A 121896-nucleotide genomic window follows, 5' to 3' on the forward strand; every position below is an offset into this window, starting at 1 on the left:
AAGGAAATAGGCAACGTTTCGGGCCGAAGCCTTTCTTCAGACTAGCCAGGTCCTAGCCAGGGTCTCAGTCCCATTGGAGTCTCCTCCCTCTAGTTTCCCTCTCCCCTGACTCTCGGCCTGAAGAAGGGCCTCGACCCAAAACGTCACCCATACCTTCTCTCCAGAGATGCAGCCTGTCCCGCTGAGTTACTCCAGCTTCTGTGTGTCTATCTTTGGTCTTTAGTTGAGGTTCATCCTAAGCAGCCTGCTTCATGGAGTTAAAATAGTAACTGGGAATTCCAGCAGATCATAGAGTGTTTGGTGATATGGTCACCTAGTCTAAGCTTGGTCTCGCCGATATCTTGGAGACTACAATACAAAGTTGCTCATTGTGCAACACTACATCAGATTTTGTGAATGGAATATACTCACCTTCTCTGGTGGACCAGGGACTGCCACTAGGGGGCAGCTCAGTGGCACAGCTCGTAGAGGCGCTCTCTCACAGTTCCCTGTTGACCCAGGTTCGATCCTGACCTCGGGCGCTGACCATGTGGAGTTTGCACATTCTCCCTGTGACCATGAAGGTGGTGTGCTCCGGTTCCTCACCCCCCCCCCTCCCTCGCTGCTCACCAAAAAACCTGCAGGATGGTAAATTAATTAGGGAATTAATGGCATGCACGTGAGTGGTAGAATCTGAGGAAAGTTGATGGGAATGTGGGGAGAATAAAATTGGGTTAGTATAAATGGATGGGCTGAAAGGCCTGTTTCCTTGCTGCAGCCTCTATGACTGGGATCACTGTAGTTTTAAAACTGGGTTGTGTTTGTCTTTTGGGCTGAAAGTCCGCGAGCTGCCACTTTCATTTCACTGCACCTCTATGTGTATTTGTGATAAACTGACTTAGTTTTAGAATCCTCCGTGTAGGAGATTAAACCTGCGTTCGTTTGTTTGTTTGTTTGTTTGTTTGTCCGTTTTGGTTAAAGCACTGTGCACACGGCAGCCAGCCAACAGTCACTTGACATTTCTTTTTTTTTCACTTTTAATTTAAGTTTAATGTCAATTTTCCGTGTACCTTGTGTGTTGTGACTGTCGGCAGCCCAATTTCCCGCCAGGGATGAACAAAGTTCCGTCGTATCGTTTCGTACATAAATACAACATCATGAGCCACTGTTTTGAGAATAAACTATCTTCATGGGCCTGTCCCACTTAGGCGACTTTTTAGGTGACTGCAGGAGACTATGTAGTTGCCACATGTTCGCGAAGGCGACTCCAGTTGGTTGCCGGGGAGTCGCCTTCGTGAGGAGTTCCCGCATTCTGGGAGCTAGTCGCGGCCTCATTATGGTCGCCGCAAATTTTTTCAACATGTTGAAAAATTAGCGGCGACTGGAATGAAGCCGCCATGGAGAGTAGCGAGAATTCTCGTGCCGTAGGCGGGTCGCCAGGAGGTCCTAGTGGGTCGCCAGGTGGTCGAAGGTTCTTGTAGGTTGTAGCCGGTGCCGACCGGTGACTCAGTGGGAAAACAAAATGTAAGCTGTAGTTTTCAGAACCAGGGATAACCGGCCGGTAATGTTAAATGTCCACCGAGCTTCACGGACGTGTATCTCTGGCTTCTTAAAATGTTGTCTCTCCACTCCTTGACCCCAGATACCACCCTAAGAGTTCGGCCCCACCCCCTTCTTCCCCCCTTCTCCAAATCCCGCTTCTCCCCCCCTTCTCCCCCTGTGTCCTTCTCCCCCCCTTCCCCCCCTTGCCTGTCTCCCTAATTACGGCAGCCCCCGCCCCACACCCCCCCCCCTGTGTCCCCCCACCCCCCCCCCCCATCTTAAAAAAAGGATTTACAGTTTTCTCTGTACTGTACATGACAATGCGCCAAATTGTTCATCGCGGTGTGTTTTTGTCTCACCTTGGCTTTCCCCACCGTGTGAATTTCACTGAGACCAGCTTCTCCCCCTCCCTTTGCCCTGTCCCCGCCTTTGCGATGTGTGTGGGTGTGTGGGTGTGTGCGTGTGTGCGTGTGTGTGTGCCCCTTGTCCCCCTGTGTGTGTGTGTGTGTGTGTGTGTGTGTGTGTGTGTGTGTGTGTGTGTGTGTGTGTCTCCCACCCACCCACCCCCCCCCCATGTGTGTAAAGGACTGTACAGTGTTTGTGCCGTGTTAATTACAGCGTGTGTGTGTGTTTGTCGTGTGTGTGTGTGGTCACCTTGGTGTGTGTGTGTGTGTGAATTTGTGTGTGTGTGTGTGTGTGTGTGTGTGTGTGCCCTGTGTGCCTTTGTGTGTGTGTGTGTGTGTGTGTGTGTGTGTGTGTGTGTGTGTGTGTGTGTGTGTGTGTGTGTGTGTGTGTGTGTGCGTGTGTGTGTGTGTGTGTGTGTGTGCTGTGTGTGTGTGTGTGTGTGTGTGTGTGTGTGTGTGTGTGTGTGTGTGTGTTCCACTCTGACAGTCGCCAGCAGACACCTAAGTGGGACAGGCCCATTAAGATGGAAGGACAGACTGGCGTTAGGACTAGATACTTATCATATGGAGGAGAAATTATTGAGCTATAATATTGAGCTTATTTTTATAATGGAGGGGGGGGTGGGAAACATTGCAATAAAGATCTCTGTCTACCTCAACATCTGATATATATTCAAGCCTGCTCTCGTCTGCCTTCATAGTCACCTGAGAGTGGGATGTCAACATCTTGTGACTATTGATGTCCATGTAATTCTGGCAGACCCTTTCACAGATCGACATTGCTATGGCCTTGGACGTATAGTACTGTATATCTATGTTGCTAAGAAACATAGTGCTATTTATAACGGCAGAGTCCACACTAATTAGGAGATCTATCGTAGGTACATCTGTGCAAAAACAAATGGAAATAAATTGCGATTCAAATATGGAAGATTGGATACTTGGGCGGTCACGGTGGCGCAGCGGTAGAGTTGCTGCCTTACAGCGCATGCAGCGCCGGAGACCCGGGTTCGATCCCGACTACGGGTGCTGTCTGTACGGAGTTTGTACGTTCTCCCCGTGACCTGCGTGGGTTTTCTCCGAGATCTTCGGTTTCCTTCCACACTCCAAAGACGTACAGGTTTGTAGGTTTTGTTTGGCTTGGGTTTGTATACTCGATGTAAGTGTAAATTATCCCTAGTGTGTGTTGGCTTGTGTTAATGTGCGGGGATCGCTGGTTGGTGCGGACTCCGTGGGCTGAAGGGCCTGTTTTTCGGCACTTCATCTCTAAACTAAACTAAACTAAACTTGGGTTAAAGACTTGGAGAGGCCACCTTTATGTAGCACAGGCAATGTGACCTGCTACATCTATAGTAGCCCAGAACTGGTACTGTAGACCATCACAATCTACAACCCACGAGCCACCACATTGTTCACCGAACTATTGCAATCACGGACAGAGATCACTCTTGTTTAAAGTGGAGGTTGACGTGATGGAAGTCGCCCAAGTCGACGGATATTTTTTTGGCTGAGATAGATTGATTCTTGGTTAGTTTGGGTGTCAGGGGTTATGGGGAGAAGGCAGGAGAATGGGGTAAGGAGGGAGAGATAGATCAGCCATCATTTAATGGTGGAGTAGACTTGTTGGGCCGAATGGCCTAATTCTGCTCCTATCCCTTATAAGTTGAGGGCAAGCTGCACACTGTACATGTGGAACAGGAGGAATTGAGACAGGAAGAACTGCAGATGCTGGTTTACAAAATAAAAGGCACAAAGTGCTGGAGTTACTCAGCTGGCCAGGCAACATCCCTGGGGAACATGGATAGGTGACGTTTTGAGTCGAGACCCTTCTTCAGATTAATTTTCTGAAGAAGGGTCCTGACCCGAAACGTCACCTATCCAAGTTCCCTAGGGATGTTGACTGACCTGCTGAGTTACTCCAGCACACTGTGCATTTCCTGAGTGTTCAAATGCCTAATGTCCATGTCAATAAAATGGCGATATTGAACAGCAGAAACTGAACGCTCTCATTGTTATGCATTTCTGGCTGGGGGCCTCACTCATCAAAGGGAATAGGACTCCATTCAGCCCATTGAGTCTATGCTAGCCCCAGGGAAATCTCATCAACCCCATTCTGTCACATACTTTGCATGGAACCTGTTCTCTCTCACCTTCCCCTGCACGCCACCTACCAGAATTATCTACCAGAAACCTAAACCCACGGTAATTTACAGTGGCCAATTAATTTATCAAACAGCACATTTTAAGACGTGGGAGGAAATCAGAGTACCAGGGGAATCCCCATGCAGTCCCATGCAGAGTATGCAAATTCCTTGCACAACAGTGCAACACTGGCCCTCCGAGCCTTCAGGCATAAGGATATCTTCCTTATTGGAATACCTGACTGATTTTCCTCGTATCAACATGTTTAATCACCCGTGATGGTTTATTTTAGTTTAGTTTATTAGTGTCGTGTGTACCGAGGTACAGAGAAAAGCTTTTCTGCTGCTTGCTATCCAGTTAGCGGAAAGGTAACACATGATTACAATCATGACAGTGGACAGATACAGGATAAAGGGACTAACGTTTAGTGCAAGGTAAAGTCCAGTGCAGTCCGATTAATGATAGTGCTGGGTTCTCCAATGAGGTAGATGGGAGGTCAGGACCACACTCTGGTTGGTGGTGGGTTTGGGATGGTTCAATTGCCTGATAACAGCGGGGAAGAAACTGTCTCTGAATCTGGAGGTGTGTGCGTTTTCACACTTCTGTCCCTCTTGCCTGATGGGAGAGGGGAGAAGTGGGAGTGACCGGGGTGAGACTGGTCCTTGCTTATGCTACTGGCCTTGCCGAGGCAGCGTGAGGTGTAGATGGAGTCAATGGAAGGGAGGTTGGTTTGTGTGATGGGGTGCCTCGAAGTAATGTTTCACTTTATTGTTTTTTAATACATTTATATTAGACGCATCTGCATATCATAATCCAAACCAGTACAGACTTTGTTTAGCAGTTACATATTAAATATCCAGGTTTACAGGGACCCAGTTACCAAAGTGTATCTGTTACCTATTAACATTGCCTCTAATTATTTATTTATATTTATAGATAGAAAAAATAAAGAAAGAAAAAAAAAAGAAATTAGAAAAATAGGATAAACTATCAATAATACGAGTGGGTTTTTTTTGGTTTTTTTAATATTTTATTTTATTAGAAGTAAGTACAGTCATATGGCACCAAAGTGCCTAATATATATTTTCATAATACATTTTATGTACAACTTCTTGTTTTTTTTGTTACATTGAAAAAAGATGAGAATGAGAAAAAGAAGTTAGATAGTAAAGGATAGAAAGATGTGAAATATATAGTGTGTGAAGAAAGAAAACGAGTAAATGAAGAAAGTTGAGAGAGAAAATAGTGAAAAGAAAAGAAAATAAAAAAGAAAAGGAGATCATTATTTATAATCTTGACCAACCCTCGTCCAGTCATGAAACAGTTATTTTTTTACAATTGTGCTGCACTATATGATTCCCAAAAAAAGACGAATGGAGACCAACTCGTTATGAATTGGTCTGATTTATCCATTAGGAGGAATCGCTTTTCCTCAAGATGAGCGGTGTCCAACATACTTGCAATCCACATTTTAAGCGTTGGTATTAATGTACCCTTCCAAAATTTAAGTATTAAATAATACGAGTGTTTAAGAAGGAACTGCAGATGCTGGAAAATCGAAAGTACACTAAAATGCTGGAGAAACTCAGTGGGTGCAGCAGCATCTATGGAGCGAAGGAAAAAGGCAACGTTTTGAGCTGAAGAAGGGTTTCGGCCCGAAACTTTGCCTATCTCCTTCGCTCCATAGATGCTTCTGCACCCGCTGAGTTTCTCCAGCTTTTTTGTGCACTTTCAATAATACAACTTGGGAGATAGGTCCGTAGGTCAGAGGACATAACTATTCATCTAGTGTTTAAGAGGGAACTGCAGATGCTGGAGAATCGAAGGTTACACAAAAAAGCTGGAGAAACTCAGCGGGTGCAGCAGCATCTATGGAGCGAAGGAAATAGGAAACGTTTCGTCCCGAAACCCTTCGGGTTTCGACCCGAAACGTTGCCTATTTCCTTTGGGTTTCGGTTTCGTCCCGAAACGTTGCCTATTTCCTTCGCTCCATAGATGCTGTTGCACTATTCATCTAGTCCTGGGTTCAGGCTTCAGTCCGTCCTCCGCGCCGGTCCAATCTACCCCTTCAAATAATCTATAAATGGAGACTGTAAAGTTTCACTTTAAGTACTTTTGTTGTGCAGATCTCCCCGGCCAACAATTGTTTCACACAGACTTCACTCGTGTAAATAGGTGTGGCGGTTTTTGTCGAGGTTTGCTCATTCGGCCTCCTCCCAGGCCCAGTTGAATGGCTTCTGACGGGCTGTGGTTTGACGGGAGCGCGCTTGCATCTGTGTCAGCAGGATGTGGTTCTCATTCCTACCCAGATATTTGAGCAGAGTTTAACCCATCTGTCCAGTGTCAGAGCTGCTCTGTGGCATCAGGTGATAGCTGAAAGACTCGTCCCACTTCGACAGTTTTACAAAGGTACACAAAAATGCTGGAGAAACTCAGCTGGTGCAGCAGCATCTATGGAGCAAGTTGCTGCCTTACAGCACCAGAGACCCGGGTTCGATCCTGACTCTGCACGCTGTCTGTATGGAGTTTGCACGTTCTCACCGTGACCGTGTGGGTTTCCTCCAGGTGTTTCCAGTTTCCTCTCACACTCCAAATTCGTACAGGTTTGTAGGCTAATTGGCTTTGGTAAAATTGTAAATGGTCCCATAGTGTTTGTGTACCACAGTGTTTGTGTATGATCGCTGGTCAGCGCGGACTCACTAGGCCAAAGGCCCTGTTTCCGCGCCGTATCTCGAAACTAAACTAAACTAAACATGTATGTTTGTAGATCAATTGGCTTTGGTAAAAATATAAATTGTCCCTAGTGTGTAGGATAGTGCTAGTGTGTAGGGTGATCGCTGGTCACCAGGGACACGCCGGGCCGAAGGGCCTGTTTCCGCGCTGAAGTCTAAAGTAAAGATATTGTTGGTGTGAAAGCCATCAGGAGACCTTCCCTCCACAGCCTCTAACCTGGATACGTACCAACTCTGCACTGCAAGGCAGGAAGGCAAACCAGCACCTTGGCTTCCCCGAGATGCCTGAGGAAATTGGCCATGTCTTCACTGACTCTTAAATGTTTCGACAATAATAATAATACAATAATATTTTATTACCAAGTAATGTTTTTTCAACATACGAGGACTTTTATTTGCCAAGTCAGTCATACAAATAAAAAGCCACAAGACATAAGCTAGGGTCCTTCCATAAACTAGGGTCCTGTTTGATTCACCTCTACCCCCATTGACATTGGACTTTGTCTATGGGACTGAAGGGCTCAATGCTGAGAACTATATTCTGTACTCTGTATCTTCCCCTTTATTCTCACTTGTGCAACACTGACTCTCTGTCTGAAGTAGGTTTTTGACCTGAAACATCACCTATTCCTTTTCTTAGTTTAGTTTAGTTTAGTTTAAAGTTACAGCGCGGAAACAGGCACTTCGGGGCCACCGAGTCCACGCCGACCAGCGATCCCCTCACGATGACACGATCCCACACAAACTAGGGGCAATTTACAATGTTCACAATCCAATTAGGATACAAAGCTGTGCGTCTTTGGAGTGTGGGAGGAAACCGGAGCTCCTGGAGAAAACCCACGCAGGTCACGTGGAGAAACTCCACGTACAAACTCCCTACAGATAGCATCCGTGATCGGGATCGAACCCGCATCCTGGGCCCGGTAAGGCAGCAACTCTACCGCTGCGCCACCGAGCTACTCCGGAGATGCTGCCTGGCCTGTTGAGTTACTCCAGCGTTTAGTGTCTATCTTCAGGGGAAAAATCTTTGTGTGGCTGACAGAAGCAAGAGGCTAAAACTGGGAACCCATGGCACCAAGAAACAACAGGAAGATAGTCACATAAACGTAACCTCTTGTTTGTATATTAGTGCCTGTTCCCTTTCTTTCAAACAATCTGTTTGCCGATCATTCCTCCTCAATCTGCCTTCTATCTACTTCACTGTACATGGGAAAGATTTGTTTTAATTTCCCCATCATGAATTAACTTAACTCAATGTGTAGGAGGAAACCGCAGATGCTGGTTTATACTGAAAATCGGCACTAGGTGCTGGAGCAACTCAGCGGGACAGGCAGCATCTCTGAAAAAAAGGACCAGGGGATGTTTTGGGTCAGAACCCCTCTTTCTATCTGAAGAAGGGTTCCAATCCAAAACCTATTCCTTTTCTGCAGAGATGCTGCCTGTCCCGCTGAGTTACTCCAGCACTTTGTGTCCTTCTTCCAAAAAGTCACCTCCACACAGATGCTGCCTGTCCCACTGAGTTACTCCAGCACTTTGTGTTTTGCTCAAGGTTCCAGCATCTGCAGTTCCTCCATGCCACTTCAATGCGTATTTTAAACAGTTACCATTACAGGCCTGTCCCACTTAGGTGATTTTTTAGACGACTCGGCTGTCATCATATGGTCCCCGGGATGTCGCCTGTACGGTCGTGAGTCGTCTCCTCAGTCGCCCAAAGAGTCGTAAAGTCTTTCAGGTCGCTGCTGGATTTTCAACATGGTGAAAACATTTTGGCAACAGCGGGTTTGAGGCCAATGAGCGTAGCTTGACGTAGGTGCTATCGTTGGTCAGTGCTGAACGGTGAATTCCATTGTCGTATTCGCCGGCAGTCGCCTAAAACATCGCCAAAGTGGAACAGGCCCATTACTAACCAGACTACCAAAAATATTTCCAATTAGAAAATTAATTGCCAATAAGATTGTGTCAGAGTACAAATGTCTGCTGACGTATAATAATGGCTGATAAGAAATGTTACCTGCGTAAAACTAGCTCCAAATAATCTATGGAAAGAATGTTGACCTACAAATTGGCTGGCGTCCAAGGAGAGTGCATACCTAGCAAAATAAATGTCAGGTTTTCACTCCTTGCCGCTCAAAGACCCATTGTTCAGTGATTAAACAGTAGCTTCGTACTTGTTTCCAATCTGATGCACGAACTTGGCTGGGATCTTTCGGAAGTATGTTTTGTCCCCACTGAGCAAATGCAACACCTCGCACAGGTACATCCATGACCAGTCCTGCATATTGACACAGAACCACAAAATATCTCCGGTGGAGGGTGAACCACCTCTGGATCTGAAACAAGATGCTGGAGTAACTCAAAATGTCTTGGAGTCTTGGAAGGAACTGCAGATGCTGGTTAAAACTGAACACAGACGCAAAATGCTGGAGTAACTCAGCGGGACAGGCAGCATCTCTGGAGAGCAGGAATGGGTGACGTTTCGGGTCGAGACCCTTCTTCAGCTTTCTGGTAGGGACTCAGTCTGAAGAAGGGTCTCGACCCAAAACGTCACCCATTCCTTCTCTCCAGATTTTTTGTGTCTATCTGCTGGAGTAACTCAGCGGGTCAGGCAGCATCTCTGGAGAACAAGGATAGGTGACGTTTCACAGAGTGCTGGAGTAATTCAGCGGGTCAGGCAGCATCTCTGGAGAACAAGGATAGGTGACGTTTCACAGAGTGCTGGAGTAACTCAGCGGGTCAGGCAGCATCTCTGGAGAACAAGGGATCTATGTGACGTTCCAGCTCGGGACGTTTCTTCAATTTGATCTTTCGACTTTCACTTGAGAGATATAGCATGGAAACAGGCCCTTCAGCCCATCGAGACTGCACCGACCAGCGATCACCTGGTATATACTACGTAGCTCTATCACACTCACCAGGGACAATTTACAATTATTTTACAGAAGACATTTAACCTACCAACCTGCACATCTTTGGGATGTGGTAGGAAACCGGAGCACCTGGAGGAAACCCACAAGGTTACAGGGAGAACGTGCAAACTCCGTACAGACAGCACCCATAGTCAGGATCGAACCCGGGTCTCTGGCGCTATGGGGCAGCAACTCTACCGCTGTGCCACCGTGCCACCCTGTCTGACTCTGTCTGTTTTCTGTAAAGCGGGTGAGGTTAAGACTTCCTTTGGATGATGTCCCAACAGGATCCGTTCAAAGTCCCTGGGAAATTAAAACTTCCATGGAAGAACTCCAAGAACACATTGTCTCCAGAAAGCTGCTGCAGCCGGCCTTGAGAAATGCAACTACGGCATGACATACAAGTGCCTGTGGTAGAGTTGCTGCCTCACAGCGCCAGAGACCCACATACAATCCTGACCACGGGCGCTGTCTGTACGGAGTTTCTCCCCGTGACCATCTGGGTTTTCTCCGGGTGCTCTGATTTCCTCCCACACTCTAAAAGGCATGCTGACCGGTTGCATCGTGGCTTGGTTCGGCAACTTGAGCGCCCAGGAGTGGAAAAGGCTGCAAAAAGTTGTAAACACTGCCCAGCCCATCATCGGCTCTGACCTCCCTACCATCGAGAGGATCTATCGCAGTCGCTGCCTCAAAAAGGCTGGCAGCATCATCAAGGATCCACACCATCCTGGCCACTCACTCATCTCTCTGCTGCCTTCAGGTAGAAGGTACAGGAGCCTGAAATCTGCAACATCCAGGTTCAGGAACAGCTACTTCCCCACAGCCATCGGGCTATTAAACTCAACTCAAACAAAACTCTGATCATTAATAGCCCATTGCATTTTATCTGTTTATTTATGTGTGTATATATATATATATATATATTCATTGGTATATGGACACACTGATCTGTTCTGTATTTATTTATGCCTACTGTATTCTGTTGTGCTGAAGCAAAGCAAGAATGTCATTGTCCTATCTGGGACACGACAATAAACTCTCTTGAATCTTGAATCTTGAAAAGGCGTACAGGTTTGTAGGTTAAATGCCTTTGTTTAAAAACAATTGTAAATTGTCCCTAGTGTATAAGATAGTGCTTGTTTCCAGGGTGATCGATGGGCAGGGTGGACATTGTGGACCGATAGTCCTGTTTCTGCGCTGTATCTCTAAAGTCTAAAGTGGTCTGCTGGGAGAATGCCGATAACCTTCACAAGTCCATTATTATTTTATATTTCCTTTGCATTTGACAATAGTTGTTAAAATAACATTGGGGATGAAGGGTAAAAAGAGTTATTTGACTGGAGAAGCATTGACTTGGGTGTGGAAGAGTGTGTTCGCAACTGATGATGGCAAATCATAGCACTGTAGAGATGGCCACAGCAATTGAAGATCAGTGGGAAAGTAGGGGCATAGGTGAGAAGAGGTGGGTGAAGTGGTGGCAACAGGCACAACTGGTAACCCTGCTGTCTCACAGCGCCCGAGACCCAGGTTCGATTCCCACCTCGGTCGCTGTCTGTGTGGAGTTTATCCATTCTCCCAGTGACTGTGTGGGTTTCCTCTGGGTGCTCTGGTTTCCTCCCACATCCCAAAGAGGTTAATTGGCGCTCAGTAAATTGTCCCTCTTGTGTGTAGGGAGTGGGTGCGTTACTGGTTCAACATAGAACTCGATGGTCAGTGTGGATTCGGTAGGCCGAAAGGCCTGTTTCCATGCTGCATCTCTAAACTAAATTAAAGATAGACAAAAAAAAGCCGGAGTAACTCAGCAGGACAGGCAGCATCTATAGAGAGAAAGGGAATGCTGCCTGTCCCGCTGAGTTACTCCAGCTTTTTGTGTCTATCTTTGGTTTAAACCAGCATCAGCAGTTCCTTCCGAAACTAAACTGAAAGTAAATATCTCAAAAGGTTGTAGTGGAACAAGGGGTTGAATGCAAGGGATTAAAATGTTGGCGTTAACATTCAGGCGGGGGCAATATTCGAGAGGGAACGCAGTTTGAAGAGTTATGCCCCTGTCCTACTTAGGAAACTTGAACGGAAATCTATGGAGACTTTGCGCCCCGCCCAAGGTTTCCGTGCGGTTCCCGGAGGTTTTCGTCAGTCTGCTTCCACTACCTGCAACCTCCGGCAACCACCTGCAACCTCCGGGAACCGCACGGAAACCTTTGGTGGGGCGCAAAGTCTCCAGAGGTTTCCGTTCAGGCTTCCTAAGTGGGGCAGGGGCATTAGAAAAAAAAAAAAACAGAAGATGCTGGAAAGGGTCGGCACGTCAGGCAGCATCTGTGGAAAGTGAAACGGAGTTAAGGTTTCACTTTGAAGATGTTGTCAATATTCCCAGCCTGGACTACGCACTCAAAGCTCCAGCTCGGGAACCGCACCCCCCACAACCTTGTGAGTAACCAATGATTGTTCTTATTGTTCTCACAGCTGACACGAACGGTGGGAATTCAACATGACGTTCGTTGGTCGGAGACGCAGAAATCAAACTGGTATTACATAAGATCAGTAATGAAACATGAGAAGGGGAATTTCCCAACGTGGCACTGTTATTACACACACATCGGCCAAAAGTCAATTACAAACATTTAAATAATCAGTGCCCACAATAACGGGGCAGAAATGAATCCGACTCTAGTGTGCCAACATTCCTAAAGGCTGTTTTACACTGCCTCAATCTTCACCTGTCCAAACAAATCTTCCCTCTCATAAGGTCGTAAGTGATAGGAGCAGAATTAGGCCATTCGGCCCATCTAGTCCACACTGCCATTCAATCATGGCTGATCTATCGCTCCCTCCTAACCCCGTTCTCCTGTCTTCTCCCCATAACCCCTGATACCCGCACTAATCAAAATTCTATCTATCTCTGCCTTAAAAATATCTGTTGACTTGGCCTCCACAGCCTTCTGTGGCAAAGAATTGCGCAGATACGACATCCTCTGACTAAAGATACTCGTGCCCGTCTCCTTCCTCTCATCACCGATACTTTCCTCCAAACTGTACACCTCGAACAAACGGGGCTAAAAATGGCACCAGACCTGGCGAAATCCCGTACGCTGTCTCAGTATACTAGTGCTATATACTTGTCCTGCATCTAAGCTGCTTATCTAAGATGGATCGAAGTTCTTAGATTTAGTGATAACTGTACTGAACTGTGTGCTGAAGTGAATTTCACTGTACCTTGGTGGCCCAGCGGTAGAGTTGCTGCTTTACAGCAGCAGAGACATGGGTTCAATCCTGACTAGAGGCGCTTTCTGTACGGAGTTTATACGTTCTCCCTGTGACATACGTGGGTTTTCCCCGGGATCTCCAGCTCGTTGGTGTGAATGTAAATTGTCCCTCGTGTGTGTAGGATAGTGTTAATGTGCGGGGATCGCTGGTCGGCACGGATTCCGTGGGCCGAAGGGCCTGTTTTCATTCAAGTAATCACAGCTGCAAGGTATTAGGAAGATCAAAACTGGCCAGCAGTTGACATACATCAATGAATCATCAGATAACAACATTCTCATTTGTATCCACGAATCACTCGACCCCCCCCCCCAGCGGCGACCAGCATTCACAGAAGGTCTCCAGTCACCATAGACACGTGGGCATGGACCCTTGAATGACCGTCTTGGCCAGGCCCAGCTACCCGGCTGGGGTACATACATTACCCCTTGGGTGTTGGTGATAGGATACGGAGGGAGTTGATGGGGATGTAGAGCAGAATGACATCAGCGTAGGGTTAGTGCAAATGGGTGCCTTGGGCAGTGCGGACTCGATGGGCCGAAGGGCCTGCCTCCATGCCGTGTGACTGCAGAACTAAAATGGAGACGGAACTGAAAGATACAAAGAGACCGCCTGTAAATGCTGACACAGTTGGACTGCTGTTGAATGATTCTGGAGAGCAACAGGAAGGGCGAGGAGGGGGGGGGGGGGGGGAAGGGGGGAAGTGTGTGTGAGGGAGGTGGGGGAAGGAGAGGGGGAGGGGAGGGTGATAACTGTCTTGTAAAGGACATTGGCAAGGATCAAAGATAGACACAAAATGCTGGAGTTAAGGGTCTATCCCACTGTACGAGCTAATTCAACAGTTCTCCCGAGTTTCCCCTGATTCGAACTTGGAGATTTACGGTAACGGCCGCTCGTCGGTACTCGGGGCTCTCGTGGACATTTTTCAACATGTTGAAAAATCTTCACGAGCCTTCACGAGCTTACCGCGTTTCCCGAGTACCTGCCGTTAGCGTTACGAGCCGCTAAGAGACGTCCCCGAGCTCCGACGTACCCGCTACGTACATTCTACGTGCTTACCACGAGTTTGATTTTGTTCTAAACTCGGGAGAGCTCTTGAATGATCTCGTACAGTGGGACAGCCCCTGAACTCAGCGGGGCAGGCAGCATCTGTGGAGGGGAGGACCGGGTGACGTTTCGGGTCGAGACCCTCCTTGCAAGGATCAGTCAGAATAAAGGTTACACAAAAAAGCTGGAGAAACTCAGCGGGTGCAGCAGCATCTATGGAGCGAAGGAAATAGGCAACGTTTCGGGCCGAAACCCTTCTTCAGACAGAATAAAGGTTGGTGCTAAAACATTCACAAAAGATGAAGATGATTGCACAGAGATAAGTGAGTTGAAACCATTATCGATTCATAATTAATGTACGCAGGCAGACACTGGCAGAATAATAATTCATACACAAGGCAGAGCAGGGGAGGTTGATGGAGACCAGAACAAAGATTCATGGGAGCTTGAGCATGAACTTTTCACCTTGGGGAACTAAGATTGACTGCGACCTAATTCTGCAGTCAACTGCTCTACTTTGTGTGAAGTCGCTCAGAATCTGCATTGCAAAATGATGGCATGCAGGTTTGTAGGCTATTTGGCCCTGATGTATGTAAGATGCAGAAAGGAATGTCAGATGCTGGATTAAACCAGTGGTTCCCAACCTTTTGTAGCTCATGGCCCCCTTGGGATCTTTTAATTTTTCCGTGGCCCCCCCTGACATTATTAGCGGAAAAAAGTACTTCAATATTATAATACCTTCCATAAAAATATCAGTGTCTGTTAATTGCACATATATTCCCTTTTATTCTATTCCACAAACATCAAAAATATTTAAACTACATAGATTTAAATTTATTAGAACCAAAATTTAGGAGGCAACAGGGTGGAAGCTCTGTGGCCCCCTTCATTGAACCTGTGGCCCCCTAAATCCCAATTTTTTTCTGTGCCCCCCCCCCCGAAATTTGCCCATATGGCCCCAGGTTGGGAATCACTGGTTTAAACCGAAGATAGACACAAAAAGCTGGAGTAACTCAGCGGGACAGGCAGCATCTCTGGAGAGAAGGAATGTGTCAGAAGGGTCTCGACCCGAAACGTCACCTATTCCTTCTCTCCAGAAATGCTGCCTTTTCCCGCTGAGTTCTTCCAGCTTTTTGTATCTGGCCTCATGTGTATGGAGTGGATGTGAAAGTGGGATGACATCCAGGGTCAGTGTGGTCACAGTGGGCCGAATGGCCTGTTTCCATGCTGTACAATCTCTCCATCAATCAATACCTGTTAGTATTAGAAACTCAATGGTACAATCTTGGAAAAGCAGCCAACATAATCAAAGACTTGTCCCACATGGGCCATTCCTTCTTCTACCTGTTCCTGATGGGCAGAAGGTACAGAAGCTTGAAAGCGCACACTACCAGACTCAGGAACAGCATCTTCCCCGCTGTTATCAGGCTTCGGAACCGTCCTTCCATAAGCTAGAGGGTACTGTCCAATACACCTTTGGCCCATTGTGGACATTGGACTTTGTCTCTGGGAAGGGTGGCGCAGCAGTTACGTTGCTGCCTTACAGCGCCAGAGACACGGGTTCGATCCAGACCAGGGGCGATGTCTGTACGGAGTTTGTACGCTCTCACCGTGACAGCGTGGGTTTTCTCCGAGATTTTCAGTTCCCTCCCACACAGTCCAAAGACGTACAGGTTTGTAGGTTAATTGGCCTGGAATAAAATGAAATTTGGCCCTAGGGTAGTGTTAATGTGCGAGGATTGTTGGTCTGTGGCCGAACGGCCTGTTTCCATGCTGTACCTCCAAACTAAACTTAACTGTTACGCTATAATGCTGAGAACTGTATCCTGCTCTCTGTATCTTTCCCCTTGCCCGACTTCTTATACTTGAATTTGGCCTCATTGGATTATCTGATCTGATTGGAAAGGATGCAAAACAAAGCTTTTCCCTGTACCTCAGTGCACATGACAATAATAAACCTAAACGTGGTATTATAAGGCTAATTATTTTGAACAATAAGGGCATGGGTACTTGGGCAAAATAAGTTAGACCTCTTTGAAATTCTACATTACAATGATTTCACAATGCTTAACAAAGTGACCCTGGGAACACTTACTGTAATGTGTAAAGGGTTTATATTTACCACAAAGCAAAGGCATGGGTCTGCACAATGGCGCAGCGGTAGAGTTATTGTCCTACAGCACTTACAGCACCAGAGACCCGGGTTCGATCCTGACTACGGGTGCTGTCTGTATGGAGTTTGTACGTTCTCCCCGGGACCCCGTGGGTTTTCTCCGAGATCGTCAGTTTCCTCCCACATTCCAAAGACGTACGGGTTCGTAGGTCGATTAGTTTTGGTACCAATTGTAAAATTGTCCCTGGTGTGTGTGGGGTAGCGTTAGTGTGCGGGGATCGCCGGTCGGCACGGACTCGGTGGGCTGAAGGGCCTTTTTCCGCGCTGTATCTCTAAACTAAACTAAACTAAAACTAAAACAGGTAGTGGCAGGAAACTCTGCGTACAATGATTCATGAGCTGCAGTCTCCAGGGTATAGTCTTGCCTTGTTTAACCTCTGTTGTACAAGACAAACAACAGGCACTATCTGTTAACAATCACTGACATGGCCCTGCCAATGGCAAGAGCGCTTTGAGTCTGCCGCTGAAAACAAACTTGGTTTTGTGGCCTGGACCTGAGATATTTCTACTAGAAACTAGAGAGCAGTCCTGAACTACTATCTACCTCATATGGTGACTATCTTTGATCTTGACTTTATCTTGCACTAAATGTTATTCCCTTATTGTGTATCTGTACACTGTAAATGGCTTGACTGTAATCGTGTATTGTCTGGGTGGGAGATTGCAACCTTCATGTGGTCCGCCCTGTTTCAAAACGAATGCAATCAACCCGGCGTGCACAATCAAATAAGATTAAATAGAACTAGTTGTCCTGCATCTTTAGGCTGTGCACGCCACACGCAAGAAGAAGAGTGTATTGTCTTTCCGCTGACTGGGCAGCACACAACAAAAGCTTTCACTGTACCTCGGTACACGTGACAGTAAGCTATTCAGAACTGATATTTACTGATTCTCCCTGCACAGATGCTGCCTGCCCCCCTGAGTGTTTCCAGCATCTTCTCTTTTTGTCAAAAGGGGAAAGATGGAAAAAGGCTTAAGGTGGGGGAACAGTTGTGGGGTGAAAAACAGAACCTGGGTCTCCTGCTATAAGCAAAATGCTGGAGTAACTCAGCGGGACAGGCAGCATCTCTGGAGAGAAGGAATGGGTGATGTTTCAGGTCGAGACCCTTCTTTAGACTTCAGTCCTGAAACGTCACCCATTCCTTCTCTCCAGAGATACTGCCTGTCCCGATGAGTTACTCCAGCATTTTGTGTCTATCGTCGATTTAAACAGAGCATCTGCAGTTCCTTGCTCCACATGAGGTCTCACGCTGATGAACCGGCAGAAGTTAGAGGTGGAACGAGATTTACAACGATCACGGAAAGGGCAGGGAAGTTGAGATGACACAAGTGGGGAGGGAACAGTGTGCGAGTGGGTGTCAGAAAGTTTCAGGTGAATAACAAAAGGCAAATCTTGTGGGAGAAGATGAATAATTGTGTGAAATAGAGACCAGAGTGTTTAACTGTCATATATACTGACGATAGAATGATATTCTAATTTGCAGCGGCATTGCAGTGGCCTGTAAACACAATATTCACAAACAATAGATAATTAGGGAATCAATGACCATATGAGAATAGAGCGGCTGGGCTTGTATACTCTGGAATTTAGGATGAGAGGGGATCTTTTTTAAACATATAAGATTATTAAGGGATTGGACACGCTTGAGGCAGGAAACATGTTCCCAATGTTGGGGGAGTCCAGAAGCAGGGGCCTCAGTTTAAGAATAAGCCGTGAGCCATTTAGAACGGAGAGAAAAGTTTTTCCTCTAAACGTTTTCACCCAGAGAGTTGTGAATCTGTGGAATTCTCTGCCTCAGAAGGCAGTGGAGGCCAATTCTCTGGATGTTTTCAAGAGAGAGTTAGATAGAGCTCTTAAAGATAGCAGAGTCAGGGGATATGGTGAGAAGGCAGGAACGGGGTAATGAATGTGGATGATCACATTGAATGGCGGTGCTGGTTCGAAGGGCCGAATGGCCTACTCCTGCACCTGTTGTCTATTGTCTATAGGTTCAGGGTGAAGGGGAAAAGATTTAAGAGGAATCTGAGAGGTAACTTTTTCACACAAATAGTGATGGGTGTATGGAACAAGCTGCCAGAGGAGGTTGTTAAGGCTGGGACTATCCCAACATTGAAGAAAGTTAGACAGGTACATGGATTGGACAGGTTTGGAGGGATATGGACCAAGCTTGGACAGGTGGGACTAGTGTAGCTGGGACATGTTGGCCGGTGTGGGCCCGGGGGCCTGTTTCCACACTGTATCACTCTATGACTCCATGTACAATGAACAAACGTGGGACCTTGTCAAAGGCCTTTTGAAAGTCCAGATACATCACATCCACTGTCTCTCCCTTATCCATTCTACTTGTTACATCCTCAAAAAAATAAATTCCAACAGATTAGTGAATTCTGTGACCACACATAAAGTCTGCAGACGGGTCCCGATCTCAAAACAGATCCACTGTGAGATCCTCCAGCACTTTGTGTTTTACTCCAGAACCCAGCACCTGCAGTTCCTTGTGCCTCCGTGGCCGTCGCTTAAATGGAAGGTGCAGGAAGGGACTGCAGATGCTGGTTTAAACAGTGGACGCTAAAGGCTGGTAAATGAAACTCCAGCTAAATGAAATATTATTGCCCTGTTGGGGTTGGGTTTTTTTTTGACTGGGTTTCACTGAAGAAATGTCCACAAAATGCTGGAGTATCTCTGCGGGACAGCAAGCATATCTGTGTAGCCAGGGTTGGTTATTGAGTGCCGATTTCAATTGTGATTCCTATTGCGTGAATCACAGGCAGCACAAGAGCTGGGTCTGGGAGATAGTTTGTAGCCACGGGGGCGTTGTTGAGCTGGGCGAGGCGGCTCTGGAAAATGCTGCGCTGCGAAACTTTCCATGCAAGTTTATTTCCCCCCTACCGTTCAGTTGCAGTGAACTTCCGGGGATTTTCCTCCGGCACTGGTTGTTGCTTTGAAAGCTTGGTGGTGTTGCCGAGAGGGCGGCGGCTGCTGCTGCTGCTGCCACCGCTACCCTGTCCCCGGGCAACAGCGCACACCGAGCGGCCCCTCTCCTCTCCTCTCCTCTCCTCTCTCCCCATGCCGTCTGGACACGGGCTCACACACAGCCCCCACTCCACAGGTAAGAACCAGCCCGGCCCTGCACCACAGCGGTATCAACATAGTCTTCGCTAACTTCAAGGAACCCTTGCTTTCACTCTCTCTCCCTTCCCAGTTCTCCGACCTGTCTGACCCCTTGATCACGTTGTATCTTTGTTTACTTCGTTGTCAACTTCTCCTCTCCTCCATGTCCCCTCATGTCTGTTTTTCACCCCTTGCCCTTCCTTATCTCTGTGTCTCTCTCATCCCCTCTGATGTCTGTTTTTCACCCCTCCCACTTCCTTATCACTGTGTCTCCCCCTCCCTCATCCCCTCTGATGTCTGTTTTTCACCCCTTGTGCTTCCTTATCTCTGTCGCCCTCTCCCTCATCCCCGCTGATGCCTGGTTTTTACCCCTTGCGCTTCCTTATCTCTGTGACTCCTTCTCCCTCTCCCTCATCCCCACTGATGTCTAGTTTTCACCCCTTGCGCTTCCTTATCTCTGTGTCTCCCTCATCCCCTCTGATGTCTAGTTTTCACCTTGCCCTTCCTTATCTCTGTGTCTCCCTCTCCCTCATCCCCTCTGATGTCTGGTTTTCACCCCTTGCCCTTCCTTATCTCTGTGTCTCCCTCTCCCTCATCCCCTCTGATGCCTGGTTTTCACCCCTCGCGCTTCCTTATCTCTGTGCCTTCCTCTCCCCTGACTCGCAGTCTGAGGAAGGGTCTCGACCCGAAACGTCACCCATTCCTTCTCTCCAGAGATGCTGCCTGGTCCGCTGAGTTACTCCAGCATTTTGTGTCTACGGTGTAAACCAGCATCTGCAGTTCCTTCCTATACACCTGGACTTTATTCCTTGGAGCTCAGGAGGATGAGGGGTGATCTTATAGAAGGCATGAGGGCAAATAGAAAGAATATTTTATAGACACAAAAAAGCTGGAGTAACTCAGCGGGACAGGTAGCTTCTCTGGAGAGAAGGAATGGGTGACGTTTTGGGTCAAGACCCTACTTCAGATTTTAAATCATCCTGACAATCAACTTGTATGGTTATTTCCACATCAAAAGAGATTGTTTATGTGCTGAAGTTCACACATGCATGAACTGTGCCCCCTCTGTGCTACCAGGGGAAATTCAGTAAAGGTTATACTTGAGGAAGTTCCCCGAATAGTTAGTGTAGGAAGTTGGAGGCCGGTGTGGGCATATTGAGCAAAAGGCCATGTTGCCATGTTGTATGACTCTCACATTAAAGCAATGCCCTCCACTCCTTGGCATTTGCACCCTGGGAGAAAAAGGTTCTGACTGTCTGCCCTGTCTCTCACATTGCTTACAGGTCTCCCCTCAGCCTCCAGCATTGCCTAGGGAGTTATATATTTCACACACAGAGTTGTGAGTCTGTGGAATTCTCTGCCTCAGAGGGTGGTGGAGGCTGGTTCTCTGGATGCTTTCAATAGACAATAGACAATAGGTGCAGGAGTAGAGGCCATTTGGCCCTTCGAGCCAGCACCGCCATTCAATGTGATCATGGCTGATCATCCCCAATCAGTACCCCGTTCCTGCCTTCTCCCCATATCCCCTGACTCTGCTATTTTTAAGAGCCCTATCTAGCTCTCTCTTGAAAGAGCTTGGGGTACCGCAAGGCTCAGTACTGGGACCCCAGCTATTTACAATATATATTAATGATCTGGATGAGGGAATTGAAGGCAATATCTCCAAGTTTGCGGATGACACTAAGCTGGGGGGCAGTGTTAGGTGTGAGGAGGATGCTAGGAGACTGCAAGGTGACTTGGATAGGCTGGGTGAGTGGGCAAATGTTTGGCAGATGCAATATAATGTGGATAAATGTGAGGTTATCCATTTTGGTGGCAAAAACGGGAAAGCAGATTATTATCTAAATGGTGGCCGATTGGGAAAGGGGGAGATACAGCGAGACCTGGGTGTCATGGTACACCAGTCATTGAAGGTAGGCATGCAGGTGCAGCAGGCAGTAAAGAAAGCAAATGGTATGTTGGCTTTCATAGCAAGAGGATTTGAGTATATGAGCAGGGAGGTTCTACTGCAGTTGTACAGGGTCTTGGTGAGACCACACCTGGAGTATTGCGTGCAGTTTTGGTCTCCAAATATGAGGAAGGACATTATTGCCATAGAGGGAGTGCAGAGAAGGTTCACCAGACTGATTCCTGGGATGTCAGGACTGTCTTATGAAGAAAGACTGGATAGACTTGGTTTATACTCTCTAGAATTTAGGAGATTGAGAGGGGATCTTATAGAAACTTACAAAATTCTTAAGGGGTTGGACAGGCTAGATGCAGGAAGATTGTTCCCGATGTTGGGGAAGTCCAGGACAAGGGGTCACAGCTTAAGGATAAGGGGGAAATCCTTTAGAACCGAGATGAGGAGAACTTTTTTCACACAGAGAGTGGTGAATCTCTGGAACTCTCTGCCACAGAGGGTAGTTGAGGCCAGTTCATTGGCTATATTTAAGAGGGAGTTAGATGTGGCCCTTGTGGCCAAGGGGATCAGAGGGTATGGAGAGAAGGCAGGTACGGGATACTGAGTTGGATGATCAGCCATGATCATATGAATGGCGGTGCAGGCTCGAAGGGCCGAATGGCCTACTCCTGCACCTAATTTCTATGTTTCTATGAAAGCATCCAGAGAACCTTTCTCCGTCGCCCTCTGAGGCAGAGAATTCCAAGAGAGAGTTGGATAGGGTTCTTAGGGATAGCGGAGTTACGGGATATGGAGAGAAGGCAGGAACGGGGCCCACAATGTTTGTGCTGAACTGATTGCGTCTGCCTGTACGTGATCTACATTCCTCTATTCCCTGCACTAGTGTGCCTATCTTAAACGCCACTATCATATCTGCCTCCACCACCACCCCTGGCAATGCATTCCACTCCCCCACCACCCTCTGTGTGTTTAATAAAGAAATTGCCCCGCACATCTCCATTAAGCTTTTCCCCTCTCACCTGGGAAAAGGTTCTGACTGTCTACCATCTCTTTGCCTCTCATAATTTTACCGACTTCTATCAAGTTTCCCATCAACCTTCAAAGCTCCAGGGAAAACAATCCAAGTCTATTGGATCTTTGGGAGGTGGGAGGAAACCGGAGCCCCACACGGTCACACAGAGAACGTGCAAACTCCACTCGGGCAGCATCCGAGGCTGGGATCTAACCTGGGTCCCTAGCACTGTGAGGCAGAAGCTCTACCAGTTGTGCCACTGTGCCACCCTCCTGGGCCTCCGATTCTCACCAGCAACCTGACCAATATTCGCACCTTAAGTCTGAAGAAGGCTCTTCAGCCTGAAGAAGGGTCTCGACCCAAAACGTCGCCTATTCCTTCTGTCCATCGATGCTGCCTCACCTGCTGAGTTTCTCCAGCATTTTTTGTCTACCTTCGATTTTTCCAGCACTTGCAGTTCTTTCTTAAACATTCTCTTTTTAAATCTTTGCTTTGCTTAAATTATCGGCTGTTTCTTAAATCTCAACAGTGCCTGCACCTCAACATTACACGGGCTGTAAAATGTTTTCAGACTTCGAACGTAGTGAAAGTGTTAAATCATTATTTTTGTTTTGATCTGTTTTTCTGGAACTCCTTTTCCTTGTTCACGATGATAAAGACTTGTCTCGATAAAGGGCTGATAGAGGCAACATGCTGGAGTAACTCAGCGGGTCAGGCAGCATCTCTGGATAGGAGGAATGGCTGACGTTTCGGGTTGAGACCCTCCTTCAGACTGAGAGTCGGGGGGGAGGGAGACACAGAGATATGGAAGGGTGAGGTGTGAAAATGAGACATCAAAGGGGGAAGAGGGACAAGGAAAATGTAGAATAGTTCATCGTGAGCTGGGGGAAGGTGACAACGGAGCGAAAATCGAATGAAGAAAAAAAATTAATTAGGGGAATTAAATTGAACGAGTCTGAAGAAGGGTGCCGACCTGAAACATCACCTATCCATGTTCTCCTGAGATGCTGCCTGACCTGCCGAGTTACCCAGGCAGTCTTTTTTTAAATCTTGCTGCATCATTTGTATATAGTGTATGGTGGGACATGCACATCTTTGATCAGACGCTGTGTTTTGCTGGTGGGTGTTTTTTCCTTCATGCTGGGTTGGCTGGGGATGGGTCCATGGATGGATAGTGTTGCAGAGAAGCAGCAACATGCTGTATGTTGAACGGGCATTTTGGGCGCTGTACACCTGGTGTGTGTGACTTTGTACTCTAGCCTTCTGCAGTTGTACAGAGCCCTAGTGAGACCACACCTGAAGTATTGTGTGCCGTTTTGGTCCTCTAATTTGAGGAAGGACATTCTTGCTATCGAGGGAGTGCAGCGTAGGTTTACAAGGTTAATTCCCGGGATGGCGGGACTGTCATATGCTGAGAGAATGGAGCGGCTGGGCTTGTACTCTCTGGAGCTTAGAAGGATGAGAGGGCATCTTATTGAAACATATAAGATTGTTAAGGGTTTGGACACGCTGGAGGCAGGAAACATGTTCCCGGTGTTGGGGGAGTCCAGCTCCAGGTGCCACAGTTTAAGAATGAGGGGTAAGCCATTTAGAACGGAGACGAGGAAACACTTTTTCTCACAGAGAGTGGTGAGTCTGTGGAATTCTCTGCCTCCGAGGGCGGTGGAGGCCGGTTCTCTGGATACTTTCAAGAGAGAGCTAGATAGAGCTGTTAAAGATAGCGGAGTCAGGGGTTATGGGGAGAAGGCAGGAACGGGGTACTGATTGGGGATGATCAGCCATGATCACATTGAATGGGCGGTGCTGGCTCGAAGGGCCGAATGGCCTACGCCTATGATCTATTGTCTATTGTCTTTGCAGAGAACTTAATATGTACCTGTGTAGACACAATATTCTGTAATATGATTAATACTGTCATAGATGATGGGAGCAGAATTAGGTCACTATAGTCAACAACGAAAGTCCAACATTCCTAATGTAACCCGAGCTGTCTGTAGTTTAGTGTAATTAGTTCATCTTCAAGTGAAGAGCCATAAGGCAGATGCTTCAAATACCTCCAGATACATTAAAATTACTGGCAGACAAAAGTGCTGGAGAAACTCAGCGGGTGCAGCATCATCTATGGAGCGAAGGAAATAGGCAACGTTTCGTCCCGAAACGTTGCCTATTTCCTTCGCTCCATAGATGCTGCTGCACCCGCTGAGTTTCTCCAGCACTTTTGTCTACCTTCAATTTTCCAGCATCTGCAGTTCCTTCTTAAACACATTAAATTACTCTCCCCCCTGCCAGTAGAAATTGTTAACCCTCTCTGCAAAAACGCTTTATCATGTGGATTGTTTATGTTGCATCTCCATTAACCTTCTTGATCTGAGGCTACAGTGGCGCAACGGTGGAGTTGCTGCCTCACAGCGCCAGAGACCCGGGTTCAATCCTGACTGCGGGTGCTGTCTGTACGGAGTTCGTATGTTTACCCCCCCTGAACTGCGTGGGTTTTCTCCGGGTGCTCTGGTTTCCTCCCACACTCCAAAGACGTGCAGGTTTGTAGGTTAATTGGCCTCAGTAAATTGTCCCTAGGCGACTCCGGACTGTCAAAGCTGCCACAGCCAGACATAAAAACAGTTTTTATCCACGAGTAGTTGCTCTACTCAACAGCCAAAAATCTGTAGCCTCCCTTTGATCTGGTAGTTTGTTGGTTCACATGCTTGGTCAATGGTGTTTTATCATTAATGTCTTATTATTATTAATGTTTAGTGTTTTCGGAGTCATTCGTAACTGTCACTGTATGTCATGTTGTTACTTGTGGGCGGAGCACCAAGGCAAATTCCTTGTATGTGAATACTTGGCCAATAAACTTACTTACTTACTTACTTAGAGTGTGGGATAGAACTGGTATATGGGGTGATCGCTGGTCAGCGCAGACTCAGTGGGCCGAAGGGCCTGTTTCCCACCGTATCTGTGAAGTAAAGTCGAAAGTAAACGAAATAATCTCCGATCCTCCAGTTTATCCATCATTGCTGTCTGAATTCTCGACCAGGTTCTCTTCAGTATTTGTTCAATCTCAACTGGAGTATTGTGATTGTGGTTTATCAAGATTCCTTATTTTTGAACTCTTAAGGTGGGACCACAGGATTCAATTTTCTTTCATTGAATGGTTTTATTGACAACTAAATATATTTGTTTAAGGTTTATTATTGTCATGTGTACAATGAAAGGCTTGGTGTTGTGCGCTGTCCAAACAGATGAGATAATGCTATTGATCAATATAGTGGCGGCACAGTGGTAATAGGCAATAGACAATAGGTGCAGGAGTAGGCCATTTGCCCCTTCGAGCCAGCACTGCCATCCCCAATCAGTACCCCGTTTCTGCCTTCCCCCCCCATATCCCCTAACTCCGCTATTTTTAAGAGCTCTATCTAGCTCCAACTTGAAAGCATCCAGAGAACCTGCCTCCGCCGCCCTCTGAGGCAGAGAATTCCACAGCGGTAGACTTGCTGCCTTACAGCGCCAGAGACACAGGTTCGATCCTGACTACGGGTGCTCTCTGTACGGAGTTTGTATGTTCTCTCTGTAACCTGCATGGGTTGTATCTGAAATCTCAGGTTTCCTCCCACACTCCAAAGACGTACAGGTTTGTAGGCTAATTGGCTTGGTATAAATGTACAATGTCCCTGGTGCAAGGGTTCCCAACCTGGGGTAAATTTCGCCTACCCAGGGGGGTAAATTTGTTGATTCTGGATTTGTACATATTTTTTCTCATTGACCGACTGTGTTTGGTTCTGGTATACCGGTGTCTGAAGAAGGGTTTCGACCCGAAACTTTGCCTATTTCCTTCGCTCCATAGATGCTGCCTCACCCGCTGAGTTTCTCCAGCATTTTTGTCTACCTTCTGTTCATCATTAGTTGTTCATAAATAAGTGAAATAACGTTGTTATGTGCTATTTAAAGTTGCCTGGGGCAAACGGGACGAACAAGGTAGGGAACCCCGTGCCCTAGTGTGTGTAGGCTAGTGTTAACGGGCAGTGATCGCTGGTCGGTGTGGACTAGGTGGGCCCAAGGGCTTCTTTCCGCGCTGTATCTCTAAAACGAAACATCTAAAAAATCCAATCGTGTAAAACTCGAGTATGATTAGTAGAGCAAAGGGGAAAATACAAAATGCAGAATATTGTTCTCAGCATTATATTTAAAAAAAATATATTTTAATTTATTAGAAGCAAATGTACAAGAGTAGAACAAACGGCATGTAAAATTATACAGTTATTGTCCAGCTTCAACTTTGACGTTTTAACTTTAAGTTAGAAGAAAAGAAAAGAGAAGGAACAAGACAGAGAAAAAGTGAGATGTGCAAAGATAGGACCCCTGGACTACCAACGTAGTGTAGCCAAACGGTAGGTAAAAGAAAGAAGGAAGAGTGGAATAGAAAAATAAAGAACAAAAAGAAAAAGAGAGAAAAGTGGTGATATACCTGCCTCTCGTCCCTCCCCACCCACCTCACCCAACCCATAGTTAGATTTAATTCCAAAGTTGTGTTGCACCAGACTACCCTTGTTCTCAGCATTGTCATGTTGCAGTTCCATATAAAGAAGTCCAATGTCTGCAATGGGGTAGTGGTGAATGGCAGCCCTTGGACTTTGTCCATGGAATTGGTGCACTTCAGCGTGGACTCCTTCCCCGAGCGTTTACCAATATTTATATTCTTACAACTTTGGTTTTCATGGACTGGATGTGTGAATTTTCAATGCATGAGATGTGCGAATTGGGGGATCGGGTGCTTATGATTTACAGGAATGACATTTTATTATCACGTGTGACAAGTATGCAAAGAGTAGCCACATAAAGGGCGCTGAGAGAGTTACAAAAATATGTCACGTATAGTATGTATGTTTGTAGAAAGTGCTGAAGGGCCTTTCCCACTTTCACGACCTAATTCACGACCAGTTTTACTCGTGGACATTTTTCATCATGCTAGACAAAACGCCCTGACCTACTTGATCCCTACGACTGGCATCACGGCCTGCTCTGACCTACCTACGACCTCGTGATGACCATGCTGCGAGTATGAGTCGAGGGCAAACTTGGCAGAGGTCGTGAATTAGGTGGTGAAAGAGGGACAGGCCCTTTATAGACCGGGTTCGTGAGGTTAGTTTAGTGATACAGCATGGAAACGGGCTCTTCGGCACTCCGAGTCCATGCAGACTATTGATCACCCGTTCACGCTGCTAGTTTCACTGTTCGTATCCCTTCGTTATCACCTCGTCCTCAGCCAGCAATGGATCATTGTGGGCTCCACCTTCCCTTGGCCAATGGTGCTGACTCTGTTTTGTCCTTTTCACACTTTTGACTCATTAGTTCTTTGCACCTCCTCATACCTATAGTTTCCCTCTCCCTCTGACTCTCAGCCTGAAGAAGGGTCTCGACCCGAAACGTCACCCGTTCCTTTTCTCCAGATACGCTGCCTGACCTGCTGAGTTACTCCCAGCACTTTGTGTCCTCCTGTGTCGTTTAGTGTTTAAGAAGCAGAATTTAAAAACAAATAAACATGGGTTTGTGCATCAGTTCTTCTTTTTAATGGGCTGATTCATCAAAAATAAATGCATTGTCACAGTGTTTTGTTTAGTTTAGATATTCAGCGCGGAAACAGGCCCTTCAGCCCACCAAGTCCGTACCGACCAACAATCCCCGCACACGAACACAATTCTACACATGGGGGACAATTTGCAATTTTACCAAAGTCAATTAACGTACAAACCTGCACGTCTTTAGAATGTGGGAGGAAACCGGAGCTCCTGTAGAAGACCCACGCAGGTCACGGGGAGAACACGCAGACTCCATACAGGCAGCACTTGGAGTTAGAATAAAACCCGGGTGCCTGGCGCTGTGAAGCAGCAATTCTACCGCTGCGCCACCGTGCCTCGCATTTGTTGCTGAAAAATTCTCTCGCTGTAATTTTCCACCTTGAGGTAGACGCCTCCCGGCTTACAGAGAGATTTTGTTTGAAATGACTAATGTTTGGGTTGAAGTGAGTTAGACTTACTGTAAAGAAGCCAGGGATCTTTGGTCAACATAAACCACTAGGCCAAACAGAAGATGCATTGTTTCTCTTGAAAAAAAACCACCTTCCCACCATTTATTTTCTTTGTGTCATACAATGCGGTCTATTTTCAGATGGTGGTGGGCATGTGTTTTTTTGGATTGAATATAATTTCTGTGCAAAAGGGAAGCAAATTATTTACCCTGTAGAGTATTTCCAGTAATTTATTTTTTGGGGTGGATTTTAGCATTCTGAATATTTAGAACATAGAACAGTGTAGCACATGAACAGGCCCTTCGGCCCACCATGACTGTGCAAAGCATGATGCCAAGACCTAACCTTGCATATAGGTGGTGGCCAGTGCCATCTTCGTCGCTGCCGTGTGCTGGGGCAGCAGGCGAAGGCCGCGGATGCCAATAGGATCAACAAACTCATCGGGAAGGCCGGCTCCGTCCTGGGGGTGGAGTTGGAGTTGGATTCACGGGAGGTTGGTCTTGGAGGGGGAAGATGCTCCTCAAACTGCGGAGCATCCTGGACAATACAGCTCACACACTGGTCAACCCGAGGAGCACCTTCAGCAACAGACTGGTTCCACCAAGATGCAGCACAGAACGCCACAGGAGATCCTTCTTCCCTGTGGCCATCAAACTGTACATCTCCTTCCCCTTCTGTTGTGGGGTAGACTGAGTGACTCTGTATTTTGGTGTTTTATGACTGTTGGCAGATCAACTTCCCTCCTGGGATAAATCAAGTTCTATTGCATCATATATCACTGTGCCCATCTTAAAGTCTCTTAAATGCCACTATCATATCTGCCCCAACCACCATCTCCAGCAGCACGTTCCAGGCACCCACCACCCTCTGCGTAAATAAAAACTTGCGCCTTTAAACTTTGTGCCTCTCACTCAAAGCTATGTGGGAGGAGACCGGAGCACCCGGGGAAAACTCACGCAGTCACAGGGCGAACATGCAAACTCCGTACAGACAGCACCCGTAGACGGGATGGAACCCGGGTCTCTGGCGCTGTGAGGCAGCAACTCTACCGCAGTGCCACCCGTGCCAATCGATGAGAAAGCTTGTAGAAATGAAACCTGGGGTGAAAAAATGAACGGGCATCTCTCTGGGTGCTTTTGAGTTAACAAATGAGAGGCAGTGTAAACTTAATTAAATGGAACTAATATGAATGGATTTGTTTTTTTCTTTTGAGATAATGAACGCTTGCCAGTGAGAATACCATAGATGTTTCTGCAAATGTTCAGAAGGAAGTTGCTTGATAACAACCCACAGAAACGGTTCTAAACTCTGGATTAAAGGGGTCAGTGACAGTTTGGACAAAGACATTGGCTTTTGGACATGGTAAACTTATTTCTTCAGACTAACGTATGGCAAGGGTCGTATTTTTTATTTGTTAATTAACTCGGGGATGAGTGAAAGTTAAAATGTCTCTGAATTTTGTGGAAGGCAGTGGTAGAGTTGCTGCCTTACAGCGCCAGAGACCTGGGTTTGATCCCGACTTCAGATGCCATCTGTACAGAGTTTGTACGTTCTCCCCGTGACCTGTGTGGGTTTTCTCTGGTTTTCTCCCACACTCCAAAGACGTGCAGGTTTATAGGTTAATTGGGTTGGCAAAATTGTAATTTGTTCCTAGTGAGTGTCGGATGGTGTTGATGTGCGGGGGTCGCTGGTCGGCACGGGAGCTGGAACAAAGGAAGGGCCTGTTTCTGGGCTGCATCTCGAAACTAAACGAAACCAAACCAAATTTACCAACATAACCCGAACCCTTCTTCACACTCAGAGATGCTGCCTGTCCCGCTGAGTTACTCCAGTGTTTTGTGTCTATCTTTGGCGTAAGCCAGCATCCTTCCCACACACTGGATTTAACTAGTGTCGTTGATGGACTCGGAGGGGCAAAGGGCCTGTTTCCACACTGTATCTCAAGATTAAAAAGTTAAACAAACTTCTACTCAAAGTGTCCTGTGTGACAATTAATTTCCAATCCTTATCTGTGTATCACTCCTAACTGCGACTGTTCATATTTGCACACTTTGTTTGTATGATTTAATCGAAGGCAGTCCTGGTGGCGCAGCGGTAGAGTTGCTGCCTTACAGCGAACGCAGCATCTGAGACCCGGGTTCGATCCCGACTACGGGTGCTGTCTGTACGGAGTTTGTACGTTCTCCCCGTGACCTGCATGGGTTTCTCCGAGATCATCGGTTTCCTCCCACACTCCAAAGACGTACAGGTTTTGTCGGCTAATTGGCTTCAATAAATGTAAAAATTGTCCTTAGTGGGTGTAGGATTGTGTTAATGTGCGGGGATCGCTGGTCGACGTGGACCACAGTGGGATGGGCCGGTTTCTTCTCTGTAACTCAGAGGTAAACTCTGCTGGTTAAACATCACACCTTTCATGTGTCAGACAACAGAAACTATTCGAGCCCTGCTGCAGTACTCCCCTGTTTTTTTTTTGCTTTGACCAAAGCTTTTGGGGTTTCCATGGCGAGTTTGTTCCATTTTATTTTGGATACAGTTCTCGTGTCGTGGGGTTTATCGGATTCTAGTGCTCATTAATAAAAATTCAGACCTTTTTCTTTTATATCCTTTACTCTCCGTCTCCGTCTGCGCTGACGTGCTAATCCGGATGGCAAATCTGCCTCCAACTGGGGAAGCCTCGAGGCTCCGGATTCATTTGCTGGCCGACTTCGGGTCACTGGTCTTTGTAGTGGTAAACGACCCGACTTCGGAGCCTAAGGAGTTAACATTCGGCCGCGGGCCCAGCTTGGAGGACAACGTTTTACCTGCCCGCTCGCAGGGCCCCAATTGGTGACCGGTTCTCCGGAGCTCCCGCAACAACAGCTTCGTCCGCTGGACTGGAGGGCGGCAGCTTCGTCCGCCCCGGGCCGCGGAGTTTGAACCGGCCCGTTCGCGGAGCTCGGATTCGGCCGCGGGACTTACCATCACCCGGCGGGGGGGGGGCCCAACATCGAAAGCATGGATCACCTTCGCATGGGAGAACATGGCCGATCCCAATCAGGACTTTAAGACTTTTTGCCTCCCCATCACAGTGAGGACCGTGCCCTTTAGAGAGCCACTATCTAGCTCTAAACTGTGTTAAGCATCCAGAGAACCTGCCTCAATTCGCCCTCTGACAGAGAATTCAAGGTTTCGCCATTTCGCTGGGACTGAAAGGTCTGAATGACAATAAAGGAAACTTTGACTATGACTTTGAAATCCCTTGGATAAATCCATGATAACTTTGTGTAATTCCATTAATGATTTCATAATGCACTGCCTGCGTTCCTAGCATGTTCCCGTATTTCCCCTCCCACTAATGAGTAACCCATCACTGGTTTGCTGGTTTTACCTCCTTGTTTTGAAGCTTGTGTGATTCATTTACCATCCCCCAAAGTGTTTGAGTTATTCTGATGAAAGGTCTCGACCCGGAAACCATTCCTTCTCTTCAGAGGTGCTGCCTCCACCCGCTGAGTTCCTCCAGCATTTTGTGTCTATCTTCAAACTATTCGATACTGCGTACAGAATTTTATTAAATGCTGACCAAAGCATCCGGGGGTTTCCATGGCGACCTTGTTCGGTGCTTGGAATGCAACATCTCGGGTCGTGGAAGTTTATCCGATTCTGTGCCATTAATAAAATTCAGACTTTTTCTTTTATTCCTTTACTTCCTCCTTTTCATTCCACGTGCTTCCTCATCTATTCTGGGAAGCTCTTTTCATTCATTTGCTTCATTGTTCCGTCACTTCTTTGTAAGGGTAAACTTCCCTGTTCCTGAAGTAACTAAGGAGTTAACATTTGTTGTCACTAATCTGTATGCTTTTAGGTATGAAGTTTTTACCTGCCCAATTTTATACATTGTTGATAAGCTTTGATCTGTACTCTAAAAGTCGTTTCCAATCATCAGTTTAGTTTAGGAAGGAACCGCAGATGCTGGTTCATGTCGAAAATGGGAATGGACAATAGACAATAGGTGCAGGAGTAGGCCATTCGGCCCGTCAAGCCAGCACCACCATTCAATGTTATCATGGCTGATCCCAATCAGTACCCCGTTCCTGCCGTCTCCCCATATCCCCTGACTCTGCTATCTTTAAGAGCCCTATCTAGCTCTCTCTTGAAAGCATCCAGAAAACTGGCCTCCACCGCCCTCTGAGGCAGAGAATTCCACAGACTCGCCACTCTCTGTGAGAAAAAGTGTTTCCTCGTCTCTGTTCTAAATGGCTTACTCCTTATTCTTCAACTGTGGCCCCTGGTTCAGGACTCCAGAAACTGCGTAACTCAGCAATGAGCTTTTCTGCAGGACATGGTCAGAAGCAAGGCTGGTCACTGCTAATCTGTGTCACTGTTGGTCAACTCTTATTTGCAATTCCAAAGATAACAAAGGAATGCTTGTGAGTCTGTGATTATGCGGCAAGATCGATACGACACTCCCGTCTGGGATCTTGGGTACAAAGTAATACTTGTGCCACTTGAAAACCAATCTCCAACTAAAAAGGGTGGCATGGTGGCGCAGCGGTAGATCTGCTGCCTCACAGTGCCAGAGACACGGGTTCGATCCTGACTACGGGTGCTGTCTGTACAGTGTCAGAAGGAACTGCAGGGGTGCTGATTTAGACTGAAGATAGATACAAAAAGCTGGAGTAACTGTCTCAGCGGGACAGGCAGCATCTCTGGAGAGAAGGAATGGGTGGCGTTTCGGGTCGTCTCGTCTCGACCCGAAACATCACCCACTCCTTCTCGCCAGAGAAACTGCCTGTCCCGCTGAGACAGTTACTCCAGTTTGTACGTTCTCCCCGTGCCCTGTGTGGGTTTTCTCCGGGATCTCCGGTTTCCTCCCACACTCCAAAGGCGTGCAGGACTGTCGGTTAATTGACAGCAGACAATAGGTGCAGGAGTAGGCCATTCGGCCCTTCGAGCCAGCGCCGCCATTCAATGTGATCATGGCCGATCATCCACAATCAGTAGTACCGCTGTTCCTGCCTTCTCCTCATATCCCCTGACTCTGCTGTTCCTGCCTTTTCCCCATATCCCCTGACTCCGCTGTTCCTGCCTTTTCCCCATATCCCCTGACTCCGCTGTTCCTGCCTTCTCCTCATATCCCCTGAGCCCTATCAAGCTCTCTCTTGAAAGAACCGGCCTCCACTGCCCTCTGAGGCAGAGAATTCCACACTCACAACTCTCTGTGTGAAAAAGTTTTTCCTCATCTCCGTTCTAAATGGCTTAACCCTTATTCTCAAATTGGCTTGGTATAAGTGTAAATTGTCCCGAGTGTGTGTAGGATAATGTTGGTGTGCGGGGACTGCTGGTCGGTGCGCCCAAGGGCCTTTTACTGTGCTGTATCACTAAGCAGGAATCTAATTGCCCTCCCTTGATGTTAAGTAGCATTACCATCACTACAGTGGCTCACTATGTGAATGATTGCAATTGTGTGTCTCTGTGATGGTCGACGGACAAGGAACGACTGTGGTTGGAGGAGGAATGCAGACATTGTAACATGCAAAAAGTATCAGGTAGCACATAGTGAATCTGGAGACCAGCACCTCAATGTATGTAGAAACAAAGAACCAAAGATCAACACAAAAAGCTGGAGTAACTCAGTGGGTCAGTCAGCATCTCTGGAGAAAAGGTGATGTTTCGGATCGAAACCCTTCTTCAGTGAGACAGGGGAAAGGGAAACGAGAGATATAGACGATGATATAGAGATATATAGAAAATAGGTGCAGGAGTAGGCCATTTGGCCCTTTGAGCCTGCACCACCATTCAATATGATCATGGCTGATCATCCAACTCAGTATCCTGTACCTGCCTTCTCTCCATACCCCCTGATCCCTTTAGCCACAAGAGCCACATCTCACTCCCTCTTAAATATAGCCAATGAACTGTGGCCTCAACTACCTTCTGTGGCAGAGAATTCCGAGATTCACCACTCTCTGTGTGAAAAATGTTTTCCTCATCTCGGTCCTAATATAGAACAAATGAATGAAAGATATGCAAAAAAAACAATAACAATGATGAAGGGGATAGGCCAGTTTTAGCTGTGGGCCGGGTGAAAATGAGTAAGAGACAATGAGACTCAACAAGACGATGTTGAAACTAGTACTTGGTGAAACTTGGGTGGGGAACTGCAGATGCTGTTTGCAAAAAAAAAAAGACACAAATGCTGGAGTGACTCAGTGTGTCGGGACTATTCTTCAGTCTTCTTCTCTGGTCTGTAATGCCCTGAAATGTCGCCTTTCCGTGTTCTCCAGAGATTTTCCTACCTCCAGTCCCCCCTTCACCCCACCCTCCCACCCTCCGCAACTTTAGTTCTGAAGAAGGGTTCTGACCCAAAATGTCACCTATTCCTTTTCTCCAGCTTTGCTGCCTGACCCGCTGAGTTACTCAAGTACTTTGTGACCTCAATGTATGCATGACGAATAATAATGTGATGACAGATTTATTTGACATATCTGTCAAATAAATCCTCATTTGAATGAGAGTGCCTTAAGGAAGTACGTTAGTAATGATAATTTAAAGTCCAACCTTAAACAAAGAAAATGGGTTTTGCAGACTAAAAAATGTGCAACGTCAGACAAACTCTATGACAAAGCAAGTCAAATTTTACAACAGCTTTACAAAACGATGGTTAGGCCACACCTTAAATTCAGTGCATGCTCCTGGTCACCACATTATATGAAGGACAAGCATTTTGATCACCCAGGCATCGAAAGCTATGGACCTAATCTGGTTATGGAGGATTGATAAATAGCTTCCTGATGGCCTGCATGGTGGGGGTGGCACAGTGGCACAGAGGTAGAGTTGCTGCCTTACAGTGCTTGTAGTGCCAGAGACCTGGGTTCAATCCCGACTACGGGTGCTGGAGTTTGTATGTTCTCCCCATGACCACTTTGGGTTTTTCCCCCCCAAGATATTTGGTTTCCTCCCACACTCCAAAGACATGCAGGTTTGTAGGTTAATTGGCTTGGTATAAGTGTAAAAAAATTGCCCCTGGTGTGTGTAGAATGGTGTTAATCTGCGGGGATTGCTGGTCGGTACGGACTCGGTGGGCTGAAGGGCCTGTTTCCGCGCTGTATCTCTAAAAAAAAACGAAAACGAAAACACCATGGTTGTACTGATTGTCTATGGATCTATATGCAGTCGTGACCCATTTTACTGCTGGTTTTATGTGTTTAGTTTGGAGATACAGCATGGAAACAGGCCCTTCGGCCCACCAAGTCAACACCAACTATCGATCACCTGTCCATTCTAGTTATCCCGTATTCTCACCTATTCCTTACACATTTGGAATTGGGTTCCAGAGGACATAGGTTTAAGGTGAAGCGGAAAGATTTAATAGGAATCTGAGGGGTAACTGTTTTACACTAAGGGTGGTGGGTGTCTGGAACAAGCTGTCAGAGGAGGTATTTGAGTCAGGTACCATCTTAACGTTTAGGAGGTACATGGATGGAATACGTTTAGAAGGATATGGACCAAACATAGGCAGGCGGGACTAGTGTAGATGGGACATCTACATCCGCTGCTCTAGATGTCAGCTGATCTCCATCGGTGAGACCATGTGTAGGCTTGCATTAACCAACCTGATCTCCCGGTGGCTCAGCACTTCAACTCCCCCTCCCATTCCAAATCCTCCATGGCCAGAGTGAGGACCGCTGGAAATTGGAGGAGCAACACCTCATATTCCGCTTGGGCAGTCTGCACCCTAGTGGCATAAACATTGAATTCACCAATTTCCGGTAGCCCTTGCTGTCTCCTCACCTTTGCAGCTCTCCCTCAGCCCTCGGGCTCCTCCTCTTTGTTTTTCCTTTCTTCTCCCCCATCCCCCCCCCTCCCCCCCCCATTATACATGTCTGAAGAAGGGCTTTGGCCCGAAACGTTGCCTATTTCCTTTGCTCCGTAGACAAAAGTGCTCCTGCACCCGCTGGGTTTCTCCAGCACTTTTGTCTACCTTAGATGGGACATGTTGGTCGGCGTGGGTAACTTGGGCCGATTCACCTATTTCCACTCTGTTTAGAGTCTAGAGTCAATTTTACAGAAGCTCATTAGCCTACAAACCTGCACGTCTTTAGGATGTGGGAGGAAACTGGAGCACGTGGAGGATACCTATGTGGTCACAGGGAGAACGTGCAAATTTCACACAGACAGCACTCTGAGGTTGGGATCGAACCCAGGTCTCTGGCGTTGTGAGGCCAGCGGTTCTGTGCCGCACTGGACACGGTGCTACACGGACAGCGGCCGTGGGGCAGCAACTCTACCGCTGTGCCATCATGCTGCCCCTAAAACAGTGCCGTTCTTCACAATGCATCCTGAATGCTGAGCAAAAAGCACACGCCCGGGCACATTTGACTACGTCGAAAGTCCCTCGTATCACTTTTGGTCAAATTTGCATAGGATGAACCAATTAAAATATACACATTTGTGAAGCCAGCTGTAAATCACACAATTGTCGCTTTCAATTGTCGAAAACCGCAGCACCTGCTATTAATTTGGTATTTTTGATATATTTCAAGCCAGCTGCTAATCGCTGCTGTGTAGGAAGGAACTGCAGATGCTGGATTACACTGGAGATAGTCTGGAGTATGCTGGAGTAACTCAGCGGGACAGGCAGCATCTGTGGGGAGAAGGAATGGGTGACGCTTGACTGATCAGTCTGAAGATGGGTCTCGACCCGAAACGTTGCCCAGTCCTTCCCTCCAGAGATGCTGCCTGTCCCGCTGAGTTACTCCAGCACTTTGTGTCTATCATGTGTAGTGACTGTTGGGGATGGTGGTGGAACTCTAGGGACTTTTCCACGTAGGGGCCTGACCCTATGTGCGTGTCTCTACAAACTAATACGTGTGGTTAAGTCGTTTGCTTTTACTTCTCCTATCCTGCTGGATCATTCTGGAGGCTGAGCTGCCGAGCGACTGGTGTGTGTGAGAGGCGATGTCAGGAGGACACAGCGGTGACTCCCTGTTCACGGACAAGATGTGTCGGCACCCGCTGCCTTCAGAAGATGCAGCAGAGGGAAGCTGAGGAGTTTGTAGCCACAAGGAGGATGAATTGGGAGGAACGGTTTGAAAGAACCTTAACCCTGCAACGTAGGGATAAGTCGGGTAAGGCAGCGTTCATTTGGCAAAGCATCATCCAGTCTTAAATAAAGAGAAATGCGTTTATTTCCACAGCACCTTTCGAGATCGCAGTATGTCATGATCAGTTGGGGGACGATCAGCCATGATCACAATGAATGGCGGTGCTGGCTCGAAGGGCCGAATGGCCTCCTCCTGCACCTATTTTTTTTTTCTCTATGAAGGGACTTTGAAATACAGTCACTAATTTCATGCCTCAGCCAAAGTAAATCTAAAAGTTGCATCAAAGTTACTCACAAAAAGCTGGGGTAACTCAGTGGGACAGGCAGCATCTCTGGAGAGAAGGAATGGGAGACTTTTCAGGTCGAGAAACGACCCTCCTGAGGGTGTCACCCATTCCTTCTCTCAGCATCTGCCGTTCCTTCCTGCACATCAAAGTTACAGCTATATAGAAGGTACTAACTAGCCTTGTATCTGTGTAGGAACGAACTGCAGATGCTTCTTCACGCCAAATATAGACGCAAAAAGCTGGAGTAACTCAGCGGGTCAGGCAGCATCTCTGGAGAGGAGGAATGGGTGACGATTCGGGTCAAGACCCTTCCACCGTTTAAAGCAGCATCTGCAGTTCCTTCGTACAAGTTATTGTTTTGTAGTCAGCCTTGGTTTCAGGCTCGGCATCGAAATTGTGGGCCGAAGGGCCTGTTCCTGTGCTGTACTGTCCTAAATGTAATTTAAATGAGTTGTGGGTGTAAATTGAGACACAACCCGAAACCTTACGGAATCATGATCCCAAACAGCGGCTAAAACAGGACAGATGTTTAGCCTGACACTTGCCATAAATCCTTCGTCAGAATGGGCAGCAGTCATCCTGTTTATTCATTTGTGGCGTGTACGTGTGTGTGTGTGCGTGTGCGCGCACGCCCGCTCTGGTTAATAAAACTACCAGCTGGGAAAGTTCAACAGTCTCATTACAAAAACATTCAACTGATTTAACTATTTAAGAGGGAGTTAGATGTGGCCCTTGTGGCTAAGGGGATCAGGGGGTATGGAGAGAAGGCAGGTACGGGATACTGAGTTGGATGATCAGCCATGATCATATTGAATGGCGGTGCAGGCTCGAAGGGCCGAATGGCCTACTCCTGCACCTAATTTCTATGTTTCTATGTTTCTATTGCCAGCCTCCAGGTTTAGAACATGGAGCAGTACAGCACAAGAACGGGCCCTTCGGCCCATCATGTCTCTGCCAATCACGGTGCCAGGACCATCAAGTATCTACCTGTACGTAACCCATAACCCTCCATTCGCTACATATCTATACGCTAATCTAATAGTCTTTCAAATGCCACTGATGTGGCCTCATCAACGCCACTCCTGGCAGTGTGTTCCAGGCACTCACCCACCCTCGCTGCCCCTTTCAACTTTGCCCCTGTTCCACATTCCCACCGTTTTGAATGAAGTCTTCTTCTTGCATATGGCGTGCACAGCCTAAAGTTGCAGGTCAACTTGTTCTATTTGATCTATTTGTTTGGGCACGTGGGGCTGATTGGATTAGTGGACCACGAGAAGGTTGCAATCTCCCACCCCTTTGGTTGAAGTGCTCGTCCTCAGCCTCCCAACTTGTGTTATCCTAACATGATGTGACATAAATGAACTGCTGATGCTGGTTTCTACCAAAGCTGGACACCGAATGCTGAAGTATCTCTACTGGGTCAGGCAGGATCTCTGAAGAGAGTGGGATAGTAGATGCCTCGGGGAGGGACCCTTCATCAGACCTGACCTGAAAGGTCACCCGGCCCCTGGACACTCACCCCCGGACCATGACCCCACAGACGACCACCGGGCCATAATTTTGCAGAAAGACCACCAGCTTCTCCAGAGATGCTACCTGACCCGCTGAGTTACTCCAGCACTTTGGGCCTACTAATGTTACCGACTCTTTCATCTGCATGTTTTCCAGCAGAGGAAGTAATTCCTCCACTGCTACTTTATTAATAGTATTTTGTTGTCATCTAAAATGGTTGAGGGAATCTAATGCATTTCGTTGTCTCTGTACTGTACACTGACAATGACAATTAAAATTGAATCTGAATCTGAAACTAAACCACCTTTCTCAGCCCACATAATACTACCAGGCAAGGGGTTGCTGTAATAGTTATGCAGTGTTGACAAAACTAGCATAGCGTGTTGTACTAGCGGCATCACACGCCGCAGCATTCGTGAGTAAGGCAAGGCAGCGCCTTTACCACCTCAGGTAATTGAGGAAATTCAGAGTGTCTCCGAGGATCCTCCAGTGCTTCTACTCAGCGGCTGTGGAAAGCATCTTGTCCGGAAATATTACAATCTGGTTTGGGAATTGCTCTGTCCGGAACAAGAAGGCTCTGCAGAGAGTAGTGCGTTCGGCCGAACGCACTATGGGAACTTCACTCGCCCCCCTGCAGGAACTATACAACAGGAGGTGCAACTCCAGAGCCAATAAAATCATGGGAGACCCCTTCAACCCCTGCAACGGACTGTTCCAGCTGCCACGGTCAGGCAAACGCCTCCGTTGCCATGCTGTGAGAACGGAGAGGTTGAGAAGGAGTTTCTTCCCAGAGGCCATTAGGGCTATAAACTCCCATCTCACCAGGGACTAATTTTACCGTACCACTCTACTGCTTTTTTTTTAAATTGCTGTTTTTCTCCCTTTTTCCTTCCACCCACAATATTTCATATGTAAAAGAATATGTGATACTGTTCCATTCTGTTTGTAGTTTGTTTGGTTGTTTGTTTGTTTGTCTTTTTGCACAAAGTCCGCGAGCATTGCCACTTTTCATTTCACTGCCCGTCTCGTATGTGTATGTGACGAATAAACCTGGATGATGTGAGGCCTCCATGATGTTCTTCAACCTGCCCGACTTCAATATTACCTCCTTGATCCAGGAGTTGACCAGCAAAGCCAGTAAAGAATCGGTAGCAATTGGCCGCGGAACTGTGTCTCGAACATGGTGGTGACCAACACAGGGGCCCCACGGGAGATGATCCTCTCTCCCTTCCTCTTCACCATTCACGCTGCGGACTTCAGTTATAACTGGTACTCCTGCCACCTGCAGTAGTTTTCAGATGACTCTGCAATTGTGGGCTGCATCAGTGAAGCTGATACAGAGGTGTGTGTCGTCAACGACTTTGTTGAGTGGTGTGGGCTAAATCACCTACAGCTCAACGCCGACAAGACTAAGGAGTTAATGGTGGAGTTTAGGAGGAGAGGAACACCCCTGTCTCCATCAATGGTGTGCATGTGCAGTTTACCAGGTGTACAAATACTTTGGAGTGTACCTGGACAGTAAACTGGACTGGTCCAGGAACGCTGAGGCCCTGTACAAGAAGGGACAGAGCCGGCTGTACTTTTTGAGAAGGCTCCGCTACTTCAACATCTGCAGTAAGATGCTGCAGATGTTCTATTAATTGGTGGTAGCCAGTGCCATCTTCTTCGCTGCCGTGTGCCGGGGCAGCAGGCGAAGGCCCCCAACACCAATAGGATCAATAAACTCATCGGGAAGGCCGGATCCGTCCTGGGGGTGGAGTTGGAGTTGGAGTCACGGGAGGTTGGTCTTGGAGGGGAGGATGCTCCTCAAACTGCGGAGCATCCTGGACAATACAGCTCACCCCCTCCGTGACACACTGGTCAACCTGAGGAGCACCTTCAGCAACAGACTGGTTCCACCAAGATGCAGCACAGAACGCCACAGGGGATCCTTCTTCCCTGTGGCTATCAAACTGTACAACTCCTCCCCCTTCTATCGTGGGGTAGACTGACTGCCCAACCCCCCCTCCCCCCTCCCCAAATCTTTGCACACCCCCAATCCTTTCCACTCGTCACTTTAATTTCATGTTTCATGCATTTTGTGTTTTATAACAGTAGGCAGATCAATTTCCCTCCTGGGATAAATAGTTCTATCATATCGTAAGGAAAGCAAACTCAATGCTAGCATTTATTTCAAGAGGGGTTGTGTACAAAAACAGAGTTGTAATGTTGAGGCTCTATAAGGTGCTGGTAAGGCCGCATTTGGAATATTGTGAGCAATTTTGGGCACCATATCTGAGGAAGGATTTTATGGCTCTGGAGAGGGTCCAGAGGAGGTTTACAACAACGAGGAGGTTAACCTATGTTGAGCGTTCGTCCGCACTGGGCCTGTACTCGCTGGAGTTCAGAAGGGGGGGAGGTGGGGGGGGGGGACAATATTGAAACATACAGAATAGTGAAAGGCTTGGATAGAATGGTTGTGGAGAGGATGTTTCCACTAGTAGGAGAGTCTAGGACCAGTGGTCATAGCCTCAGAATTAAAGGACGTTCTTGTAGGAAGCAGATGAGGAGAAATGTCTTGTGGAATTCATTGCCACACAAGGCTGTGGAGGCCAAGTCAGTAGATATTTTGAAGGCAGGAATAGATAGATTTTAGACTAGTACGTGTGTCAGCGGTTATGGGGATTAGGCAGAGGATGTGGTTTTGAGGGAGAGATAGATCAGCCAAGGTTGAATGGCGGAGCAGGCTTGATGGGCCGAATGGCCTAATTCTACTCCTATCACTTATGACCTTATGATGACCTTAGCTTGGAGATGCAGCGTGGAAACAGGCCCTTCGGCCCACCAAGTCCATGCCGACCATCGATCACCCATTCACAGCAGTTCTATATCCTACACACGGGGGTGAAATTTGCAGAAGGCAATTAACCTACAAATATAGTTGTAGGAAGGAAGTGCGGATGCTGGTTTACACCGAACATGGACACAAAAAGCAGAACAGGCAGCATCTCTCGATTAACCATCAACCAAAATTAAGGGGACCCTTCTACAGATGTCACGTGCGCTCGGACAAAGAATCTCCGACCTGTCTAACAAGGATCCTGCCCCAAATTTCATCTATCCATATTCTCCAGCGATGCTGCCTGACCCGCAGAGTTACTCCAGCACTTTGTCTATTTTTTTTTTCTCTCTGACCTAAAACATTGACTTTGTTTCTCTTCCCACTGATGCGGCCTGGCCTGGCCTGGCCTGCTGAGCATTTCCGGCTTTTTTTAAAATATTTGTTTTGGATTTCCAGTATTTGAAGTTTGGATATTTTTCTTTCAAATCGGGAAGTTTTTCTTGTATTTAGGAAGGAACTACAGATGCTGGTTTAAACCGGGGATAGACAGAAAAAGCTGGAGTGACTCAGCGGGACAGGGAGCATCTCTGGAGAGAAGGAACGGGAGGACTGTATGCCAACGGGTCTATCTGAAAGCCATAGGAAAGGGAAACATAGAAACATAGAAATTAGGTGCAGGAGTAGGCCCATTCGGCCCTTCGAGCCTGCACCGCCATTCAATATGATCATGGCTGATCATCCAACTCAGTATCCCACTACCTGCCTTCTCTCCATACCCTCTGATCCCCTTGGCCACAAAGGCCACATCTAACTCCCTCTTAAATATAGCCAATGAACTGGCCTCAACTACCCTCTGTGGCAGAGAGTTCCAGAGATTCACCACTCTCTGTGTGAAAAAAGTTTGTTTAAGATGTGTCAAACAAATCTTCTTAAAAAGAAACGAGAGATATAATCGATGATGTCAAGAGAAACGAACAAATGAATGAAAGATATGCAAAAAAGTAACAATGATAAAGGAAACAGGCCATTGTTAGCAGTTTTCTAGGTAAGAACTAAAAGCTGGTGTGACTTGGGTGGGGAAGGGATGGAGAGAGAGAGGGAATGCAGGGGTTACTTGAAGTTTGAGAAATCAAGAGTCAAACCACTGGGCTGTAAGCTGCCCAAGCAAAATATGAGATGCTGGTCCTCCAGTTTGCGTTTGGCCTCACTCTGACAATGGAGGAGGCCTAGGACAGAAAGGTCAGTGTGGGAATGGGAAGGAGAATTAAAGTCTGAAGGAGGGTTTTGTCCCGAAACGTTGCCTATTTCATTCGCTCCATAGATGCTGCTGCACCCGCTGAGTTTCTCCAGCATTTTTGTGTACCTTCGATCTTCCAGCATCTGCAGTTCCTTCTTGAACACAGGAGAATTAAAGTGTTTAGCAACCGGGAGATCAGGTAGATCCAGTCGGACTGAGCGAAGGTTTTCAGTGACACGATCGCCCAGTCTACGTTTGGTCTCGCCGATGTATAAGAGTCCACATCTTGAACAAAGGATAGAGTAGATGAGGTTGGACGTGGTGCAAGTGAACCTCTGCCTAACTTAAAAGGACTGTCGGGGTCCCTGGACGGAGTCGAGTGGGGAGGTATAGGGACAGTTGTTGCGGTTGCATGGGGTATCTCCTGCGGTTGCAGGGGAAGGATTTTTGTTTGCCCGGTCATGGTCTGTGGGCAGAGGCAGAACCAATCAGTAACGCGTGGGTTTTAAACACAGCTGTTATTGGTAGGAAGGAACTGCAGATGCTGGTTTACAACGAAGATAGACACTGGAGTAACTCAGCGGGACAGGCAGCATCTCTGGAGAGAAGGAATGGGTGACGTTTCAGGTCGAGACCCTTCCTCAGTCTGTCTGCAGCTGTTATTGGCATTGCTTCTACGGAGAATATTTAATGCTCCCACACGCCAGGTAACGCTGCACCTCACGGACGATCGCAACGCAGTGAGAGAGAGAGAAAAGAATCCCAATGATGAGAGTTAAGAGTCACACTTTCCACAACAGGAAGTTGCCATTGGCTAGCGTCAGCTGTGTCTTTGAGTCAGAAGGTCATGGGAGCTGGACATAAAACTGCACAAACATGTTTACATGGCTGGCTTGACTGCTGACCTCCAGAGGACCTCCATGCTTGCAATTGTATTCATCCACATCATCTCAAAAGGAAAATAGTATGTATATGTATATATATATATATGTATATATATATGTATGTATATATATGTGTGTGTGTGTGTATGTGTATATATATATATATATATATATGTGTGTGTGTGTGTGTATATATATATATGTGTGTGTGTGTATATATATATATATCCCTGTGTGTATATATACATGTGTGAATGTGTATCTATATATATGTGTATGTGTGTGTGTATGTGTAATGTGCACATTATATACATGTGTATATGTATATATATATATATGTGTACATATATATGTGCATATATATGCATATATATATGTGTATGATATATATGTGTGTAATGTGCACATTATATTATGTGTGTGTATATATATGTATGTATATATGTACGTATATATATGTGGGTGTGTGTGTGTGTGTGTATATGTCAAATATATATATATATATATATATATATATATATTTACGTATGATATATATATATATGTGTGTGACTGAAGAAGGGCCTCGACCCGAAAAGTCACCCATTCCTTCTCTCCAGAGATGCTGCCTGTCCCACTGAGTTACTCCAGCTTTTTGTGCGTGTGAGTATATACATACGCACATACATACACACACACATATATGTGTGTAACACTAATGTGCAATCAAATAAAAATCATGCCTAACCTAATAAACAACCAATAAAGAGAGTAAACATCAAACTTGCCTAACCTAAACCAAAGATCCCCCCCACCCACACCTTTCCACTCGTCACTTTAATTTCATGCTTCATGTATCTGGTGTTTTATGACAGTCGGCAGATCAATATCCCTCCTGGGATAAATAGCGTCTTATTGCATTGTGTCGACTAATATTAACCTAGTGATCAAAGCTGCCGAATACAGTTTCTTGCATTCCCCTGTGAAACTTGCTTTTCCTGTTTTAATTAAAAGGGGCTGGTTTTGGAAATGTGGTTTCAAACGAATCATTTTAAATAAGGCAGGTGAAGAACTGGGATTTCTCTTTCCAACAGAAAGATTGGCCTTTTGTTTCAGTTCCTAATTCTAACGGCTCCTGTTCGATCTTACGGCAGATGTCTCAGAGCCACAGGTGGAAGGAAGCCTGTGTGTTTTTGACTGGTTTCGTTTTTTTTTAGTTTGGCTTAGAGATACCGCGGGGAAACAGGCCCTTCGGCCCACCGGGTCCATGCTGACCAGCGACCCCCGCGGACTAACACTGTCCTACACACACACACACACACACACACACACACACACACACACACACACACACACACACACACACACACACACACACACACACACACACTAGGGACAATTTTACATTTACACCAAGCCAATTAACCTACAAACCTACACCAGATTCAGATTCAGATTCAATTTTAATTGTCATTGTCAGTGTACAGTACAGAGACAACGAAATATACGTCTTTGGAGTGTGGGAGGAAACGGAAGATCTCGGAGATAAACCAATGCAGGTCATGGGGAGAACGTACAAACTCCGTACAGACAGCACCTGTAGTCAGGATTGAACCCGGGTCTCCTGCGCTGTGAGGCAGCAACTCTACCACTGCGCCACCGTGCCGCCCTTCTTTTCTTTGTATTTATTTATTTATCTATATATTCATCTATTTATTGAGTAAAGGGCCGGTCCCACCAGCAAGCTACCTGCATGCGGCAAGCGCGGCCAAACCGGAAGTGGGGGCCGCGCGGAGGTCGAGTGAGTGACGTAAAGTCCGCGCGCGTGACGTACGGCGTCGAGATGCTGCGTACGCCCGTCGAGGCGGAGGGTACGGCGGCGAGGCTGCTGCAGGCCAACAGGTCGTTGCCGCGTGGAATTTTTGAACACGGTCAGTTTTTCGGAGCCCCGCGCGATGTCGGGACCAGCTCCGCACAACTCCATACGGCTCCGGCGATCGAAGTGGGACCGGCCCCGCGAGGCCGTACGGCTCAAGCGACCACGTTAGGTCGCGCTTGCCACATGGAGTCGCATGCTCGTGGGACAGGCCCTTAACTCAGCGGGTCAGGCAGTATCTCTGGAGAACATGGATTGGTGATGTTTCGGGTCGCGAACCTTCGTCAGACTGGGAGAGGCAGGATGAAAAGTGAGGGGTAATAGGTAGACGCAGGCAAGGAGGGCAGATTGGAGTTGGTGGTTCTACCCCCACTCCCCCCACTCCCCCCCCCCCCCCCCCCACCAGCCCCACAATCAGTCTGAAGGCTCTCGACCCAAAACATCACTGATCCATGTTCTCCATATATGCTGCCTGACCTGCTGAGTTACTCCAGCATTTTGTGTACTTTTGTGCATTAACCAGCATCTGCAGTTCCTTGTTTCTACAAGGAGAAGAACATTGTATTTCTATGAGTAGCCTGGGGATATTCCACTGGTGACCTTTTCAAATGTCTTCGTATTTGCAATAGAAATGTAAGGCCTGGGGTTTACGACTTGTATTATGAAACAAGGAGGCGTAGAGAAATGAAACTTTCTCATGTATATGCAAGGCACAATGCGTTGGAGTAACTCTGCGGGTCAGGCGGCATCTGTGGAGGGAATGGACAGAAAACGTTAGAGGTTGGGCCCCTTCTTCAGGCTGACAGGCGATGTTTCGGGTCAGGAGACTTTCTTCAGAATCCAATCTCAACCCGAAACGTCGCCTGTCCATTGCCTCCACAGATGTTGCCTCACCCGCTGAGTTTCTCCAGACCTTTGTATTTTGCTTTAGAGTCCAGCATCCGCAGTTCCTTGTCTCTTGTGCATATAAACAGGTTCCCTTCATATTTATCAGCTGTTACAAAGAGTTGTGAGTCTGTGGAATTCTCTGCCTCAGAGGTGGTGGAGGCCAGTTCTCTGGATGCTTTCAAGAGAGAGCTAGATAGGGCTCTTAAAAATAGCGGAGTCAGGGGATATGGGGAGAAGGCAGGAACGGGGCACTGATTGTTACAAGTCTTTGGAGTGTCCGAGGAAACCGGAGCATCCGGAGAAAACCCAAGGCAGGTCACGGGGAGAACGTGCAAACTCTATACAGACAGCACCAGAGGTCAGGATCGAACCCAGGTCTCTGGTTAAGGGGCAGACGTTTGGCCAACTGATAGATCCTTGATGGAACTACACGATGGAAATGTTGGAATTGGCTGACTCAAGTTGACCATTGGGAACCAAGAGTGGAAGTCCTAGTGGTTGGAAGCTCGTTCGTTCGGCGTTGTTGCAATCCGACTTTGATTCATGGGAGAAAAATGTCTCTCCGCAGGTATTGTCATCACAAAAGAACCCGAGTGTGCCTCTGTCCCGGCTGGCTGTCCTGTCACTCTTCAATGCTCTGCCATAGGGCCCACCGCACTACAGTACCAATGGTTTGAAGGCAAGGAGGAGGTAAGCAATGTTATTTTTGGTCTCCTAATTTGAGGAAGGACATCCTTGTGATTGAGGCAGTGCAGCGTAGGCTCACGAGATTGATCCCTGGGATGGCGGGACTGTCATATGAGGAAAGATTGAAAAGACTAGGCTTGTATTCACTGGAGTTTAGAAGGATGAGGGAGATCTTATTTAAATATATAAAATTATATTTTATACTGGACAAGCTAGATGTAGGAAAAATGTTCCCAATGTTGGGCGAGTCCAGAACCAGGGGCCACACAGTCTTAGATTAAAGGGGAGGTCATTTAAGACTGAGGTGGGAAAAAACATTTTCACCCAGAGAGTTGTGAAATTGTGGAATTCCCTGCCACAGAGGGCAGTGGAGGCCAAGTCACTGGATGGATTTAAGAGAGAGTTAGATAGAGCTCTAGGGGCTAGTGGAGTCAAGGGATATGGGGAGAAGGCAGGCGTGGGTTATTGATAGGGGACGATCAGCCATGATCACAATGAATGGCGGTGCTGGCTCGAAGGGCCGAGTGGCCTCCTCCTGCACCTATTTTCTATGTTTCTATGTTTCTATTTGTTGTTTGACACAGAATGTCTCCAGAGCCATTAAACCGTGATCTATTTTGCTTCATCGTCAACCATTCACTGCGCACGTTGGAGATCAAGTGCGGATACAGGGTCTTCGGTCCGACAGATCCGTTCCAACCAGCAATCGGCCCGTTCACTGGCACTACCCCATGCAGTAGGGACAATTTACAATTTTACCGAAGCCAATTTACCTTCAAACCTGCACGCCTTATGGGGGTAGGGGGGGGGGGGAATCGGAGCACCCGGAGAAAACCCACGCAGTCACGGGGAGAACGTACAAACTCACTACAGACAGAGGCTGTAGTCAGGATCGAACCTGGGCCTCTGGCGCTGTGAGGCAGCAACTCTACCGCTGCGCCACCGTGCCGCCTCCTTTTCGACTATGTTTCTGAGTAAATGAAAGCACCTCATCTCCCACTGGTTCTGCCCAACAATGAACATACGGTCAGGCAAACGCCTCCGTTGCCATGCAGTGAGAACGGAGAGGTTGAGAAGGAGTTTCTTCCCAGAGGCAATTCGGACTGTAAACGCCTTTCTCACCAGGGACTAACTCTCCAGAACGTTTTTCCTTCTATTATTTATTATGTAAAATAATATGTGTGTTATGATTGTGTTTATAATTTGTTTGGTTGTTTTGTTGTTTGTCTTTTGCACAAAAGTCCGCGAGCATTGCCACTTTCATTTCGCTGCACATCTCGTATGTGTATGTGACAAATAAACTTGACTTGACTTGACTTGACATTGCGATGCCTCACCAGTCTTAGCCCTGTGAAGGTTTTGATGAAGCTTATTTAAAATACACTTTTGCTTTTCCATAGTGGCCACCACTTATAATCATAAACTTACATTTCACCCAACCCACATAATGCCTTTAACATTCTCCAAATTGTCCAAAGAGTAATGAAATTAATTTGGCGCTATTTAGTTTAGTTTAGTTTATTGTCACGTGTACTGAGGTACAGTGAAAGGCTTTTTGTTGTCTGCTAACCAGTCAGTGAAAAGACTGTATATGACTGCAATCTAGTTGTCCACCGTGTACAGATACAGGATAAATGGTATAACGTTTAGTGCAAGATTAAATCCAATTAAAGATAGTTTAAAGGTCTCCAGTGATGTAGATGAGGTACAATGAGAACTGCACTCTGAGACAACGGTTCAGTTGCCTGATAATAACTCGGAAGAAACTGTCCCTGAATCTGGAGGTGTGCGTTTTCACTTTTCTGTGCCTTTAACATCAGTAAATTAAACAACATTCGATGGTGTTCACAATTTGACCCGGGTTCAATCCTGACCTCAGCTGCTGACTGTGTGGAGTCTGCATGTTCTCCTTGTGACTGTGTGTGGGTTTCCTCTCGGTTCTCTGGTCTCCTCCCTCTGTCATCTCAAAGACAAGCGGGATTGTAGGTTAATTGCCTCTCTGTACATTGCTCCCAGTGTGAAGGGAGTGGATGGGGAAAGTGAGGTGACGTAGAACTCGGGTGAACGGGTCATCCACGCTCGGCATGGACTCTCTGGGACAGTTTCCGTGCTGTATCTCTAAGCTAAGATTACAACTTTCTTTCAAAGAGACGGTCCTGAATTTCAATGACTGTTGACCGTGGAACTGTTCCAGTCCGACTTAATTCACTAAGTCTGATTCTCTACTCAGCCGAGTTTGTGGTAGACGGCTGTTCATGCCTCCGAGGCTCATTCCGCCCCTTGTCCTCTCCGAAGTTGCATAAATTAAGGACAATCTTGGCAAGGTGCAGCTTTGCCCAGGTCTGCCCGGAACTCTAGTTGCACAAATGACAGAAAGCTACAATTAACTCGTTATCACCTGGCCCACAGCCAACAATGGAGCATTGTGAGCTCCACATTTCCTTGATTTTCATTGCTTTCTGCAAATCGTCCATTCATTGTCCTGTGTACTGATCATATCTCTCATTTCCCTTTCACCCGACTCTCAACCTGAAGAAGGGTCTCCACCCGAAACGTCACCTATTCCTTATCTCCAGAGATGCTGCCTGTCCCGCTGAGTTACTCCAGCATTTTGTGCCTGTCTTTGGTTTAAACCAGCATCTGCAGTTCCTCCCCTACACACAGTATCATTTGAAGTGTTGGCTTGGGATTTCTGTTCTGAAGGGCCAGCCCAGCATGTAGTGACAGGACCTTTTCTTTGCTGTAGACATTGACTTTTGAGATACAGAGTAGAAACAGGCCCTTCGGCCCACCGATTCCACGCCAACCACCATATACTAGCGCTATCCTACACACTAGGGGCTTTTTATTATAGTTTACCGAAACCATATAACCTGCAAACCGACATGTCTTTGGAATGTGGGATGAAACCGGAGCACCAGAAGGAAACCCACGTGGTCACTGGGAGAATGTACAAACTCCGTACAGACAGCACCCGTGGTCAGGATCGAACACTGGTCTCTTGAGCTGTGAGGCAGCAACTCTACCGCTGTGCCACTGTGACAATGTCTTGACCAAATGTATAAATAGAGCCTGTTGCACAGCTTATTCCAATCGGTTAGTTTTACAGGAAAACGTCATCTCTCCACAAAAGCACCCACCTCTAGAGATGATGCAACTCTCTGTATCCACACAAACAACACACAGCCTGCATTTGTGCAAGGCACAAAACTGTTAACAAAGGCACAAAACTGTTAACAGAGCAGTGGAAAGGCCTGAGATGCCCCAGGCAAGCACATTGACCACGTGGGTTTTCTCCGGGAGCCCCGGTTTCCTTCAACACACTTTAATAAGACTTGCTGCACGGTTGCTGCCTTACAGCGCCGGAGACCCGGGTTCGATCCTGACCACGAGTGCTGTCTGTACGGAGTTTGTACATTCTCCCCGTAACCTGCGTAGGTTTTCTCCAAGATCTTCGCTTTCCTCCCACACTCCAAAGACGTACAGGTTTGTAGGTAAATTGCCTTGGTGTAAATGTAAATTGTCCCGTAGTGTGTGTAGGGTAGTGTTAATGTGCAGGGATTGCTGGTTGGCGCGGACCTGGTGGGCCGAAGGGCCTGTTTCCGCACAGTCTCTAAATGAACTAGAAGCAAACCTCACTTAGAATAAACTGAAAATCTCCATGTAAACATCTGTATTATTGACGAGTCTGAGGCTGTTGTGATATGAAGTTCCTCATAGCGAAGGCTATCACTTCTTTCCTCTCCTGCTGTACATAGAACTGGCTGAGTTAAAACATCAAGCCTAGGATTACTCAAGGGTGGTAACTTTTCTGAATCAAGTGGGTAAAGTAGGCGGCACAGAGGCGCAGCGGTAGAGCTACTGCCTTTCAGCGCCAGAGACCCGGGTTCGATCCTGACTACGGGTGCTTGTCTGTACGTTCTCCCCGTGACCGCGTGGGTTTTCTCCGAGATCTTCAGTTTCCTCCCACACTCCAAAGACGTGCAGGTTTGTAGGTTAATTGGCTTGGTGTAAAATTAAAATTGCGTCAGGTACTGTTAATGTGCAGGGATCGCGGGTCGGTGTGGACTCAGTGGGCTAAAGGGCGCTGTTTCTCTGAACTAAAGAGAGAGTTAGATCGAGCTCTGGAGTTTAGAAGGATGAGAGGGAATCTCATTGAAACATTTAAGATTGTTAAGGGCTTGGACACACTAGAGGCAGGAAACATGTTCCCGATGTTGGGGGAGTCCAGAACCAGGGGCCACACACAGTTTACGAATAAGGAGTAAGCTATTTGGAACGGAGATGAGAAAACACTTTTTCTCACAGAGAGTGGTGAGTCTGTGGAATTCGCTGCCTTAGAGGGCAGTGGAGGCGGGTTCTCTGGATGCTTTCAAGAGAGAGCTAGATAGGGCTCTTAAAAATAGCGGAGTCAGGGGATATGGGGAGAAGGCAGGAGCAGGGTACTGATTGTGGATGATCAGCCATGATCACATTGAATGGCGGTGCTGGCTCGTAGGGCCGAATGGCCTACTCCTGCACCAATTGTCTATTGTCTATTGCCATAACCTAAACTAAACTAAATGGAGAAAAGGCACAGGATATAATGGGTTATGAATGGTTTAATGGACTCTAGGTCCCTGTGTCCCAGTGATACAGATGAGTGGTTTGTTGGCACAATTGCCAAGTAGGACCATAAGACATTGGAGCAGAATTAGGTCATTCTGCCCATGGAGTCATCTCAACCATTCCATCGTGGCTTATCTATTTTTCTCTCTCAACCCCATTTTCCTGCTGTGTAACTGTAAACTTCGGAGCTCTTGCTAGTGAGAAAATGGACTGAGATGAGCTAATGTTTAGAGGTGGGTGAGCACCCCCATGGCAAAGCATCACTTTCACTTCTACACTGCCATCGCAACATTTCCATTCCATTTCCGACTCTAGAACCTGTTCTATTTTAGCTGCTTCAAGATCACCAGCCTTTAGGCAATAGAAACATAGAAACATAGAAAATAGGTGCAGGAGGAGGCCATTCGGCCCTTCAAACCAGCACCGCCATTCATTGTGATCATGGCTGATCGTCCCCTGTCAATAACCCATACCTGCCTTCTCCCCATATCCCTTAACTCCACTAGCCCCTAGCGCTCTATCTAACTCTCTCTTAAATCCATTCAGTGATTTGGCCTCCACTGCCCTCCGTGGCAAGGAATTCCATAAATTCACAACTCTCTGTGTGAAAATGTTTTTTCTCACCTCAGTCTTAAATGACCTCCCCTTTATTCTAAGCCTGTGGCCCCTGGTACTGGACTCGCCCAACATTGGGAACATTTTTCCTGCATTTGGCTTGTCCAGTCCTTTTATAATTTTATATGTTTCTATAAGATCCCCCTCATCCTTCTAAACTTCAGTGAATACAAGCCTAGTCTTTTCAATCTTTCCTCGTATGACAGTCCCGCCACCCCAGGGATCAATTGCGTGAACCTACGCTGCACTGCCTCAATCACAAGGATGTCCTTCCTCAAATAGTGCTGTGTTTAATTTGCTTGCTTGGTTGGTTGCATTTTGGACTGAGTTTAACCCAAGCTACTGTGAAATGCCATTAACTTCTTCACACAGAGGGTGGTGGGTATATGGACCAAGCTGCCAGTTGATGTTTTTGTTCAAGAAGGAACTGCAGATGCTGGAAAATCGAAGGTAGACAAAAGTGCAGGAGAAACTCAGCGGGCGCGGCAGCATCTATGGAGCGAAGGAAATAGGCAACGTTTCGGGACGAAACGTTGCCTATTTCCTTCGCTCCATCGATGCTGCTGCACCAGATGATGTTTTTGTTTTGTTTTGAGATTCGTTTTGAGATACAGCGCAGAAACAGGCCCTTCGGCCCACTGAGTCCACGCCGACCAGCGATCCCCGCACATTAGCACACACTCGGGACAATTTAACATTCATACAAAGCCAATTAACCTAGAAACCTGCACGTCTTTGGAGTGTGGGAGGAAACCGAAGATCTTGGAGAAAACCCACGCGGTCAGGGGGAGAACGTGCAAACTCCGTACAGACAGAACCCGTAGATAGGATCGAACCCGGGTCTCTGGGGCTGTAAGCGCAGCAAGGCAGCAACTCTACCACTGCGCCTCTGTGTAATGAGATGGGTACAATAACAGGATTTAAAAGACATTTGGACAGGTGCATGGATAGAAAAGGTTTTGAAGATTATGGACCAAATGCAGGCAAATGTGACGAGCATCAACATCTTGGTCAGCTTGGACAAGTTGGGCCGTGGGGCTTCTTTCAACATGAATAATCCATCCCTCCAGAGATGTTGCCTGTCCCACTGAGTTTTAGTTTAGTTTAGAGATACAGTGCGGAAACAGGCCCTTCGACCCACCGAGTCCGTGCCGACCAGCAATCCCCATACACTAGCACTATCCAACACACTACAATTTTACCGAAACCAACAAACCTGTACATCTTTGGGATGTGGGAGGAAACTGGAGCACCCGGAGAAAACCCACGTGGTCACGGGGAGAACGTACAAGCTCCGTACAGACAGCGCCTGTGGTCAGGACCGAACCAGGGTCTATGGTTCTGTAAAGCAGCAAATCTATCATGTACAGTCTAGACTGGAGAGGAAGTTCAGACTGAAGTCATGCCGGCTGCTCCATATCTCGTAGCAATCGAGACGCTCAAAGTGCAGTTAGACACAAAATGCTGGAGTCAGGCAGCCCAAGGAATAGGTGACGTTTCGGGTCGAAAGCTGAAGAAGGGTCTCAACCCGAAACGTCACAGTTTACGCCACAGTTGCTGCCTAATGCAGGCAGGTGGGACTAGTGTGGCTTGGACATGTTGGCTGGTGTGGGCAAGTTGGGCTGAAGGGCCTGGTTCCATGCTGTATCACTCTATGACTGTCGTGTGGATATTGGAAACTATAAAGAAACGACAAAAAAAGCTCACCCCCCTCCCACTCAACTTCCCTTCCTCTTTATGATAATCACGAGATAAATCTTGCATGTTTTGTTTTGCGTAAAGTAATGTCAAAACTAGAGTAAAGTTGACGTTTAATGAGGAAGGAATTCTCTGCCTCAGATGCCAGTGGAGGCCAATTCTCTGGATGATTTCACGAGAGAGTTAGATAGAGCTCTTAAAGATAGCGTAGTCAGGGGATATGGTGAGAAGGCAGGAACGGGGTACTGATTGTGGATGATCACAGTGAATGGCTGATCACAGCTGGCTTGAAGGGCCGAATGGCCTACTCCTGCACCTATTGTTTATTGTCTATTTTAACCAGACAGAGTTGTGTTAGAGCACTGAATGCCCGAATAAACCAAGTATAAAAACTCAAAAGAGCGCATAAGGCTCTGATGGTAAGAGCATCGGATAGGGACCCAAGATTTAATTGCAATTAAACAATTTTGAATTTTCTAACAATTAGCTTTAAGGAGAGGTCGTCTGAACTTGGATTGTTTTCTGTGGCTGAGAGGAAACATGGTAGAAGTATATACGGTTTAGTTTAGAGGTACAGCACGGAAACAGGCCCTTCGGCCCACCGAGCTCTCTTTGACCAGCGATCCCCGCACACTAACACTATCCTACACACACTAGGGACAATTATTACAATTACACCAAGCCAATTAGCCTGCAAACCTGTACGTCTTTGGAGTGTGGGAGGAAATCGGAGTTCCCGGAGAAAACCCACGCAGGTCACGGGGAGAACGTATAAACTCCGCACAGACAGCACCTGTGTTCAGGACCAAACCTGGGTCTGTGGCGCTGTAAGGCAGCAACTCTACCGCTGCGCCGTCATGCCGCCCTACGGAAGGCATAGATAGGGTAGACAGTCAGAACCTTTTTCCGAGGATGTGAAATGTCAAAGACTAGAGGGCAAAGCTTTAAATTGAGAGGACCAAAGTTTGAAGAAGAAGCACAGAGAATGTTATTTTGTTCCACAAAAAGTGGTGGAATGTGATAGTTGGCATTGTGGTAGATGAGGCAGATATGAGAGTGGTACGTGGTGGAAAGATATTGGCAAGACTGAAGATGGACACAAAATGTTTCGAGTTGAGACCCTTCTTCAGACCCGAAACGTCATCTATTCATTTTCTCCAGAGATGCTGTCTGACCCGCTAAGTTACTCCAGCTTTTTGTGTCCAACTTCCGTTTAAACCAGCACCTGCAGCCCCTTCCTACACATAAAGGCCTGGTCACACGGGGAACATGCAAACTCCACACAGATGGGACCAGAGCTCAGGATTGAACACAGTTTTCTGGGGCTGCTCAGGCAGAGATGAAAGTTAACCTGTCACGGCTGTTTCAGCACCATCGATTTAAAAAATCTGACGCAATGTTGGCAGTGAACTGTATCTCTCGTATCTACACCTTACCCTTCCATGTCCCTCGTTCCCCTCTCCCCTGACTTTCAGTCTGAAGAAGGTGTCTCGACCCGAAACGTCACCCATTCCTTCTATACAGAGAATCTGCTTGCCCACATGCCTGAGTTACTCCAGCATTTTGTGTGTTATCTTGTGGTAAGATACATAGAAACATAGAAACATAGAAAATAGGTGCAGGAGTAGGCCATTCGGCCCTTCGAGCCTGCACCGCCATTCAATATGATCATGGCTGATCATCGCCATTCAATATGATCATGGCTGATCATCCAACTCAGTATCCCGTACCTGCCTTCTCTCCATACCCCCTGATCCCCTTAGCCACAAGGGCCACATCTAACTCCCTCTTAAATATAGCCAATGAACTGGCCTCGACTACCCTCTGTGGCAGAGAGTTCCAGAGATTCACCACTCTCTGTGTGGAAAAAGTTCTTCTCATCTCGGTTTTAAAGGATTCCCCCCTTATCCTTAAGCTGTGACCCCTTGTCCTGGACTTCCCTAACATCGGGAACAATCTTTCTGCATCTAGCCTGTCCAACCCCTTAAGAATTTTGTAAGTTTCTATAAGATCCCCTCTCAATCTCCTAAATTCTAGAGAGTATAAACCAAGTCTATCCAGTCTTTCTTCATAAGATACATACAGGACCACGTTAGAAGGGAGTTTGATATACCTGCCTTGGTGGAGGTGTCAATTTACCAAAGAACGGCAGGCTTATAGCCTGATATTACTAATGGTGAGCAAGTTTCTCTGATCCTGGGCATAAAGCTATGGTAAGTCTGCCTTTCCCCACATGCCACCTCAGCATAGTGGCACGCGGAAAGTCCCAATGATGCCAGGATTATATGAGTAATATGACTCAGCAACTGGGTCGAAACTTGCTGCTTTAATGAAGTGAATTCCCCCCCCCCCCCACCGCAAGTGTATATGGATTTAAAAATAATCAATGAGCCAACTTTTAAAGGAATGAAAATATTTTCCTTAAAGGGCCCATTTGACAATCGCAAGGCATCAATCAAATGTACACATCCAACGAATTGTGTAGGAAGGAACTGCAGATGCTGGTTAGGCACAAAGTACTGGAGTAACTCAGCAGGACCTCTGGAGAGAAGGAATGGGTGGCCTTTCGGGTCGAGACCCTTCTTCATCCAAGTTTCGCAGCAGAATCCTTCATGTAAATAATTCACCCCCTCAAATAAATAGTAACAACAAGGAACTGCAGATGCTGGTTCACAAAACAAAAACACACAAAGTGCTGGAGTAACTCAGCAGGTTCAGGCAGCATCTCTGGAGAACATGAACAGGTGATGCTTTGTGTTGGAGACCCTTGTTCAGATTGATTCTCCCACTTGACCTAAAAAGTAATTTGAGTTTCACTGTACCTTAATTGGTGTACGTGACATTAAACTGACCATTGAACCTTTGAAACCTCCGGAGATTCGGAGGCTGCAACTGCGGGTCTGGCGGACGGCGGCACCGGGAGCCCGCGGGTCCCTGGAGGGAGACCGCTTTTCAGGGCTCCCGCAACGGCGACTTCTCCCGCCCGAGTTGCGGGGTTGAAGAGCTCCTGGAGCGGGGCCTTACAGCACCGCCCCGCGCGGCTTGGAATGGCTGCGGGACTCTGCGAGCGCACGCCGGGGGCTCCAACATCAAGACCCGGTGTGCGACCTTGCATCACCCGGCGTGGCTTTAATGGCCGCGGGACAATCGCCATCGCCAGCCGGGGGCTTTGACTTTGACTCTGACATGGGGGGGGGGGGGGGGGGGGGGGGGGGAGTGCAGTGGAGAGATAAGTTTTTTTGGCCTTCCATCACAGCAATGTGATGGATGTTTATGTAAATTATGTTGTGTCTTGGGTCTATTTGTTTGTAATGTATGGCTGCAGAAACGTCATTTCGTTTGGACCTCAAGGGGTCCAAATGACAAATAAATTGAATTGAATTGAATTGAATTGAAAGGTGACCCATCCATGTTCCCCAGAGAAGCTGCCTGACCCACTGAGTTACTCCCGCACTGACTTTTTTTCCCCCCTCTGTAATATTTTCGTGAAGCCAACTTTTTATTGAAGGGTGGAAGGCTTATTGCTCCTGGTTTCGAGGCACATTGATGTTGTCTGTCAAGCCATATGTACAACACCTCGAGCGTTCCATCAAAACCTATCAAGAACACGAGAATAGGAGCAGGAGTAGGCCACTCGGCCCCTCAAGCCTATCCTACCATTCAGTATAATCAGGGCTGATCTACCCTTGGCCTCAACCTCTCCACTGAGCTGGTCCCTCGTGGCCTCAATTCCAATATCTTTCAAAAATGAGTCTACTTCCGCTTTCAATGAGGCCAATGATCGTAGTCGTTTTGGGTCAAGAATTTACCACAGATTTACCACAGAGGTGAGAAGTTCAGGTTCGTGTTTATTGTCACAGGCACCAATTAAGGTACAGTGATATTTGAGTTACCATGCAGCCATACTGAGTGAAAAGCGACAATACACACAGCCACATAAAATTAAATTTAACATAAACATCCACCACAGCGGGATCCACATTCCTCACTGTGATGGAAGGTGGTGAAGTTCAATCACCTTCCTCTTTGTTCATCCGTGGTCGGGGCCGTTGAACGCTCCGCATCTTACCACCAATCGGCCACACTACACCACGCCCCACCGCGCCCCAATCTTGCAGCAATGATCCTTGTTCAAGACTTTCCCGTAACTTTTTGGAATTCACACACAATAAAGGGCCTGTCCCACGAGCATGCAACCTGCGTGCGGCAAGCGCGACCAAACCGGAAGCGGGGGCCACGCGTAGGTTGAGTGAGTGACGCGAAGTTCGAGGGAAGTCCGCGGGAAGTTCGTGCGTGACGTACACCGTCAAGATGTGCGTACGGCGTCGAGACGCTGCGCACGTCCATCGAGGCGACTGTGGGCTGGCACGGTCAGTTTTTCGGAGCCCTGCGCGATGTCGGGACCAGCTCCGCACAACTCCATACGGCTCCGGCGATCGAAGTGGGACCGGCCCCGCGAGGCTGTAAGGCTCAAGCGACCACGTTAGGCCGCGCTTGCCGCATGGAGTCACATGCTCGGGGGACAGGCCCTTAACACCTAGATCCTTATTTTAATTCAATTCAATTCATCTGAACTTTACCCATTTTTAGTGTCTTTCCATTTAGATGATGATCTTTTTTTTTCTGGGACTGAAGAAGGGTTCACCCGAAATGACACCTATTTCTTTTCTCCAGAGATGCTGCCTGACCCACTGAGTTGCTCCTGCACTTAGTGTCTATCTTCGGCATAAACCAGCATCTGCAGTTCCCTGTGGAAGAAAGAACTGCAGATGCTGGTTTAAAACTAATGGTGACAGACACAAAAAGCTGGAGTAACTCCACGGGACAGCCAGCATCTTTGGAGAGAAGGAATGGGTGACGTTTAGGGTCAAGACTCTTCTTCGGACTGAGAGTTTGGGGCGAGGGAGACACGGAGATAAGGAAGGGTACGGTGTGAAAACGAGACATCAATGGGGATGGGGATCAAGGCAAATGTAGAATAGATCGTTGTGAGCTGGGGGAAGGTGACAATGAAGCACACAGAGATAAAATTTGACAACGAAGGAAATGGGTCTCGACCCGAAACATCACCCATTCCTTCTCTCCAGAGATGCTACCTGTCCCGCTGAGTTACTCCAGCATTTTGTGGTCTATCTTCAGTGTAAACCAGCACCTGCAGTTCCTTCCGTCAACAAAGTAGTTATGCCTTCTCTATCTCATTTTGTCTCTATCTGCTGCTCCTTCCTACACAATCAGTTTTATTTTATTCATCTTGACAAAGTGCATGACCTCACACTTTCCAACGTTAAACTTCATTTGCTGAATTCTCACCCGCTCACTCACTCTAACTATATCTGTCACTATCTCTATCTTTCACTATCAATAGCCCACTGCACAGTTACAATATCCTCCTCATTGCAACATGTTTTTCCATCTATTTTGTTGTTGTCACCAAACCTGGGTACCATACATTCCTCCCTGGCCTCTAAGTCACTGCATTAATAACTGAGGGCCATGAACTGATCCCTGGGATAATCTATTAGTTGCATCCTCCAACCTGAAAACGACCCATCTATTCCACACCTCTCTATTTTCTAAGCGTCAACCAGTTTTCAATGTTATCCCATTCAGCCCATAAGGGACAAAAGTTTAGGGGTAACATGAGGGGGAACTTCTTTACCCAGAGAGTGGTGGCTGTGTGGAATGAGCTTCCAGTGGAAGTGGTGGAGGCAGGTTCGATTTTATCATTTAAAAATAAATTGGATAGGTATTTGGACGGGAAAGGAATGGAGGGTTATGGTCTGAGTGCAGGTAGATGGGACTAGGTGAGAGTAAATGTTCGGCACGGACTAGAAGGGCCGAGATGGCCTGTTTCCGTGCTGTAATTGGTATATGTTATGCCTTAAAATCTTTCCTATCCATGTACCTGTCCAAATGCCTCTTAAACACACACATTGGTAACTGAGAACTATTCCAATGTCCATCTGTGGTTGGTTGGTCTAAATCCTGAGTCACCCTCCCCAGCTACATTGTTTGCTGTAGTTTACTTTATTGTGGAGATGACTTCACCACAAGGACCGCATCAGTTTCAGTGGATAGACACACAAAATGCTGGAGTAACTCAGCGGGACAGGCAGCATCTCTGGAGAGAGGGAATGGGTGACGTTTCGGGTCGAGACCCTTCTTCGGACTGAGAGTTTGGGGAGAGGGAGACACAGAGATAAGGAAGGGTACGGCGTGAAAACGAGACATCAGTGGGGATGGGGATCAAGGAAAATGTAGAGTAGATCGTTGTTAGCTGGGGGAAGGTGACAATGAAGTATACAAAGATAAAACTTGACAATGAGTCAAAAGGGTCGCGACCCAAAACATTACCCATTCCTTCTATCCAGAGATGCTGCCTGACCTGCTGGGTTACTCCAGCATTGTGTGCCTTTCTACGGTGTAAACCAGCATCTGCAATTCCTTCCCACACACCGGTTTAAAAGGGTTGTCACCACAATATTTCCAAGAGAACAATGCATCTAAAAAATTGAAGGAACAAATTGATGACTTAGCTGGTCAGGCAAAGTTTCTTGAGAATGTGGATGTCACGTTTCGACTTGAGACTGTTCTTCGGGGGGGGGGCGGAGAGAGGGGGTGGGGGGAGGGAGTTGATGGTTTGATGTTTTTGAGGCCAGAGATTTAGACTTAGGACTTTGGAGATACAGCACGGAAACAGGCCCTTCAGCCCACTGTGTCTGAGCCGGCCAGCCATCCCAGTTCACTACCCTACACACTAGGGACAACTTTTACCAAAGCCAATTAACCTGCAAACCTGTACGTCTCAGGAATGTGGGAGACAACCGGAGCACCCGGAGAAAACCCACATGGTCGCGGGGAGAACGTACAAACTCCATACAGACCACACCCGTAGTCAGGAGTAAACCAGGGTCTGTAAGCATTGTAACGCAGCAGCTCTGTCAGAAGGAATGGGTGACGTCTCGGGTCAAGACCCTTCTTGGAAACGTTGCCTATTTCCTTCGCTCCATAGATGCTGCTGCACCCGCTGAGTTTCTCCAGCTTTTTTGTGTAACCTTCGATTCTCCAGCATCTGCAGTTCCTTCTTAAATACTTTTAATGGAGGTTCATCGATTTATTACAAGTATAATATGATGCAACATAACACTGGTAATTAACCATTTCAGAACTGGGTGAGGGGTGGGGAAAGATATGAAGTAATTATTCCTTTTCTGTTCTGTTTTTTCTTTTCTTTTTTTTTTCTCTTCCTTCCCTTCCCCCCTTTTTTTAAATTTCTTTTTTTTTGCTCTTCCTTTCTGGTCTTCTCTCTTTTTCTACATCTCGATGGGCTCTTTCTCTCTATCTTTCCACAAATTACTAATTGTTCACTTCTGAGGCCTACACATCACAACTTTCCTTAATCTCTTCTTTTCTTGTGTCTATTATTTTTATATTGTTAAATTTAAAACAAGAATTGGTACACAAAATGTATTATGTTATATGCCATATGGTTTATACGATTGTACATTGCTTCTAATAAAAATATTTTAAAAAAATATATATATATATTTTAATGGAGGCACTCTCTGGAATACACACTGCTATTTTAGCAAAGAGTTGACCTTTTGTAACAACTTTTAACTCGTGGTTCTCAAATGGAAGAAAACATAATTAAAACACAAGGTACACAAAAAAGCTGGCGAAACTCAGCGGGTGCAGCAGCATCTATGGAGCGAAGGAAAAAGGCAACGTTTCGGGCCGAAACCCTTCTTCAGAAGACTGAAGAAGGCTTTTGGCCCGAAACGTTGCCTTCGCTCCATAGATGCTGCTGCACCCGCTGAGTTTCTCCAGCTTTTTTGTGTACCTTCGATTTTCCAGCATCTGCAATTCCTTCTTAAACACTTTGTAATAATTAAAACACATATTATTAACAGGCGATTTAGCATTCTTCACTCTAGGCAGCTGTGCAAAGGTCAAATGCATTTCGTTGTCTCTGTACTGTACACTGACAATGACAATTAAAATTGAATCTGAATCTGTGACTTTAGCTGCCAAGTCCCTGTCTCATGAACTCTGTCCAAATCACTGCCATCTGAGCACTTCCCTTTACTCCTTATCCATTCCATTTAAAAACTCATCTGTTTGATGAAGTCTTGATCAGCTTGCCAGGCATACCCTAGCCCCGAAGAAGGGTCAGGTTGGTGTGACCCGTTGAAATCCCCAGGTCACGCTGACAGCGCTGGTCTTCCTCTGAGCTTCTTTCTCTGTTGGTTTCAGATTGTCGGGGCCACCCAGTCGGTGCTTGTCATTGACGCTGAGAAGAGCGGAGTTTATGTGTGCCGTGTGAATGACGAACAAAACCAATGCGTGTTCAGCAACTGGGCAAAGGTCAAAGTTCATTTTATCAAATCTGGTAAAAAGCTTTTTCATAATTGGTTCCCATCGAACTTAATGTTTAGTTTTGTTTTAGTTAAGCTTAGAGATACAGCTGAGAAACAGGCCCTTCGGCCCACCGAGTCTGTGCCGACCAGCGATCCCCGCACACCTACACTATCCTACACACACTGGGGGGCAATTTACAATCATACCAAGCCAATTAACCTACAAACCTGCACGTCTTTGGAGCTTCTGTGCACTTTCTCATTGATGAGCTAGGTGGGGAGCAGTTTGCCAATGGGACAATATATGTTGCCAATTGTCCCGCTGAGTTACTCCAGCTGTTTGTGTCTATCTTCAGTTTGAACCAGCATCTGCAGTTGCTTCCTCCACAGAACAATGTATACAATGCATAATTCTCCAGAGCACTGCCTCGAATGCTGCTCGCTGAGGGCAAACATGAGACATTTGCTTAGACGTGTCAGCGTTTAATCCCCAACTTTGACCCAGCTGGTCACTCCTTGTCCCAGCTCCCCCCATTCTTAGCTCTCCCTCAGCCCTCGGGCTCCTCCTCTTCCTTTCTCCTTGCTTCTCCCTGCCCCCCCCCCCCCCCCCCCCACATCAGTCTGAAGAAAGGTTTTGACCCGAAACATTGCCTAATTCCTTCGCTCCATAGATGCTGCTGCACCCGCTGAGTTTCTCCAGCATTTTTGTCTATCCCCAATCAGTACCCCGTTCCTCAAGATACATGAAGCATGAAATTAAATAACAAGTGGATAGTCCAGGATTGGGGATGTGCAAAGATTGGGGGGGAGGTTAGTAGTCAGTCTAATGCGGCCTTACCACTGCCTTATAGAGCCTCAACATTACATCCCTGTTTTTGTACACAACCCCTCTTGAAATAAATGCTAGCATTGAGTTTGCTTTCCTTACGATATGATCGAACTATTTATCCCAGGAGGGAAATTGATCAGCCTACTGTTATAAAACACAAAATGCATGAAACATGAAATTAAAGTGACGAGTGGAAAGGATTGGGGGTGTGCAAAGATTGGGGAGGGGGGGTCTCAGTCTACCCCACGACAGAAGGGGGAGGAGTTGTACAGTTTGATAGCCACAGGGAAGAAGGATCTCCTGTGGCGTTCTGTGCTGCATCTTGGTGGAACCAGTCTGTTGCTGAAGGTGCTCCTCAGGTTGACCAGTGTGTCACGGAGGGGGTGAGCTGTATTGTCCAGGATGCTCCGCAGTTTGAGGAGCATCCTCCCCTCCAAGACCAACCTCCCGTGAATCCAACTCCAACTCCACCCCCAGGACGGAGCCGGCCTTCCCGATGAGTTTGTTGATCCTATAGGCATCCGCGGCCTTCGCCTGCTGCCCCAGCACACGGCAGCGAAGACGATGGCACTGGCTACCACCAATTGATAGAACATCTGCAGCATCTTACTGCAGATGTTGAAGTAGTGGAGCTTTCTCAAAAAATACAGCCGGCTCTGTCCCTTCTTGTACAGGGCCTCAGCGTTCCTGGACCAGCCTTGTTTACTGTCCAGGTACACTCCAAGGTGTTTGTACTCCTGGTAAACTGCACATCAACACCATTGATGGAGACAGTTTAGTTTAGAGATTATTATAACGTGGAAACAGGCCCTTCAGCCCACCGAGTCCGCACCGACCAGCGATCCACACACATTAACGCCACACTACACACACTAGGGACAATTTTACATTGCTTCCAAGCCAATTAGCCTGCAAACCTGTACGTCTTTGGGGTGTGGGAGGGAACCGATGATCTCGGAAAAAACCCATGCAGGTCACAGGGAGAAGGTACAAACTCCATGCAGACAGCACCCATGGTCAGGATCGAACCCGGGTCTCTGGCGCTGTAAGGCAGCAACTCCAGTTGAGGCAAGTAACAAATATGTATTGAAGGGGAAACTTGGTACGCATCTAATGATAAGATAATATAATGTTATCGCCTTGCAGCTGAATCCTTGCAAGTGAAATACTTTGCCTCCGTTACAAATACTGTGTTGTACTTTGATATATTCTATTGTGCATTGATGGCAGGGCTACCGCAGAACTGGCAAGGAGAGCTGGTGATTGGACTGCAGCCTGAACCCAGGAGGGTCAAAGTTGGTCAGAGAGCATCGCTGAAGTGTGTTGCGTTTGGAATCCCCGCTCCCTCATACCAGTGGTACAAAAATGGCATGCAGTTACCTCATCAAAACAAACGAGAATTGACAGTAAGTTGACTGTAAATATAGTTTCATCCTTGGTTAATGATCGAGGGTGCACGAATCAATGCTTCATCTGAATGCAGCTCCACTAAATGGGACATAGATCATGGTTTGTGATTACCGGTCGATTAGGCTGAAGCAGGTCCTGTGAGCAAATTTGGGCCCCATATCTGAGGAAGGATGCGCTGGCTCTGGAGCGAGTCCAGGGGAGGTTTAAAGCCCTTTACGAGTTCATTCCAAGAGTTCTCCCCGAGTTTGCCCTGTTTCGAACTCGGAGATTTACGGTAATGGCCGCTCGTAAGTACTCGGGGCTCTCGTGGACATTTTTCAACATGTTGAAACATCTTCACGAATCTTCCCGTGCTTACCTGCCGTTAGCGAGCCTTCCCGAGTACCTGGCGTTAGCGTTACAATCCACTAAGAGACGTCCCCGAGCTCCGACGTACCCGCTACGTTCATTCTCCGTGCTTACCACGAGTTTGATTTTTCTTTAAACTTGGGAGAGCACTTGATCGTACAGTGGGACAGGACTATCACAAGAATGATCCCAGGAATCTGATGGAGATCAGGTAGAAGGTACAGGATCCTGCCTCAAAAAGGCTGGCAGTATCATCAAGGACCCACACCATCCTGGCCACACACTCATCTCCCTGCTATCTTCAGGTAGAAGGTACAGGAGCCTGAAGAGTGCAACAACCAGGATCAGGAATAGCTACTTCCCCACAGCCATCAGGCTATTAAACCTGGCTCAGACAAAACTGAACATTAATAACCCATTATCTGTTATTTGCACTTTATCAGTTTATTTATTCATGTGTGTATATATTTATATCATGGTATATGGACACACTGATCTGTTTTGTAGTCAATGCCTACTATGTTCTGTTGTGCTGAAGAAAAGCAAGAATTTCATTGTCCTATCAGGGACACATGACAATAAACTCACGAACTTGAGTGGGTTGGCATATGATGAGCGTTCAACAGCACAGCTGGAGTTTAGAAGGTTGAGGTTGGGGACCTCATTGAAACTTACAGAATAATGAAAGGCATAGATAGAGTGGATGTGGAGAGGATGTTTCCACTGGTAGGAGAGTCTAGCACCAGAGGTCATAGCCTCCGAATTAAAGGGCGCTCTTTTAGAAAGGAGGTGAGGAGAAACTTCCTAAGTCAGAGGGTAGTTAATCTGTGGAACTCATTGCCACAGAGGGCTGTGGAAGCCAAGTCAGTGGATATTTTTAAGGCAGAGATAGACAAATTCTTGATTAGAACGGGTGTCAAGTGTTATGGGGAGAAGGCAGGAAAATGGGATTAGGAGACCTAGTTCAGCCATGATTGAATAGCGAAGTAGACTCAATGGGCTGAATGGCCTAATTCTACTCCTATAACGTGAACTTGTAAGCTGCACTGAAGAGTGTGCCATGTTTCTTGCATTCATAAGTCATAGGTGCTGAATTAGGCCATTCGAATCATCGAGACTAATCCATGGCTGATCTATCTTTCACTCTCAGCCCCATTCTCCCGCCTTCTCCCCATAACCTTTGACACCCTTACCAATCAAGAACCTGTCAATCTCTGCCTTGAAAATATCCAACGACTTTGCCTCCAATTTATCTGTGGCAATGAATTCCACAGATTCACCACCCGCTGACTAGAGAAATTCCTCCTCATCTCCTTTCCACAGGCATGTCCTTTCATTCTTAATTTTATCAAATGTATCTATTTGTAATTTCAAAATCAACTCATAAATAGTCGTTATTAAGCCTTTCTGATGAGAGTTCAAATGTAATTTTTTTTTTCCAAAACTGCTTCTTAAATGCTGGGAAAGTATAGACAGCGCCCATATTCAGGATCGAACCTGGGTCCCTAGTGGATTTTCCCTAATGTGTGGGATAGAACTAGTATAGGGCCGATCGCTGGCCTGAGTGCTGTCGGTGTGCCTGTTTTCATGCTGTATCTCTAATGGCTAAAGCCTAAATGGCCTGTCCCACCAGCATGCGATTGCATGCGTCTAGCGCGACCAAACGTAGTGGCTTGAGCCGTACGGCCTCGCGGGGCTGGCCCCACTTCCAACCGCGGAGCCGTCTGGAGTTGTGTGGGGCTGGTCCCGACATCATACTCACCGATCAGCTGGGCAGGAGGCGGGCCGACTGAATTTGGACGTCGCACGGCGTCGGGCGGTTACGTCATCTTGCAACGCCATGCGCTAGGCTTACGCCGTCAAGACGCTGCGTACGGCGTTGAGACAGTGCGTACGGTGTCGAGACGCTGCGTATGCCCTCAAACGGGCCGGTAGGCCGTTGCCGCGCGGAATTTCTGGACAGTGTCAGTTTTTCGGAGCCCCGCGCGATGTCGGGACCAGCCCCGCACAACTCCATACGGCTTCGGCGATCGAAGTGGGACCGGCCCCGTGAAGCCGTACGGCTCAAGCGACCACGTTAGATCGCGCTCGCCGCTTGCAGTCGCGTGCTCGTGGCACAGGCCCTTTAATGACTGGAACCTGCCAGTGATCAAAGAGATGCTGTTCTCTGCAGGCGGGCTTTGAGAATGTATGTTTTTTCTCTCCTCTCTGTATCTAGATAGCAGCGACGGAGATGAGACATCATGGGTCGTACCTGTGTGCCGTCACCAATAACAGAGGCCAGGAGTGCTGGAGCTCAGCAGCTGATATCAACGTTGGTAAATACCCACCAAGCACTGTCATTAATATCTCTCAGTATTAGATTAGTTATGTAGAATTAACAGCACGGAAACAGACCGTTCCATTTGCCCCATCTATGTTTGCCCTCAGGCCACCCTCCCAGCCTATCCATTTGTCCTGTATCCCTCTCATATGATCATCAACCTTCTCCCATTCCCCACACCCTTAAATGCGTCACGTCTTTCAGAACGCACTGCTTCATACATACGGATGCTCGGTCTAGCACCTTATATAGTTTTGTTATCTTCATTTTAAATCAAGATATCTGCACCGCGGCCCAGTAGAGTTGTTGCCTTACAGCGCCAGAGACCCGGATTTGATCCTGACCACGGGTGCTGTCAGTACGGAGTTTGCACGTTCTTCCTGTGACTGGCGGGGGTTTTCTCCAGGAGCTCCGGTTACCTCCCACGTTCCAAAGACGTACAGGATTGTACATTAAGTGGCTTCTGCAAAACTGAATTATCCTTAGTGCATAGTTTACTGTGTGTGCGGGGTGATCGCTAGTCGGCACGGTCTCGGTGGGCCGAAGGACCTGCTTCCACACTGTATCTCTAAAGTCTAAAGTAATAGCAACAGTTAAAGGTGATTTTTATTGAGTTTCATTGCGTTTCCTTTGACTGGCCACTGCATACCTGAGAACATCTAGTCGTGGCTCAAAGGATTTGTTCAACACCTATCATTATAATAATGTGCAGAAGAAAACTGTAGTGGTAAAGTTTACCTGGGAAGTGTGAACATTCCGCAGGCATAATAGATACATAGAAACATAGACAATAGGTGCAGGAGTAGAGGCTATTCGGCCTTTCGAGCCTGCACCGCCATTCAATATGATCATGGCTGATCATCCAACTCAGTATCCTGTACCTACCTTCTCTCCATACCCCCTGATCCCTTTAGCCACAAGGGCCACATCTAACTCCCTCTTAAATCCAGCCAATGAACTGGCCTCAACTACCTTCTGTGGCAGAGAATTCCACAGATTCACCACTCTCTGAGTAAAAAATGATCTTCTCATCTCGGTCCTAAAAGATTTCCCCCTTATCCTTAAACTGTGACCCCTTGTTCTGGACTTCCCCAACATTGGGAATAATCTTCCTGCATCCAGCCTGTCCAACCGCTTAAAAATTTTGTAAGTTTCTATAAGATCCCCCCTCAATCTTCTAAATTCTAGCGAGTACAAGCCGAGTCTATCCAGTCTTTCATCATATGAAAGTCCTGCCATCCCAGGAATCAGTCTGGTGAACCTTCTCTGTACTCCCTCAATGGCAAGAATGTCTTTCCTCAGATTAGGAGACCAAAACTGTACGCAATACTCCAGGTGTGGTCTCACCAAGACCCTGTACAACTGCAGTAGAACCTCCCTGCTCTTATAGGATCTGATTATTGTGGTGTTTTATTCATGAACCCCTGTTCCTCGACACATTTGTTTTATATAATACAGAATAGTTTTTATTACCTTCCATCACAGTGAGGTGTCTGGAGGAGAGTCACTGTGATGGATGTTTGTGTTAAATTGTGTTAATTGTGTGTGTTGTTGCTTTTTTACTGTTATGACTGCATGGTAGTGGAATTTTGTTCAAGCTTGTTTTGAATGACTAATAAAGAAATTCTAATTCTAATAAGGGTATGTCACCACCAAAAATCTGTTCTGTGCAGCTTAATCTTTTACATTTTGAGTGAACCATCCCCTCTCCCATCTTTCCCCCACATCCACACCCCTCCTTCCATCCCTCCCCACCGCTCTCCAACCTGGCACCAATTTTTGCCCCCCCCCCCCCCCCCCCCCCGCTTTCCACGTACATTCCCCCCTCTAGCTTCACAATTCGCAACCCTTCGTTGAATTCTGACCCGAAACGTCACCTATCCGTGTTCTCCAGAGGTGCTGCCTGACCCACTTTACATATTTGTCCACACTTGAAGTGTGCAGTTGAGTCAGTACTTTCAGAATGCTGACACAGCATTTTTGACTGAACTTGTTGCAGCTTTGTCTGCCTGATGTTACAATTAGAGCCAGACTGGTTTTCCCCTCTTGTACAACGATGTTGATTGTGGGTTGTGGGCGTTTCCAGTTCTTTAATTAGTGTCTCGTGTTATTTCCTCACGCAGTTGAAAACATTGGTGTCACAGTCTCGTTACCCTCGCTAAGAGTGAAGGGTAAGTATTTAATGTGAACATTGTTCAACAAACTATAAACACTGTTGCTGAAAGTAGACAAAAATGCTGGAGAAACTCAGCGGGTGAGGCAGCATCTATGGAGCGAAGGAATAGGTGACGTTTCAACCCGAAACGTCACCTATTCCTTCGCTCCATAGCTGCTGCCTCATACGCTGAGTTTCTCCAGCATTTTTGTCTACCTTCGATTTTTCCAGCATCTGCAGCTCCTTAAACACTGTTGCTGAAGTGCCTTTGGTTATACTGGCAATCCTCTTAAGGTCCATTTCAAAGCTTCAAGAAGACAGCAAGGAATGGGGATGGGTATAACGAGCCAAGAAAATTGATAGACCTCTACATGTGTTGTAATGATTCTGTGCTTTAAAGAAGGTTGAAACTGAGCGTGTGTAACTGATGCTCACTGCAGTTTACTTTAAGAAAGAACTGCAGATGCTGGAAAAATCGAAAGTAGACAAAAATGCTGGAGAAACTCAGCGGGTGAGGACTCCTTCACTTCATAGATGCTGCCTCACCCGCTGAGTTTCTCCAGCATTTTTTGTCTACCTGCAGTTTACTTTCGTCAGATTCTGTCCTCAGTTGTCAAAGGGCAAATGGCAATCGCAAAACAATAGAATAAGATCAAAAGGATTTAAGAAGGAACTGCAGATGCTGTAAAATTGAAGGTAGACAAAAGTGCTGGAGAAACTCAGCGGGTGCTGCAGCATCTATGGAGCGAAGCCTATTTCCTTCGCTCCATAGATGCTGCTGCACCCGCTGAGTTTCTCCAGCACTTTTGTCTAAGGTCGAAAGGGTGACATTTGTTTACCTGTAATGGTGTGGAATTGGGCAGTGTTTACTCTGCTGTGTCTATGGGAGGTGCACGATGTATATTTGTTACAAGACCGTTTGGAAGAAGGAAAAGTACTAAAGTGCCTTCTGCATTAAACAAAACATCAAAGGAAAGTTATATGGATGAATCTTTGTTCGTTGAGCAGTCTCCTAGATTGTTCCCAGTGATCACTGTATTTGGCGCTCTTGAATAAAATCTTCACTGTCTTGCCCGATCTTTGTGTTGTGTTTTAAAGTTTTCTTTAACACTATTTTGCTGTAGAATTGCTGCCTCACAGCTCCAATGACTCAGGTTCCATCTCAAACCCTGTCCCACTGCGGCGACCTAATTTGCGAGTTTAGGAGAGTCTGCCCTCGACTCATACTCGAAGTATGGTCAACATGTGGTCCTAGGAGATCTTTGTAACTCTCCTTCATGCTCGAGAGTAGTCCCCATGTACTCGAGGCCTCAGTTTGTTTGAGGTGGGGTTTTTTTAGCATGCTGAAAATTGTCTATGAGTAAAAAAAGGTTGCCATGGAAAAAAATAGATATTTTTTTTACTCGTAGGTTTAGTCGACATAGGTCATAGTAGGTTGGCATGTTAGTTGTAGGTAATCGAGGGTAGTCGTAGATAGTGTTAGTATAGTCGAAGGAGGTAGTCTTCACACTCCAATATTCGGTGTCCAATTTTCCCGAAGCTAGTCGTGGCTAGCCTTCAACGTAGTCAAAGGAGGTCGTGGGAGGTGATACAACACGACCATGACACTTTGTTAAACTCTCCTAAACTCTCCTAAACTCGCAAATGAGCCCCCTGTAGTGGGACAGCCCCTTCAGTTACCTGTGTGACTTTGTGTATATTCGCCCTGCTAATCCATGGGTTCCCTCCCACACCCCCCATAGATGTACAGGCCACGAGGGGTGAATTAGCCACTGTAAATTGATCCCTGTGTGTAAATGAGGGGTAGGGTCTGAGAATGGAGTTGATGGAAATATGTAGGGAACAGGTAACAAATTAAGGTGGAGCTACCATGAACTGCAGGTGCTGGAATGTTGAGCAAAGCGGAAAAGTGCTGCGGTAACTTGGTGGGTCAGGCAGCATCTGCGGAAAGAATGGACAGATGACGTTTCGGTTCGAGACCCTTCGTCGGGCTGATGGAGTAGAGGGGAAAAAGCTGGGGTGTTTAAGAAGGAATTTCAGATGCCGGAAAATCGAAGGTACACAAAAATGCTGGAGAAATTGAGCGGGTGCAGCAGCATCTATGGAGCAAAGGAAATGGGCAACGTTTCGGGCTGAAACCCTTCTTCAGAGAAAGCTGGGGGCTGGGGGTGGGACATTTTCACTAGTCCTCAAACCTGAACAAGTCTCAGGGAGAGAGTTCCACTGCCCTCCGTGAAGAAATGTGCCCAGACATGAGCTTGACAGTCGATGGTTCACTTCCCTTGTCTCCCCGTTGGCAGAAGCAACATTTTTCTCTCTACCTAACCGAGCAACTTTCTGACGAAGAGACCCGATCAGAAACATCACCTATCCATCTCTCTGAAGAAGGGTCTCGACCTGAAACGCCACCCATTCCTTCTCTCCAGAGATGCTGCAGGTCCCGCTGAGTTACTCCGGCATTTTGTGCCTACCTTCGATTTAAACCAGCATCTGCAGTTCTTTCCTACACATCACCTATCCATGTTCTCCTAGGATGCTGCCTGACCTTCTGAGTTACCCCAGCACTCACGTTGTTTCTACCCAGTACTGCATGCCATCTATCCATGTTCTCCAGAGCTGCTGCCTGATCCGCTGAGTCACTCCAGCATTTGGTTGCCTTTCCAAACAAATCTCGACCTAACCTGTAAACTACCCTTGACAAGTTGATGCAAGGTGGACTCTTGAGTGAAGTTTGTGGACAAATGTTCTGAGGTGGTGGTGAAACGTTGCAGTGATGTGGGATGATTTGTTTCCAGGTTCGTGTGAATGGAAGGCAGCTGGCAAGCCCACACCAGTCCGTTTGACCCCAGGTGAGCTCTTAACACAACCATGACGGGGCAGGCAGCATCTCTGGATCGAAGGAGTGGGTGACATTTCGAGTCGAGACCCTTCTTCATTCTCGACGCGAAACATCACCCATTCCTTCTCTCCAGAGATGCTGCCTGTCCCCATTGAGTTACTCCAGTATTTTTTGTGTCTATCTTCAGCTTAAGCCAGCATCTGTAGTTCCTTCCTAACATAATCGTGACCTTTTCCTGCTTGTGAAATGAGAAGCTTAAAACCCTCTGTACAAAATATCTGGATATCAGTCTTAAGAAAATGAAAATTTAAAAATGTAATCTTATTTTTAACTTAAATGACACCCGGCTTTTAACTCTCTGTGCAAATCCTTGGATTTGGATCTGAAAACCCTGTGAAAGCAAACTCACAGAGTTTTGTTGTGGTCAATCCTTCTGTCTTGCTGCACGTTTCCTAGTTACTGGTTCTCCCCACACTCAACATAAAAGAGCATTAAAACTATATCCTGGCTACTTTTGGAATGGGATAGTGCAGCTTGTTCTTTGCTGGGTGAAACTAGACAGGACAAGTTCCACACCTGTGTAACACTTAAAAGCCCTGTCCCACGGTACGAGTTCATTCCAAGAGATCTCCTGATTCGGACTCGGAGATTTACGGTAATGGCCACTCGTCGGTACTCGGGGCTCTCGTGGACATTTTTCAACATGTTGAAAAATCTTCACGAGTCTTCCCGAGCTTGCCTGCCATTAGCGAGTCTTCCCGACTACCTGCCATTAGCATTACGAGCCGCTAAGAGACGTCCCCGAGCTCCGATGTACCCGCTACATTCATTCTCCGTGCTTACCATGAGTTAACCATATAACCATATAACAATTACAGCACGGAAACAGGCCATCTCGGCCCTACAAGTCCGTGCCGAACAACTTTTTTTCCCTTAGTCCCACCTGCCTGCACATACCATAACCCTCCATTCCCTTCTCATCCATATGCCTATCCAATTTATTTTTAAATGATACCAATTATTTGATTAGTTTGATTATTTTTTAAACTCGGGAGAGCTCTTGGAATGAACTAGTACCATGGGACAGGGCTATTACCCTGTCGGGAGTAACTGCAGATGCTGGTTTACACTGAAGATAGATTCAAAGTGCTGGAGTAACTCAGCGGGTCAGGCAGCATCTCTGGAGAAAAAGAGTATGTGACGCCTCAGATCGGAACCCTTCTCCAGTCTGAAGAAGGGTTCCAACCCGAAACGTCGCCCATCCATTTTCTCCAGAGATGCTCCCTGACCCGCTGAGTTACTCCAGCACTTTGTGTCTAACTCTAAACTGTATTTAAGGTGTTGTTAGGTTGGTCAATTGGCCATGTAAACTGGCCCTTGTAGGTGTGAGAGAATCAGGAGAGGTTTATGAGCTTGTGAAAGTGAATGAGACTGCAAGGAACTAAATGGGGGCTGGAAATGATAAGATAACTCCGAGAGTCAACATAGGTTCGAAGGGCCGAAGGGCCTTCTATGTCAAATGGAAAATTATGGAAAATAGATCAGCATTTTGAACAATATTCTCACAAATGTATAAAATCTCATCAGGATAACCAGGCAATGTTTTTTTCACCCAGAGAGTTGTGAATCTGTGGAATTCTCTGCTACAGAAGGCAGTGGAGGCCAATCCACTGGATGTTTTCAGGAGAGAGTTAGTGTTAGCTCTTAGGGCTAACGGAATCAAGGGATATGGGGAGAAAGCAGGAATGGGATACTGATTGTGGATGATCAGCCATGATCATATTGAATGGCGGTGCTGGCTCGAGGGGGCCAAATGGCCTACTATTTTCTATGTTTCTATGTTGCAATGTCTTTTTTTAACCTCTGTGTGTCTATTTATATCAATGATGCAGCTGTGATGTTCTTTCAGAATGGCAGGAAAAGATGTCTTTCTGATATATTTTTCTCTTTGCCTTCCAGCCACACATCAAGATGTCAGACTGAGCGGTATGTCATTCTTCATTTATGTTTGTATTTGAAGCTTTCTGTCCATTCAGTTCAGTGTTAAAGATTTTCATGACATTGTCACAGGGTTAATATTTTCAATCAACACCAGCTTAGTCAATAGGTACACAAAAAAGCTGGAGAAAACTCAGCGGGTGCAGCAGCATCTATGGAGCGAAGGAAATAGGCAACGTTTCGGGCCGAAACCCTCCTTCAGACTGATGGACTGCTTGGGGGGGGGGGGGGGGGGGGGGGGGGGGGGGGCGGGGAGAAGAAAGGAAAAAGGAGGAGGAGCCCGAAGGCTGGAGGATGGGAGGAGACCCATCAGGGTTTCGGCCTGAAACGTTGAAGAAGGGTTTTTGGCCTGAAACGTTGCCTATTTCCTTCGCTCCATAGATGCTGCTGCACCCGCTGAGTTTCCCCAGCTTTTTTATGTACCTTCGATTTTCCAGCATCTGCAGTTCCTTCTTAAACACATCAGCTTAGTCAATAAATCATTTCAAAAATGTTCATTTTTTCCCCTTAATATTCTATTTAATTAATATATCCAGCAACAAAGCCAATGATTGTGCTCACACACCGCTCCACACCCAGTTCCTCAGTTAACAAGGATGTGGTTTGTCTGATCACCCGGCCACTAGGGGCGCCGCATTGATGGTAGTCTCTGCCAACAGTCTTGTCTGTTTTTCTGTCATTTTTTTTATTTTTAGTCAGTTTTTAAAGATTGTTTTGGAGATTTCTTTAGGTTTTCTATGTGGGGAGGGGGGTAGGGTAAGGGGGAGGGATAAGGGACGTTTCGAGGCGACACCTTTCTTCAGACTGATTGCAAGGACTTGGCCTAAGAAAGTGAGAAGATTAAATCCTATCCAATGACCCAGCAATGAACTACCTATGCTATCCCTTCAGAAAAATACCCAGGGTAATTCGAAGGGCCGAATGGCCTACTCCTGCACCTAATTTCTATGTAATGTTGAGGAAGGAACTGCAGATGCTGGAAAAATCGACAGTAGACAAAAATGCTGAAGAAACTCAGCGGGTGAGGCCGCATCTAACTTCTAACTTCCAAACTTCTAACTCATACAAGCAAGATACAGACACAACTTGTGTAGGAAGGAACTGCAGATGCTGGTTTACACCGAAGACAGACGCAAAATGCTGGAGTAACCAAGCGGAACAGGCAGCACTTCTCTCTGTCTCTCATCGCCTAGTCGCCCTGCTAGTTTCATTGTCCGTATCCCTTCGTTATCACCTCTTCCACAGCCAACAATGGATCATTGTGGGCTCCACCTTTAATTGGTTATCGGCGCCGGCTCTGATTTGTTGTGAACAGCTTCCTACCTCTATGAATGCAACACAACACAACACATATACGCATGCAACAACATGTGACAATAAACTAAACCTCTCCCCTAACTCTCAGCCTGAAGAAGGGTCTCGACCCTTCTTCTTCTGTCGTATGTCTTTTAGACCTTCAGCTCCGTTGAGGCGAGCCAGGCCAACGTGTCATCGCCCAGGTCAATCAGACCTCGTTCACCATTCGGTGGCCGGTGTTTGGGGCAAGTGGTGACCATGCGCTCCACTGTCTGTGTTGGGTCCCCACACTCGCAGGAGGCGCTCACTGTCCACGAGGTCCCACCTCTTCATCGCTAGCCAAAATGTCTCGACCCAAAATGTTACCTATTCCCTTTCTGCAGAGATGCTGCCACCGAGTTACTCCAGCATTTGGTGTTTATCTACAGCTTTGCCCTTCAGCCCCTGCTTTCCCCGGCCGAGCACTTTATCCAGCGCTCCTTGTATTTCAGCAACGGATAAGGTGGCGTTACTGATTGGGAATATGAACTACGTCAACCATCCCAGACTGGTGGCGACCATGATGGATGTCTTTGAGCTGTCGAATCTGCTGCAGCAGCTGGACTTCCGGGTGGTTTCCCTGCTGGACTTGACCAAAGAGGAGATGCAAAGTGCAGTGAAACAGTTCCTTCAACTCCTGGACAACGGTGTGTATGGTGAGTGGACACCAGGGGCCATGCATTCAGCTGCCGTGCATGATCCATGTCAACAAGAAACATGTTTCAGTGTATGTGTCCTATGAATAGAACTATTTAAAAGAGTCAGATTGACAATAGGCAATAGGTTCAGGAGTAGGCCATTCGGCCCTTCGAGCCAGAACCGCCAATCAATGTGATCATGGCTAATCATCCCCAATCAGTACCCCCCCGTTCCTGCCTTCTCCCCATATCCCCTGACTCCGCTATTTTTAAGAGCCCTATCTAGCTCTCTCTTGAAAGCATCCAGAGAACCTGCCTCCACCGCCCTCTGAGGCAGAGAATTCCACAGACTCACCACTCTCTGTGAGAAAAAGTGTTTCCTTGTCTCTGTTCTTGTGTTTCCTCGTCTCTGGGAAACTAAATGGCTTACTCCTTATCCTTAAACTGTGGCCCCTGGTTCTGGACTAACCCAACATCGGGAACCTGTTTCCTGCCTCGAGTGTGTCCAAGCCCTTAACAATCTTAGATGTTTCAATGAGATATCCTCTCATCCTTCTAAACTCCAGAGTGTACAAGCCCAGCTGCTCCATTCTCTCAGCATATGACAGCCCTGCCATTCCGGGAATTAACCTTGTAAACCTACGTTGCACTCCCTCAATGGCAGGAATGTCCTTCCTCAAATTAGGGGACCAAAACTGCACACAATACTCCAGGCGTGGTCTCACTAGGGCTCTGTACAACTGCAGTGAATTTGGTACATTCCAGTTCTGAACACCCATGCCTCACGTTCCTATGTTTCTTCCTATGTCTTCATAAGTGGATGTTCGTAAGGCCCAACAAGTCTACTCCACCATTCAATCATGGCTGATCTATCTTCCCTTCTTAACCCCAGCCCTCTCCCCATAACCCCTGACACCCGTACTAATCAAGAATCTATCTACTGTAAGAAAGAACTGCAGATGCTGGTTTAAATCAAAGGTAGATACAAAATGCCGGAGTAACTCAGCATCTCTGGAGAGAAGGAATGGGTGACGTTTCGGGTTGACACCCGAAACATCTGAAAAAGGGTCTCGACCTGAAACGTCGCCCATTCCTTCTCTCCAGAGATGCTACCTCACCCACTGAGTTACTCCAGCATTTTGTGTCTACTATCGATCTACTGTATCTCTGCCTTAAAAATATCCATTGACTTGGGCTCCACAATGAATTCCACAGATTCACCACCCTTATATTAAAGTGAGCTTATCTCGCCAATCTTAAAACACTTTGAACTATGGCCACTACCTGCTTTTGAGGAGAAGACAGAAGGCTTCAACTCTAACCTTGCTGATATTTTAGATTTCAAATTTATTCTTGGTCAACAAGTGTTAATACACAGTCCATATCTATTCATAGATTAGCTAATCCTAACATGATATGCATTGTTTTCTGATGATCAAGAATAGCGTCAGACTCATGTTGTCACCCACTACCACAAAATGTGGACTATCATCATCTTGCATTTGGATTCACATAGTATTTTACAATTAGCGATACAGCATGATAACAGGCCCTTCGGTCCACTGAGTCTGTGCTAACCATCACCTGTTCAACCTAGTTCCAGATGATCGCACTCTTGCATCCATTTTCTACACACTAGGGGTAATTTACAGGGGCCTTTGGGATGTGTGGGGAAACTGGGAACATCCGGAGGAAACCCACGCAGTCACAGGGAGCACGTCGTGCAAACTCCACACAAGCAGCACCCGAGGTCAGGATGGCAACCGGGTCACTGGCGCTGTGAGGCAGTGGCTCTACCAGCTGCACCCCTGTGCCACCCCTGTGCCCTCCTAACCCCATTACCCTGCCTTCTCCCAGTAACCCCTGACACCCACATTTGTGCCGCTATTCTCCCCGGTGTTGAAATCGATGAGAACGGCAGATCTTGCAGCTGAGCATTGACGGTTGATGCACTAGGATTGTGTCTCCCATTCTGCTGTTGATTGAAACTTAAACTGCAGGTCTTCATCCAGAAGGGTGCAGAGTTGGGGGTGGGATTCTGGTGGCAACAGGATATCGCATCCTCCTAACATGGGTTTATGACGTGAGAAACAAACACGTTGAGATAATCTTCTATTTTACCGGTGGCATCACCTTCTTAAATTAAATGACCCAAAGCCCAAATTAAAATAGCACCACAGGAACACCAAGATTCAAGATTCAAGAGAGTTAATTGTCATGTGTCCCAGATAGGACAATCAAGAGTCAAGAGTCAAGAGAGTCAATTTAATTGTCATTGAAATTCTTGCTTTGCTTCAGCACAACATAATATAGAAGGCATGAATACAGAACAGATCAGTGTGTCCATATACCATTGTATGAATATATACACACATGAATAAATTAAACAGATAATGGGCTATTAATGTTCAGAGTTTTGTTTGAGTTGAGTTAAATTGCCTGATGGCTGTGGGGAAGAAGCTGTTTCTGAACCTGGACGTTGCAGTCTTCAGGCTCCTGTACCTTCTACCTGAAGGTAGCGGGGAGATGAGTGTGTGGCCAGGATGATGTGGGTCCTTGATGATGCTGCCAGCCTTTTTGAGGCAGTGACTGCGATAGATCGCCTCGGTTAACCATGTAGATAATAACAGCGCAAATCAGTCGTTCTCAGTAACTCAAATTCAGCGAACAGGAAGACACTGGTGGCACAGGCTGGTCAGTTCAGAGGCTGAGACTTGGGTTGAGAATAGCCAGGTGGCCAGTATAGTTACTGAGCTCCCACCAAACCCAACCGCCAGTGGAAGTGGACAGACCAGAGAGTTTAGAGATACAGCGCGGAAACACCGAGTCCGCACCGACCAGCGATCCCCGCAAAACTAGGGGGTTGGCCATTTCGGACTGAGATGAGGAAAAACCTTTTCATGCAGAGAGTTGTGAATCTGTGGAATTCTCTACCACAGAAGGTAGTGGAGGCCAATTCACTGGATGTTTTCAAGAGAGAGTTGGCTATAGCTCTTAAGGCTAATGGAATCAAGGGATGTGGGGAGAAGGTGGGAACGGGGTACTGATTTTGGATCAGCCATGATCATATTGAATGGCGGTGCTGGCTCGAAGGGCCGAATGTCCTACTCCTGCACCTATTTTCTATTTTTCTTTGTAAGAGTCAAGAGCTTTCAATTGTCATATGGTATCAATACAGAGCAATGGAATTTGTACTTGCAACAGCGTAACAGGTCTGTAAATAGACACAAAATGCTGGAGTAACTCAGCGGGACAGGCGGCATCTCTGGAGAGAAGTAATGGGTGACGTTTCGGGTCGAGTGCAGGTCTGTAAACACAGTACTGAATAGACAGCATAATAATACAAGATTAGTCCAATACACAATGCCAAAGGCCCTTGTGCAACCAGGGCAGTTGTCACCACTTAGCTTTCAATGCCCATCAACATTCATATACAAACATCATCTCCATGGCTCAAGGATCAATTCTGGCTGATAGCTTAGTTTAAAATGCTGCACAGCATTAAAGTAATCCTCGGAGAGCAGGAAGATTAACAATTAAGAGAAACAAAAGAGCCATCTTCCACTGGCAGTGCAGTTGAGCTGTGGAGAGTGTGCACTGGACTATTAGCAAGCTTTAGATATTGTGTCCTTTCCAGGGCAGCTGCTGTAATAGATGCTTGGCCCCGAGCAGGTGGCCCGGGCCTTCTGTTGTGCTGTTAGTCCTGGCTTTGTTTTAAGAATGCATTAAAGCTGAACTTTCAAACCCTACCTAGAAACATAGAAATTAGGTGCAGGAGTAGGCCATTCGGCCCTTCGAGCCTGCACCGCCATTCAATATGATCATGGCTGATCATCCAACTCAGTATCCCGTACCTGCCTTCTCTCCATACCCTCTGATCCCCTTAGCCCCTTAGCCACATCAACTCCCTCTTAAATATAGCCAATGAACTGGCCTCAACTACCCTCTGTGGCAGAGAGTTCCAGAGATTCACCACTCTCTGTGTGAAAAAAGTTTTTCTCATCTCGGTTTTAAAGGATTTCCCCCTTATCCTTAAGCTGTGACCCCTTGTCCTGGACTTCCCCTGGAATTCTCTGCCTCAGAAAGGCAGATACTTCTGAGAATTGTTCCCAAACTTCGGGTGAACGCCCAGTCGCAGCGTTAAAAGCTCTGACTGCTGAAGTTAGACACAAAATGCTGGAGTAACTCAGCGGGCAGGGCAGCATCTCTGGAGAAAATGGATGGGTGACGTTTTGGGTTTGACTGAAAGAGATCTAAAATGGCTGCTGCATGGCAGTGTGTACATGCTCCCCCGATGTTGGGGGAGTCCAGAACCAGGGGCCACAGTTTAAGAATAAGGGATTGGCCATTTAGAACGGATATGAGGAAAAACATTTTTACCCTGAGAGTTGTGAAGCTGTGGAATTCTCTGCCTCAGAAAGCAGTGGAGGCCATTTCCCTACATGCTTTCAAGAGAGAGTTAGATAGAGCTCTTAAAGATAGCGGAGTCAGGGATATTGTGAGAAGGCAGGAACGGGGTAGTGAATGTGGATGATCAGCCATGATCACAGCGAAGGGCCGAATGGCCTACTCTTGCACGTATTGTCTATTGTCTAGTGTCTAAACTGAGGTTCTACCTTTATGCTTAAAGGAGATGCAGAAGATCCTATTGGGAATTAGGATGGTGAATTTTTCATTGGAGTCCTGGCCAATATTTACGCTTCAACTAGTACGAAGATAGATTATTTATTTAAAATGCTCTTCATTAAACCCTGCAGTCAAAGCAGTAACTACATTTGAAAATAGCTTTTTTGACATTCGAAGCCTGTGAAGGCAGATACAGAGGTACTGTACATTTCAGTCCGCCTTGTGGTATTCTGTTATCAATAAAGACTTATGTTTGTGCATTAATATTGTGCCCAATATTGAGCCCATCATCTAACTGTACCTCGGCAGCATGGTGGCGCAGCGGTAGAATTGCTGCCCCATAGCGCCAGAGACCCGGGTTCGATCCCGACTACGGGTGCTGTCTGTACGGAGTTTGCACATTCTCCCCATGACCTGCGTGGGTTTTCTCCGAGATCTTCGGTTTCCTCCCACAGTCCAAAGACGTACAAGGTTTGTAGGTTCAAAAAAAAGCTGGAGAAACTCAGCGGGTGCAACAGCATCTATGGAGTGAAGGAAATAGGCAACGTTTCGGGCCGAAACCCTTCTTCAAACCCTCCTTCACTCCATAGATGCTGCTGCACCCGCTGAGTTTCTCCAGCTTTTTTGTGTACCTTCGATTCTCCAGCATCTGCAGTTCCTTCTTAAACAAGGTTTGTAGGTTAATTGGCTTGGTAAATGTAACAATTGGCCCTAGTGTGTGTGGGATAGTGTTAATGTGCGGGGATCGCTGGTCGGTGTGGACTCTGTGGGCCAAAGGGCCGGTTTCCACGCTGTACCTATAAATTAAACTAAACTTAACTATTGTAGTTTTGTGCTCCAGTCTTTAAAGCTGGAGTGTTTTCTGCCTCTGAAAGTGCTCTAAGCTAAGCTGATATCCACTAGATTTATGTCAAGAATGGGGCAGCGCAATGGTGCAGTGGGTGGTAGAATTTCCCAATGCCACGGGTGCTGTCTGCACGGAGTTTGTACGTTCTCCCAGGGACCGCGGGGGTTTTCTCCGGGTGCTCTGGTTTCTTCTCACATTCCAAAGACGTGTGGGTTTGTGGATTGTGGGCAGCGACCACCCGCGGAGTTTGAACCGTCGCCTCGGCGCAGAGGGAGAACAAAGAGGGAAGAGCCAGAGACTTTAAGATTTTGCCTTCCACCACAGTGAGGAGGTGTTTGGTGAACTCACTGTGGTGGTTGTTAAATTTCTGTTGACTATGTGTTTTGTCATTTTTTTGTAAATTATATGTATGACTGCAGGGAAACAGAATTTCGTTCAGACCGAAAGGTCCGAATGACAATAAACGAATCTAATCTAATCTAATCTAATTAATTAGCTTTTGTAAATCACCCCTAGTGTGTAGGCGAGAACTGGTGTGCCGGTGATCGCTGGTCGGCACAGACTCAGTGGGCTGAGGGGCCTGTTTCCATGCTGTGTCCCTAAACTAAACTAAACCAAACGGCACAGCCATGACGGTCTTGACGAATCTTCATTGCTACTACTTCTCCTGAGGGAAGATTAAAGATTAATTGGGTGATGCTTTGATTCTAGCTCGCTCCAAGTGAGGACTGGAGAAAGGGTACACTGTGGTCCTCACTGTCACGGGTGAGGGGGGGACTGAGACTTTGCCCTTGTTGTGCTGTGTCAGCGTTGAGCCATGTGCAGCCAGACCTGAGGCACATGCTGCTGGGGTTACAAGGCTGATGATAAACAGCCCATTAACCTCACTTCAAGGGATGTACACATACCTCTCTATGTATAGCCATGTGCCCAATGGAAAAGGAGAGAAACAGATGGAGGGGCTTTGACGCAGAGCTTGAGGTGACTTTCCAAGAAGTCTGTGGGCTGAGTCATAGTCTAAAATTGTCGGCATGATGTATTAATATTGATCCGCAGATTAGAAATAGAGGCTTGCCGTTTCAACACGCGATAGCAAGTCACCGGGTAAGTTGGTAAGGGTTCATGATGAGGAAATAAATGTCTAGCGAGGTAAACAAATGGGGAGTCAGGAGATGAAGGGTCTCGACCCAAAACGTCACCTATTCCTTTTCTCCAGAGATGCTGTCTGGCCCGCTGAGTTACTCCAGCTTTTTGTGCCTTATCTTTCATTAAAAAGTTACGGCACGGAACAGGCCATTCGGCCCACCATGTCCATGCTGAACATGATGCCAAGATAAACTAATCTCCTCTGCCTGCATCTGATGTATATCCCTCCATCCCAATCTGGACAATAACAAGCCGAAAACATCTATGAAGCTGCCAGAATATTTCACCACTTTAAAGATGCCACAAAAATAAACAGATATAGTCCCCAAATGGTGCCAACACCTCAATAATTTTTAATCATGTATGGGACATCATGTTCATGCAAAGCCTGCACTTGGTGACCATTCCTTGAAATATCGGCTTGCAGGAGAGTTTTAGAAGGCAAAGATTCACCCATCATTTTATTTTCCCCAAAAACAAACTGATTCAGATAAAAAAAGATACAAAACAAGAACTGTACGACAACTCTTCAGACAGTCTCGTCATCTATTCTTTCATTAATGTTGTACTCAGCAGTAACTATCCTTGTGTCAGGCATGGGTGATGTTTCGGGTCAAGACCCTTCTTCAGAACCTGAACCTGAAACGTCACCCCTTCCTTCTCTCCAGAGATGCTGCCTATCCCGCTGAGTTACTCCATCTTCGGTTTAAACCAGCATCTGCAGTTCCTTCTTACACTTATATCAGTCATCCTTGCCATTCGTCATAAGTTCACATTCGTAAGTGATAGGAGTAGAATTAGGCCATATGGCCCATCAAGTCTACTCTGCCATTCAATCATGGCTGATCTATCTCTCCATCCTAATCCCATTCTCCTGCCTACTCCCCATACCACTGACATGCCCTGCCCCCTCTGAGGTGGTCCATTCCCTTGCTTGAGGTGGGGCCCCAGTGGACTCTGCCCCTGAATGTCCAACAGCAGAAGGACCCCTAGACTGTGGTCCTCCCCCACACAGCCTTGGCGTTGGCTGCACCGAGCTTCAAATGTGCAGGCCCTCAGCACGTACGCCCTGCAGATGATCTTCCAGCAGCACTCATGTCGGCTTAGTTACATTCCCTAAGACGGACATCTCGCTCTGCTGTAAGAGAGACCATCCTTAAAGCCTTCTTCAGGCTAATGACCAAAGAGCGGCATATTCGCCAAGTAGATGATAACTTACAGCAGCACTCGATGTGCCGAACACAGACTTAGTTAGATGCAGACCATAACCCTCCAATCCATATAACTAATTTATTTTTAAATGATAAAACGATGCCTCCACCACCCAATGCTCTTCCAAGGCCACGAGGAGTTTCCCCCCTTCCATCCTTATCTCAGGGGAATCTTCCCTACTCTCAGTGCTAGCCTCTCTCTCCATTTTCATACGTAATGCTAAAATGTTCCTAATGCAGACCAGGCATGTTGTCTAGTATGGGCTGAACCACATCCTACCTTCCAATTGACTTCCATCCACCATAGAGAAATCCTGGCACCAGTGGATCTTCAACCTGGAGATGAACAATGAAGAGGAAAGTCAAACACAGCTTTTTTTTTCTCCCCGCCATTTTGTTCCTGCAAAGAGTGTCAACAACAGCACTGAACACCCTTCCTCCAGCTGGGTGCAAGTCTGCCTTAATAGCAATAGATATGACAGTGGCGTTTAAGAGGTTTATAGATAGGCACATGGATATGCAGGGAATGGAGGGATCAAGAGTGTCTTATTATCATATTTTCACGAAACGGAATAATGAAATTCTTGCCTTTAGCAACACAACAGGTATGAAAACATAAAATGCTGGAGTAACGCAGCAGGTGAGGCACTCGGGTCACACAAAACGTCGCCCATTCCTTCTCTCCAGAGACGCTGCCTGTCCCGCTGAGTTACTCCAGCATTTTGTGTCTACCTTCGATTTAAACCAGTCTACAGTTCTTTCTTACCCAGATATGTAAACATAATTCTCTGTAGACAATAGACAACAGACAATAGGTGCAGGAATAGGCCATTCAGCCCTTCGAGCCCTAAAACCCATAATGAAAACAAAAAGTTTAGGATATATATAAAACAAACAAATAAATAGACAACTAAACATGCCCTCAAGTCTATATAGTTTTGAGCCTATTTGGTGGCTGTAGTGCTTAATAGCCTGATGGTTGTCAGGAAGATGCTAAATGTGATAGTTTTCAGGCTCCTGTACCTTCTTCCCAAAGGATGTGGATCATGTGCAGGCAGTTTATCTTGTCATCATGTTCAGCATGGGCATGGTGGACTGAAGGGCCTGTGCTGGTCTGTGTTCTGTGTCTCACACCGAGGCAGCTAGACACCTGCTTGACGGGAAGACTCTTAAGTGATTGGAGTCGGAAGTGATATCTTTGTGTGAAAGTGGCAAACTAGTCGGGGGGTCAGATAATGTTGGAGAGGGTTCCTTTCAAAAATGCGCAACTTTTCTAAATCGGACAGCACGGGCAGACAGTGAGATGACAAGGGTAGACATCCGTGCTCGTGCTGTCGACTGGCCCCAGTTGGAATGACAGAGATGGGAGACACAACAGCAGCAGCAGCCTGTGGAATGTACTATTTCTGGCTTGCCACTGTCTCACCTCTGTGTTTGGCGACAGGGATGGAGAGAAAGAGGCAGATGCAGAGGGAGACAAGGAGAACCATGCGTGTTTGTTGCCCTCTGCAGACACCGCTGGGAGATGTAGTTATAGTTGGAATAGTATCACCAACGTTAAACATATCACCAAGAAGGAATGCGACCAGCAAATGACTGCTGTAACATTTGACAGGGGGACATATTAGACATATAGATGAGATGAATTGCCACAGTCTTTTTTCCCTGGGTAGAGATGTCTAAGAGAAGAGGTTTCATTTAAGAAGGGAAATATTTAAAATAATCTGGGGCAGTTTTCACAGAGGGTGGTGAAACTGACCAAGTAGTGAAAGGCCTGGATAGAGTGGATGAGTAGAGGATGTTTCCACTAGTGGGAGAGTCTAGGACCAGAGATCATAGCCTCAGAATTAAAAAACGTTCCTTAATAGTCCTGTCCCACTTGCGCGAGTTTTTTCGGCGACTTGCCGGCACCCGTCATAGTCGCAGCAGGTCGCCGAAAATGTTCAACATGTTGAAAATCCAGCGGCGACTAGAACAAGGTACGACTCTTTGGGCGAATACTCACGACCATACAGGCCATACATACATGTCGCCAGGGTGTATGGTCGTGAGTCGTCTCCTCAGTCGCCCAAAGAGTCGTAGCGTCTTTCTGATCGCCGCTGGATTTTCAACGTTGAACATTTTCGCCGACCTGCAACGACCTATGACGGGTTCCGGCAGTCGCTGAAAAAGTCACGTAGGTGGGACAGGCCCATTAAGGAACGTCTTTTAATTCTGATGCTATGACCTCTGGTCCTAGACTCTCCCACTAGTGGAAACATCCTCTCCTCATCCACTCTATCCAGACTTTCAGTATTTAGTCAGTTTCACCACCCTATGTAAAAACTGCCCCGCAGGTTATTTTAAATCTTTCCCTCTTAAATGAAACTTTCTCTTAGACATCCCTATGGGACAGGCCCCTAAATGATTGGAGTTGCTGAAGGTTCTGAAATCATCTTTACAATTGGTATACAATGCAGCTTGTCAAGGAGGTGGTACAAAATATCCAAAAGTGGGGGCTCTGAAAGGGGCATGATGAGAGTGATCGCAGTGGAAAGAGTGTGTAGATGGTCGCTATAAAACAGGACCTTTGTAGTGCATGTGATGTCTCTGTTTGAAGATCTGGTCTGGGTGCATTTCTCTTTTCTTCTTGTCGTTCACTAGCTCTCTTCTACTACGCTGGGCACGGCTACGAGAGCTCAGGGCGCAACTACATGGTGCCGGTCAATGCTCCCAACCCCTACAGGCCCGAGAGCTGCATCAATGTCCAGAAGATCCTGTGCAGGATGCAAGAGAAGAACACAGCCCTCAACGTGATCCTACTGGATATGTGCAGGAAATGGTAACTGCCACGGCTCCTCTTCTCTCTCTGGGATATTGAGGGGGGATCTTACAGAAACGTACAACATTCTTAAGGGGTTGGACAGGCTAGATGCAGGAAGATTGTTCCCGATGTTGGGGAAGTCCAGAACAAGGGGTCACAGTTTAAAGATAAGGGGGAAATCTTTTAGGACCGAGATGAGAAGAAAAAAATTCACACAGAGAGTGGTGAATCTGTGGAATTCTCTGCCACAGAAGGTAGTTGAGGCCACAGTTCATTGGCTATATTTAAGAGGGAGTTAGATGTGGCCCTTGTGGCTAAAGGGATCAGGGGGTATGGAGAGAAGGCAGGGGTGGGATACTGAGTTGGATGATCAGCCATGATCATATTGAATGGCGGTGCAGGCTCGAAGGGCCTAATGGCCTACTCCTGCACCTGTTTTCTATGTTTCTACATTCATAACTAAATACAAAATCTGTGTAAACCACAAAGTGCTGGAGTCATTGAATTGGTCAGGAAACATCTGTGGGGGGCACAGTTCGTCAGACTGATTGTGGTAGGGGGGAGAAAGCTCAAGTAGAGGAGGGGATGGGACAAAGCCGGGCGAGTGGTAGGTAGAATATATGGACACAAAGTGCTGGAGTAACTCAGCGGGTCAGACAGCATATCTGGAGAACATGGAGAGCTGACGATTCGGGTCAAGGTTTTTATTTAGACTCAGTCCCAGTCTAAAGAACCTGAAACATCTCTGATCCATGTTCTCCAGAGATGCTATCTGGCCTGCTGAGCTACTCCAGCACTTTCTGTCCTTATGTGTATTGACCAGCATCTGAGGTGCCTTGTTTCTACAAGTGATATGTATAGGAAGGAACTGCAGATGCTGCTTTACACCGAAGATATCTCCCAAGGGTCTCGACCCGAAACGTTGCCCATTCCTTCTCTCCAGAGATGCTGCCTGACCTGCTGAGTTACTCCAGCATTTTGTGACAGAGGAATTGGTAGAGACAGGCACATGGATAGTTAAGTTTAATTTAGAGGGATATGGGACCAATGCTGGCATGGGTGAGTTTGGCCGAAAGGCCTGCTTCCATGCCATTCCATTATATGACTTTAAAATGAGGGTTAATGAGGCTCTCAGTGACGTGGTTATTATTAGCTTTTAAAAATCCTATCTAAGTGCTTATGCATAGTGATATTTGCACTGCACTGTACATACAACTGAATAGCAATGTACTTGGGTACAAGTGAAACATAAAGTCTCATCGACCATTGGTAGTCAGAACTGCAATCTAACATCTGATATTTTGGACCGTATTGTAAAATACTTTCGTTCTTCCCATGAATATTCCGTACAATATCCAGTCAAGCCTTTCACATTCCTGAAATTCCTGCCTCCAGGTTATGGAGGAGTCTACTGCAGGATTGTTTTTCTTAGCATTGGCAACTTGACAGTTATTTCCTAATCGGGGCTCCGAAATCTGAGAAATCAAGTGCTAACAGTCAATAGGGTGTTTTATTGGCACATATGTTCATTGTACCTAATGTTTCACCAACCCTAATGTTTCACCAATCTGTGATAAATGCCTGTGTCAAGAAGCTACCATAGCGCACTCTTTTGGTTTTTGTACAAAAATCCAAAAATTCTGGTATGAAATATTTGATATTTTTTCAAAATTAATCAAAAATAAAACTGGTACCAAAACCAGAATGGATTATTTTTGGAATATCGGAAGGTAACCCTGAACTAAACGTGTTTCAGAAGAATTTATTTAATTACGGGCTAATAATGGGAAAAAAGCTTATACTTAAATTCTGGAAAAATGCGCCCACACCAACAATAAAAATGTGGATATCAAATATGTTTGAAACATTACATCTGGAAGAGATGAGATTCCTCTTAGCAGGTAAAGCAGACCAATTCCAAAAGACGTGGTCTATGTTCAGCACGTGTACAGGAATAGTCCGCTCAGCAGCATGCGGGAGGCAGCATATTTTTGGCTCCATGTTCAAAGTCCACGCTCTGGTTTAGTTTAGAGATACGGAACTGAAAATGAATCACACAATCCTAACAAAAAAACACGAAGGTTAAACCAGGAAACCGTGATGGGTTACTCATTAGTGGGAGGGGAAATACGGGAACATGCTAGGAATGCAAAACAGTGCATTATGAAGTCATTCATGGAATTACACAACTTTAGCATGAATTTATCAAAGGGATTTATGAAAGGCGTGGTGTTTACCACAGCAGAGTCTGTGATTAGTTTTAGTTTTAGTTTTAGTTTTAGAGATATAGCACGGAAACAGGCCCTTCGGCCCACTGGGTCTGCGCCGACCAGCGATCCCCGCACATCAACACAGCAACAGGCCCTTGTGACTGCACCTGGTCTCAGTGCTACACTTTGACTTCTCTCTCGCACTTTGTACAAATATTAACATGTTTGGGAGTAGGGTTGCCAACTTTCTCACTCCCAAATAAGGGGCAAAAGGTCAAAATAACAGACAAATCCCCGAGGGCAATTCGTTGACCGACTCGGCCATGGCTGGGTGAATGATCTGGGTGCTGGACTGCACACAAAGCCCAGCCGGCGGGCCAGCTGAGGAGTTTTGGCCCCGGGTCGCACAGCGTCGCGCGCAAAGTCCGGCACCCCATCCAAGGAGGAGGAATACAGCAACTTGACCAGTTCCTTTTGTGCCTGGAGTGAAGAGAACTGTCTCATCCTGAACACAACTAAGACTAAAGAGATGGTGGTTAACTTTGGCAGGTCCAAGCTCCCCCTTCAGCCGGTCAACGCTGCTGGGGCTGACATTGAGGTGGTGCAGACATATAAATACCTTGGAGTGCACCTTGATAACAAACTGGGCTGGTCTGTCAACTCTGACTCCCTCTACACAAAAGGCCAGAGCAGGCTCTTTTTCCTCAGAAGGCTCAAATCCTTCAATGTGTGTAATGACATGCTGCACATGTTTTACAACACTCTGGTTGCAAGTGTTATTTTCTACGCTGTCTGCTAGGGCAACAGAAGTTGGTCAAACTGGTTAAACGAGCTAGTTCAGTGCTGGAGGGGAGAGTAGACTCTGGGATGGATGTGCTTGAGAGGCGTATGAGGCACAAGGTGCAGGTCATCCTGAAAAACCCCGGGCATATCCTCCATGTAATTCTGGAGAGTCAAAAGAGCACTCGGAACAACAACCGGCCCCTCTCCCTGCCCTGTAGAACGGAGCGGTTCAAGTCAAGTCAAGTCAAGTTTATTTGTCACATACACATACGAGATGTGCAGTGAAATGAAAGTGGCAATGCTCGCGGACTTTTGTGCAAAAGTCAAACAACAAAACAACCAAACAAATTATAAACACAATCATAACACACATATTCTTTTACATAATAAATAGTGGAAGGAAAAACGTTCTGTAGAGTTAGTCCCTGGTGAGATAGGCGTTTACAGTCCGAATGGCCTCTGGGAAGAAACTCCTTCTCAACCTCTCTGTTCTCACCGCATGGCAACGGAGGCGGAGATCCTTCGTTCAGGAGATCCTTCACCCCTGCAGTCATTAGATTTTATAATTCGGACCGCTAGGCTGTAGGGGGATGCATTTTTGCAATTTTTTATTTTTAATTGTTAATTATTGGGTTTTTTAAGTATTTATTGCTCTCAGAGTAGTGTCCACAGTGTACTCTATGTATTTACTGTCTGCGTTCGTTTTCAATCTGTGGGTTTGTTGGTTGGGGGCTTCTGGACATCTGAATTTCCCTGAGGGGATCAATAAAGTATTTATTATTATTATTATTATTATTATTATTAATTCCTGAACCGATGATTGGCCGTGAGAAGGAGGGGTGGTGGTGTCGGCGGTAAGCGAAGGTCTGAAGGTCGGACAGCTGGCCGAGCTGATGACCGATGGGGCCACGGGCGAGGCGCTGCGCTGCTGCTGCACTCCATGAGTTGCACTACATCGGGACGGGTGAGGTGGGGCTGGACGCGGCGCTCCGACCCAAGTAGTAGCGGTCAAATACGGGACAAGGGCGGTCCCGTATGGGACAAACCAATTTAGCCCAATATACGGGATGTCCCGGCTAATACGGGACAGTTGGCAACATTATTTGGGAGACTCCAACAATTTCATAAATCCCTGCATTTATTTTCCAGGTATAATCAGGAATACCTTCCCTCTGATCTGCAGCCACTTGCTCCCACTGGGAATATTGTTTATGGATATGCAACGTAAGTAGAATCCCGGGGTTCGCTTCAGGATGTAAATGCCACCCCCTCTTCCCATCTCTTCCTTTCTCTTTTTGTCACTCTCTTTCATTTGCTCTATTTAGAAACATAGAAAATAGGTGCAGAAGTAGGCCATTCGGCCCTTTGAGCCAGCACCGCCATTCAATATTATCATGGCTGATCATCCAAAATCAATACCCTGTTCCTGCTTCTTCTTCTTGCGTACGGCGTGCACAGCCTAAAGTTGTCGGACAACTTGTTCTATTTGATCTTATTTGATTGTGCACGCTGGGTTGATTGCATTTGTCGAAACAGGGCGGACCACGTGAAGGTTGCAATCTCCCACCCTACCCTGTTCCTCCTTTCTCCCCATATCCCTTGATTCCGTTAGCCCAAAGAGCTAAATCCAACTCTCTCTTGAAAACATCCAATGAATTGTCCTCCACTGCCTTCTGTGGCAGAGAATTCCACAGATTCACAACTCTCTGGGTGAAAACGTTTTTCCTCATCTCAGTCCTAAATGGCCTACCCCTTATTCTTAAACTGTGACCCCTGGTTCTGGACTCCCCCAACATGGGGAACATTTCTCCTGCATCTAGCCTGTCCAATCCCTTAAGAATATTATACATTTGGCTAAGATCCACTTGACACTGGTGATATCAAACGTTCAGATCAACACTGAGACTTAGCAGTTTTTAAATTTTTTTTAATTTCTTTATTTTATATATTTATTTTGAACAGAATAAAAGAATAAAAAGCAAGTGCGAAACAGCATACAAAAATATTTATAAAGTGTCATAAACAATATCTATATATAAATGAAATCGTATGTGTCCGAAAAGTTTGACAGTGTCCAGAAATAGACAGTCTGAAGAAGGATGTCAAACGAAAATGTCATCCGTCCATGTCCTCCAGAGATGCTGCCTGGCCCGCTGAGTTACTCTAGTACTTTGTGTAAATCAGCATCTGCAGCTCCTCGTTTCTATCTCATGACAGGGTCTCCCTCGTCGGAGAACGTGGATTGGAATTGAAAAGGACCATGAAAAGGAACGTTTTGTGTCTCGAATCAAATCCATATTAAAAGCTGAGCTGTTCATTTTCAGTTTTTAATTCTCCCTACCCTCCTCATTCCCCTCCCATTCTTGTGGCATGCCCATTTCTCCCACTTTCCCGCCCCTTTCCCCCTCCCTCCGGCTTCACATTTCACCCCACCTCTCTCCTATATCCGACACCCTTGTGTCCCATTTTCACCTCCAGCCTTTGTCCACCCATCTGCCAATTGAAGTCTCTAGCACATGCATCCGACCGTCACTCGTGTCTGAAAGAACTGCAGATGCTGGTTTAAATCCCAGACACAAAATGCTGGAGTAACTCAGCGGGACAGGCGGCGTGGCTCTGGAGAGAAGGAATGGGTGACGTTTCGGCTCGAGACCCTTCTTCAGACTGATGTCAGGGGAGTGCATCCACCCATCATTTGAAGAAGGGTTTCGGCCCGAAACGTTGCCTATTTCCTTCGCTCCATAGATGCTGCTGCACCCGCTGAGTTTCTCCAGCTTTTTTGTGCACCCATCATTTATTGGCTTTATCCTACCCCAACCTTTTTTCCAGCTAGCCCCCCCCCTCCCCTCCTTCTACAATCAGTCTGAAGAAGGATTCCGACACGATATTTCGCCTGTCCATTCCTCCAGCACTTTGCGATCTACTCAAGATTCCAGCATCTGCTGTTCCTTGAGGTCTCCGTTTCTCAGTCCCACCAATTAGCCTCTGAACGTGGTTTCAGAGACTCTCTGTCGTCACAGAACGTGAATTGGAGTTGAGGAAGACCACTGTACCTCCCGCACCTGGAATCACCATGTTCCTCTGACGTTTTGATTAAATATATTCCCTTCACCTCTCACCATTGAAACACAATGGCCTCGAACTGCCAACATTTCAACTCCTGAACTTCTCTCCATGAACCCACTTGCCTCTCTTTCCTCCATTGTAAAACCTGCCCAGGATGACCAGTTTTGTCCCGATGTAGAAACAAACCCAGTTGTGGTTACACAAAAGTACATAAACCAACTGGTCATGCAGCATCTCTGGAGAACATGGAATGGTGACGTTTCAGGTCGAGACCCTTCTTCAGACTTTGCCTTAATTCTTTAAGTTTGTCCTGAAGTTCCACTCAAATATTCAGTGTTATCCATATATCGATCTCAGCTGTTAACATTTTATTTGGCCTCTCAGGTTCAGTAGTATGGGGGGGAGAGGAGTGTGCCAAGGGGGTGGGAGATTGCAACCTTCACATGGTCCGCCCTGTTTTGACTTATGCAACCAACCCGGCATGCACAATCAAATAAGATCAAATAGAATAAGCTGTCCTGCAACTTTAGGCTGTGCTCTCCACACGCAAGAAGAAGCGTGGCAGGGAAGGAACTATGTAACATAGAAAATAGGTGCAGGAGGAGGCCATTTGGCCCTTCGAGCTTCTGTAATTCTACTTTTCCCTATAAGAACTAGCAGAAGAAAACTCCAAAGTTGTAGAAACAAAGAACTGCAGATGCTGGTTATGAAGAGACTCCAGGCTGGCATTAGAATTCCCTGTACAATTCAGCAATTGCCTTTCAGATAGTTTGTCAGTGGAATAGGAGCGATGGACTTCAAGTGACCTTACTGCCATGCCTAAGAGTTGCAACAAAGGATTAAAATTAACGAGTCTATAAAATGTCAGGGACATTCCTAACAATTCCTAAATAAGTATATTTCACTTCCACTGCTCCCGAGAGTTTGTTGATTACCAGCAACCGGCCTCAGGCACATCCACACCCCTGCTGAGTCCATGGCCATCACAACTCGACTTCATTTAAGGTTGAGCCAGCCATGATCAACAAAAGCATCTCAGCACTGCTGGTGAAGACTGATGTAATCCCACCTTCTGCCGATAACTAAGAAAGATCTGTTTTGTTTCTGTAACGCCTATTATGACTTTGCGAGTACTTGTAGATGAGGGATAACGGTTTTAACCAGGGAAACATGTCGGTCAAGTTACAGGTTGCAAAGTTCCACACACACACACACTCAAATGTGATGCTATCTGGTTAGTCTAAAAGAGCGAATCTTTTTTGTGGTCATAGAAAGCATTCCTGTTCTTCTATGAAATAGTATAATGGGATCTTTATCATTCAATTTAAGGTTGAATAAGTTAGGTCTTTATTCTCTGGAGCGCAGAAGTTTAAGGGGGGACCTGATAGAGGTCTTTAAAATGATGAGAGGGATAGACAGAGTTGATGTGGACAAGCTTTTCCCTTCGAGAATAGGGAAGATTCAAACAAGAGGACATGACTTCAGAATTAAGGGACAGAAGTTTAGGGGTAATATGAGGGGGAACTTCTTTACGCAGAGAGTGGTGGCTGTGTGGAATGAGCTCCCAGTGGAAGTGGTGGAGGCAGGTTCATTGGTATCATTTAAAAATAAATTGGATAGGCATATGGATGAGAAGGGAATGGAGGGTTATGGTACGAGTGCAGGCAGGTGGGACTAAGGGGAAAAAAAGTTGTTCGGCATGGACTTGTAGGGCCGAGATGGCCTGTTTCCGTGCTGTAATTGTTATATGGTTATATGGTTATAATTTAAGATAAAAAATGGGGCTTGATTAAGGGCCTGTCCCACTTACGCGACCTTTACAGGCGACTGCCGGCAACTGTGATATATCGCCAAAATTTTCAACACGTTGAAAATTCAGCGTTGACCAGAAAGACGCTACGGCTCTTTGGAGACCGCTCACGGAGTTTGTACGTTCTCCTATGGTCGTGAGAGGTCACCCGCGACATGTCGCCAGGGGTCGCCTGTATGGTCGTAAGAGGTCTCCTATGGTCAATAGACAATAGGTGCAGGAGTAGGCCATTTAACCCTTCGAGCCAGCACCGCCATTCAATGTGATCATGGCTGATTATCCCCAATCAGTACCCCGTTCCTGCCTTCTCCCCATATATGCCCTGACTCCGCAATTTTTAGAACCCTATCTAGCTCTCTCTTGAAAGTATCCAGAGGACCTGCCTTCACCACCCTCTGAGGCAGAGAATTCCACAGACTCACCACTCTCTGTGAGAAAAAGTCTTTCATCGTCTCCGTTCTAAATGGCTTATACTCCTTATTCTTAAACTGTGTGGCCCCTGGTTCTGGACTCCCCCAACATCGGGAACATGTTTCCTGCCTCTAGCGTGTCCAATCCCTTAACAATCTTATATGTTTCAATGAGATGTCCTCTCATCCTTCTGAACTCCAGAGTGTACAAGCCCAGCCGCTCCATTCTCTCAGCATATGACAGTCCCGCCATCCCGGGAATTAACCTTGTAAACCTACGTTGCACTCCCTCAATAGCAAGAATGTCCTTCCTCAAATTAGGGGACCAAAGCTGCGCACAATACTCCAGGTGTGGTCTCACGAGGGCTCCTTTTAATCTTCGCTCTAATTGCAGATGTGAAGACGCAGAAGCTTATGAAGTACAAGACGGTGAACACAGCTCAGGCATCTTCATGAAGTATCTTAAGAGGCACATTCTCAAGAAGGAAAAAGTCACCCAGATTTTGGAGAATGTCTCCGAGGGTAAGTCAAGTCCTCACGTCTGAGCACGGTGGCGCAGCGGTAGAGTTGCTGCCGCGCAGCGCCGGAGACCCAGGTTCGATCCTGACGATGGAGTTTGTACGTTCTCCCCGTGACCGGGCGGGTTTTCTCCGGGTGCTCCGATTTCCTCCCGCACACACGAAGATCATCCAGGTTGTGAAACTGGTCGTACAGTTGTTTCGGTTTCGAAAATCGAAAATCGTACAGTTGTTTCGAAAATCGAAAATCGGCCCGAAACGTTGCCTATTTCCTTCGCTCCATAGATGCTGCTGCACCCGCTGAGTTTCTCCAGCTTTTTTGTGTACCTCAGGTTTGTAGGTTAATTGGTAAAGACATTCTAAATTGTCCCTATTGTGCCCGTGTATGGGGTAATCGCTGGTCGGCACAGACTTGGTGGGCCGTTTGGTGCGTTGTTTCTCTAAAATCTCTAAAAATCAAAAACTGTGCTTTTTTCATAATATGCTGCCTATTTATTGCTGGTGGTTGGTGAAACCTGTCATTTATGTCCTAAAACATACATCTGCCCTCTCTCCAGTGTCCATGTCCTGTTGGCGTCATCTGCCTCATGCGGATGTCACAAATGGGGATGCTGACTCACATTTGCATCATATTTAGTTCTATTCATGGCTCGTCTTAAAAGGAAGTGGGCTGGATAGAGCTGACAGAGCTGCTTCCTCACAACGCCAGAGACAAGGGTTTCATCCACATGAATCAATCAATCAATCCGTTTTATTCGTCACTTGCACATAAAGTGCAAGTGAAATGAATTTGCCAGCAGCGGTACAATGAAAAAGAACACACACAAAACACCATAACAATTTAACACAAACATCCACCACAGCATTCATCACTGTGGTGGAAGGCACAAAATTTGGCCGGTCCTCCTCCATTTTCCCCCGTGGTCGGTGCGGGTGTCCAGATGTGCAGCCGCTGCGGGTGTCCAGATGTGCAGACAAGGTAAAAAGTCCAGGTAAGTCCTGAATCGGTGCCTCCCCACCGGAGACCGCGGCTTCAGGTTGGTGTAGGCCGCAGGCCGCTGGTCGAAGATTGAACGCTCCCGCCGCGCCGCAGACCGCGGGGCCGGCGGTCGAAGCTCCCCTCCAGGGCTCCCTGGCGAGGGACCCCGCTACTGATTATTACATTAGGGACCAATTATCAAGGCCAATTCACTTTAAACCTGCACATCCTTGGGACGTGAGAAAAAACTGGTGCACTCGGTGGAAACCCGTGTGATCATAGGAAGAAGGTGCAAACAGATAGCACCTCAACGTCAGCACCGAACCGTGGTCTCTGGCAGTGTGAGGAAGCTGCTCTATCAACTGCGCCTCTGTGCTACCCATTACAAAGAGGAGCATAGAACCCTGCAATTGGCCACAGGTAGTTTATCTGAGCAAGTGAAAGCGTGGCAATGTGAGTTTAAAATGTGGAAGTGTTAAGTTGTGCACTCCGGTAGAGAAGAATCTGAAGGCGGAGTATTAGCTAAATGCAGAAACATTGTAGATGAACACAGCACAGAGGGAGGGTGGCACAGTGGCGTAATGGCAGAGTTGCTGCCTTACAGCACCAGAGACGTGCGTTCAATTAAGACTACCGGTGCTGTAGGTACGGAGTTTGTACATTCTTCCCGTGACTGCCCTCTCCAGGTTTTCTCCGGGTATTCCGGTTTCCTTCCACACTCCAAAGACATATGGGTTTGTAGGTTAATTGGCTTCAGTAAAAATTGCAAAGTGTCCCTGGTGTGCAGTGTGTAGTGCTAGTGTGCGGGGGTCGCTGGTCGGCACGGACACGGTGGGCCGAAGGGCCTGTTTCCGCGCTCTATCTCTGAACGAAAGGGATCTAGGTTTTATCGTAGCATGAAGCACAAAACATTAGCAAACAGGTGCTCATGAAGTTGGCCCCAGGCCTATTTTGAATCTTTTCCAATATGTCTGTGTACACGTACAAATTGTGGAACCTATCACTCTCCACACAAAGGTAGGGATCGGTTTCAGATCACAAGTGGTCGAGTGGCTCCCAGCTGTGTACTGTTCTGGCGAGAGATACAACTGGACCATGTGATTTCAAAAGCATCTCTTCACGAATATTTCTATCAATCAAAAATTCCTGGTTCACATAATTTCTTTATAGGTATCTGAACATTTAATTATTAATGTGTGTTAGAATATTACTGGATATATGTATTTTTGATTAATATAATAGGTGCACAAGAGGACCTTTTTGGTGTCTATGTTCTTTGTTATCCATGCTTCTTTCCCACAAGGGTAACGAGGGCCTTTAGTTTAGTTTAGTTCAGAGATACAGCGAGGAAACGGGCCCTTCGGTCCACCGAGTCCGCACCGACCAGCGATCCCCACACACTAACACTATCCTACACACACCAGGGACAATTTACAATTATGTCAAGCCAATTAACCTACAAACCTGTATGTCTTTGGAGTGTGGGAAGAAACTGGAGATCCCGGAGAGAACCCATGCAGGTCACGGGGAGAACGTACAAACTGCGTGCAGACAGCACCCGTGTCTCTGGCGCTGTAAGGGAGCAACTCTACTGCTGCGCTACCGTGTCGCCCCTAATGCAGTTGAAAAGATATGACTATGTTAGACTTATCTCGGCTTATCTTGTAGAAACAAGGAACTGCAGGTGTTGATTTACACAAAAGAGGAACAAAGTGCCGGAGTAAATCAGCGGGTCAAGCGAGCATCCGACAAAATGGAGAAACAACGCAGCCGACAAAATGGAGTCACAAGGACCTGCAGAAGGGTCCCAACCCGAAACGTCACCTATCCATGTTCTCCAGAGATGCTGCTTGACCCCGCTGAGTTACCTCTGCACTTTGTGTCCTTTCGGGCTTATCTTTGCTGTGTACGTTACAGGTGGAGATGAGGAAGTTCTCTTTATTGAGATGAGGAAATTCTTCTGCAGTTTCTCCTTTTACTATTTGAGTAAGAGAATTTTGGCCTCCGGTTGCACAATATGATTATTTTTCATTGAAGAACTTCCATTGATATCACTTCCTTCACAATCTTGGGGCACCCAAAGCACATTTGCGTTCATTAGATAGTGTTGGAGTGTGGTCATTTTTAGAGTGTAGCCTGAATGGAGGAAACCTAGCAACTATTTATACATTGCAAGCTTGCACTGACAGGAATGAGGTAATAACCAGTTTAGAGTCTTAGTCATAGACTGATCCAGTGTGGAAACAGGCCCTACTTGCCCACACCGGCCAACATGTCCCACCTACACTAGTCCCACCGGCCTGCGTTTGGCCCATATTCCTCCAAACTTGTCCTATCCATGTACCTGTCTAACTGCTTCTTAAATGTTGGGATAGTCCCAGCCTCAACTACCTCCTCTGGCAGCTTGTTCCACACACCCACCACCCTTTGTGTGAGAAAGTTACCCCTCAGATCCCTATTCAATCTTTTCCCCTTCACCTTGAACTTATGTCCTCTGGCCCTCGATTCCTCTACTCTGCGCAAGAGATTCAGTGCATCTACCCGATCTATTCCTCTCATGATGTTGTACACCTCTTTCAGATCACCACTCATCCTCCTGCGCTCTAAGGAATGGAGACCCAGCCTACTCAACCTCTCCCTATAGCTCAGACCCTCTAGTCCTGGCAACATCCTCGTATATCTTCTCGGAACCCTTTAATCAATTTAAGAATCGTTATAGACCAGGCTAGGGAGATGGCAATTCCATGATGGACACCATGTCAATGTGGAAGGTGCAACTTCCAGTGTAGCACCTGCACCAGTTTTACCACTGATCTTGGATATTATGCTCAAGTTCTTGCAGTGGATCTCGAAGCCACGACTGTCTGAAACCTTTTCGGCCATTGATAGGCCATCGAATAGTGAAAGGGCTGGGTAGAGTGAATGTGGAGAGGATGTTTCCACTAGTGGGAGAGTCTGGGACCAGAGACCTTGGCCTCAGAATAAAAAGACGTACCTTTAGAAAGGAGGATTTTCTTTAGTCAGAGTGTGGTGAATCTGTGGAATTCTTTGCCACAGAAGGCTGTAAAGGCAAAGTCAGTGGATATTTTTAAGGTGGAGATTGACAGATTCTTGATTAGTACGGGTGTCAGGGGTTATGGGGAGAAGGCAGGAGAATGGGGTTGAGAGGGAAAGAATGATCAGCCATGATTGAATGGCGGAGTAGACTTGATGGTCCGAATGGCCTACTTGTGCTCCTAGAACTGATGAACATAAGAATTTGTATAGTTTGGGTGTCGTGAGAGGTAATTATTACCTCTCCAAAGACGTGCAGGTTTGCAGGTTAATTACCTTAGTATGAGCGTCATTTGTCCCTAGTGTGTGTAGGGTAGTGTTAATGTGCGGGGATCGCTGGTCGGCATGGGCTCGCTGGGCTGAAGAGCCTGATTCCGCGCTGTATCGCTAAACTAAACTGACCATGTCTTCAGCAACGCCTGGAATTGTTGATCAATATCAAGCGTTTCAGCCTGGTTGATAATTTTACCGTTTGAAAAGGTCTGCCTGGTAATCAGACTCTTCTTTGTGGCTGGATGGACGTAAGCAGTTACCTGCGTAAGCAATGACCTCATTTGCCAGAAGGGTACACAGCCTTGAGAGGGGGGAAACCTGAGCCTCCTGACCTCATGCCGTTGACAGCTGCCTCTCCACCGCACCAACAGCCAGTCGCAGGATGGAAATATGGAAATGTACTTGCAGCTCGAGATCAAAGGCTCTGAAGGTTTAAATAGACGCGGGCGCACTGGTTGATGGACCTTCTCTCATGGGATCTGTTGACCTGCCAGGGATTAAAAAGGCCAGGATCTGTTGGAACTATTTGAAGTAAGCTATTGTGTTTGTGATTCGGAAAATGGCTAGCACTACACCATAAATGTGTACGATTTCTGTCGGGCTGTGAGCAGTGAATCGGCCATTAGCTTTATCGGTTTTATCCCAACTCAGACAACGGGCTGTCCAGTAATGATTCCTGCTGCAATGTGGAAGGAAGCAGATGAGTCGGGAGCTTTAGACTTTTGAGATACAAGCGCAGAAACAGGCCATTTGGCCCAGCGATCCCCGTATACTCGTTCTATCCCACACACTAGCTGTCACTGTATGTCGTTGTCACATGAGCACGGAGCGCCAAGGCAAATTCCTTGTATGTGAATACTTGGCCAATAAATGTATTCATTCATTCATTCATCCTACACACTAGGGACAATTTTACAGAAGCCAATTAACCTAGAGGCCTGCATATCTTTGGGATGTTGGAGGAAACAGGAGCACCCAGAGGAAACGCATGCAAGTCACAGGGAAAACGTACAAACTCCTCACAGACAGCACCTATAGTCTGGATCGAACCTGCGTCTCTGGCACTGTAATGGCCCTGTCCCACTGTACGAGTTCATTCCAAGAGCTCTCCTGAGTTTAAAAAAAAATCAAACTCGTGGTAAGCACGGAGAATGAACGTAGCGGGTACGTCAGAGCTCAGGGACGTCTCTTAGCGGCTCGTAACGCTAACGGCAGGTACTCGGGAAACGCGGTCAGCTCGGGAAGACTCATGAAGATTTTTCAAAGCGTTGAAAAATGTCCACGAGAGCCCCGAGTACCGACGAGCGGCCATTACCGTAAATCTCCGAGTTCAAATCAGGGCAAACTCGGGAGAGCTCTTTGAATGAACTCGTACAGTGGGACAGGGCTTTAAGGCAGCACCTCTACCGCTGCACCACTATGCCATCCTGACTGATTTGGCATTGGAGGGGAAGGGAGCAGTTGATCCGGGATCAACCAAAATTCAGTTGCTGATTCACTTGGCTAATGCAAAAATAATTATAGTTTTATTTTATACCAGATAAGTTTTGAATTTTGCGGAATTAAATATTTCGGATCCCAAATGATTGAATTAATCCATAGGTCTGTCTCTCTGTCATTGATTTAAACATGGTGCCCGGTAACTACAATTGCAAGTCTGAAGAAAGGTCTCGGCCCGAAACGTCCTTCTCTCCAGAGATGCAGCCTGTCCCGTTGAGTTGCTCCAGCATTTTGTGTTTATCTTCGATTTAAAACTGCGTCTGCAGTTCTTTCCTACACTTCAATTGCAAGCATTTGTTCGGGAATTAAGCAATGCGTTATGACTAGGCTGGGGTCACATGGAAAATCCGATCAAGGATGTTCAGTTCTGAGTCATCCTCACAACCACAGTGCAACTTCCCCAGCTGAGCCAGGTGGGATGAGCTCATTCCCTGTGCAACATTACCTCACGTTTTGTACCACTCTTTCCTATTTATCTCCTCATTGCCCTTTCTCTCCTCCTGCCATTGCGATACAGCAGTCTACTAACCCAGACCCACGGTGGATCCAGGTTTCTGATCCATCTTATTAATGTATGGCTGCAACTCCCAATAAATGTCCCCCATCTCAAAATAGGCAGCTCCTCTCCTCACCCTTCCTCCAGTTGCCAGGGAACAACCCTATCCCCAACGCTTCCTCCCAACATGAGATTAGTTCCAGTCAATTCCCAATTCCATCCCCCTTCAAGGTCCCTTGCACCATTGTGTAGGAAAGAACTGGTTTAAATCGAAAGTGGACGCAAACTGCTGGTGTAACTCAGCGGGACAGGCAGCATCTCTGGAGAGAAGGAATGGGTGACGTTTCTGTGGTCGAGTCCCTTCTTCAGACTGATGTCACGGGGATTTTGCTTGATCTCCATTCCCTTTGTCCAATTTTCACACATTACACTTCCTTATCTATGTATCTCCCTCTGCCCTGACATCAGTCTGAAGCAGGTTCGACCCAAAATGTCACCCGTTCCTTTTCTCCAGAGATGCTGCCTGTCCCGCTGAGTTACTTACTCCAGCATTTTGTGACTCCTTGCACCATTATCACATCTCTATTTTCTCCCCCTTCATAAAGTCATAAGGCCATAAGTGATAGGAGCAGAATTAGGCCATTTGGCCCATCAAGTCTACTCCGCCATTCAATCGTGGCTGATCTATCTCTCCCTCCTAACCCCATTCTCCTGCCTTCTCCCCACAACCCCTGACACCCGTACTAATCAAGAATCTATCTATCTCTGCCTTAAAAATATCCATTGACTTGACCTCCATGGAATTCTGTGGCAAAGAAATCCACAGATTCACCACCTTCATGGATAAGGAGACACTAAGTGTAGTTAAGTTCTCAGTCCAAAGACCCAACTACCATCTCGGGTACATCTGGGCTGTTAGCTGTACTCTGTTCCTGCCCCTGGAGAGAAGGACCATGTTTTCTGAATATGTGCGGCCTAACGTTTCTGAACGTTTGGGGTAAATTAGAATGTCTAAGCTGGAGTGTTCCTCATCCCGTCAATATCTTGGAAACAAGAAAAGAGAAAGTGGACTTTGTAAAAGTATGCAATAACATCAGGAAGCAAATTACACCAAATGGGTTGAAAATAAAATACAAGGTTCTTAAAATACAAGGCCCTGCTATGCCACCTCACAACCAAATTTGGTTTAAATTCAGCCCTCCTTAGCAGTGGGACTTGCCTGTACAGGAATACACATCTGATGAAGATTCCACTAGCAGGGAGAAAATAAACAGACCTGGGAAGACCTAAAATATCGATACAAAATCCTGGAGTCGTCTTCTTGCGTATGGCGTGCACAGCCTAAAGTTGTAGGACAACTTGTTCTATTTGATTGTGCACGCTGGGTTGATTGCATTTGTCGAAACAGGGTGGACCACGTGAAGGTTGCAATCTCCCACCCCAATGCTGGAGTAACTCAGCAGGGTCAAGCAGCATTTCTGGAGAAAAGAAATGGGTGACGTTCAGTCTGAAGAAGGGACTCAACCTGAAACGTCACCTATTTCTTTTCTCCAGAGATGCTGCTTGACCTGCTGAGTTACTCCAGCATTTAGTATCTATATTTTAGATCTCCCCAGTTGTATCTGAGTTGTGTTTATTTTCTCCATGGAGAATGATTGAGAGATTAAAAAATGTGTGAAAGTAAATGGAAATTCACCTGCTTTTCTTGGTAGTTTAACACCTTCTCCCAAAGGTGGGGTCGAGGAGCAATATTCCCCTACGACTGTAGTTCAGGTGAATTTAGAGGTACAGCATGGAAACAGGTACTTCAGCCCACAGAGTCTGCGTTCAATCCTGCAGCACTAGGGACAATTTTACAGAAACCAATTCACCTACAAACATGTACGTCTTTGGAATGTGTGGGGAAACCGGAGCTCCCGGAGAAAACCCACACGGGTCACGGGGAGAACGTACAAACTCCCGTACAGACAACGGCCTTAGTCGGGATTGAACCCGGTTCTCCGGCGCTGCAAGCGCTGTAAGGCAGCAACTCTACAGCTGTGCCACCGTGCCGCTCTAAATTCTATGAGTGTATTCTACGATCTGATGCTATTTCTAGGATGCGTAACCTGATGGTCCATTTATCATTACTCAGTGTGTTCTGATTAGTCTGTGAGCTTGGTGTGAACAAGGAATTTAATTGCCCGACAAGAAATACAAATGGAAATTATTTAAAAGAATACTAAGATCAATGCAGAAATGATTAACAGTTGGTTATGATAAAGGTCATCAAAATATTAACTGCGATTGTGTCTCTGGAGCTGCAGTTGGGAGTCTGCTCGAGTTTTTGCTCCAATTTCCAGTTTTCAGCATATGCAATATTTTATTGTTTAAACATTTTTAAACTGACCATCTTTTGCACAGACAAAGATCCATGAGTCATGTCTTTTGGTAGTCGGAATGAAGGCGTAGACTATTTTCTAAATGGGGAGAGAATCCAGAAATCGGAGGTGCAAAGAGACTTGGGAGTGCTGGTGCAGGATTCCCAAGACGTTAATTTGCAAGTCGAATCGGTAGTAAAGAAGGCAAATGCAATGCTAGTATTTATTTCAAGAACACTAGAATAGAAAAACAGGGATGTAATGCTGAGGCTCTATAAGGCACTGGTCGGATCGCATTTGGAGTATTGTGAGTAAATTTGGGCCACATATCTGAGGAATGATATTCTGGCTCTGGAGAGAGTCCGGAGGAGGTTTTACAAGAATAATCCCAAGAAAGAGTGGCTTAACATATGATGAGCGTTTAACGGCACTGGGTCGCTAGTCACACGAGTTTAGAAGGATGAGGGGGACCTCATCCATTGAAACTTAACAAATAGTGAAAGGCTTGGATAGAGTGGACGAGGAGAGGATATTTCCACTGCTAGGAGTATCTAGGACCAGAGATCATAGTCTCAGAATAAAAGGACATTCCTTTAGGAAGGAGATGAGGGGAAATATATTTAGGCAGAGGATGATGAATCTGTGGAATTCTTTGCCCTAGAAAGCTGTGGAGACAGAGGTGGATAGATTCTTGATTAGTACGGGTATCAGGGGTTGTGGGGAGAAGTCAGGAGAATGAGGGAGAGATCAGCCATGATTAAATAGGGCTAAGAACTAGATAGGGCTCTTAGAGTCAGGGGATATGGGGAGAAGGCAGGAACGGGGTACTGATTGATCACATTGAATGGCGGTGCTGTCTCGAAGGGCCGAATGGCCTACTCCTACACCTATTCTATTTTATTTCTATTTTTATTTTATCTAAATGGCAGAATAGGCTTGATGGGCGGAATGGCCTAATTTTGCTCCTATCACTCGTAACCCCATGACCGTATGCACGTGAGGTAATTGACGGTGACTGATATCTTTCAAGATGCTGCCAGTGTCCGAGGCCCACTGAATGATTTGTTATTTTGTCCCACAGACATGGGGAAGGACCGGCTGATTACTGGCAAGCAGGTGATGGAGATCAGACACACGCTGAAGGAACGCCGCGCTCTGACAGACGAGGTCTGTGCTTCTGGATACACCGCGCAACTCCAAGTGAGAAATGAACGTTGGAGCCTGGCCAATGGTAAGATGCCCAGCCTCAACCTCGTTACCGGAAACACTATCCAAAAACAATTGGCAATGCTGTCTGAAGTAACCCCAATCTCTCTCTTGTATTTACAATCCTCCATCGTCAGAACTAGAGCTCTGTTGTAATGGTGTGGACATTATTCCTCTGGAAAGGCCTGCATAGCGTGGATGTGGAGAGGATGTTTCCACTTTTGGGAGAGACGAGGACTGGTGTCCATATTCCTCAAAATAAAAGGACATACCTTTAGAAAGGTGATGAGGAGGAATTTCCTTCATCAGAGGGTGGTGAATCTGTAGAATTCATTGCCACAGTCAGCGGTGGAGGTCAAGTCAATGGATAGTTTTAAGGTGAAGATTGATGAGTTCTTGATTAGTGCGGGTGCCAGGGGTTATGGGGAGAAGGCAGGGGAATTGGATTGAGAAGGAGAGATAGATCAGCTTGATTGAATGGTGGAGTAGATTTTGTTGGATTGCAACCTTGTCGTGTTCGGGGAGCTTGTGCGTCTCAGTGACCCCTAGAGCTATGCCAGCGGGAGATTTGTCTCCTGTTAGGGTCTCCCATGCTGAACAGGTCGAAGGGTAGAGGCGAGACGGAGAGCGATCCACTGGTCCTCCAGGATGGAGGTTGAGCACAGGGACAACAACCCTGTCGCGTAAAACAAATATGTTTCGGAAACAGCAATTGAAGGAATCAACAGTATTGAGTGGAGGACCTTCGTTGCTGCTCTACATGCCAGGAGGCATAATAGGCAGTAAGTAGACTTGATGGGCCGAATGGCCTAATTCTACTCCTACAACTTATCAACTTATGAAAGCTATTCCTGAAACCGGATGTTGCAGATTTCAGGCTCCTGTACCTTCGACCTGAAGGCAGCGGGGAGATGAGTGAGTGGCCAGGATGGTGTGGATCCTTGATGATACTGGCAGCCTTTTTGAGGCAGCGACTGCGATGGATCCCCTCGATGGTAGGGAGGTCAGAGCCGATGATGGACTGGGCAGTGTTGACAACTTTTTGTAGTCTTTTCCACTCCTGGACGCTCAAGTTGCCGAACCAAGCCACAATGCAACCGGTCAGCATGCTCTCTACTGTGCACCTGTAGATGTTTGAGAGAATCCTCCTTGACATACCGACTCTCCGTAATCTTAGCAGGAAATAATCTTATAAGTTAATTAACTTCTCAGTTTTCCACCATCTTGCCACAGAAGGCTGTGGAGGCCAAGTCAGTGGATATTTTTATGGCAGAGATAGATAGATTCGTGATTAGGACGGGTGTCAGAGGTTATGGGGAGAAGGCAGAAGAATGGGTTAGGAGGGAGAGATAGATCAGGCATGATTGAATGGTGTAGACTTGTTGGACCGAATGGCCTAATTCTGCTCCTATCATGTTTGACCAGTGGGCGGCACGGTGGCGCAGGGGTAGAGTTGCTACCTTACAGCGATTGCAGCACCGCAGGCCCAGGTTCGACCCCAACTACGTGTGCTGTCTGTACGGAGTTTGTACGTTCTCCTTTTGGCCGCGTGGGATTTTGCCGAGATCTTAGGTTTCCTCCCACACTCCAAAGACGTACAGGTTTGTAAGTTAATTGGCTTGGTAAATGTAAAAATTGGTGTACGGGGATCGTTGGTTGGTGCTGACTCGGTGGGCCGAAGGGCCTGTTTCCGCGCTGTATCTCTAAACTAAACTAAACTTATGAACTAATCTCGCTGCATCTTAAGCTGAGGGCAACAAATCTAGAGTATATACAAGTTGAGCTGTGGCCTAATGTTTCTCTTGGTGTCTCTTGGCAGAGCTGCCCGCAAGGAAGACCATTCGCTTTCCCTGCGGAGTGGAGATTGAGCTGAGCTGCAGTGCCGTTTTCTCAAATGTGATGACAATCTATGTCAACATCAAAGCGAAACCGTCCCAGGTGTCCGAGTGCAAAGTGTCCCTGCAGAAACCAAAGGTGAGTGGCTGCAATCCAGGGCCCGATCCAATGGATCTGTGCTCAAACATTTAATGTGGGGGAAGGATCTGCCATGGTGGTTTAAACCAAAGGCAGTCACAAAGAGCTGGTGTAACTCAGCGGGACAGGCAGAGGACAAGGACCGGGTCCACGCCGAATATCGATCACCACACACTAGTTCTATCCTACACACTCGGGACAATTGACAGAAGCCGACTAACCAACAATCCCGCACGTCTTTGGAATGTGGTTCGAAATGGGAGCACCCGGAGAAAACCCACATGGTCTCAGGGAGAAGGTACAAACTCTGTACAGACAGCAGCTGTAGTCAGGATCGAACCCGGGTCTCTGGTGCTGTAAGGCAACAACTCTACCACTGCACCACTGAGCTGTCCATTATAAATCCCGATACTTTAGACTGTCATGAGGGTTAAGCCAAGTTGGAATCTTTCATTCATGGGTGGGTCCTTCATTCAAGGAAATTAATGCCTTGTCAGCCATAATGAAGGAATAGGATGTTTAACTTATGAACAGAAGAAAAAAAAGTTGGATTGGGGAATGAGTGCATAAGCCTCTGATGCTTCTGCTCTGATCATGTCTGGCATTTGTTGAACGATTGTTAGAAAACTAGTAGTCTTTATATTTGTCCTAGGAATTTTCAGATAGCATATCAGACCTCGTTGGAGACTCATCCCGAATCGATTCCCTGCTTTCCTCGCTCGATGACAACCACCAGTCGGACACAACGTTGAAGCTGTGTGGCCTGCATAGACTGAAGGTAATGAGAAAAAGAAGGGTGCAATGTTTGGGCACCTTCCACAAACTGCAGGGATAATGACTTTGTCCACATGAGCAAAGATCAACAAAGTCCAGGCCTGTACGTTCATGAGTTTACTAGAGTGAAGGATGATTTCATTGACACACACTGTATTCATAAGGGGCTTGACAGGGTAGAGGTGGAGTGGATGATTCCACTCTCTGGGGTATCAGGGCTCCCTGCCTCAAAGAATCTATCTATCTCCGCCTTAAAAATATCCATTGAGGCCAAGTCAATGGATATATTTAAGGAAGAGATAGATTCTTGATTAGTGCGGGTGTCAGGGATTATGGGGACAAGGCAGGAGGGCAAGGATCACTGGTTGGCACAGACCTGTTGGGCCGAAGGGACTGTTTCCATGCTGTATCTCTAAACTAAAAACCAAACTAATTGAGGGGAGGAAATTTGAGAGATCTGCTCCCCTTCCGAAGAAATGATTCCTAACATTTCCTGACAACCTCTTCCCGTGCATCCTTCAATCCAAAAAACATTCCCCTAACATGCATCAACAAAGTTTCTAACCATCTGAAACACCTGGATGAGATCACTCCATCACCTGTATACAGGGAACAACAAGTCCTTTACCTGTATTCAAGGAACAAGTACTATAAGGCAGAGGTACACAAAAATGCTGGAGAAACTCAGCGGGTGCAGCAGCATCTATGGAGCGAAGGAAATGGGCAACGTTTCGGGCTGAAACCCTTCTTCAGTCTGAAGAAGGGTGTCGGCCCGAAACGTTGCCTAGTTCCTTCACTCTATAGATGTTGCTGCACCCGCTGAGTTTCTCCAGCATTTTTGTGTACCTTCGATTTTCCAGCATCTGCAGTTCCTTCTTGAATACTATAAGGCAGAGTACAAGTTAACAGTGTACTATGTGTACATATTCTGTTGTGCTGCAGCAAGTAAGAATTTCATTGTCCTGTCTGGGTCATATGATAATAAAACACTCTTGACTCTTGAAGTTAAGCCCTCATAACTCAAGACTTTTAGCTCCAGGAAATATTCTGGTGAATTTATGCATTGTTCTTTTTGAAGTTAATATATTCTTCCAGAAGTGTGCTGGTACACAGAAGTAAATGAAGTGTAACCAACACTTCATACATAGAAACATAGAAACATAGAAAATAGGTGCGGGAGTAGGCCATTCGGCCCTTCGAACCCACACTGCCATTCAATATGATCATGGCTGATCATCCAACTCAGTATCCTGTACTTGCCTTCTCTCCATACCCCCTGATCCCTTTAGCCACAAGGGCCACATCTAACTCCCTCTTAAATATAGCCCATGAACTGGCCTCAACTACCCTCTGTGACAGAGAATTCCAATACAAATTGAGTGGAACCTCTTGAATGAATGAATCTCTTTATTGTCATTGCACATGGTACAACAAAATTTAAATGTCAATCCCACGATGCAATTTACAAGAGCAGTTTAAATATATAAGATAAGGTAAAAATACATACATATAATAAAAATTTTTTAAAAATTACAGATAAATAACAATAGCAGCTGAGGTAGAGCCATTCAGTTGAATGTGAGTGTTATTACTTATTTTGCATTGTTAACTTCACGTATGGCTATGGGGTAGAAGTTGTCTCTGAGTCTGTTTGTGCGAGTTTTGAAAGACCTGTACCGTCTGCCAGAGGGCAGCAGGTGGAACAGGTTATGTCCAGGGTGGGAAGTGTCCTTTAGGATGTTGGCTGTCCTGCCAAGGCAGCGAGAGCTGAAGATGTCCTTCAGGGAGGGCAGTGGGCAGCCAGTGATTTTTTGTGCGGTGTTGATGACCCTTTGAGGGGCTCTCCTGACCGTCAAAGGGTGCTTTTCTCTGGAAGATTTCTCAAGGCTCATTTCTGGGTTTTTTTTGCAGCAACCATTGATCCTACAGATGACTCTTCGGTACCAAAGCTGTAAGGAAAAGCCAATGTTGGAAGAAATAGTAGACGTCAACTTGGGGCTCCCCCTGGTGGCACAGCTGGAGCTCTACAGGACAATGGCAGCCACACGGGTTGAAGGGGCCAGTGGCAGCTACAACCAAGTCTCTAGTGTGGCATCCACCAGCACCATGACCAAGGATGCAAGCCGGGCCTGTGGGCCACGAAATCGGAAGGCGTCAAATAAGCAAGAGGTCGTGCATTCGGCACGCCAAGCAAGAAGAGCGAATGAGCCAGAGGAAAATGATGAAAGGGAAATATCAAAGTGGAGTTCGTAGCACAATCTCCTTGCATTGGACTGAAGGAGCAGCTCCTAAGAGTATATTGAATATTAAATATTTGTAGTTATGCATTGGACTTTAACTTGTGGCAGATACTTGCGATACTGCACATGGGATTGCTGGCCAATTCCTTGTCAGTTCTTGGGGTCTGCAATTGGTGCTAGAAGTACCATATAAGCTTAGCCAGTGTAATATTTTATTGCCCCAATTTATATGAAGGTTCATTTAGTTGCCAACCTGTTCCATTAGGTTCTTGGAGCTAGTTATACCAGCTAAATAGTTGTTAGTTTTATGTCACTTGTAAGGCCCTTCCCTATGTACTGTGGTAAACACTATCCATCCACAGCGCCCTCTCACTGATGCCGATTGAATTACACCAACCCCATCAAAATTTATTACAGAAGAAAACCTAACACAAGGTTTACCAGCTCACTTTCTTGAACACTGCCACTCGAATACGGCTGACTACCCTTTAGCTATTGCAGATCTAGGTGCTAGTTTATCGGCTCATTTTACTGTAAATTGCATACGGCCAGTCTGGTTGATAATGGAGAGTATATACCTCACCGTTGCCTTATGTCATCCTGGTCAGTTCAGCCTGCTTATAGTCGGCACGGTGGCGCAGCGGTAGAGTTGCTGCCTTACGGTGCTAACAGCACCAGAGACCCGGGTTCGATCCCGACCACGGGTGCTGTCTGTACAGAGTTTGTACGTCCTCCCCGTGACCCCCTGCGTGGGTTTTCTCCGTGATCTTCGATCTTCACATTCCAAAGACGTACTGGTTTGTAGATTAATTGGCTTGGTATAAATGTAAATTGCCCATAGTGTGAGTAGGATAGTGTAAGCTGGTCGGCGCGGAGTTGGTGGGCCGATGGGCCTGTTTCCGTGCTGTATCTCCAAGCTAAACATACTTAGCTCATTTTACACTTTCCCAGCACACATAATAAGAACCTGAGGTGAATGGTTGAGAGATAAGGACAAGCCAGTTCCCTGTAGGCACTCCTAGTGCAACAAATCTTTGTACCAAAAGCACTAACACTGAAAATGATGGCCAAGCTGATCAACATCTGGACATTAATTTCACATAAATTGCTTAACTGCACATGATCTGTGACTGCGCTCTATAGCCCCACTCTATAGCCCCACCAGGCTGACAGACAAAGCTGTTCCTCAGTCAGGAGAGGAGCGAGTTCAACTACTCTTGCAAAGTTTTGACATCACAAAATGGCCGCACTGTGTTTGAGCAAGTGCAAGCGCACACAACATCCAAGTTGAGTTCCACAAATGATATTCGGAACACTACTGATGGGGAACGGTGTGAATTTACAGGGTGAAGAAAAGTGTTTTTTTTAACAGTAAAATGAAGATTATTTCTCATCCTTGGACAGCACAAGACATCATGCTAATTTTTGGCCGACGTGCCAAATTGCAAGATTGGTGAGAGCAATATCAGGCAATTTGATGTTTTGTGCAATATCAGATTTTAAATGAAACCCTTAAATGTGACTGGGCCCCAGAATAGATCTATTGAAAGCTGTAAAGATTTCATTGGTTACACGCTAATATATTCTTAAGTGTTTATGGAGCACATCTTTAGATATTAATTAGATTGTGTTTATTTTTAAGTCTATTATTTTTTTACTATGGCTGAAGTTCTCAAGTTTTTATCACCAGAAAGGCTGGAAACCCCTGTTTTCTTAATGTTCTCATTTTCCAGTTTGTTGTAATGGATGTGTTTGTCTAAGAGTTTGCTATCGAAAACAAATGTGAATGTGAGAAAACTTTTTTATTGTGGTTGAAGGTTACTGGAGGTGGATCGGAGAGTCGTAAGCAAGACCTGATTTCTGTGCATGAGGATGAAATGATTGGTAGTAATTCAAAAACCCATTTTATACTCTGCATTGTAATCCATCGTGGAGCGGTCCATCCACTGTGTACCACCTGTTTTATATTTTTGTTCTAAAGTCAAGACCAATGCCAGTAAATTGAGAGGGTGAGAGAAAATAAAGATTGGCAAGAACCCGACTGCAGACGTCAATTGAGAAGAGTTAGATGAGTTATTAGTAGCTGAACTGGTGACCTCAGTGGGTGGAAGCAACCTGGAACATGCTGCATGTGTGGGTGGCTATGGCAGATATTCACACTGCACTTAGAAAGTATCTGGACGGGCACCTGAATCACGAATGCATAAAAGGTTACGGAGCAAGCAGTGTTAAATGAGATGCCTGATAAATGGTGTAGACATGTTTGACCAAAGGCTGCTTTCTGTGCTCTTTGATTCTATGCGGGAAACACAACAAGTGACTTTAAACAGAAAACAAACGTGAGACCATGCGGAGGCTTGGCGATCGTTTCACCGAACACCTCCGCTCGGTCCGCATTAACCAACCTGACCTCCCGATGGCTCAGCACTTCACGCCCCCTCCCATTCCGTATCCGACCTCTCTGTCCTGGGTCTCCTCCATGGCCAGAGCGAGCAACACCGGAAATTGGAGGAGCAGCACCTCATATTCCGCTTGGGGAGTCTGCATCCTAGGGGCATGAACATTGAATTCTCCCAATTTTGTTAGCCCTTGCTGTCTCCTCCTCTTCCTCAGCCCTCGGGCTCCTCCTCCTCCTTTTTCCTTTCTCCCCACCCCCCCACCCCCCATCAGTCTGAAGAAGGGTTTCGGCCCGAAACGTTGCCTATTTCCTTCGCTCCATAGATGCTGCTGCACCCGCTGAGTTTCTCCAGCATTTTTGTGTAACTTCGAATTTCCAGCATCTGCAGTTCCTTCTTAAAAACATGATAATATCAGATGTGAATTTGGTGTATATGGAAGCCAGCAACGTGTAGTGCAGACGATAGACACAAAGGTGCTGGAGTAATTCAACGGGTCAGGCAGCCTCTCTGGAGAAAAAGGATGGGTTCCAGTCTGAAGAAGGGTTCCAACCCAAAACGTCACTAGTCCTTTATCTTCAGTGATTCTGCCTGACCCTTTGAGTTACTCCAGCACTTCAATATAAACCAGCATCTGTAGTTCCTTTCTACACCAAGTATAATGCAGGCCAGTTTAATTCTGTCCGGTTCCCACCAGGACAGTTAGGTTAGCATTATGCTCATGGTTCAACCAAAAGCTCCACTGCTCAGCTGACATTATTCCCCATCTTAAAAACGTGTGAGTTTGCTTATTTCATCTCATTAACTCAATGGCACCCGCTTTTCAAATAAAATGACGTCAAAGTCAAAATAACGACAATGTTACGTTGCCGTCCTTGGAACAATCCCACTAATTAAAAGCAACCTTGTTAATGAGATTCACCATTAATGTTTGTCATCCTGTTTCTAATCCTCTTTATAACTGTCTTATTGTGTCTTTCCTGCTTCCTTCACAACCCCATCAGTTGCCATGCCGACAGCAGTCTATTCCTCAGGGCCTGAAATTCTCTCCCCGACCCTCTCCTCCATCCAATAGGTTCATTAACACACCTTTGACCAAGCTTTTATCATCTAATACTAACCTTTTTTTTCTGCTTGCTGTTCAGCATTTCATCATTCTACTTTTCTTAACAGTCGGGGATGTTTTGCTAAAGATAGCGGAGTCAGGGGATATGGGGAGGAGGCAGGAACGGGGTACTGATTGGGGTTGATCAGCCATGATCACATTGAATGGCGGTGCTGGCTCAAAGGGCCGAATGGCCTTCTCTTGCACCTATTGTCTATTGTCATTAAAAATGTCGTATAGTGCTAGTTGCCGATATAAACCTTAATTCAGGCATGTTATTCGGGTTTTCAGTTAAACCCTCGCTTGCCATGATAGAAACCATCTTGAGGTGTCAGCTGAGCTCTGTGGGAGCGCACTTGCCTGTGAGTTGGTAGGTTTGGGGTTCAAATCCCACCAGAGCACTAAACCTGGGTCGGTGCTCCAGTAAAGGTTGAGGGAGGGCTGCTCTGCCTTACACATGAAGTATTTTGAAGATCAGGGGATATATCTCCAAGCCAACATTAATCCCACAAACCATGTTGATAAAGAACTAAACGTAACTACGCACTGAAGACTGTAAACTGGCTGCCATGTTGCCTGCACTATGACAAGGACCATACCTTAAAAAGGTACTTCACTTATACGTTGCTGCTTAGACTGATGAAGAAGGGACACTTAACTGGAGTGACCCAGACTCCGTAAAAGAGTGTGCCAGGAGATCAGGACCTGAAGGAAAGGATGGCGGGAAGAACTGTACAGTACAAACACAATTGGGAAAAATGCTGGAAAAAAGAAACCAGCTCCTTGATTTGTCTTTGTTTGATATTAAAGTTGTTCTTTGATATTAATATATGTTACATGTTTTACATGATGTTGTATTACTTTAAATATAGAGTTATTTAATTATGTGCAGGGTAGAGTTGGAAATATTTTGTTCCAGTAAAACCAAGATATTAAAATGCATCATTTCAAAAGTTGGTTCTATTTTTCTTTGTAAATATATTACAATAATGTGAATTGCTCTGGACCTGAGCAAATTCGATCAAGCTAGACCCAATGGATTGTGGAGGTCCAGGTGGGAGATGTTGACAGTGGTAGTGCTTTCCTGTCCAACCCTTCACATTGGATTGAAACCAGTGCCAGGCATGGGGGCCTGTGACATGATAACTTTGATGATAGACACAAAATGCTGGAGTAACTCAGCAGGTCGGACCTCATCTCTGGAGAAAAGGAATAGGTGATGTTTCGGGTCGAGACCCTTCTTCAGACCTATTCCTTTTCTCCAGAGATGCTGTCTGACTCGCTGAGTTACTCCAGCTTGTTGTGGGTCTACGGTTTAAACCAGCATCTGCAGTTCCTTCCGACGTATGATAACTTCTATTTGGTTGCCTTCACCTCTACACCAAGCCATTGTTCAGGCCTGGACCTCCTGCAGACAGGCCTCTATTGCCTGCTCTGTATGTAAAGCAAGCTTCTCGAAGTAAACCTCAGTTGAGGAGCGGCAGCAACACCCAATAACATTACGCAGGCTGCGAGCAACATAAGAAGGTGACATGTCAGTACAGCATTAGCAATTATGTTTGGATACTGTCTTTGTCAGCAATGTCCGGGAATGGACATTTAAAATTAAAGAGCCTGACATAAAGTCAGGTCAAAATACTTGAGCAAGCTCTCAATCATGCATGAGCTCAGAGCTATCCTCAACTAAACAGTTTTCTCTCGCTTTCATTCTCAGTTATCCAAGTTCAGGCAGTTTACGTCCAAAGCATAATAACAGGAGGTAGTGAAGCTGTTAACGGCATGAAGACACAGTATTGCACCCAGCATTCAGTTTAGTTTTGTTTAGTTCAGAGATACAGCGCGGAAACAGGCCATTGGGCTGAGCGGCGTGTGTCCCATCGGCCATGGTGGCTCGAGGCCGAGTTTGGAGACAGCGGTGGGCGAGCCGGGCCTACCGGGCAGGTCTTTGGTCCTTAAGGGCCTGTCCCACGAGCATGCGACTGCATGCGGCAAGCGCGACCAAACCGGAAGCGGGGGCCGCGCAGAGGTCGAGTGATCCCGTACGAGCTGAAGTGAAGTTAGAGCGAAGTCCGCGGGAAGTTCGCGCGTGATGTACGGCATCAAGACGTTGCGTACGGCATCGAGACGCTGCGCACGCCCGTCGAGGCGGTGCGTACGGCCTCAATGCGGCTGCGGGCCGGCAGGCCGTTGCCGCGCGGAATTTTTGGACAGTGTCAGTTTTTCGGAGCCCCGCGCGATGTCGGGACCAGCTCCGCACAGCTACATACGGATCCGGCGATCGAAGTGGGACCGGCCCCGCGAGGCCGTACGGCTCAAGCGACCACGTTAGGTCGCGCTTGCCGTCTGCAGTCGCATGCTGGTGGGACAGGCCCTTTAGTGAGCAAGTCCTTGGTCGTGCTATGAACGAGCCAGACCTGCTGGTGGGCCTGGCCACGACTTGACGGGAATACTGCCAGGGCATGGCTTAGTTTGGTTTTTGTTTGAGAGTTTCTATTATTGTTCTGGTCAATGTCTACCCTTGAAAGAGCAATCCTCCAAAACAAATGGTCTGGTGATCACCACATCCCATTTTGGGGGAGCACATTTGTGTCCAAAGGTGACCACTACATGTTCTATACATAAGACCGGTGTTTCAAAATGGCCACAGATCACTTCAGAGATGTCTTGAGTTGAAAGGTTCTTCACAAATGCAAGACTCCCTGTCCTTAACAAGAGAAGTGACCACAAGTAGTGACTGTGCTGTAATTATCCCGTCTAGGTGGATAAGAACGGATAAATGAAGGTGCTGCATAATTTATAATAAATCAACGAATGACACTTTGATATCAGCATCTTAATAGAATAGATTATTTTGAAAATGCTTCAAATTCAGAAATGCCAGCAGAATCCGAAGAACTGCTAATGGCTTCATGAGAAAGGTTACATTTTGACATGCCTGCCTTTCTTCCGAATATGGTTTAAGATGACATAACAATACTTCCCTTTTATTCATCTCCAATTAAATTTTATCAGTATCTGCCTCATGGTACCAATGGAGATAGCTCATGCTACTGCCGAAGAGAGTGAACCAACAAGCCTGTTCCCAACCTGTACTGAAAAGGTCAGCTGATTGTATGAATTAATGTGAGCATAATGAAAGAATGTAAATTTATGTTTGACAATGACATTTAAAAAAAATTATGCTCGAAACTTCGAGACTATTAGCATTCGAAGCCTAGAGAAAAACAATGTTCATTAACTTGCTGTTATCCAACAAGAGATATCAGTTAGCATTCAGTGACAACACGGTTGCTTTTAAGATGAAAGGTTGAGGATTCAAGTACCACCATGAGAATTGCAGTCATAATTTAGCTGCGAGGATACTTTATCTTGGACGAGATAGTAAATCAGTCGTGTATCTTTCTTTACCACAAATGTCTCTGATTCACTACAGCAATGCTGGTTTGCTTCATCCTATCAGAGATATTCTCATTATCCATCCCTCCACCCTCTCTGCCAACTTATAACTAACTTGTTTTCTCACTTTGCAAGTTCTGAGTGTAGACCTCTGACGAAATAGTAACCCGTTTTCTCTTTGCATAGATGCTGCCCGACTTCCTGAGTCTTTCCTGCATCTTGTATTATTAATACCATAATTCAGGCGCCATCCATCTTTTCTGGAGGACTCCACACTATGCTATTTACAGAATTGGTCTGGACAAAATGCATACTTCCATTAATCCACCTGCAATATTTGATCATTTGACTCCTTAAGGGCCTGTCCCACTTATGCGACCTTTACAGGCGACTGCTGGCACCCGGGATACGTCGCTGACATTTTCAACGTTGAAAATTCAGCGGCGACCAGAAAGACGCTACGTCTTTACGCTCACGTCCTTTGGAGACCCCTGGCGCTCACGGGTAACGTCTCATACAGGCGACCTCTCACCCTGGCGACAGTCAGAGCCCTTTGCCACAATTTGGGGTAACAGCTACCATTGGAATTGTCATGACAACAAAGGTTATTGGCCCACCAAGTCCACCACTGCCCTTCTTTACGCCACCATAGTGGCCTGTACAGCAAAAATACAGATCTGACTTCATAAAACATAGAAATTAGGTGCAGGAGTAGGCCATTCGGCCTTCGAGCCTGCACCGATATGAGATCATCCAACTCAGTATCCCACCTGTTCCATACCCCATTGGAATCATAGAGCCAATTGGCCTCAACACCCTCTGTGGCAAAGAGTTCCAAGTTCATTGTGGCCCATCCGGTTTTAAAGGATTTCCCCCATGCCATCTGTGACCCCTTCTTTCCCTAATGCCACTCTAGCCTGTCCAACCCCTTAAGTGGCTAGTTTTAAGTCCCCTGTCAAAATGACTGAAATTCTATGGTGATTGTATCTGACTTCACTTTACTAACAAGTTTCAGAAATCAACCATTCTCTGTATTTGTATGGACATTGAATGAAATAAAAGAGCATGGCCTTTAGTGGCCTAATCGTCCAGTTAGGCTTGTTTCTGACACCCATTGCACACGACAGATCAAATACAGCCTCTATTGTACATTGACAAAGAACACGACAGATCAAATACAGCCTCTATTGTACATTCTCTACTACAAAGCTTTCTCAGGCAACCTTTTTTTAAGTCAAGTGAAGTCAAGTCAAATGTATTATTGTATGCATAGGTACAGTGACGTACAGTAGTATGAAAATCTTCCGTACAGCAAAATTATTGGTGCCTAAACCAAGACAGCAGACAAAATTAAAATGACACCTACATTTCAAAAGACAGAGAAAAGAAAAAGAATTTGCAATTGCATGACATCATTGCAGAGTACAGATAAACGTTACTCCATGTACACCCACGACTGTGCAGACATGTACAAATCTTATTCAATTTTCAAATTCGCTGACAACACCACCGTTGTGGGCCGGATATCAAATAATGATGAGGGAGTACAGGATGGAGATCGAGAACCTCGTGTCCTGATGTGGAGACTACAACCTTTCTCTCAACGTCAGCAAGACAAAGGAGATAGTGGTCAACTTCAGGAAGCCAAGCGGTGCACACACCCCAGTTTGCAATGATGGTGCCAAAGTAGATATGGTTGACAACTTCTAATGCCTCTGAGTCAATATCACCAGCAACTTCTCCTGGACCAGCAACGACCAAGAACGCTCACCAATGCCTCCACTTCCTTAGAAGGTTTAGAATGGCAACTACAACTCTCACCAACTTCTACAGATTCACCGTAGAAAGCATTTCATTAGATTGCATCCATCCAGCTCCATCCAGGACCGCAAGAAATTGCAGCGAATTGTGGCCGCAGCCCCTGATCATCACACAAACCAACCTTCCTTCTATCGATTCCATTTATACTTCACGCTGCCGCGGCAAGGCCAGCAGCATAATCCAGGAAGAGTCGCACCCTGGCCACTCCCTCTTCTCCCCTCTCCCATCAGGCAAAAGGTATAGAAGTGTGAAAACGCACACCACCAGATTCAGGGACAGTTTCTTCCCAGCTGTTATCAGGCAACTGAATCATCCTACCACAACCAGAGAACAGTGCTGAACTACTTTCTAACTTTCTGCCCGGACTTTGCTGGTTTTACCTTGCACGGAATGTTATTCCCTTATCATGTATCTATACACTGTAAATTGATTGATTGTAATCATGTGTTGTCTTTCCACTGACTGGTTAGCACGCAACAAAAAGCTTTTCACTGTACCTTGGTACACGTGACAATAAACTAAACTGAAACTAAAACTAGTTCATGGTAGTGCAAGCAATGGCCCTTAGTGTCTTGTTGCTAAGATAGGATTAGATTTGTGCAAAGGTAGACAAAAATGCTGGAGAAACTCAGCAGGTGAGGCAGCATCTATCGAGCGAAGGAATAGGTGATTTCAGGTCGAGACCCTTCTTCAAATAAAGAGTAAATTCTAGTAAATTAAGGTGGCATTTCTGTCAAATGTGTACCTGTGGAAAAGGCAAAGTATAAAAACCAGTTAACGCAAGAGATGTTTATGCACCATGTGCATGAATGGATTGTGTCGTTGATGTAAAATCGAAAATAGAACAGCGTAGCTATTTAACGTACAATTAATCTTGTTATCAGTCAGACTTGTAACTGACATTTCAGGCTGCTTCCTGCCACGTTTCATCAGTAAACTTTGTAAATTACCTTAATTAACCTTAATCGATCAGGAGCATGACTGCTTTATTAATGGCACTTGTTTTCTTCTTGCCTCATCTAATACCACCGTGTACCACTGTCTAAAGGCCCTGTCCCACTTTCCCGAGTTACTCACAAACTCTCCCGAGTATTTATTGCCTATCCCTAACTATGCTCGAGATAGTATTGATGAGCTATTTCTTGGACCATCACAATATTCTGTTTAAGGTATACCTAAAATCCTGTTTAAGAAGGAACTGCAGATGCTGGAAAATCGACGGTACACAATAAAGCTGGAGAAACTCAGCGGGTGCAGCAGCATCTATGGAGCGAAGGAAATAGGCAATGTTTCAGGCCAAAACCCTTATACCTAAAATCCTGTTGGGTGTGGGACTACAGGATTTATCCACTGTAATCCACATAGTATCCTTACATTTTTTTCTGGTCAGGATGATGTGCAACTTGGAGAAGGATCTACAGTCAACGGCTTTCCCATATTCCTGTGGCCTTGCCCGTGGTTGTAGAGGCTACTGAGTTAAGAGATTGGGACAAAGTAGGCTTGGCAGTGTGGAATGTAGGTGGTATATACCACAGGCATGAAGTGCAAGAGATGGCCGGGGTGTCGATCGAGCAGGGTCCTTCGTCTTGGATGGTGATTAGCTTTGTAACTGCTGCAGGAGCTGCAAATGGAGAGTATTCTACCATGCTTCTGACTGACCCCTCCCTGCCTCTTGGAGAGGTGTCAGGTGGATTCAGTTGTGTTTCTGCCAAAGATAATCTCTATGATGCTCATGGTGGGATACTTGGGGATGACAAGTCCATTGAATGTAAAGAGTGGGCCGTTAGTTTCCCGTTTGAGCTAATCTTAGCATGACATTGTGGCAAGAATGCTACTTGCCTCATCCCAACCAATGCCCAGTATTGTCCACGTCCTGCTGCATGCTGGCATGAAATGCTTCATTTTCGTAGGTGTTGCAAATAACGTGAGCACTGTACAATCAGGAGTAAGCATTCCCATCTCGGACTGAATGCTTGGATGAATGTCATTGATCTTGCATCTAAAGATGATTGATCTCAAGAAACATTCCCGAAATATACCAAAGCTGGAACAATTAATAAAAGAAATACAAGTAGGAAAAGGCTAATTAACCTGTGTACATGTTGCACCATTCAAAACAAGATGTGGTTACCTTAACATTATTTATTTTGTGATTCCTCTTATATACAGAGGTCTATCTAACTCAGTTGTGAATGCAACCAATATTAATGATATCCCACAACCATCGGGAGTACTGAATCCCAAACACTCA

General features: G+C 46.5%; 1 protein-coding gene across 2 annotated transcripts; it reads left to right on the forward strand.

The window, feature by feature from the left end:
* The first annotated feature begins 18639 nt into the window (after positions 1–18639).
* Positions 18640–115381, forward strand: malt3 (MALT paracaspase 3). Of its 2 annotated transcripts, XM_055662609.1 has the most exons (16): positions 18640–19293; positions 47367–47488; positions 62663–62798; positions 64826–65001; positions 67572–67671; positions 69800–69847; positions 72627–72680; positions 74630–74656; positions 76456–76659; positions 87115–87292; positions 91417–91491; positions 95948–96075; positions 105815–105964; positions 107759–107913; positions 108566–108691; positions 110599–115381. In XM_055662609.1, exons 1-16 carry the CDS (start codon positions 19029–19031, stop codon positions 110938–110940), a joined length of 2286 nt encoding a protein of 761 aa, XP_055518584.1. In that variant the 5' UTR covers positions 18640–19028; the 3' UTR covers positions 110941–115381. The 2 variants fall into 2 exon arrangements, with proteins under 2 accessions (XP_055518584.1, XP_055518586.1); XM_055662611.1 differs by lacking the exon at positions 72627–72680.
* Positions 115382–121896: the final 6515 nt, after the last annotated feature.

Source organism: Leucoraja erinacea, chromosome 36 (genome assembly GCF_028641065.1).
Source record: "Leucoraja erinacea ecotype New England chromosome 36, Leri_hhj_1, whole genome shotgun sequence".
Lineage (NCBI taxonomy): Eukaryota > Metazoa > Chordata > Chondrichthyes > Rajiformes > Rajidae > Leucoraja > Leucoraja erinaceus.

Bases quoted from the DNA above. Each gene is read 5' to 3' on its own strand.
- malt3 (XM_055662609.1), top strand. From the start codon at position 19,029: ATGCTGCGCTGCGAAACTTTCCATGCAAGTTTATTTCCCCCCTACCGT. The intron at 47,489-62,662 runs GTAAGCAATGTT...TGTTGGTTTCAG, and splicing joins GGTTTGAAGGCAAGGAGGAG to ATTGTCGGGGCCACCCAGTC. The intron at 107,914-108,565 runs GTGAGTGGCTGC...TATTTGTCCTAG, and splicing joins TGTCCCTGCAGAAACCAAAG to GAATTTTCAGATAGCATATC.